The sequence below is a fragment of the Engystomops pustulosus genome, chromosome 5, assembly GCF_040894005.1.
Source record: "Engystomops pustulosus chromosome 5, aEngPut4.maternal, whole genome shotgun sequence".
NCBI classification, from domain to species: Eukaryota; Metazoa; Chordata; class Amphibia; order Anura; family Leptodactylidae; genus Engystomops; species Engystomops pustulosus.
The window spans coordinates 72,399,207-72,543,385 of NC_092415.1; the positions used below are offsets into that span (position 1 = coordinate 72,399,207).

The following is a 144,179-nucleotide window of genomic DNA, read 5'->3' on the forward strand; positions in this document are numbered from 1 at the left end:
ATATATGATAATGCTGTGTCCTCAATATGAAAACCCCAGTACAGTCCATCAACACACAACAGAAAATACAGCAAATGGTTTTGATTCATGGCAATTTCATGGCAATAACATTTAGTAAAAATCAGCTGTATGGAACTTTCTCAATATCGAATGTACACCCCCATCTCCATGCACTTTACGGTAGCAGCCCCAGTGATACTACTGTAGGAGAATCTACCTGCAAATGTTTTTCTCATAAGCTAATCACTGCACCATACTAGATGATGTTTTCATTTTAACTTTTTTAATTGCCAAAGACTTATCCAATATGTCCACACAGTGTGTCACCTGAGTGGCCAAGGATGTATCTAAGAAATCATGGCTACTAACAGCCATAACTTTGGATTGGTGGCACCTAGAATCAAAATTCTGATGTCAGCTAAAAAGGGATAATCTCTAGGGTCGTATGTCTAGGTGCCAGAATATTCACTTTTAGGGTACAATCACACGACATATGTTCGCTCAGGTGAACATACAGCTGAACGTTGGAGAGGAGGATGGGTGAGCACAGCTCACCCCTCCCCTCTCCGCAGAGAAGTGAATGGTGGGTGCTGTAGCACGGCAAAATATACTACATGTGCTATATTTTGTGCACTGTCATGATGCAGTGAGATCAATGGGGACCAATATGTGACGGCAAATGGTGTGGCCACATGTCGATCCCCATTAAGTTTGTATGAATAAGCTCTTAACCCTTAATGCTGAGGGCGTTTTTTGTTTTGCGTTTTCACTCCCCGCCCATGCCAAACCATCTTTTTGAAGCTGCCTTCTAGCGCCGATCGCAGGTGTTACCAGTATGTGTTTACTGCAATATGCAGCAAATACTTACCGGCTATGGATGATAGACTGGTATACCCTCTAAAACACAGTCACAGGATCTCCAAGGGGGGTGGGGCGAGAGAAACAGAGAGACAAAAGAGTGCTGGCCTTGTGCAGTATGATCGGATAATAGTGGATGGTTTAAAAAAGTAAAACATGTAAAAATGCACATGTAGAAATCTTTTTACCGGCAGCCAACAACCTCTAAAAATGAATCAGCTTTTTCCATTCCAGGGGACAGGATCGCGGAATGCAAATGGCAAGGACCCAATGTGGATATGAGCTATTCCGGCGCCCGGATGAATCTTCAGGCAGGACTAAGTAATTTCCAATTTAGTGGACTTTTATTGTAAAATAAATAAAATTGATAAAAGCAACGCGTTTCAGCTCAGTACATGAATCTTCAGGCATAACAATACATGGTAGGTATCGGACAAACAGTTAAGTAGAAAAAAAAAGGTTTTGCCTGAAAAACACAAGATATCTTACAGTGGTGACGTAATTCAACATCACAATAAAACAGAATAATACATTAATTTGAGTTGTCATGTGTCTACAACAAATGAGGCAAACACTATCCTTATGAAACAAATAGATTTCTTATTAGTAAAGTCTTATCGTCTTATCGTAGGACGCTGTTACTGACCCATTGCTAAGTAGCAGTAGCAATAACCGTGTGGCTTCCGCTAGTTGTTCCGGTCGCCTAGCAACACACCACGCTCATGGCGGGGGCATTGTGTGACGCTGCAACGCTGGTGGTAACTAAGCAACGGTACTATTACGGAAGCCTAAGAGGGACAAACGCAGACAATTACACAGATTGGAGTGCTAATCTCAATGGGACAGTAAGTGGTTGTATATTATGTTATTGTACGCTATTATATTTGATTGTTAGATAGCAGAAACAGCAGGGGGAAATGTTGCTGCAGGTATTTTCCAAGAGATCTTACTTTTTAAGAGGATAATATATGAGACTTCTGTTTACATAGATTCAATTACTGCATTCAAGCCATTTGGATGCAAAGTACCTAGTTTCAATATCTAGTAGGATTCTCTCCTATTTAGGGTCTTGGCTCTATTTTACAGTTCTCTAGCATCTGCTCAATTGGGGTTAGAGTTAAGTCTCCAAAAGAGCAGTTTTTTTTGGTTGCCAAATGCTTGGAGAGGCTTTGTTTTAAAAACTCTATTTTGGCCTTATGTCTATGGCCACTCATTCTTACACGAAGGGTCTGCTTTGTACAGACCACATATTTCAAACCACATGTGCAATTGATGACATAAATTACCAAAAAAGCACATGAGAGCTCCTTTTTAATGTGGAAGGTTTCTCCCTTATGAAGGAATTTAAAGGATGTTTTCCCAAAATTGAGCATCTCACAGCAGAGACATTTTTATGGCCACATTTCTTAATGCCCTTTTGTGGCCTTATAGAGTTTTTTTTTTGGGTTGTTGGATCTGAATTTGCTAGGGACCAACTTTACTCTTGTTGTAAAGTTGTGGCTTTACGGAAGGTGATTCCCATTCCATTTAGGATAATGCCCTTCAAATGGGGGTCTTTTAGTAGGATCCCCCAATGTTTGTTGAGAATTCTTCGAATTTCTTTATTACTCATCAAAAGTGGCAACGTTTTTATTCAGTCCTTCTTTCTTATTCCCCTCCCTTTTTAACAGGCAGTCTTCTTGTCGACGTTCAAGGTTTCTCTTATGGCCTTTCTCTATTAGCGATCTAGGAGATTTTTTTTTTTCAAGTGGTTTTATTAAACATCAGGTTTCAACAATAAACAGAGCAATGGCGTGACAGTGCAATGAAGCAGTGAGGTGCCTTTTGTGGCAATAAGTATCACAAGCCATATAATAAATTTACAATAATAGTAGGATAATACAGGAACAATGTGTAACATGCAATTACATTGTCAAATTTGAAACTTGAGTTAAACAGAAGAGGAAAGTAAAAGGAAGGGTGGAGAGAGGAGGAGGGAATAGGGAGATGAGGCAGCAGGGAGTATATCGAAGGGACCGATGGGAGGTTGATCTAGTCGCAGGTACTTCAGTCTTGGAGTGCTCGATATTCTGGGGAGGTTAGAAATGATTGCCAGTGTAACCATGTGCTGGAGAATCTCGCACGGTCTGTGGGGGACTGTGCGATGAGCTCCTCCATCCTGTGTGTGGAGACAATTTCCGCTAGCCATTCCGAGATGGTAGGGGGGGGGGGGGGGAGTCTAAGCGCCATTTCCTGGGAATAACTGTTTTGGCCACCTGTAGGAGATGACGAGTGAGGGATTTCTTGTACTTACGGGCCGGGATGTCAAACATAAATAGGAGGGTCGCCTCTGGGGTGTTCGGGATGATGGCACCGGTGATATTTTTAATGCAGGAGATGACTGTGGACCAGAAGGTTTGGAGTCGGGGACAGGACCACCATAAGTGGGTCATGGTGCCTCCTACTTCACCACAGACATCAGGGACCTTGGGGTACCATCTATGCAGCAGGTGTACCACCTGGAAAGGATTTTGTAACTAGTCTCCTGATGTTTAGTGGCAATCATGGACCTTTGGCAGAGTGAAAAGCATTTTTTCCACTGTGTGTGAGAGAAAGTCTTGCCCAACTCAGACTCCCAGGGCGTGCAGTATGAGGGAAGGGATGCTGACTTTGTGGATACTAGCAATTTGTAGATAAAGGAATTGGCATGGGGTGTGGGAGAGGAGGCTAGACAGGCCTGTTCGAAAGGGGAACAAGCACATGATAGGTCTTCGTGGTTCCTTATGGCATCATAGAAATGTTTAAGTTGATTGTATTGAAGATGGTGTGTAGATGTGGGGGATTGGTGCTGTACCAGGAGGTGTAAGGGTTGGATCGTAGAACCCGCTAGCACCTGAGAAAATCTAAGGGGGTTACCGTGGGAGCGAGTCAGAAAAGGGCCACTTGTAGTGCCTGGTGGAAATGCTTCCATAATTCGCAATGTGTGAATCGTAGTAAAGGAGAGAGCAGTGGGGTCTCTAGTGTTTGAGGTCCGGGTCCAAAGGCGGGTTGTGAAGTCCTTGGGGCTTGTCTGTGCTAGTCATACCCTGATTTTGGAGGTTTTACAGTAAAAAAAAAAATCTAGTAAGCGGGAGTAGGCTGCTGACAGATAGTAGAGATGGCAGTCGGGTAGGCCGATTCCTCCCAAGTCCTTGGGACAAATCAGAGTATCCCTCCGGAGTCTAGATCGACCCGGGGACCATCGGAAGGCTCCAAAACATATGTAAATCTTTTTCCAATATGAGGGCGGTATGTAGGAGATTTTTTGTCCCTAAATCGTTTATTCAGAATGAGTGGTTGTTCTTTATATTCATGTGTACTGGTATAATTTTTTCTAATACAGTGAAATTGACTAAAAGAAACATTTTTCTGCCATTTTGGGAAATGCGCACTCTGGTATTCCAAAAAACTGTTACTGTCTAATTGTTTAAAAGGAGTTTAAGTGAGAATTCGGTTATTAGTTTAATGAATGAGTAGTAGATGTAGGATTTCAAGGTTCATTGTGAAATTCAGACCCCAATTATTAGTAGCGAGATATCTTACAAAATCACAGGCTCCCTCTTTTTCACCTTGCCATATGAAGAACAAATCGTCAATGTATCTCTTATAATATTGGATAAATATTACATAAATTGGTTAGCATTACTGAGGGCGGCTTAAGTCCCCATGGCCGTACCTTGAGTTTGAAGGTAGAAGTCATCCTCAAACATGAATAAATTATGCTCCCGGATAAAATTTCAAACGTTTGATTAGAAAGGAAATTTGTTTATCGGGTAATGAGCTTCGCACAATGCCCCCAGCCCTGAGCATGGTGCACTGCTAGGCGCCCGAAACAACTAGCGAACTACTTCCGGCTCCCAATGTGGAAGCCACACAGTTGTTGCTACTGCAACTTAGCAACGGGTCCTACGATAACACTTTACAAATAAGTCTATTCGTTTCATAAGGATATGGTTCAGTAGGATTGCCCATCTTTAGTGAACATGAGGTCCCTTGTGACAGGTTCCCTTTAAAGGGGTTGTTTACATTTTTTGCAAGAAGGTGTACAATTATTTTTATATTAACTTGTTGTGGGTTTTTTTTTTTTTTTTAAATGTCTACGAAACTCATTGGGGGGCATTCATCATTACAATTTGACTTGGTTGTCCATGTTCAATTCCATTTTTGTTTTATCTGCATTCATCAAGTGAGTCTGTTGTTGCATTTGTTTTTGTTTTGGTTTGTCTCATAATATTGCTTTTTTTTTGGCCCTTTATGTCTTAATAAATTTGGTAGTTATTTTGCACCAAAACATGCGCCTAAACAAAATTTGCACCAAATAATTAAATTGGTGCATATTAAAGTGACTTTGCATTGTTCTATATTCACCTGGCACAATGGAAAGCTGCAAAACAGCATTTGTACCACAACTGCACCAAAACAACAGAACAGACAAAAAAAGATAAATGGTGAACGCCACCCCCATTGAGTAAGACGTATTAATAAGGTGGTCTTTAGACCAGTATAGACAGTTCTCTGTGCAAAAACACGGCATGGTATACTAAATACCATCACTAGGAAGTACTTTTTGTCAAACTGTTACCAACTGTTTAACTGCCAAAAGGGTGGGGGCTTATCATCCACAGGAAGATCCAGGAAGTTATTCTGGCTTCCATATTTGAGGAGAGGAAGGAAATTTTCAATACTATAGCATTATAGTTGTTTTTTGCCCTTCCTCTGGATCAACACGGCAAGATTATAAATTGGACAGGAATCTTTATTCAACATTATCTACGATCTTAGTATGCCCATGGCTTCATGGGAAAGGGGTACGACTGTAGTTATGTGCATGCCCTAAGTTGCACTTTAAAATGTATAACATTTTTTATTTATCCCATAACTCACATTTACTATAATTAAAATAAATTGTTATGGAATAGAAGTTCCTGTTGGTCATGCTTAGCTGAGCTGTTAATTTTGTTAGTTGAGTACTGCAAAAAATAAGACAGATGTATTTTGGAAATTAAGCACATATTTATTAGGTTTACCTGACAAAAAGCTTTTTCAACCATTAGACCACATACTGAGAATAAATGCCTTTACAGTGAGAAGGGAAATATTGTTATGTAATTACATTTATAGAATGCAAGAATGTACAGTAAAACAGTTCACATTTATATCTTGTAACTACATATTGAATGGTTGACACTAGAGATGAGCGAGCACTAAAATGCTCGGGTGCTCGTTATTAGAGATTAACTTTTCCCGATGCTCGTCTCGAATAACGAACCCCATTGAAGTCAATGGGAGACTCGAGCATTTTTCAAGGGGACCAAGGGTCTGCACAGGGAAGCTTGGCAAGAAGCGCTGAAATAATATCGGTAAATGATAAAAGTTTGCCAGTATATTTTGTGGATAACACAGCAGGGTGGCGACAAAGTTAACAAGTTTGATGTGGAAGCCATGAAAACAACTCAAAATTCTGCCTGACACAGCTCGTTTGCTAAGGGGACGATGTATGGAGGCAGCTACACTCACCGGCCACTTTATTAGGTACACAATGCTAGTAACGGGTTGGACCCCCTTTTTGCCTTCAGAACTGCCTCAATTCTTCGTGGCATAGATTCAACAAGGTGCTGGAAGCATTCCTCAGAGATTTTGGTCCATATTGACATAATGGCATCACACAGTTGCCGCAGATTTGTTGGCTGCACATCCATGATGCAAATCCCCCGTTCCACCACATCCCAAAGATGCTCTATTGGATTGAGATCTGGTGACTGTGGAGGCCATTTGAGTACAGTGACCTCATTGTCATGTTCAAGAAACCAGTCTGAGATGATTCCAGCTTTATGACATGGCGCATTATCCTGCTGAAAGTAGCCATCAGATGTTGGGTACATTGTGGTCATAAAGGGATGGACATGGTCAGCAACAATACTCAGGTAGGCTGTGGCATTGCAACGATGCTCAATTGGTACCAAAGGGCCCAAAGAGTGCCAAGAAAATATTCCTCACACCATGACACCACCACCACCAGCCTGAACCGTTGATACAAGGCAGGATGGATCCATGCTTTCATGTTGTTGACGCCAAATTCTGACCCTACCATCCGAATGTCGCAGCAGAAATCGAGACTCATCAGACCAGGCAACGTTTTGTTGTCCAATTTCGATGAGCTTGTGCAAATTGTAGCCTCAGTTTCCTGTTCTTAGCTGAAAGGAGTGGCACCTGGTGTGGTCTTCTGCTGCTGTAGCCCATCTGCCTCAAAGTTCGACGTACTGTGCGTTCAGAGATGCTCTTTTGCCTATCTTGGATGTAACGGGTGGCGATTTAAGTCACTGTTGCCTTTCTATCAGCTCGAACCAGTCTGCCCATTCTCCTCTGACCTCTGGCATCAACAAGGCATTTCCGCCCACAGAACTGCCGCTCACTGGATGTTTTTTCTTTTTCGGACCATTCTTTGTAAACCCTAGAGATGGTTGTACGTGAAAATCCCAGTAGATCAGCAGTTTCTGAAATACTCAGACCAGCCCTTCTGGCACCAACAACCATGCCACGTTCAAAGGCACTCAAATCACCTTTCTTCCACATACTGATGCTCGGTTTGAACTACAGGATATTGTCTTGACCATGTCTACATACCTAAATGCACTGAGTTGCCGTCATGTGATGGGCTGATTAGAAATTAAGTTTTAACGAGCAGTTGTACAGGTGTACCTAATAAAGTGGCCGGTGAGTCCATATACGACTTTGGGAGGCAGCTATAGAGATGTGTGGAGGTAGCAATGGAGACAACATGTGGAGGCAGCTATAAAGACGACGTGTGGAGGCTGCTATGGAGACAATTAAATTTGGATAGTGTCTGTATGTGGCAGTCCAAAAAAGTTTTCAAACCAGAGGAGCAAGTAGGTGGTCCTCCAGAAAAATGTAATAGATTGAGTGCCTCTATGTGGCACTCCCTAAAATTGTTTAAAGCAGAGGACCGGGTAGGTGGCCCTCCAGAAAAATTAAATACATAGAGTACTATAGCTAGAGCCAGTTGGCCCTGGCAAAAAATAGCCAGTTTCCTCTGCTTTAGTGTACAAAGAGGAGGAGAAGGAGGAAAATGAGGAGGAGTGCATACATTATTCAGGTTGAGCTTCTTTCACCTGGTGGAGAATGGAAATCCTGAGAAATCCAGGCTTTGTTCAGTCGACAGGCGTGTACGCTTATCGGTGATGATGCCACCAGCTGCACTGAAAACCCGCTCGGACAACACGCTAGCGGCAGGGCAGGCAAGAACCTCCAAGGCGTACAGCGCCAGTTCGTGCCACATGTCCAGCTTTGAAACCCAGTAGTTGTAGGGAGCTGTGTGATCATTTAGGATGATGGTATGGTCAGCTACGTACTCCCTCGCCATCTTTCTGTTCAGACCAGCCTTGTAAAGCGTACCCCTGCCAGTGTTGGACAAGCTGCCTGCTCGCCTACTCTCCCTCGCTACTTGTCCCGCAGAAGTACGCCCTCTGCCGCTAGCGCTGTCAGAAGGGAAATTCTGTTTCAGCTTGTGCACCAGGGCCAGCTGGTATTCATGCATTCTCACACTCCTTTCCTCTCCAGGGATGAGAGTGGAAAGATTTTGCTTGTACCGTGGGTCCAGGAGAGTGAATACCCAGTAAACGGTGCTGGAATAAATTCTTTGAACCCGAGGGTCACGGGATAGGCAGCCTAGCATGAAATCTGCCATATGCGCAATATGAGTCCCAACGCGCAAGAATTCCTCTTCTTCTGCCCATACACGCTGAACAGTGAAGGACTGAGCAATGCTGCCCTCTTCTGTCTCGCCAACATTCTCCTCCTCATCCTCCTCCGATATGCGCTGAGAAACAGACCTGAGGGTGCTTTGGCTATCAACAAGGGAATCTTCTTCCCCCGCCTCTTGTGACGAGCGCAAAGCTTCTGACTTCATGCTGACCAGAGAGTTTTTCAACAGGCCAAGCAGCGGGATGGTGCGGCTGATGATGGCGGCATCGCGGCTCCTCAAAGTTACTCAGCACCTGACAGATATCAGACATCCACGTCCACTCCTCATTGTAGACTTGAGGAAGCTGACTGACCTGACTACCAGTTCTGGTGGAAGTTGACATCTGGCAGTCTACAATCGCTCTGCGCTGCTGGTAAACTCTGGATAACATGGTTAATGTTGAATTCCACCACGTTGGCACGTCGCACAACAGTCGGTGAGCGGGCAGTTGGAGGCGGCGCTGCGCTGCCCTGAGAGTGGCAGCATCTGTGCTGGACTTCTTGAAATGCGCACAGATGCAGCGCACCTTCGTGAGCAAATCAGACAGATTGGGGTATGTCTTGAGGAAACGCTGAACTATGAGATTTAACACATGGGCCAGGCATGGCACATGTGTCTGTCTGCCGAGTTGCAGAGCCGCCACCAGGTTACGGCCATTGTCACACACAACCATGCCTGGCATCAGGTTCAGTGCTGCCAGCCACAGATCATTCTGTGCCGTGATGCCCTTTAATAGCTCTTGGTCGGTGTGCCTTTTATCGCCTAGGCTCAGCAGTTTGAGCACCGCCTGCTGGCGCTTAGCGACGGCACTGCTGCTGTGCCTAGAGCTACCAACTGATGGCGCCATGCCCACGGATGGTAATTCGGAGGAGGAGGTGGAGGGGTGGGAGGAGGAGGCATAGTAGGCCTTTGAGACCTGGACCGAGGTAGGCCCCGCAATCCTCGGCGTCCGCAGTATTCGAGCAGCCCCAGGGTCAGACTCGGTCCCAGCCTCCACCAAGTTAACCCAATGTGCCGTCAGCGATATATAGTGGCCCTGCCCGGCCGCACTCGTCCACGTGTCCGTGGTCATGTGGACCTGGTCAGGGTACGGATGATGTTGTCTGACACGTGCTGGTGAAAGACTGGGATGGCACATCGGGAAAAGTAGTGGCGGCTGGGGACTGAATACCGAGGGGCGGCCGCCGCCATGAGGTTGCGAAAGGCCTCGGTCTCTACCAGCCTATAGGGCAGCATCTCCAGGCTAAGCAGTTTGGAGATGTGGACGTTGAGGGCTTGGGCGTGTGGGTGGGTTGCACTATACTTTCTCTTGCGCTCCAGCATCTGCGGTATGGAGAGCTGAACGCTGCGCATGGAGACATTGGTGGATGCTGTGGAGGATCGTGGAGGCGAGGTGTGGTTTCGCACGGGAGGTGTTTGGGCCGGGGTCCTGGGCAGGGGGCTGACTAGCAGAGGCAGCAGGTGACACAGGGGAAGGAGCAGTGGTGTGCCCGGCTGGAGGTGAACAGCCTTGGTTCCATTGAGTGGGGTGTTTAGCATTCACATGCCTGCGCATACTGGTGGTGGTTAAGCTGGTAGTGGTGGAACCCCTGCTGATCCTGGTGCGGCACAGGTTGCACACCACAGTCCGTCGGTCGTCCGGTGTTTCTTCAAAGAACCTCCAGACTTCTGAAAATCTAGCCCTTGCCACGGGAGCTTCACTATGTGAAACATTTGGCACTGATGCACCAGCTCTGGCCCTGCCTCTCCGTCTGGCCCCACCACTGCCTCTTCCAACCTGTTCTCGTCGAGGACTCGCCTCCGTCTCAGAAGCACTGTGTTCACCCGGCCTATCAACCCAGCTTGGGTCTGTCACCTTATCATCTTCCGATCCCTCAGTCTGCTTCCCCCTCGAACTTCCTGCCCTGACAACAATTTCACCACTGTCTGACAACTGTGTCTCCTCATCATCCGACACCTCTTTACACACTTCTTCCACTACGTCAACAATGTCATCATCACCCACAGACTGTGACCGGTGGAAAACCTGGGCATCGGAAAAGAGCTCAGCAAGTGGTTTGTAACTCTGGGAAGGGTCCAGAAAACAGTTCCTCAGAGTATGCCGGTTCAAATGCCAAATTTTGCTGGGAGGGGGCAGACTGGGGGGAAGGAGGCTGAGGTGGAGGAGTGCTGATTTCGGTGACATGGGTGGACTGCGTGAAAGACTGACCGGTGGACAAATGGCTAGAAGCATTGTCCGCAATCCACGACATCACCTGTTCGCACTGTTCTGGCCTCAACAGTGCTCTACAGCAGGTCCCAGTAACTTGAGACATGAACCTAGGGAGTGTAGCTCTGCGGCGTTCCCCTGCTCCCTCATCAGCAGGTGGTGTCTCACCCCGCCCAGGAACACGGCCTCTGACCCCTAAATTTTTTTGTGTTTTTTTGTGGTTTTGTTTTTTTAAGAAAACAATGCTATCCTATTGCTATGGCTAGTTTCTAATCTACACTGACAGCACACAACAGGATTTTGTGCTGTGCCTGATGATTTTTAGATTTGAAAAAAAAAAAAAAAAAGAAAAATCAGACTGTGCCTAATTCAATCAAACCCCTAATAAATTGTCCCACTTAGGTGTTTGAGATGGATATGTGTGTCACTAAGGAGCTAAATATAACGTTCGCAAGTCTCCCTGCAAATTCCTCACAATATGGTACTAGCTGCACTACTAGTGCCAGCATGCCCAGCCACAAGAAAACAAAAAGAAAATATAAGTAAGCTAAAAATAACAGTAAGCTAATATAACACCCTAACGCTATCCCTGCAGCAGCAACTCTCTCCCTAACGGCATCCAGATAGAGAATGATCCGAGCAGCGCGGGCAGGGGCTAGTCTATTCCAGGGTCACCTGATCAGGCCAGCCAACCACTGCTATCGACGTGTAAGGGTACCACGTCATACAGGGTGGAGTGCAGAGTCTCCTGGCTTGTGATTGGCTCTGTTTCTGGCCGCCAAAAATAGCGGGAGATGCCTTTGTCTCGAGCTGGCGAAGTATTCGTCCGAGCAACGAGCAGTTAGGAGTATGCTAATGCTCGAACGAGCAACAAGCTCGGACGAGTGTGTTCGCTCATCTCTAGTTGACACCCGTGATCAGTGTCAGCATTTTGGGTTCAGAGGTTAGCGTTGTTTTTTTCCCAGGTGTGAGTAAACTCGCCTTGGTCCAAGGATGATGAGTTTTAAAAGGAGTTTTTGAAAAGGTAAAATCTGTTCCTGAAGAATTATGAGTGAACATACCCTTAGGGAGAACCTATATAAATTCAGAGTGGACTTGATAGGAAGGAAACTCCCTCTTAAGAGAAAGAAGATTCCTGATACAAAACATGCAGACTACAATGACGGTCAAAGGATCCACATATGGGCAGCAACCCCCCCTCTTTATAGGAAGAGTCCAAGTGCAATCCTTAGGAACAAGGTTGAGGGGGAAGGGGGGGGGGGGGTTGATGGAACCCAGAAGATGTGACCACTAACTGCAAAACTGCTCACAAAATATGTTCAGCTTTTTGGTTGACCTCAAATGGCAATGCTGTATAAAATGTAACTAACGTGTTTTCTGAAAAATAAGACAGTCTTATATTAATTTTTGCTCCTAAAAAGGCACTAGGTCTTTTTTTTCAAGGGATGCCGTAGTTTCGAAAAAAAAAAGGACAAAGCTCCAGCTCACCTCCAGCCCATTGTTGATCATACGCGGAGCCGGCAAAGGACCCACCTCGTTTGGGAAGGCAAAGCAACAGGTGGACAGGATTTACACTGTGGATGTATTGATATTTTCGAATGGACCATTGGATTATTTTGCCTGATGCCGTATTTTCCATGAACAAGAATTCACATTTATTGTAAAAAAAAAAAAAAATCAACATTAAATATACTGTAGACACCACATGTCCTCACATACATCAGCCAAACTCAGAATTCCATCAAGAAAATCTAGTGAGTCTTTTTCCAGATACAATAATTTCTGGTACATTTACTGATTTGCCAATTTTTTTTCATTTAAAAGACAGTCATGTAAATAATTTCTGTAACACACTTATAACTGTCCAAATACTGAATTCCATCAGAAATGTGTGCACAACAAGGAGCATTTATATAAAGAAAGTTATACCATCTCATGAAACATCTTAACTCTCCAAAGCTTGACTAATGTGACCTAGCTGTAACAGTGACTGCCGCTAGGTCTTATTTTCAGGGGAAACCTGAAAAATTTCTAAGCAAAAACCCTTGATTACACTAGGGTATATTTTGGGGGAAAACGGGATACTTAACAACTCAAGTAGATACAAGTGTACAGTAATAACATGACTAATAAGAAATCCATCCAGCATACACTAGGATTGATTCTCACAAGGCTTTATTCTTTAAAAGCATATCTTGGTAACAATATAAAAAAAAAAACTTGACAGTGCTGTAGACTTGACAGCCAAACGTGGAAACCTTTGGCTGTCAAGTCTACACCACTGTCAAGATTTCTTCGATATTGTTACCAAGATATGCTTTTAAAGAATAAAGCCTTGTGAGAATGTATCCCCGTGCGTGCTGGATGCATTTCTATTAGAGTTTGTGGACCTGAGGTTTTAAAGTGTGGCTCCTTTGCACCAGGAGAGATGGGGGGGGAGGCGATCTGGACTTTTTATTTGTAGTAATAACATGACATTCAGCCCTTTAAAAGCAACCACAAGGCTGATGTGGCCCCCCGGTGAACAGGAGTTTAACACACCTTATGTAAATCATTGAGAGAAGAATACTCACGAGGCATAGCTTTATGTATATAGAAAGGCCAATAAGTGGGACTCAAAAACAGTGCTCTTGCGGTTTTGTAGCTAAAGCTAGATGCTGAAGACTTTTTGCCCAAACAAGAATGGGGAAAAAAAAAAAAAAAGGTTTAAATGTAGTGCCTATTGGAGTGAAGAATGCAGAGGTAGGGATCTCAGACTCCATAAGATTTTAAAGGGCAAAGATTTGATAAAAGCAGCCTCCAAAATCATCTGCAGTTTGAATGTGGTTAGGGTTGCATCCAAATGACGAGGGAAGTTCATATAGTCTAGGTATATAATATGCTATAGTATAGTGGGCCATGATCTGTCCAGATTACAGCCTCCATAGGGGTCTATTATGCAGTGAACAAAGTGTTTCACCGCACCAATCTGCAAAAGATAGAAGCAGATCCTATTCCTGCCTAAATACTTGGTACAACAAGAAAGGCTTTAAGAAGACACACTTGAATCCAACTGGGTTCACTACCTTATTTACCTCCCCTTGGGAGGGAGGAAAACCTTGACTGAAAAGTGTATGAAACAGTTAATGTTCTTCTGGAGGTAGGTTGGATGCAAAGCTGCACTGTAGGGTAACAAGACTTGGTCTCCCTTACTCCACTTACTTAGCTCGGTGTCTGATCAATGAATATAGTTGTTAGCTTTTTTTGTTGTTGTGAGTGTCCACCTGGTTGTAGCAGAAAATAGGCGTTTACTAAACTAAACCCCCATAAGCAAAGCAGTGTTCAAAAAAACTGAGCAGCACAAATCTTTGAACTCAATTATAAGTTGAATCGTTAAATGTAAGAAATCTCCTCAGTTACAACAGGTCAAAACGCATCTAGCTTGAATGGAAAAAACAAAGCCTTGTTGGAAATAATTAAGCAGATATCTGAACCCAGTAACATTCTCTGTCACTTGTGTTGGCACTTAAATGTCGTTGTGACCACTGTCTACTCTTCCCATAATTACTTTATGCAAATTACAGTCTAATCAATAGATAATAGAAATCCAACACAGCACAGATAATTTGCTTGAATGAACCATCACTTCAGTGCATGTCTGCGTATGAATTGCAACATTTCACCATCCAGTTTTATTTTCCAACCCATTACACTGCACCTTCTAGGATCCCTTCACATACTCTGACATCTGTAAGGTACGGTACTTTTAGTAAATTGTAAGTCAATTTCAGTATGGACACCAACATGGCTTTAGTGACCAGCGTTCGTATAAAAGTTTCTTTGAATGTGTGAACCATCTTTCTGCCCATATCGATATACAATGTCTTCCAGGGGTTCATTGAGACAAGTAGAAGGAGACAGCAAGTTTGTAAAACCCTGTATACCAATCTAAGGCTACATTCAAATCTTGTATATGTACACGCAGTGCATACAGCAGGAAAGCTCCCGAGGTATGTACTGAGCGATATACTGGCAGATGAAGGTATCCTTTTTGTCTTAGTCAGTGACATTTAGTGCGTTTCCCCCAGTCCTTAGATGGACAGTGACATCACTGGGGACCTCCCCGCCTGGTGAGCGACATATAAATTAAGGGGAAAACGTTGGCGCACAGATGCAAAGTATTGCATCCCTCCCCTGGCCTCCACTGAGCAAATACAGCCTAATCATTGACAGCAGCAAATTACTGGCTTCTGCCCATGTACACTCTTCCTCCTGCTTTCAGAAGGGAGGAACAGGATCCGTTTACAATGGGATACAGCTTAGCCCTCAGGCACATCAGGAACCTGACCTGCAAAAACCTTAAAGGAAATCTACCATTTGTTTTTATGAATTGTGAACGAAATATACCTTAAGAATCCTGTAGCGACACGGATGAAGAAACAGATCTCGTTTAATACCTGAAACCGGTGGTTTTCCTCTAAAAAACAATTATAAAAATTCAGGACCTTGGGAAAGCTGGGTGCAGGCTGTCTTCTGTACATAAACACATAATGCAGAGCTTGCTGAATTGTCCAGACATGACTAATCAACCTGTGCTGGATGACTCATACACAGCTGTTGGGGGATGGTGCAGCGATCGATTACTTCTGGCTGTCAGGGAAAACACAGTGATTATGCATTCTTGGCTTATGCTGAGCAAGACAAGGCTGGAGCAATGCATAATTAGGGCAAGAGAAGCACCAGGGCAACCACAGGAGTGACAGAGCCTCATTATCATAAATTTATATATATTTTTTTTTCAGCAAAACCACTCAGCTCAAGAATTAAACAAGATACACTTTTGCATCAGTGTAGCTACAGCATTCTTAAGATATGTTTGGTTCCTAAAAGCAAATGGTAGATTTCCTTTAATAATGGTATTCAAAAATGTGACGTGGACCTAACCTAATACACTCAGGGTAAAAGGGTATTTTCTATGCATTCTATTTAAATAAAAAAATGATTTATGGAATTTCAAAATGATGCATTAAATTATATCAAAACAAGAGGCCACACAAGTCCAGTGTAAACAATCAAACCCTTTATTGTGTAAATTACATTAGAGCGCTGTAAAAAATAACCTGTTAAAAGAGTGAGAAACAGTAGATTGGTAGAGGTAGTAGGAAAACTTATGTAACAGTCCACAGATGGTTAACAGGAGTGTCAGGCCAAAGTAAAATTTTAAAAGCTGATCAAAAAACAGGTTGACTAAATAAATAACAAAAAAAAATCATTTTTAAATACTATAAGCCTAGCAGATTTCTACATTAACAAATCAACACAATACTGATGATAAAATAAGAGCACAAAAGCTACACCACTACATAGGGTGATATTAAAGAAAAAAAAATGGTTAGGATCTGTGGAGATTTATTTTTAATGCTTGCTCAATTATGTGAATCGGATTTCTGCACTGTACACAGCATGTAATAACCTCCAATCATTTCCCCCTACAGTTCGTCTCCATAAAGAAACACTGATGTTGTAAACTTTGCTGAATAATACCAACATAGCATCAGTGACAGTCATGCTTCCTGCCATTTGTCAGATGTTCTTCAAGACTGTGCCAAAATGAAAGAGGACCTCTATTTAATTGTAAGATCACTGAAAGCTAGACTGTTTAATACCATACTTGTCATGTTTTCAATGTTTTTGATAATAATAGACCATATATTATACCATTTAATCACTGTGCCTCTCCAAACATTCACATTAGACAAAGGGAAGGAGCAGTTCACTAATGGGAAAAAATGTAGATAGTTAAAATGGGACTGGATTATACACATATTTTCATATAAGTAATGACATGGAATGAATCCATAACAGAAAGAAATACTCCATACCGAAGCATTTGCAATCTCTTGCCTAGCCAGGCAATACTGAGGCCTTCAGATAGAATATTCTAAGGGGGAAAAAATTATGGTACACCCATAAAAATATTGGTATGATCCACAAAACTAGGTTAAAAGTATTTGTTGAAAAACACACTTACAAAAAAAAAAAAAAAAGCATTTTTTTTTAATTATTTTGAAACAAACTTTTTCTCTTACGCTCAGATACTACAAAAAGCTATTCTTTATAGTACAAAGTAAACTGTTGCTCTCACCAGTATTAAAAGGTTAGATTTATATCTGTACATGTAAAATTATTGCTTCATTTGAAAAATATATTTAGCATGCTAGGATTTTTATACCCATTTCTGCCTTTATAAAAGGTTACAATAAAAAAAGAAAAAAAAACTAGTAAAGCTTTTGCAATTTTTTTTTTCACAGAACAGTTTCTTTCAAGGCAGCAGTAACTTTTCTTGATAATGCATAAAATCATATGTGCAAAAACTGAGACTCTTAGAGGCATTGCTATATCACATAGTGTCACAGCAATGAGGAGAAAAAAAATATTTCGATCTATGGAATACATTTGTAGCCGCAGTCTTCACCTTACAGTCTGGGCTGAAGGGTTAAATCGGAGAACTTCGCTTCATTTGCTTCTATTTACCATCACCTCACCATAAAAATGTCGCTGCAGAAGAGGTATATAAAGCTTTTTATATCTTAATTTTCCCCCACGACCTGAATGCCACCAACAGAAACAAATTTATAAGTAACATTTTAACATGCTATAAAACAGGAAAATATATATATATATATTTAATCTTAAGACCTCTCTCAAGGTACCGGCTTGGAGAAGGGTGGTTTTTGCAGTGGGGGGGGGGGGGGGGGGTAGACTCATACATGCTTTTCCATGCACATTTTTTTTTTTTAAACTTCTATCTAATACAGTACTAAAATCTGCAGCGGATGTGTGGCAATAACAAAAGGGAAGGGAAAAAAATAAAAAACTTGCATAATCTTTTTACGCGCAGGTTTAAGAAAGTAGCCCTATTACAAAAAGGTCCTGAGAGTAAAATGAAGAAGCTTCCCCCCTGTATTAGTGTTCATGAAGCATAATAAGTGTTTTGTTGTTCATTTCTGTCACATGGAACATCCTTGAATGTAAGACCATGGCTGCCATAGAAAAGTCTTCGGACTAAGCATCTGCATATTGCTATGCAAAATCACTAAGCAGTCTTGGCTATGAGCAGATCAGTGGTAGATGATGTCAACGCATTTCTTGTGCATTGTCTGTTACTCCCCTGTCACACTCTCAAGCAGTCAATCCTCCGAAGTAGGTAACAGATCAGTGCTGGCTCTTACACATGGTCCAAAATGTGTCATGCTGTACCTTTCCTTCCATCCAGTGTCTGATGAAAATCTGCTGCATTAGCAAGTGTCTCAGGTCATCTCAAAATCTGCCACATTTAAAATCAACATCTGAAATTGTCAACTAAAAGGGTATTAAAATGATATGGATGCATTTTCTCCTACACCAAATGTTAAGTAGTTGGGATATACTCCTGCACTAAGGACAGGTCACTAAACAGCACATTTTCTTCACTTTAATACCACAGCCCCAGGAACTTGATGATTTGAAGGCAAATTTTCCAGCTGTTCCTCTTCGTAGCTGTTGGGATCGGCGTCGCAATGGGGTCGAAGAAGCTGCTTGTCTGGGTACTCGCTGTTGTCAAATGGTACCCGATGCACGCACTGCACGTGTGTCTTTAGGTTCCCTTTTTGAGAGGCACTGTATGGACAATATCTGCACTGGAATGGTCTCTCCCCTAGGAAAAGACAAAAAAAAAAATCACTTTTTTCCACTGCGTTACAGGTCACTTAGCTGCAACAGAAAATCCTGAAAGCAACCAAGTCAGGTTTGATTCCATTCTTCACATCACATTCTTAAAAAATGACCTGGAAAATAACAGTATATGATCCAAGGTCACAATGAGAATAGGAAAATGAAAGGAAACAGATGACAGAAGTACAAAAGCACAGGGGAGATGTAAAAGTGATAGTCAAAAGAAAAGGTCCAGTGTGTGTCCACACATAGAAGAGAAGTAAAGTATTACTCTCACACACAGATCTTTCAAGACTGCACAGGCTTTGAACCAATTTCCATAAAGAATCACAATGATGAACAAATAGAAGGTTCTAAGTACAGGAAACGCAAGTTATATGTGAACTCATGTGAGCCTGAAGCTTTCATAGAACTGTTCAACAATGACATTCTGAACATCACAGAACAGTGCCATGTCCCTTACATAACATGGCAAGTGTAATGTTTAATTAATACGTTAACCTTATGCAGAGTTAATTAGAAAGGGAAAATCATTCTGAATCAAGGGAAACGAGCCAGACAAATTCTATTTAGGGTGGAGAAATTCTCTCATCCAACTCTGTGAAACATGCTGAAGCTGGATGTGTACCTTAGATGTTTACGCATAACTACAAGGTTATGTTTAAGCTCCACAGACATCCATCTATGTGAATGGATTGGTAAATGTAGCCAACAGTAAAATAAAATGACACACACATTGACTTTACGCGGCTTTAAAGGGATTTAAAAGGGAAAAAGGATTTTCAGTAATAAACCTAATGACAAGTTACTATAGCATTATTCCAACTATTGCCAACACTGTTATTAGCTAAAATAAAAAAATAAAAGATAAAAATGCATAGTTCCTATTAACTTTGTAAGCCCATCTGGCAACCTTCCAGAAGAAACAAGCCACAAGGGGCAAGAGACCCAAGTCTCCAGCATCTTTTTTTTTTTTAGCTAAAAACTTTGTGGGCAATAGTTTGAATAGAGCTGTGGAAAGCCATCATTAGGGGTTTTTTTTTCGTAGCAACCGGCTCCCTGGAAAATAAGCTATGAAAAAAAATTTGTTCCCATAGATCTGATTAATGGCGCTGCTAAACTGCAGCAATAACAATGTTACCAATAACATTTACACTTTCGGAATATGGATTATTTTCAAACCTGAAAAGAAATAGTCATTTCTAGTACATCAAACACATAAATACTGTGATTTTTGTCAAATTTACATATGAAAAAAAATTGGACTAGATGTCAGCACAATAGGCTAAAATGGCAAGATAAAGGACTTTATTTACAACTTACAGTGAGATAGACACAACTGTTTAATAATAAAAAGTGTTTGGAAGAAATTGACTTATAATCTGGCTGAGCCCAGAAAGCTACATTTCACACCCAGTTTAATGCTGCAAATTGGTAAATGGCAAATTAAGGGACGCCGTCATGACAAGGGAAAAGGGCTTTTCAAATCTAAATGGCCGTCAGAATTCCAGCATCTCTCCTCGTCCCTTCCGGATTCCTGTGAGGTGAGAGCTCTTCCTCGGTTACGTGGACGGAGAAGTCTCGGTCTCTATTCACAGTGCACATGCGTAGCATAGCTCTGCTTAACTGCTAGGAAGGGAGGATGAACACAGACTCCACAAAATTATAACGGAGTTTGAGTACCTCCTCACTGCCTAGCAATTAGATAACGGAGACATGACCGAGGAAGAGAGCCCTCCTCACAATAAATGTTTGCTACGTTGCGTCAACATAAGCAGATGGAAGGAGGCAGCGAAAGGGGAAGGGTGGGAGGAGTGAGTGGGGCTGGTCTGGAGAGCAGCAGCAATGAAGGGAGGAGGAGAAATGCTGTAGAGCAGCCAGTATTTAACAGCCCTTAGATGCCCCTTTGGAACCTGTCATCACTAAAAAAATAAAAATAAATAAAAATAAAATTTAAAAAAAGCCGCCCTTCATGATGACAGATTCAAATGATAAAGATATATTTTGCTTCCTCAATTGTAACAGTCTTTACAAATAATTGTAAATACTTTCTGTGACAAAGTAATATTGTGATGGGTGCACAAGCATGGGAAGCTTAAATAATATTTTACACCAGACTATAATATAATTGGCATAGTAATATAGTATAATAAGATATTGACTCATGAGAGAACATAAATATTCTGGTTTAGCTTTGTAAGTGGAAATCTTTCCTTATATCCCAATGACACCGGTGTTGGTAAAGGTGGTTTACCTTGATAAACACTTATCCCCTGTCAAAAGTGACCTGACCATTATATCCAGTCATTAGATAGGAAACTAAGGTGGTTAATGGGAAAACCTCCAACATACGCAGTCCTGTAAAGTAAATTTTCTTATATTGCTGGCGGCTGTTTGGCCAAGGAGAGTGATGAGGAGAACATTTTGAGCATTTTACAAAACATGTAAGGTTTGTTTTTTCAATGTAGTTCAATGTATAGAAAAAAAAACCTGACATTAGGTGTTAATTTTAATATCAATGAACACACTTTAATAAATAAGTTCTAGCAATATACTGTACTTTTTATGAATCTAGAATAGAAGATTTTAATACATGTAGCCACTAGGTTGAGGTACAAACATCTTACTAGGTGACCACCCATAAATACACACAAATGTGACACCGTTTACTTTTACTAATGTTTACCATTAGTGATGCCAGGTTACCCCTAAATTTCAGAGAGCAATCACAAGTTCTGATAAGGGGAGTCAATGGGCAGTTTAAGAAATCTACCACCAGGATTGAGGTTTGTAAACCAAACACACCTGCATGCAGGTGTGTGCACCCTCTGGTAGGATCTGCACTTCTTTTAGCGCTTTATGCCATTATTTTTACAAAAAAGGTTTTTGCTAAAAAACTATGCTCATTTAAGAGCTATGAAGCCCAAAACACCATAGGCTCATTTGCTTAATATTTAAAGCCTTTTTTGGTAAAAACAAGGGCATAAGGAGCACATCCTGCCAGAGTGGGCACACACCTGCATGTAAGTGAGCTTTGTTTACAATCCTTGATCCTGGTGATAGATTTATTTTTATTATAGTTCCTGGAGATCAGAATCCACAGATTTGTGTGCCTTTGTAGCAGCAGGACAATAAGGACTTATATTTCAGAATAGCTGGACTTTGTGTACTTTTGGGCGTGAATATATAAACAGACCAAAAGTTTGGACACGCCGTTCTTATCCAAAGAGTTTTCTGTATTTTCAAGACTATAAAAATTTTAGATTCACACTGAAAGCATCAAAACTATGAACACATGGAATTTTATACTTGACAAAAAAGTGTGAAACTGAAAATGTGTCTTATATTCTAGGTTCTTCAAAGTAGCCACCTTTTGCTTTGATTACGGTTCTGCACACTCTTGGCATTCTCTTGATGAACTTCAAGAGGTAGTCACCTGAAATGGTCTTCCAACAGTCTTGGAGGAGTCCCTGAGTACTTGCTGGCCCTTTTGCTTTCACCCTTTTGGGTTCAGGTTATTTGGCGTAGCACGCCATCACTCTTCTTTTTGGTCAAATAGCCCTTACACAGCCTGGAGGTGTGTTTGGGGTCATCGTCCTGTTGAAAAATAAATGATGGTCCAACTAAACACAACCTGGATGGAATAGCATATCGCTGCAAGATGCTGTGATAATCATGCTGGTTCAGTATACATTAAAATAAATCCCCAAAAGTGTCAACAGTGAAGCACCCCCACACCATCACTCCTCCTCCTTCAGGCTTTACAATGGGAACCAGGCAGAGTGCATTTGTTCACCTTTTCTGCGTCACACAAAGACACGATGGTTGGAACCAAAGATCTCAAATTTGGACTCAGAGCAAAGCACAGATTTCCACTCTAATGCCCATTCCTTGTGTTCTTTAGCCCAAAAAAAGTCTATTCTGCTTGTTGCTTGTCCTAGCAGTGGTTTCCTAGCAGCTATTTTACCATGAAGGCTTCTTCAGACAGTCTACTCTTACCAGGTGTTGTAGAGATGTCTCTGCTGCTAGAACTCTGCGTGGCAGTGACCGAGTCTCTAATCTGAGCTGCTGTTACCCTGCGATTTCTGAGGCTGGAGACTCGGATGAACTTATCCTCAGCAGTAGAGGAGACTCTTGGTCTTCCTTTCCTGGGGCAGTCCTCATGTGAGGCAGTTTCTTTGTAGCGTTTGATGGTATTTGCAACTGCACTTGGGGACAAGTTTACCAAATTTTTCGGACTGATTGACCTTCATTTCTTATGCAATGATGGGCACTCGTTTTTCTTTACTTAGCTGCTTTTTTCTAGCCATAATACAATTCTAACAGTCTATTCAATAGGACTATCAGCTGTGTATCCACCTGACTTCTGCACAACACAACTGATGGTAACAACCCCATTTATAAGTCAAGAAATCCACTTATTTAACCTGACAGGGCTTCTGCGATGTGAAAACCTTTTCTGGTAACTACCTCTTGAAGTTCATCATAGAATGCCAAGAGTGCAAAGCAGTAATCAAAGCAAAAGGTGGCTACTTTGAAGAATATAGAATACAAGACACATTTCAGTTTCACACTTTAAGTTTATAACGCCACATGTGTTAAATCATAGTTTTGATGCCTTCAGTGTGAATCTACAATTTGTATAGTCATGAAAATACAGAAAACTCTTTGAATGAGAAGGGGGTGTCCAAACTTTTGGTCTGTCCTGTATGGAATTTTTAACAATCCTGCTGTTACTAACAAATACAAAAAATATAATCACACAAATCTACTCAAGTGCTGGTAGACTCCTTTTAATCACATATAGTAAACTACTGAAAAGAGATTGAACATAAGGTAACAGAAGAAGGCTTTCTATGCCCAAAAACATCTCTCAACAAGTTTTGTTTTAAAAAGTTAGAGAGAACATCTTTCCCACAACATTAGACCAGAAATAGATCAATAATATATGTTTAACTGTAGTGGTCTCAACATGTAGGCAACGAGAATAAAAATAAAATTAGACAAGGACAAGTCAGAATGATTTGACACACCAAACCACCCAGAGGTCCTTATGCTTTGTGTCCCGATTAGTCCTAAATGAGTGCATAAACCACACAACCCTGTGTGGTCAGATTACAGAACCATATGAGGGCTTGTTTTCTGTGGGACAAATTGTACAAACTTAGTAGAGCCGTTTACTATCCCGTGCACTGGGAAGATGGATATAAAACTTCACATGCAGTGGAATATGTAAAAAAAAAAAAAGGTGGAATTGGTAAAAAAAAAATGCAGTTGTACCAATTTCTAAAGGCTTTTTCGCTTTGTGGTCAAAATGACATTTACTCTTGTTTGGGTCAGTAAAATCACATGGATCATCGGCTGTAATTGCTGCCACCAGAGATCACGGCTCATAAGCTCTCTCAATACAATTTTAACAAGCCTTATACTTTCCCCTGCTCCAGGTGGCAACACAGTCATTCGTCCGGAGTCAGGACTGGTGGTTAATGCAGACACAAATAATCCAGCATGGGGGAAATCAAATCCAAAATTTGATTTATTCATTCCAAACTGTGGTGAAATATTTTGTAATTCATCCAGTACAAGAATCATCATCGGGCTCATTACCTGCATACAATCGTACAAGGGTCAAATACATGGGCCAAATGGCATGCATGCTATGCATCCAACCCTCCTATGCAGATCAGACCTTAAACTTCACAAACTTAACTCACTCTCTTACATTTTGGTGCTACACATGTTATCCATTGAATCATACCACAAGACAAACTCATCAACAGCGGCATAGCTAATGGGTTTAAACATACAGGGAACATGTTACTGTTATTGTTAACTGTTAATATTGTGGTTATTGCTACGGTTACCCCTCCTCTGATATGCACACTCTTCTCTTCTCCTACCCATTCCTATCCCTCCCCTCTTCCTTTCCCCCTATTACTTCCCCCCCCCTTCCACTTGAGATTTGTATTACTGCATTATTATTATTTGCACCGCTGAAATCCGGTACCCCGGGGAATCACTGGGATTATTAAAGGGTTTGTCCAAGAGTAATGAAAAAAAAAAACAAAACTAAATTTGGCCGGAGGGGGCCGCTAAAAAATAAATAAAGATCTACTCACCTTCCGGTGCCCTCTGGTTGTCCCGCACTGCTTTCGCTCCGGGCAGCATGTAAACAAACATGGCTGGCGGAGCAGCGCTGGACTCAGCGAATGCTGTTGGGTCCGGCCGGAAGCCGAGTCCAGCACTGCTCCGGCGGCCATGTTTGTTTACATGCCGCCCGGAGCAAAAGCAGTGCAGGACAACCAGAGGGCACCGGAAGGTAAATAGATCTTTATTTTTTTTAAGCAGCCTCCTCCGGCCACCTTTAGTTTTTTTTTTTTTTTCCATTACTCTCGGACAGCCCCTTTAACTCCCTATACTGTATAATTCTGTTTAGATGTTTTTTTTAGCATAATTATTTTTATTGAGTTTTTTTAATCATTGTCCTGTACTGGATGATTTATGAGATTTCAACAGGTTGGTAAACGTGTGATCCAAGTCCATTGGAGTAACCCTGTCAACAGAAGTAAGCTGGATATATTTTTCTACTCAGCTTTTTTTTTAACCTGTTTTTAGCTGTATTCTGAATCTATAATACTGTTGAGAGCTTGCAGTCTGTCATGGGAGACCAAGATGGATTCAGCAGAGAATTCAGAATGAATTTCAGTTCAGGAAGAGGGGAAAAAAAAAAGAGGCCAAGCGCCTGATAAGTGGAGAAAGAAGCATTTCTTACAATAATATATAGCATTTTTTAATATATATTTTCTTGTATTACTGATTTATCCGTAATCAGTGGAAAAAAACAAAACAAAACAAAAAAAATAAAAAAAAACAGTGAAAGAGTCAGTGGGGGGTATATCCCCACAATGTCTGGTTTCTTGTACTACTTTGAGACTTTTTGATCTTAAAGGATACAAATTTTATTTTTTTTTTCAAAAATTGGTACAAGAAACCAGCCATGGGGTTGTTAAATCTTTGTCATTTTAAGAACATTTTTCCTTCTGAAGAGAATTGCTTTATTGACATCCTGCATCAGAAAGGATTTGCCAGAAGCTAGAAACCATCTCCAAGTTGCTTTGCAGTGCACATACAACAGCATCCACATGCTTTACTTTATGTTAATTGATATGCTGGCTGGTTTTGGCTTTGAAAATATAGAGGTGTGGCTGCTTTCATGTAATTTAAAGGATTTCTTTTGATCAGGGCAAAATATAACAATATTTCACCAACCATGCAGCCATAATAAAGGTCTAGGTCTGCCCAAGGCTGGTGACAAACAGGTCCGTTCAACAGCAGCATTTCTACTGGGTGCCATTTCAGTGCCACTGGGCCAGCTGGCAACCTTTGCATTGCAAAATGTTCCTTTACACAAGGTGTGGATGGGATTTGTTTATATTCCATCTGCTATTGAAATCCTCATGCTAGATAATTAAATTGCTTGCATTATTACACGTGGCCCCTGCACCAATCAGCTTTTCATGGCAGCCATGATGTTAAAGGGAACCTGTCACCAGGAGACCCATTTTTAGCACTCCCCCAGTCCCCACAGAGCATAGTACATACACTGCCAAAGTGTTTTTGTATAAAAAAAATAGGTTTTACAGAAAAAAAGATGTTATATTGTACCTTTCATTAGCATCTGCTGTGTGACTAGGCAGTTGCCTAATGGGAGGGGCTGGAAAGGAGCAGTTCCCCCCCACCATTGGGAAACATGTGACCTTTTCAAATATATGAATAACTCCCCACACTCGGGATTGGCTGTAGAGGAGCAGGGGGCGTCGCTAAGCCCAGTGATGGGTGTTTTCATATATTTGAAAAGGTCACATGGAGAAGCTGTTCCCCAATGGTGGGGGGGAACTGCACCTTTCCAGCCCCTCCCAATTGGTAACTGCCTAGTCACACAGCACATGCTAATGAAAGGTACAATATAACATATCTTTTTTTTTTCTTTAAAACCAATTTTTAATACAAAAACACTTTGGCAATGTATGTACTATGCTCCGTGGGGACTGGGGGAGTGCTAAAAATGGGTCTCCTGGTGACAGGTTCCCTTTAAGAAAAACAGTGGAGGAAGCCAAAAGCAGATAGGTCAACTCACTAATTCCTTTGATGGGAGCTGAGCTGTAGTACTTCAGCAGCACCACCACAGTAGATGGAGCCATTTGACATTTACTCACTACCTATAAATTTACAGCCACCTTTAAAATTTGTTTTCATTCAGTCTTCCTTTCAGTTTATCAAATTTTTGTTACAAGACACGAAATGAGAATCTTCATTGCTGAGAAGAGAGAAGGCCAGGTCTATTTGATGTAATAGAGAATGCCACAACTTTTCTCTGAAACCTGCCTTGTGCCTTTGTTATTTTTCCAGGAAATCTATTGACAAAATGATCATAAGGTATTACCTTGCATCAAATAGGTATTTACACATTTTGAGGAGAAATAACAGCACAGTGCAGAGAGATGTTCCAGAAATAGTGAGGGATACTAGTCTAATTCTAGAGTGGGGATGATCTCTTATCATGTGATCAGGTCAGGCACAGTTATCACATGGCTGTCTAGTAACGATCAGAACAGACCTTCATTCCTTTGATGAAAGCAATGAAGGTTCACATTTAATACCCACAAGCAGAGGTATGGAAAACTGCAGAAAATGATCAAAATTCTAGTAGCACTTTACATTCCCATATTCTCTGTGCTCTTCTACGGCTTCAGGTACATTCAACAATATGTTCACATTTTTTCTATAGAAGCTGTTAGACTAGAAGTAAGAAGGAAGCGGAAAGGGAGCCTGTTTAGATAGACACTGGACGTTAGAAAACAGGAAAGGCACACCACCACACAGAGTCCACAGAAACTGCAAGGTCAGGATAAGGAGGTACTCTATAGACTTGTGTGTTGACACTGGAAAATAAATACTCTTCAGAAAAACACAGACTAGATTTTATTTTTACGTAAATATCATATTTTGTAAGTATTCTATTTACATGTATATAAATATATATAATAAATCTATGCATTGTGGGAGTAATTATGGAGGCAAAGTTTAACTAGAGGGTAAATATGCAATCGCTCATCTTCATACGGATGATGAAAGGTCAGTGCTTTACTGAGGAGTACTACTATACAACTTTTCTCCCCAGCAATCATAAGAAAAACCAAACACTCAATTAGTTGATAACATACTTGTTTTGGGGCATCTGCGGAGGTGGTGTGAACTTCAGTACCTCGGAGTCCATTAGACTCAAATACCACTGTGGGAACAAGGGGTCTTGTTAAACAGAGGAGCATTTAAGCTTTCGTTAGTGTGTGCACATCATAGAGACCATTACAATTTAACCACATTAAAAAGGGAACGGGGTAAAAAAAAAAAAAAAAAATAGAAAAGAGACGACACCAGTTACTTGCCTGTGGCCAGTACATACCAATTTACTGTAACACTTTCAGTGAGAGTGTGTGCTAATGGCAGCCTAAGGCCACTGCCCTTTTTAATTCAGATTTCGGTGCTGAAGAAAGCAATCACTGACAACATTAATTATCAGTGTGTGTGTAAAGGGACCCTCTACTTGCATTACTTACCATTTGGCCTCTGTCATTTCACATCAGACTGGCTTATGTATGCATCATTCACACTTTTCGCACATAAGCCCAATAGTCTGGAGCTGTCACAGATTGCTCATAGCACATTTCAAGCTCTACCTAACTTGCAATGTTAATAGACGCAAAGACCAATTGGTGGAGATTTAAATGGCTGTGCTCATTGTGTTTCATTTATCACTGTCCAGCCTAGAGAGGGCATTTTGCCATAGAACAAAAAATGGCACAAGGTGATGCTGGTGGTGATGATGATCATGTAAAACAGGGGTTAATGATATGCAGAGACGAATAGCTGGATATCGGTGAGCTTGTGGCAAAATGAATCACTTGCATATATATTCATACTCATTGCGCTCTTTAGTTAACCTTTCCCATCAAAAGGAAATTTTTCACATAAAATCACAGACATAAAATTACAGCCGATACATCTTAAATCGGAGTATTAACTGATTGCATCCGTAAAAGAAACCACTCCAGACCAAATTCAAGATGACCTGTATTATCAATAGCAAATAAAAAGTTTGATTTTGTTTGTTTGTTTTTGATAAGCAGGAGCCAAAACAAGAAAGTATAGAAACAATCAATGCAAGTAAGTCCATGGAGCCAAAGCAATACATTGGATTGCACAGGTTAGTATTCACAATATTAAAAGGATTACAGTTGTCGAAATGCAGAGAAAATGTACCTGTGTGAGACCTCATATGAGTCCTTAAGTGGCTTGGCTGGGTGAAACATTTCCCACACTCGATGCATACGTAGTCTCCTTGTCGTGCCTGTGTCCTAAGCATTCCTTTAGTTCATAGGAAGAGGAGGGAGGGAGGGAAATAAAGGGAAAAAAAGGGAGAGAAGTTAAGAAAACATTATGCTAGAAGAAAACATCATTAGTATGTCTAATGTGTCATTATGTGAGGCTACCTTCAGGCCCTAGATGACAACTGTCAGCCTTCATCTGGGCTGGAGATGACAGGCCAGGCACACACAGGACTGCGAGAATGCATAAATTACATTGAATTAAAAAACACTCCCCGTGATGTGCCCGCACCAGGACTGGCATGTCAGGTGTGCGCTTTTCAGAGCAGCTGGATCCACTTTCCAGCCATCACCCAGCTTTGTCAAGCAGTGTATCAAGCAAATCAAAGTGACTTCGGCGTGCCAGAGACTAGTCACATGGATAATAGAAAATGAGTAGAAACAGAGCTCGCCTGTCCCCCGTGGGCTGACATACCTTAGAGACAAATGCAGAGTGAGTGGAGCCATCACAGACTTATCAAACCTTTAGCCCTCACCTATCTGCCTGCTGGTGCGGTTTTGACCCAAGACCTGGGAGGCAAACACTAAAGACATCTGAGAATGAGAGTGTTTCTGGACATTTGGAGACAGTGGGCACATAACAGCCCTCTCTTCAGCCTTTAGTAAACATGTTTTCTGGGCCATTAGCATTTGTGGAAAACTACTCAGACCTTCCATTTTTTTAAAAGGTCAGTTTACAACATCTGACTTAAAGGGCTAGCTCTTGTCTTTGCTGCTGATCAAGAAAGACATGTCTGACTTTTAAATTTGTATGTTTGGTTTGGAATATCATTTGCTTCTTTCAAACATTTTGTCCTAGAAACAACGCATCCTCTGCTCCAGCGGCTTTCAATACACAGTAAAACTGATGAGCAACACAGAACCACAAATACATAAGTGTATTTCAAATATCTATTGCATTAAGTGATAACAAACACATTCTCCAATTTAATAAAAATTACCTGAAGGAAATGAAAATATGTACTATGTAAAATATAGCCTTAAACTATGTACAAAGGCAAAGGGAGACAAACTATAATTAGATAAACATAACGAAAGGTAAGTAGAGTATAGACATGGCAAAACCCAGTCTTCTTACATATGCACCATGTATCAAATGAAAGGAAATCTACCATCAATATCATACATGATAAACCAGGGGCACTCACTCAGATCTCCCCTCCACCTGCCCTTCCTGCTGCCGACAGAGGAGGGAGAGAGGTTTGGGGCAATACTTGTTATACTCATTTCAACGGCCTATGAATCTGTAAAAGTGAGGGGCTCTGCTAATGCCCCCCACTGCACTACAGGCTCATTAGCATTATTTCAAAAGTTGGTTTTAGAAAGTAGAAGGCCATGGATAAGTAGTTATCTGCCGTCACAGTGCCTGGATCCATGATGAAATGTCCCAGGTTTATCATGCTTGATTATGATGGTACATTTCCTTTAAGTGTTTCCATCGAAGAATGTTTGCCATATCACAAAAACTAAGTAAACTGGGACAGCACACTGTACAATTGATTCTGCACCAGCAATATTTTCCCACGTTTGCCACTATAATAAGGGAATTAAAAACACCAGACCACATCTTTGCATCTGCACCCAGATATTAAGGAAAAACAAGATTACAGAGTGAACAAAATAGGAAAAAAGCTGCCTTATATTATGTGGTTAATTATTAGAAACCAATGCAAATAAATAGATAAGAAACCACACGTAAAATTGAAACCCTAAGCATTTAACAAAGACCTGAATGAAGTAAACAGCTTAAGTAAATGTGTCAGCTCACAGCACCATCTGGTGTCAGTCGCTGCTTACTGCTGCTGCACACATTCAATTCCCCATTCAGCTGCAGACATCAGCAAAGAAGGGCTTAGGAAAGATAAAGCCTCCACTGAAGTCTCATTGTGGAAGTACAAACAAGTCTTCATTGTCAGTCAATACAACCAATGCGGCATTGAAATTAACCCCTTAATGACTGCCCTATCGGCTTTTTACGGCGGTCATTAAGGGTACTTCTGACGCGTACGCCTTTCTACGCCGGCGCGGCAGAAGATGATTTCGGGACACCGGGTCTCGCTGGTGCCGGTGTCGGGCTGTGGTCTTACAGCCCAGACGCGGCACTAACACCCGTGATCGGAAAAACTCCGATCCCGGGTGTTTAACCCCTTATACGCCGCGGTCAAGCATGACCGCGGCATGTAAGAGGTTCCCGCTTGGATCGGAAACCCCCGGGGTGCTTACCGGGGGATCCCATCCCTCCTGCCGCAGCACCGGGTTCCGACGGGTCCATATTGTTTTAACCCATGTGAAACACTTAAAGGGTTAATGGACTTAATAGAAGTTGTTTTAAGTACGTTGAGGGGTGAAGTTTCTATAGTGGGGTAATTTATGGGGTTTTACTATTATTTAGGCCTCTCAAAGTCACTTGAAAACCGAGTTGTCCCTCAAAATGTGAGTTTTGGCAATTTTCTTGAAAATGAGAAAAATCGCACCTAAAGTTCTGCGCCTCATAACATCCTAGAAAAATGAGAGGACACATAAAATATCATCCCAACATAAAGCAGACATTCCGTAAATGTTAATTATCAAGCTTTTTGGGTAGTTTTACTTCCTGTCTGGAAAGCAGAACATTTCAAACTTGGAAAATGAAGAATTTTTACAAACTTTTGCTAAATTTTCACTTTTTTTTCAGAACGAATCGCAAAACTTATCACAAATTTTAAAACTAACATGAAGAACAATGTATCACGAGAAAACATTCTCAAAATCACCGGGATATGTTAAAGCGTTCCGAAGTTATAACCAATTATCGTGAGACATGTCAGATATCGAAAAATCGAGTCTGGTCATTGAGCTGAAAGCTAGTGTCTGTGATAAGGGGTTAAAACCCACCGCTGGCCCATATCAACACCAGGTGGCACAAAAGCAGAGGAAGACTGAAAACTAACAAAAAGGGACCACAAGCAATAAATAAAATTCTATCCGACATCTAATTTACAAAATGAGCAAGGTTCAACGTCCCTTAATATGTATAATTCCCTATAGATGCCTGCCATAACTACTGTCATCGCTGCATTAACATTCTAATAACACCACAATAATAAGCCTCACTATTGAACATATTGGGATAACTATGTAAAAGACAACAACCCTACAGAGCTCTCAAGAGAGGTCCCCTTCCAGAGCCTATAAAGCAGGAACGGTCAGGTCCGTTCAGAGGGACGTGCGGGATGGACAGATATAAAGCAACTCTGCCATCCATGTAGATTTTCTGTGAAAGATAACCCTGTCATGTGTCACTGCAGACAACAGAAATGTGAAGACACTTGAAGTGAAATCTTGTGGCCTGTATATCTAGAAAAAGCTTAAACACTACGGGAAAAGATAGAGCATGCTCTATGTTCTGCGGGAGTGCCGCGCGGAACGGTGCCACACATATGTGGCACCGTACCCCACTATGCCGGCCCCAAATCCTCATAGACAGCCGTCTGAATGAGCCCTTAGGCTGCATACACACAACCGTATGGGGGACGCATGTACAGCTGCAAGCTTGTGGCCATACATATATCCCACGTAGATGGCAATGGCCACACAAAGCAATACGGTGCCAATCCATATACAGGGAAAAGATTGGACAAGTCTCATCTTTTCCAGAGTTATGGCCTGTACGCAATGCATTTCTATGGAGAGGAGAGGGCATACGCTTGTGTAAATTCAGCCTAAAGGGGGAGAATTATCAAGTTTGAGGTACAACTGGTTTCCATGGGCAACTAGAACAATCAGAGATCAGCTTTAATTTTATAAACAGCTGTGGGAATATAAAGGCGAGCTCTGTACTTCAGTTGACAAAGGATTGAGGAAGGGCCAAAACGCGCTCCCTTACTGCATTTACGTTTTTCAATTTTCTTGTAAAAATCTGTTTTATTATCCTGAAACAATTTCTTGAATAAGAAAACTAGGATGAAATCTAAATATGAGAAAACCATGTGAGGCCTATATTACAGGTACTTTACAAGACATTACTGCACCATAAAAACCATCAGAAACTTACCTGTGTTATCCAAGCTACTATTGGCTCCCCAACTTTGGTACAGTGTTGCTAGATCCTTTGGAATGTAGGTCTTGAAGATATTTAGAATGTCTACTCGCTTTTCAAGGCCCTCAGCCACAGCCTCCTGCTTAATTGGTTGAAAAGGCAACGAAGTGCCTGTTGAACTCGGTTGAGTTTGTAGAACCGGACTTGTCTTGGGTCCAGCGCTGCTGATGGACACGTTTCCAAGTTCATTAATAATCTTGGCCTGAGATTCCCTTTGAGGCACTGCAGGGCTCTCCTGCTTAATATGTGGCTCTACTTTCTGGAATGGAAATGGTGTCTGTGACAGTGTAATTTTGGTTTTTATCGCATCAGACACAGAAAGTTTGTTAGGAGATGCAAAACTGGATACTCCCTGGGACATCATGTATTTTTCAGCTTGTTTACTGCTAGAAGGCTGTAAGATTTGTCTTGATACGGATGTCTGAACAGATGGAGGATTTCTGCTGTAGCTTCCACTTTGAGGGATTTTAGGACTTAAGTCATATTTGACTTTCGTTGCTGGTTGTTGGACCCCTGTGTTGTATTGCTCCTGAGCAGGTGCTACCTTAGGCAGTCGCTGTGTGTCAAAGTTTAAGGTTTTGGGCCCATTGATGCCACGGGAGTTTGCACGCACTTGTATAGCGCCGGTCTTAGAATTATTCCCTAAATTTGAAGCGTTGCCTTTGGATGCTGAAGGCGGATTTGGCATCTGTGTACGTGTGAACCTAGCTATGGGCAATGGTTGACATTCTTTGCCGCCAAGCGCTGGGGGAGGTCCTGTGCGTCCATTCCGGACAAGAAATAGAACATTACTTTTCAGATTTTTGAAGCCATTTTGTTGAATCCACTGAGGAGCCATAGAGTTACAGCTGACTTTATGCCAAATTCTTTTGTGCATCCACAAAACCTCAGGGTAAAAGGTCTTATGACTACAGTAGGGACACTGATGAACAACCAGTTCAGCTTGCAAAGCATCAGTAGCACTTTTACTACAAGCCTCACTTCGGCTTGATTTTTCACTTAAATCCAATGGAATGAACTCTTGATTCTCTGCACTAACGTTTTCTAATGCAGAGTTTTCTTTTAGCGAATCAAGTACAGATCCATTTGATACAGTCATATCTGATGACAAGCGGTTTCTTATATTAACCATTTCCAGATTACTTTGTGTTGAAGAATGGGGTGTGCTTGTACTCTGACTAGATCTGTGAGGGTCTGTGTTGTATTTGTATGCTGGTACTTTTAAATCGGAGGAATATTCATTTTTTACAAAAGACAGGTTCAGCTGCTTATCAGAGACAAAAGAATTTGGATGCTCCATGTCTTCATATTTGCTGGTGTCTTCGGACTTCAATGTTTGATGGTTTGCACTGGATACTTCCATGTCCATGTCCTCTGCAGAAAATGTACAGTGGTATGGCTTCATTCCTGCAAATAATTAAAAAAATTTTTTTTTAGAGATCCCAAGAGGAAAAACACACAAAAACTTACACTGTTCCATTAAATTGCAATAGTCAAATGCTGTACTCTGCTTCTATTCAGCAGTCCTGTACACATGAATGGAGGGGCTGTATGTTTGGTAGTAGACTTTTGTCCCCTGTACTTGCTTGTGGAAAACCCCCTTTAAAGGAAACCTACCACTTGTAGTGGCAGGTTTCTGATGGAAATACCGGGCACCAGCTCAGGGTGAGCTGGTGCCGGAGCTTATTTTCGTTAGTGTTTTAAACCGCGGTATCGCGGTTTAAAACACTTTTTAAACGTTATAGCCGGCGCAGGCAGGTACGCGCTTGGCGCTTACCGTGCGCGCGGCTACATAGGAAGTGAATGAGAGCCGCGCGCATGGTAAGCGCCGAGCGCGTACCTCCCTGTGCCGGCTATAAAGTTTAAAAAGTGTTTTAAACCGCGATACCGCGGTTTAAAACACTAACGAAAATAAGCTCCGGCACCAGCTCACCCTGAGCTGGTGCCCGGTATTTCCATCAGAAACCTGCCACTACAAGTGGTAGGTTTCCTTTAAAGAGGGGGTGGTAGCCTATCACAGGAGAACTAAAATTATAATACGTGAACATGGTTTTATTAAATAAAGACAAAAAACGATAAACACCAAGTCTTGAAGAATTATTGTAAAAAGACAATGCAACTCATCTATCACACATCACAGGAATATTCGACAACAAACTCAGTGGTGGAGTCACCTATGAAAACCTCAAGGCCTTTAGAAAATTGAGAAGGAATTATTTGTGGGACCTTTTTACAAGTTCAGTTTTATCTGCAAATGGCAGCTACATAGAATGACTCTGCACAAGACCTGCACCACACTGTCATGTCAAGCTTCTCCATATCAATTTTACAGAGAATTGCTTTTCCTTAGGCACTGTGCCTGATATGTGCGGCATCAATACCACAGCAATAGACATGATCCCACGTGCCATGTGAAGAGGGAATATGGATCGAGCCCGACTTATCTCAGTCATTTAAGTTATATTTCTAACTAATAATTAATAACTATTCAACCTGGCCCAAGGTGCAAAGCATTGTCTTCTAATAACTTCCTTCTTTTCTATAAAAGGCCATGAACAAATCTGGCTTTCATCCACAAATGTTTTACCCGACAGAAAATCAGAATATGGCTATAAAAGGGGTTTGCCACTTATAAGAAGCTTTAGCAGGCTTAAAGAGGTATTCTAATTATACATTAAACATTTTTTTCCATTATACTCTCTGTACCAATTCCTTATGGTTTTCTAGATCTCTGCTTGCTGTCCTTCTATAGAAAGCTTCTGTGTTCCTTCCAGTGGACAGAAGTCTGACCATGGTCACACAGGTGCAGTGCTCATTAGTCACACAGATTGTAATCAGCTGTGTGATATAACGAGCCGTGCACCTGTGTGACCATGGTCCGATTTCTGTACTGTGAAAAAAAAAACAAATGAAGCTTTCTATAGAATTACAGCAAGCAGAGATCTATAAAAGTGAGAGGAATTAATGCTGAAAGTATATTGGAAATTGATAAAACTTCCCATTATTCAAACAATAACCTGTATTTGGCACATGTGTTTATACATTGGAAACGGAGAGTACTCAGACTCCTTTACATTTTTCACTGTTTCATTGCAGTCAAATGGTAAGATAAAAAAAAACAGGCTATTTTATTGCTCATTAACGTACACTGACAGGAAAAAAAACAGAAATGTTTAATAAATTAGAAAAAATATCTACAAGAGAAACTGAAATATCACAAGGTCATAAGTATTCAGCCCCTTTGCTCAATATTGAATGGAAGCAGCTTCTGAGCTAGTACAGCCATAAGTCTTTTTGGGAATGGATGCAACAAGTTTTTCACACCCTTGATTTGTGAATCCTCTGCCTCTTCCTTGTAGACCCCCACCAGTTCCCTCAGGTTGGATGGTGAAAATTGGTGGCAGACATTTTCAAGTCTTTCTAGGGATGTTCAATTGGGTCTAGGTCAGGGTTCCAGCCGGGCCAGTCAGGAATGGTCAGAGAGATGTCACTGCGTTATTATTTTATGTGTGTGCTTAGGTCATTATCTTGTTGGAAGGTGAACCGTCGGCCCAGTCTGAGGTCCAGAGCACTCTCTGAGGAGCTAGTCGTACTGTCCCTGCAGTTGAAAAACACCCCCATATCTGCTACCACAATGTTTTAATGTTGGGGTTGTATTTGGCAGGTGATGAGTAGGGCCTCCACACATACCACATTGAACTTTTTGGTGTTAATTCAATCTTTGTCTCATCAGACAGGGAATCGTATTTCTCATAGTCTGGAAATCTTTTACATGTTTTTTGCAAAACAAACGCAGGCTTTCATATGTCTTGCACATAAATGATATGTCTCTGCCATAAAGCCCAACTGGACTTAAGGCCACTGTGCTCTTAAGAACATTTAGTGCAGTTCCCTATATTCTTAGTAAATGTGCCCCAAAGTGTTCTGCCTGTGTATAATGCTCAGTGTGCAAGAAATTATGAATCTGTCACTTCCCTGCGATGGCCCGACAGAGTTCACCAACTTTTTTGTGGTGCACCTTTAACATGGGGCGTGCAACAAACTTTGCATGTTAAATCTGGCGCACGGACTGAGCCCCCTAATTTGTGTTTCATGGTGTCTAGTGCAGCTTCATCACAAAACGGTCACGTGCAACACATTTGTGGTGCAGACACTTCTTAAATACCTGTGCAAGAAGTTTCCACTAGAAAGAACGTGCAAAGCCCTTAGTAAATGTGCCCTATTGAGTGCTGCAGAAGTTCTTTTGTAACATTGGCCAGATCTGTGCCTTTCCACAATTCTGTCTGAGTTTCTTAGACCTCGTATATGCTCCAACATGCACTGTGAGCTTTGTGATCTTAGACAGGTGTTTGCCTTTCCTAATCAAGTCCAATCAATTTAATGAAACACAGCTGAACTCCAATGAAGGAGTAGAACCATCGCAAGGAAGATCGGAAGGAAATGGACAGAATGTGAGTTAAATATAAGTGTCAGAGCAAAGGGTCTACATACTTTTGACCATGTGATATTGAAGTTTTTCTTGTAGAATAAACTAGCAAAAATATCTACATTTCTGTTTTTTTCTGTCAAGACAGGGTGCAGAGTGTACTGTAATGAGCAAAGAAAGAATTTGATCTTGCCAATTGGTAGCAAAGAAAAAGTGAATCTGAATATTTTACGTACCCACTGTACATGTATAAAATATAGACCTCTCTAGTAGTTACATAAAGGTACCCCATTGCCCACCAGAACCACAGTGTACTAGAGAACAATCTTTTCATTCAACCATAACAAAAGTTTACTGCAAATACTATGGAAATATTTAGCAAACAGAATTTTGTAAAATGGCAAAAATTACTATACCAGTGTTGTGGCAAAAAAAAAAAAAAAAAAAAAGGCTGAGGTTTATAATTGCCTTATTTCATTATTAGTTCAATTACTGAAAGAAAGATTTATGCCGTCATCTATACCACAGTGTAAGATGCGACATCTGTAGACACATGCTGCCACTAAGTGGCCAGCTTAAGAAATAACATCTGTTAAAACAATCATAGACAGTAAATTTGTGCCTTCATTAATACATTTATAAAACTATTGCCTATTTATGTAAAACCCATCATACTGTTTACATAGCATTAAAGTGGCTTGAAAAGTGGTAATGTTCGAAATGTAAGTCAATGCATACAGCAGACAAGCCCAAAGCCTAGAACATGAAGTGTCTATACGCGAAATGCATCCATGTAACTGTATTTAATAGAAATTTTGCCTACACCAAAGAAATCCCTTGGGAAAATAAAATGTTATCATGCTGCCAGCTATCAAAGGTTGTCCACACAAGAGTCTATGTCTGCAGTCTATTGATACCTTAAGAATGTAGGGGGATATTTAAACATCATTAAAAGGATTTTCAATTACTTTAATACCGTTAACCTAATCTTATCATCTACATCTAGCAAATCAAACTATTTAAGAAGCAAGAAATGAGGAAAATAAATTGTTTTAAGATGCTCCTCTTCGGCTGTGTATTTGTTTCAGATCATCTGCTTACCTAAACAAACGAAGAAATGCTGACATTCCTCATGTTACAACCATAACCTGCTGTTACTACAGAACATTATGACACTAACTCTCCTACACAAGGGTGAAACATGGATTAAAAAAAAAATAAAAAAAGTGGAAGAGCAAGAGTGGAGTCACATTTATATAAAACGTATATGAAATTAAATATAAATATATTTATAAAACTGGCAATCTTTCTCATTTCCTGTCAGAATCAGAGACTTGTGGTGACAAGAAAGAGAACCTGTTGTCCTTCTCATATTAGGCACATCTGGCATTGTGTGGCGGCCCCACCCTTTCCATTTGTGCGTCTGAGCTATACAATTAAAGAACATGTATTTCTTGTCTGAAAAAGACATGTATGTCTTGTCAGAAAAATAAAGAAATTACAAGCTACATAAACCAGTAAGGTATATATTTAAAAAATAAAAATGAGTGTTAAAACCAAATTGAATCAGAACATGAAAACGTTATCCTATAATGCACTGAAGCAGGACCTCAAGTAAACCACTAGATGGCGTCTGCTTACACTTCATGAAGAGGGTTTCAGCTTTGTGTGTGGTCCATCCTTCTATCACCACTAAATATTGAAAGTATTAAAAAGTAGATGTTCAGTTTAAGTTAAAACACAAGTATTTGAGGAAAATATGTGGCCTCATAATAGGATGGCAGCTTATACACATAATTTAGCCGATTGGCGTTTGAAATAAAATAATAGTTTGCATTTCCCAACATGTGATTTTTCCCTCCAGCCATAACCTATTTAAATGACAATGTGGAGATATACAAGACAGACAATGAAATGCTGCTGTCTGCAAAACCCCCTCCTACCCCATAGAAATTCAAGTATTCAAAACATACAGCAAAATGATAAACCAGCTAACTACTCCACTGCGAGTGCCTGTTCAGTTTTAATACTAATTGCCAGTCTTTTGCAGACTGGAAGGACAGCATTTTATTGAGGGAGTGACTGATATGCTGTTCTGGCAATCCTGCTGCCATCAGCAGAAAACATATTCCTGTCACAGAGTGTTCAGGATTAGTAGTAATATTGGGCCGCCCACAAATCTAGGCAAGTGTTTGTTCACTGCAAATAATTTTGCATCCTTTGCATCATAAAAATAGTGCTCACTTTTCAGATAAGGAAATTAAAAAAATTAATAATAAATCGACAGAGCACCACGTGTCTCACCAATCCATCTGATAATATGGAAGTGTTCAATATTGTAGAGCACAGCGCTCAGTGACCTCCAGCACTACCATTAACGGTGCTGGGCCTCTTGCCCACAAACATTTTTTCCCTCGGCTTACAAACTACGGGTCTCTTGCCCTTCAATTTAACGTTTTGTGCCATATTTCTGCAAAAGTCATTCAAATGTCATTCATTCAAAGGAAATTGGGTCCCCATTCTTATGATTGGTAGGGGTTCTCAGCAGTCAGCCAAATGAAAAATGCCAAAAACAAGGCACTCTCTAAGCTTTGTAATGGAAAACGGCTGTAAACAAAGCGTATTACATGGTGAATACCTGTGAGAAAAATCGGTAGCATTGTAGGGTTGGAATTTTTAATAACCATTTTTAAACTGTGCGTCTAAGGCCTTTTTCAGTGATGTATGAATCCATATATGCATGACTGTTTCATCCATATGTGTATGTATATCATTGTATCTGTACCGTATCCATATAAAATGCAATGGGCTGGAAAATGATGGACAGAATGCAGCTCCCACTGGTTCTGGTCTCCCTGGATATTGCACATATATGCAGTAGTATACGGTGCAGAACCAGATGCAGCACGTATGCAACATACATTATCATTCCCATAGACTTCTATGGGGAGTACGGAACAGAAATAAATACTTAAAAAAAAAAAAAAGTCCTATTTTCTCAAGTCTCTCTCGCACTTTGTGGACAATACGGCCATTTAAATGGATGGGTGTATTGCTTATTGAAATGAATGTGGCCATATCCAGCCGACACAGGTGGCATACAGAAGCTTTTATAAGTTTGTTTGAAAAAGGCATTAGAATTAGTATAAGGCTACATTTAGGAAATACAGAAGGTCTTATGGGTCATTAATCAAAGCTCAGATTTTTTACTAAATGGCTTGTATAGAAAACACCATAATAAAAGTTACGGATCAATTCTTCAAAAAGTTCTAATGAAGCTGGAAAAAAAAAAATATTGGATGGACAGTAAGAATGTTCAATAGTGTTAGGGTTACTGGCAGCGACTTTACGTGGAGGTCACAGCCAGTTCAAGGTAAGCGGCAGATGCCCTGGACACAGCTGTTTCTTCTTTCATAAAGTTCTTTAAAACTTAACCTCCCCCTCCTTCCCTCAATTCCCATTATGTGCTGCTCCAGGACGACAAGCTGCTGCTCAAAAGAAAAAAAAAAAAAAAAAAAAAGCTCCCTACCCCCAAGATTCAGACCCCTTTTACATACAGAATAAAACAATTGCCATATTAAAACCAAGTGCCGTCATGTACAGTCATGGCCAAAAGTTTTGAGAATGATACAAATGTTCATTTTTACAAAGTCTACTGCATCAGGTTTTATAATGGCATTTTGCATATAATCCAGAATGTTATAAAGAGTGATCAGCTTAACAGCAATTAATTGCAAAGTCAATATTTGCCTAGAAAATGAACTTTTCCCCCAAAACACATTTCAACTTCATTGCAGGCCTGTATTAAAAGGAGCAGCTAACATCGCTTCAGTGATTGCTCCATTAACACAGGTGTGGGTGTTGATGAGGACAGGGCTGGAGATCAATCTGTCAAGTAGTCTTAAGTAAGAATCACATCACTGGACACTTTAAATAGAGGCTGGAGCTTGGCATCATTGTTTCTCTTCTGTTAACCATGGTTATCTCTAAAGAAACACGTGCAGTCATCACTGGCCTAACATGGAAGAGTATCGCAGCTACAAAGATTGCACCTCATTCAACAATCTATTGCATCATCAAGGAATTCAAGGAGAGAGGTTCCATTGTTGCCAAAAAGGCTCCAGGGCACTCAAGAAGGATCAGCAAGCGCCAGGACCGTCTCTTAAAAGTGTTTCAGCTTCGGGCTACCAGCAGTGCAGAGCTTGCCCAGGAATGGCAGCAGGCAGGTGTGAGTGCATCCGCACACACTATGAGGCGGAGACTCTTGGAGTCAAGGGGGGCAGCAAAGAAGCCACTTCTCTCCAGAAAAAAAACATCAGGGACAGACTGATATTCTGCAAAAGGTACAGGGAGTGGACTGCTGAGGACTGGGGTAAAGTCATTTTCTCTGATGAATCTCCCTTCCTATTATTTGGAACATATGGAAAACAGCTTGTTTTAAAACAACAAGGAGAGTGATACCACCAGTCTTGTCTCATGCGAACTGTAAAGCATCCTGCAACCATTCATGTGTGGGGTTGCTTCTCAGCCAAGGGAATCGGCTCTCTCACAGTTTTGACTAAAAACACATCCATGAATAAAAATGGTACCAGAATGTCCTCCAAGAGCAACTTCTCCCAACCATCTGTGCAGTTTGGTGATCAACAATGCCTTTTCCAGCATGATCGAGCACCTTGCCATAAAGCAAAGGTGATAAATAAATGGCTCAGGGAACAAAGCATAGAGATTTTGGGTCCATAGCCTGGAGACTTCACAGATCTAAATCCCATTCAGAACTTGTGGTCAATCATCAAGAGACAAATTGTGATAAAATGTAAGCATTGATTGTGCAAGAATGAACGGCTATCAGTCAGGACTTGGTCCAGAAGTTGATTGAGAGCTGCCAGGGAGAACTGCAGAGGTCCTGAAGAAGGGTCAACACTGTGGATATTGACTTCCTGCTTTTGTTACTCATAATATGATTGCACTTGTATTTCTGTATGCGATAAAAACATCTGACAAACACACATAAAAACCAGAGGGCAACAGATCATGTCATATTTGTGTCATTCTCAAAACTTATGGCCATGACTGTAGAGCCATTTATTCACATGAAAAATTCAGCCTTTTTCTTACTGTCAATTATACTCCTATGCAGAGGTTGCACCAACATTTTTCCAGAAGGGTAAAATACTCCTCTCACCATTTTTGAGGAGTATGAAAATTTTGGTAATACTCACCACACAGAACACTGCACACTACACTCACAGAACACACTGCACACACTCACCACTCACAGAACACTGCACACTCACACAGCACACACACTACACTCCCTGTGGGCAGGGAGAGTTGGAGCAGGACAGGGAGCATCAGCTTCGCGGCCCATGTCCCCCCCCCGGGCCGGTGCTCTCACTCCGGGTCTCTACGGCGCGCCCCCGACAATGATCACTGTGCCGCGTGTCCCGCTGAGATAGCGCTACAGACATTTCCCTCATTTGCGGCACGTGCTGCACCACTCAGCCTGCGCGCTACAGGGAATAATTGCCAAGCTTATGAGGTCATAGACGCGTGATGAGGCGTTTATGCCCGTTAGGTTTTATTTTCTTCCCCTCCCCCCCCCCAAAAAAAAAAAAAAAAAAAAAAAAAAAGGAACCAGGCATTTATTTGCAGCTCAAATTCCAAACTATGTCTTAACTGTCTGTATCTCTAGTTCTGTAGATCACAGAACTACAAGCCTAATGTGATCTGAAAGATGGCATTTGTATCATTGATAGAACACCAATCCTTTTGGTATTAGAGAACTGATTTGACACTCCCTATGCAGCCTCTAAACTGAGCAGAGAGATTTTTTATTGGTAAACATGAGAGATTTCACCTAAAAAGGGAAACCTAGAAAGGACATTTCATAACAGACGTGAGAATGCTAGCAGTTAAACCAGGTTAAAATGTTATCACTTATGCTTAGTTGTTTAGTAGGGTAACAATGTAATTTATAGCTTTACATTGTAAAAGTAAGCATCCACTCAACAAGTAGGACCGTCCAAGAGACTCCCAAGAGTAGAAAGACGAATTTAAGTGTATTCTAGGAGCTCCTGCAAGACTTTATTCTAGTGGATTAAACCTTGATTTCAGAGTCCCACAATTGCACCTGATTTACTGTATAGGCCATGAATAAGTGATTAGTAGTGGATGGCACTGATCCTCTGCTTGGCTCTGTCAGGCCAGTCCCTTTGATAGAAACTCAACCAGCAGTACTGTGGCTGTGTAGATGTGGGAGATGGATGTTGGCTTCCCTCGCCCAGTTATTGATGGCTCAACCATGGAAAAATTTATTTGGCAACAAATCTGTTGCAATCGCCAAGCATCCACACTGACAAGCATCACATATTATGTATTATTTTCAGGTCTTGCATCTAAAGTAGCCTAAAAGCTCAGGCCCATAGACCCTGTTAGATTCAATGATTTTACGGGTGATTATCAGGAAGAGTGCTTGTTCCCAAATATCATTCTGATGCCCTCCAATGACCTAATGGAGACACCAAGCTATTGTTTTGTGGTAGTTACTCTTGCATGTGCTCTTCATCTGCTGTTATAGACTGAGCAGAAATCTGCACATTTTAAGACCCAAACTATAAAAAAAATTAGAAATAAAAAAAAAATCTAAAATCAAAATAAGCATTTTACTACCGATACTGCACTCTCTGAATAGAGGCAAACAGCTGTGTCTGCTTTTAGGCTCAAAAGATCTTGTATTTGCAGGAATAACATTTACGTTCATATAGAAAACATCTGGCACAGTTCAACATTTGTAAGATGAGCTAGATTACTCTTACTCCGAAATCTTGACCCTTTTTGTTTAAAACCTTCACCAGTAAAATAAAAAGAAAATTTCTATAGCATTACTGAAAATAATACAACCCCATTCCAATCAGTCTAATTCACTGATTATTATCACAATTATTTTCTCACACATATATACATACATACATACATACATACATACATACACACACACTCACCGGCCACTTTATTTGGTACACCATGCTAGTAACGGGTTGGACCCCCTTTTGCATAGATTCAACAAGGTGCTGGAAGCATTCCTCAGAGATTTTGGTCCATATTGACATGATGGCATCACACAGTTGCCGCAGATTTGTCGGCTGCACATCCATGATGCGAATCTCCCGTTCCACCACATCCCAAAGATACTCTATTGGATTGAGATCTGGTGACTGTGGAGGCCATTTGAGTATAGTGACCTCATTGTCATGTCCAAGAAACCAGTCTGAAATGATTCCAGCTTTATGACATGGCGCACTATCCTGCTGAAAGTAGCCATCAGATGTTGGGTACATTGTGGCCATAAAGGGATGGACATGGTCAGTAACAATACTCAGGTAGGCTGTGGCGTTGCAACGATGCTCAATTGGTACCAAGGGGCCCAAAGAGTGGCAAGGAAATATTCCCCACACCATGACACCACCACCACCAGCCTGAACCGTTGATACAAGGCAGGATGGATCCATGCTTTCATGTTGTTGACGCCAAATTCTGACCCTACCATCCGAATGTCGCAGCAGAAATCGAGACTCAGACCAGGCAACGTTTTTCTTCTACTGTCCAATTTCGATGAGCTTGTGCAAATTGTAGCCTCAGTTTCCTGTTCTTAGCTGAAAGGAGTGGCACCCGGTGTGTTCTTCTGCTGCTGTAGCCCATCTGCCTCAAAGTTCGATGTACTGTGCGTTCAGAGATGCTCTTCTGCCTACCTTGGTTGTAACGGGTGGCGATTTGAGTCATAAGAATGTGATTTGCATCATAAATATAAGCATCTTCCTTATATGCACAAATCCTAACATTAAAAGAAATTTACAACCAAAATCAAGCATGATAAACCAGGAGAACACGCACAAGTGCTATGGTAATCTTTTTATCCATAGCCTCCTTCCTTCTAAAGCCTGAAGAGCTCTGGGTGTGTTACCAGAACCCCTCCTTGATGCAGCTTCAGAAGCTGTTACACTGTCTCTTCACCCCTGCTTCTTCAGCCCAATTTAATCTCACTGCAGCATAGGAAGTTTCAGAACACAGTGGGAGGGGGGAGTGCTCCTCCTTTGCAAACCTTAAAGGGAACCTACCACCACAAATCTACCTATAAAGGTAGATTGGGTGGTAGGTGGATCAATGGGACGCGAGGATAGCCCTTTTAAGGGCTAATCCTCACGTCCCTGCACTTTTTTGATAACTTTTATTAGATATTTATTCAAATTTACTTATGCGGCTACTGGGGCGTGGAGTAGCCACATATGAGATTACACGAGGCGGCTACTCCACGCCCCGGTAGCCACTTTACCCCTCCTACTCACCCATCTTCGGCGCGCAGCTCCGCGTAGCTGCGCGCCCTCGTCCAGCGATCCTGCCGTCTGCGCATGCGCATGCGGCAGGATCGCCGGACAAGGGCGCGCAGCTACGCGGAGCTGCGCGCCGAAGAAGGAGGGGTAAAGTGGCTACCGGGGCGTGGAGTAGCTGCCTCGTGTAATCTCATATGCAGCTACTCCACACCCCAATATCCGCATAAGTAAATTTGACTAAATATCTAATAAAAGTTATCAAAAAAGTGCAGGGACGTGAGGATTAGCCTTTAAAAGGGCTATCCTCACGTCCCATTGATCCACCTACCACCCAATCTACCTTTATAGGTAGATTTGTGGTGGTAGGTGCCCTTTAAAGGGGTTACATTAGTTTATACAGTTGAAAAAAAAGACACATGCAAATCAAGTTCAGCGTAGGAATGGAATTGATTAGATGAAGGTATTTAAGGGAAACTATTCTATGCAACATAACGGTCAATGTTAGTGGGCTGCACGGTGTCTCAGTGGTTAGCACTACAGCCTCGCAGCGCTAGGGTCCTAGGTTCAAGTCCCATTTAGGTCAACATCTCCAAAGAGTTTGCATATTCTCTACGTGTTTGTGTGGCTTTCCTCCGGTTTCCTCCCACACTCTAAAACATACTGGTAGGTTGATGAGATATTGAGCCCCATTGGGGAAAGGGACCGATTTGGCAAGCTCTGTGCAGCGATGCGTAATCTGTGTGCGCTAGGAATTAGTTCATTTAGGTTTAAAGGGGTTATCCGGGTTTAAAAATCTTTTTATGGCCGGGCTAGGGAGGCATAGTTAAACAAAATTAACATGGACTTACCTCCTCCAGCGCCGCCGATGTCCCGCGCCGCAGTCCCTTCGATCCGTGCCCCTGTAAACAAACAGGGGCACGGAAGCCGCGCACAGGGAGCTTCCGGTCCGCGTTGTGGACGGCTCCTCCCATCCGTCCCTATCTCTCAGCGTTGTAAGCACTGGGAGATGGTGCGCATGGGAGCATCCGGCCGGCCAGAAGCTCCCTGTGCGCCGGTGTAATGAAACCGGCGCACGGAGAAGACGGGCCGCGGCGCGGGACATCGGCAACACCGGAGGAGGTAACTACATGTTTATTATGTTTAAATAGCCCTCCCCAGCCCGGCCATAAAAAAATTTTTAAACCCGGATAACCCCTTTAAGAAGGCATCTAGACCCTTCTTGAAGCTTTGCTGTCCCTACTGTGACCAGCGCCTCAGGCAGGCTAGTCCACAGATTGACAGTTCTCATAGTAAAAAAGCCCTGACAACCTAGTTTTAACCAGATGAGGCCGAACCAATGCCATGTACAGTGGTAATATTAACCCCTTACCGACATATGACGTAATAGTACGTCACATGGCGGGTACGGGTGCATGGAGAGGGCTTACGGGCTGAGCCCTCTCTATAGCCAATAAGTCTTTGCTGCATATTGCAGCAAAGGCTTACCGGTACCACCCACGATCGGTGCCAGTACCGATCGTGGGTGTTTACCCGCTGATTGACGCCGGCAGCCTCATAAAGATGGCGGTGCCCAGGCGCCGCCATCTTTCCAAAGGATCGCCGCTCCCTGTGACGTCAGCTGTTGCCATGACAGCTTCAGCCGAGGCTGCTTCGAGTTAACCTATTCATTACAATGTGCCATCAGCACATTGTAATGAATGAGGAATAAAATCCCCATATACTGCCATACTGTAACCCTAGGTTGTCTGTACAATCCCATCATATACTGCCATACTAAAGTACCCTAGGGAGTCAGAAAAATAGTAAAAATTAAAAAATTAAAATAAAAAACCTTAAAAACTCAAATCACCCCTTTCCCTAGAACTGATACAAATAAACAGTAAAAATCATAAACACATTAGGTATCGACACATCCGAAAATGCCCGATCAAAATATAATAACGTTTTTTCACTGCATTAACTCCTTTACAGAAAATCTCGCCCAAAGTCGACAATGACACTTTTTTCCATTTTTAAAAATTATAAAAAGTGATCAAAATGTTGTGCAGTCCTAAAAATGATAACATTGTAAATGTCATAAAAAACTGAAAAAAAACAAAACAAAAAAAACACAGAGCTCCAGTAGACAGCAAAATCCCCCCCCAAAAAATTTTGTACAGGTGGTTTTAATTTTTGTAAATGTATGAAACCTATACAAATTTGGTATCAATTTAGGGCCGCACAGTGAAATCCGTAAAATCCAAGCACACAAGTATACGGCACAAATGCGTTTTGAATGTTTTTCCCGCTTCCCAGTACACGGCATGGAATATTAAATATCACCATTTTGAAGTGTAATTTGTTACCGCAGAAAATAAGCCATAACACAGCTCTGTACATGGAAAAAGTTTTTTAAAAAGTTAGATTTTTGAAGGGGGGGGGTGTGAAAAATAAAAAACGCAAACAAAAAAGGGCTGTGGCGGGAATGGGTTAAATCCATACCACTTGCTGTACCATAAAATTATCCTGCAGAAAGTTGATAAAATGTCTCCCCATCACAGAAGAAGAAGAGCCCTGACCCCAATTTATATTTGGAAAGTTGAAGTCTCCCATGATCACTACAGTCCTCTCCTGTGCAGCCAGTTTCATCTGTTTATATAGGCGACCCCCTATTTTCTCAGTGATATTTGGGGGGGGGGGGGTTTGAATCTATAAATGACACCAAATTATTTTTCTCAAAGCTCTTCTGGCTTAGAATCTCAACCCACAAAGTTTTAGCCTCCTCACACTCTTCATTGACCACTGTCTCATTCACAATCGCTTTTAAGTCTCTGACATACAGACATACACCACCTCCCCTCCTATTTGCCCTGTCTTTCCAAAAGAGCAAAACCTTGAATATTAACACCCCAATCATGTGCTGCATCAAGCCATGTCTCCGCTACACCAACTACATCTAACGGTTCCTCTAATACCAAAGCCTCGGGGCTCTCCCATTTTGCTTTCCATACTTCTGGCATTTCTGAACACTTTAATTTTTTGCTATTATTTATTTGATTTAAAGTAAATTTTACTGGCACATATATCCTCACTATTGTTTATTTTAACTTGTGGACCTCCCTATTCACTGCATTAATTCCCTATTCACCGTCCACTACCCACCACCATAATCTGACCTGTCTATCGCTCTAGATTCTTCCTTTTCCTTCTCCCAGAATCCTAGTTGTCTAAGAGAGGGTGGGGGCTGGGCACCTGATACTGATTAAAACCAATGCTGAATCAGGAGTGGAGAAAAGGGTTTTATTTTTTTTTATTTATTTTTTTTTTTACAGCCCCCCTCTCCCACTCCAAGGGCACCTATAAATTTGTATTAACACATGTTTAAAGGGAACCTGTTACCAGAGACCTCATTTTCATTTCGGACAGGTTACAGAAGCCCATTATGGCTGCATTTCAAATAGGTCTTTCTGCTTTCTCTAAGCATTTGCATTACAATATAATACAATTGTGAGTTATAACTTACCTTGCACCCTGACTAAAGCCTCTATGTAGTCCTAGGGGTTGGGCTTTGGTTTGGATGCATTTAAAAAAACAACACACACAACGCTCTCAGCCCACACTGTACAGCACCTTCCTCTTCCACTGATGTCAGCTCACCAGGCTGTGAGCTCTGTGAAGGAGCACAGAGGTGGGAACTACACAGAGGATTTTTTCAGGGTGCAAGGTAAGTTATAACACAATTAAAGGCATATTTGTAATGTAGCTGTTCTGAGCTTCTATAACCTGTCTTTAGTGAAAATTAGGTCCCTGTAACAGGTTCCCTTTAACAGCCTGTAAAACTGCAGCACATAGCTCATTAGCATAATTTTAAAAGCTTGCGAATAGACTTCCTTTAAAGCAATTCTTATTCTCGCCTTTCCCAATGTACATAATAAAAATGCAGTGTGAAAAGTATCTGCTCTAAACAGACAGTTTAAAGATTAGATCTCTCAATCTTTATGCCATCTACTATCAATCCCATGACTTCTCAGCAGTCACATTGCATCTAATCCAGAACCATTTTTGCTGGGTGAGGAGTCGTATAACTAACCTTTTCTATTCTCAGAGGCTGAGCTATATATTTCTGGATAATGACAGTAACATGATCTGTTCATTCATCAACAGTGGTTATGATAGATGGTTGTACCCAAATCACTTCCCCCATGGAGACTACTTTGCCCAAATGAAAAGGATTACAGGAAATTTCTAATAGACATAAACAATTACATAACGACATTGTATTGAGAATAGAGGTAGGGGACATCATAAAGAAAAGAAAATAGGAACTGGAGCTTTATTGGTGTTTGGATTTACACCATTGTTTTAGTTTCTGGAAATAAACCAAAAAGGTTAAGAATCTGTAAAAATAGGTTAAAAACCAAAAAGCTAATTCTCTGTTATTTTTTGGTGTTTTTTTTCACATGTATAATAATTAGTGTAAATATTTTTCATTTAAAAAAAATGGATGAAAATTATGTAGACCGTTAAATACACAACTGCATCCTTCCATTATACATAGACTAAAATTCAATTAACTCTACTAAACTGATATATTTTAAAAGGCTCTTTAGTTTTTTTCCTAACAGGAAACAGAAGTGATTGGTCTCTTAATTCTAAGATGTTGCCTGTAGTTAACAAATGATCAAGATTTAATAATGTTATGGCTATAAACAAGTGCAGTACCTGGTGATGATGTAGTTGCTTCCTCAAAGCTATCATCATCATCAGCTCCATCATCTCCAATTCCATATGCCAAAGAGTCATCTGGGGCAGAGGAGTCGGGGCTGCTGGGTCTACTAGCAGAGTCACCTTCGCTATTTGATCCATATCGGTCATGCTGGGACACAGAACCACTCTCACTTAGACTTGTACGCTCCTTTCGATGAACCCTAGAATGAAGCACCATTTGATGGTATGTCCTGAAAATCTTTCCACACTCAAAGCATTCAGTAGATTTGTTTTGAGAAGACCTGCGGCTCTGACGTGAAGGCGGTCTAAATTCTAAATCATTAGGGTTCTCCGTGACATTCTCTCCAGGCTGCACAATGCTTTTCTCTGTGCGGCTTCCACTTGAGCAGTTCCGCCTCTTTGGATTGCTAGTAGTGTTACTTTCAGGCTCCCGTTTACGCTTCTCCTGATTGACAAGGACATATTCACCTTTATCTCTATCATAAGAAACATCTGCATCAGCCAAAGTTTCATCCCATCCCAAGTACTTGACGTACTCTGATGGCTCGGCAACTCTGCCCTTGGTGGCCAGCTGCCAAGCTTGATAGCTATTTACTGGGTCAAGTTCAGGTACTCTCCTTCCTTGCTCTGCATCTGTAATTTTCTTTGCATCCCCTAAAGGTTTCAGCTTCAGATAGTCTAAGAAAGTCTGTTGTGAAGCAGGTGCCTCTGTACTCACAGCATGCAGTTTTTCGGCTTTTTGTGCCGTTTTATTTTCAAAGCGTTCTTCCATTTTGCAGTGGACCAAATTGTGTGCGCTAAGGCTTTCCAAATTTGTAAATAAATTTCCACATTTTATACAAACTTCATACAGACACAAGCCTGACACTATCGTTTCTTCTTGAACAACATCATTGATAGTAGCTACTGGTTCACTATCAGATTTGGGTTTGTTTTTGTTCCCAGTCTTGGGCCCATGCGATTTCATATGATTTTTTAGAAACCAAGGCTCCTTAAATCTCCTGCCGCATATATGGCAACCATGGTCAAAAGATCCCCGATGCTTTTTCATATGAGCTTTAAGAAACCATGCTTGACCAAATGCCTGTCCACATATTTCACAAGGAAACTCGCCAGAATTAAGTTCACCTTTACCATTTTCGGAGTATGCATCTCTATTCAATGGAATTGCTGTTGTGATATGGTCTTTTTCAATGTGGTTTAGCAATGTTTCCTCCCGTAAAGTCATGTAATTGCAAAACCTGCATTTATATGGCTTGTGCACTTGTACAAGATGTTGATCGAACTCCTTCCTTCTGTCATACTTATTTTTGCAAAACATACAGTTGTATTCACCTGGCGTATCGTCGTCTACAATATCCGAATCTTCCATTTGGAGAGAGCCATTAAGAATTTTGTTACAAGCAGATGTGCTTTTTGTTGGGCTTGCACATACTCCCATACCCTCGGACGCACCTAGCTCTCCAGCATGTACATCGCTTATTTCAGCATCAGGAACTTGGCCAAGTGTACCAGTCCTGTGGGTACGGAGGTGTATCTTCAAGTTTCCTTTCTGTGCAGCCCTATGATCACAGTAAGGACATTTATATGGCTTTTCCCCCGTGTGCTTTCGCATGTGCTGAGAGAGAGAGCTCTGAAAAGGGAAACTCTTCCCACATATAACACAACTGAAATTAGTTGGTTTGTCCTCGTCCGTATCATTTTTAGACTTAGCAGCCGATTCTCGTAGTTCCATATCAAATTGTTTCCTTCGTTCCATTACCAGCAAAACATTAGGTTGGAAATTCAATGTCTATCCAGGAGTGACTGGAAAGAGACTTCTGCATACAGTTCTATGCTATTTAATGAGCATAACTTCCACGATCAGCCTCACAAATCTGAACCACCAGAGGGATCCCTGAAAGATAAAGAATACACATGTTAATATTCTTAATTTAATAAAAATACAGAAGGAGTAGTTTGTGTCTTGCAACAAAAACAAAATATAATTTTGTTTTCAAACATACTTTTTAAAATTTCTTTGCAGTTTTCAAGATTTTTGATAACTTTTCATTGTACAAACAATACCAGTTACTTTCTGAGAGCATTTCTATTTAAAGATGCAATTCACCCTGAGCCTTTCTGGTATTGGAATTCTTAGCTTTTTCTCAGTGACTTTGCAAACTTTTACCAGTTTATATTGCATTGCAGACAGCATGTTATATGTTATATGTTGGGAGCATTTTGTGATGGTTGCCTCCAAATCAGAGCACTATATAGATGTACCAGGATATTTTCAATATCCCGTGGTAAACATGTATATGGAATAGCTTACATTAAAGCTCTATAAACAAAACAGACTGGTATCCATTCATACAGAAATCTGTGGTATAAGTATTTACTACACTTTTTAAATGATCTTCTGAACTCTCAGCAGCCAGGAAAATGATCTAATGTACATTAGGGCCCACAAGTCAAAGAGAAGGGCAAGGGGCCTGGGTTCCTGTACACTTATTTATTTAGCTAAAATTTAAAGGGAACCGTCAGATTGCAATTTTTAGATGGTGACAAGTTCCCACAGTTACAGTGGCGTATTTCTCTCTTACGTTTTCAAAATTGCTGTGCGTTATCAAAATAAATAATCTCGGCTCTCTGCCAGATTGAGCAGCAGAGTCCCAGGGCGGGGGCAGGTTTGGGTACATTTGAAAATAAAACATCTGCTCCTGGATGACTTAGCCACATAGTTTCCCTCCTTCAACCCCTCCCACATCCTCCCATTTTTCTTTGCCTCTAAGAAAATACATTTTTTTTTTTATAGAAGTAGTCTGGATTTGTACATATTTTAACGGAAATTTATAATTTATAATTTTTGCACTTTATGAGTTGCAAAGTTGCATGAAGATGGTTGTGTGTATTAATAAAAAAAAAAAAAAAAAAAATTGTATACAAAATAGGCAACGATTTCCGAAAAAATTTTTTGGGACAAATAGGACTTTCGTATGGCACTTGGTATTAGTGCTTTTTGAGCGGTCTTGTATGGCGCTGGAAGATGCAATTCTTTCTATGGTTTCAAATCCAGTTTAATTTATTTATAAAAATTCCATATAAAATGGTGGATAAAAGATATAAATAAAAGTAAAGTAACTAATAGAACGACAAGTTTCACGCTCGGACCGAGAGCTTCATCTGGTTCATGAATATGAGCTTTCAACTTTGTGCATTATATAATTTGCTAACACATCTGCATTCTTAACCCTTCAAGGACCTCACCCTTTTTTGTTTTTTCATTTTTATTTTTCACTCCCCACTTTACACGTAAAGAGCTGTGTGACGGCTTATTTTATGTGTAACAAATTGCACTTCATAGTGATGGTATTTTTTCTTCCACTGGGAAGCCGGAAAAAAAATCAAAATGCAGTAAAATTGGTGAAAAAAAAAAAAAAACGCATTTGCGACGTATTCTTGTGGGCTTGGAATTTACGTCTTTCACTGTGCGCCACAAATGAAATGTCTACCAAATTTGTATAGGTTTTATAATGTTTTCATACATTTACAAAAATTTAAATCTTGTGTAGATTTTTTTTTTTTATTTTGCCAGCTTCTGGTGCTAATAACTTTTTCATACTTCGGTGTACAGAGTTGTGGGTGGTATTTTTTAGGCAATTTCTGATGAAGTTTTCAATACCATTTTTTGGACTGTATGACCTTTTGATCACTTTTTGTTGATTTTTTTTTTATTTTTCAAAATGGCAAAAAAAAAAAAAGTGCCATTTTTGACTCTTTTCGACATTTTCCACTATTTACCGTTACAAGGTTAAATGCAGTGAAAAACCCTTATATTTTGATGGATACCTAATGTGTCTTCTGTCTTCCACAGGGCGCCGCCATGTTCTTCCCGGCCTGTAGGCGCATAGTATGTCGCGGCCGCTGCTGACGTCATAATTTACGGCGGCCGGGAGAAGAACATGGCGGCGCCCTGCGTAAGAAAGAAGAAGATAGAAGACAGAAGGGGAGCAGCGCTGCGCATCGGGGCCACCAGAGGGAGAGTATATACTTTTTTTTTTAGTGCTGGGGTGGCTATTGACTCGTGTATAAGCCGAGTTGAGGATTTTCAGCACAATTTTTTGTGCTGAAAAACTCGGCTTATACACGAGTATATACGATATATTTAAATCTGCTCACTTTGAATTATTTTTAACTCCATATTTGTGTGTTAAAACTTGCATCAAAGCAAAGGTTATGTAAAAATGTACATTTTGTTTTTACAAATTTGTATTTGTCACAAAGTTACACGATAATGGTACTGGCTTTCAACTGTTAATCAAGACAAATGCAATCTCCAGGTTGTCAGTTTTAAAAATATATAGGTTTTAGGGGTGCTTTACTTATTAATCCGTTTTATTGCTATATTTTACAGGTTGTGAAACTAAATTTTTTGTTAAAAAGCAGAGATTTGGTTATTTCAGTTTTCGTGATATTATGATTGATTCATGTAAACATGTGACTATGAGTAACTCGCCACATGTTCGTCTATTACATTTAGGAAACGTGAAGCTAAATATTTTCTATTTGGAGCACATTTTTTTGCCCAAGTCAAAAATTTTATGCATTTTCTTTTTAAATAGAATTTTACACTGAAATCAAAAATTGCATTAATATGCTTATGTCTAAGCTCTTTGATGGAATTTTGAAAATAAAGCAATTGTAAAATTTGCTCTTGCCAATAACGTGCCAAAATTTCCAGAAATACATAGCAGGGAAAGGGTTAACCAATATTGTACTTTGTCAACCTTTGTAAAATGGCCCATACAAACAGATAAAGCAAGCATAGAAGATATAGTGACTACAGTAGTAATATTGTGCCTTGCTAATCTTAAATAAATTTTCTCTTAATATCGATTAAATATTAAAAACAGATGAAACACTTATATTTTTTGGCACAAAGTAATAATATTAATTTAACTTTTTGGTTGAAACTTGGCGAAGACCAAAATGTACTTGTTTTCATATTCTTAGTACATATACACAGCCTAAAAAATTTTTTCCTAAGAAAACTATTCAAGATGGCTACATAAAATGTAGATTTCTTTAATCAAAACAACAGATACACAATTGATAGTCTATTATTCAGGGGTCTAAATTGCTGTATGAAATGAAGCATTCACTATTGGAAGAGTAAGTACCATTGATGACACAACCTCGGGGCCTCTGCTGCTCTCAGGCCAATCAATAATCCATTATGAGCCAAATACATCTCTACTTTATACCAAGAAACATGTAAAAGGCATCTATGTACACCACTGCAGAACAAACAAGCAAAACCATGGACATCATTGTAACTGGCACGGATAGTAAAGCATGGCTTTTCATTATATTTCTATTGGCCTCTGCACAGTTGTCCAGTTTAGGATTCTGTATTGTTCGAAAGAGCCGAACATAACTACAAACAAAAACATCTGCATTAACAACTATTCATTTCACTACAACTTAAAGAGCTCTGTACACATTGAATCCACCACTTCTCAAAGATTCAGATTAAGCATTTTATTTATTCACTAAAGAGGCAAAATAGTTAAAGAAAAAAAAAACAACCCATTACAAATGTTGTAACAAGAGCAAAACATAACTTGTTGGTTTGAAGAACATGCATTTTATTTCCCATATTCGGTAAAATTGGTTTGCAACTCTTTATTTCAGGGGTAGTCTCTATAAAAATATTATATAATAGGTTTGCATTGCAATATATTGTACATTTTAGCAAATGTGCATTAGGACCACTCACTGGCCATGTGGCAAAAAGTAATTGTATGTATGGTGACAGCAATGCTGGGTACATACTATAATGCCAAGAAGTCAAACATAATACATGTGCAAATTTTTCTGTCACCATCATAGGGTGTCCTTGATTGGTCAATGGCAAAATGAGGCTCAGCTCCACTGCGGCTCCATTCATAAAGAAACATACCCCTCATTTTTGTAATCCATGGAAGTCCCATCCTTATGTTGTTTTACTTTGTCATTTATATAACTGTTGCTTTCTGCGTCTAAAATCGATTGATCAGTCTGACCACAGTCTCACTGTTAAATCACATGAACCAAGCACCGTATATACTCGAGTATAAGCCGAGACCCCTAATTTTAACACCAAAAACTGGGTAAACCTATTGACTCGAGGGTGGGAAAAGCATTGGTCGCAGCCAACCAGCCCCCAGCAGCATGCAGCCAGCCAGCCAGCCGGCCCCCAGCAGCATGCAGCCAGCCAACCAGCCGGCCGCCAGCAGCATGCAGCCAGCCAGCCGGCCGCCAGCAGCATGCAGCCAACCAGCCGGCCGCCAGCAGCATGCAGCCAACCAGCCGGCCGCCAGCAGCATGCAGCCAACCAGCCGGCCGCCAGCAGCATGCAGCCAACCAGCCGGCCGCCAGCAGCATGCAGCCAACCAGCCGGCCGCCAGCAGCATGCAGCCAACCAGCCGGCCGCCAGCAGCATGCAGCCAACCAGCCGGCCGCCAGCAGCATGCAGCCAACCAGCCGGCCGCCAGCAGCATGCAGCCAGCCAGCCGGCCGCCAGCAGCATGCAGCCAACCAGCCGGCCGCCAGCAGCATGCAGCCGGCCGCCAGCAGCATGCAGCCAACCAGCCGGCCGCCAGCAGCATGCAGCCAACCAGCCGGCCGCCAGCAGCATGCAGCCAACCAGCCGGCCGCCAGCAGCATGCAGCCAACCAGCCGGCCGCCAGCAGCATGCAGCCAACCAGCCGGCCGCCAGCAGCATGCAGCCAACCAGCCGGCCGCCAGCAGCATGCAGCCGGCCGCCAGCAGCATGCAGCCAACCAGCCGGCCGCCAGCAGCATGCAGCCAACCGGCCGGCCGCCAGCAGCATGCAGCCAGCCCCGGAAAGAGGAGCCGCGGACGTGCCGACATCGGGGAGCTGCGCCAACATTTATTTTTTTTTAGTGGGTTATTTTTTTTTTTAAATTGGGTTTTGTTATAGACTCGTGTATATTTTTTGTGCAGAAAAACTCAGCTTATACACGAGTATATACGGTATATTATAGAAAGTGTTCACCAATCACTGCCAGCGTGCTACCCAATAGACTTGGCAAGGCTAGAGAATGCAGAAGAGCAAGTGCTCCTTTTGGAGAAGATCTGAGAATTTCCACAGAAGGAAAAAAAAAAAAAAAGGGGGGGGGGGATAGCAAAATAAATGCAGCGACGCAGCTATGGCATAACCAACACATAAATAATGCTTAATGGCAGGAAACAATTGAAGTGAAAGCCCAGTCAAGAGCAGCAGAGGTGCACATGGAGCACCTTAGCAACGGCTTAACACCATCCTGTTTTCAAGAGCTGCCCACTTTCCAGGTTTCCCCATGACCTAGATATTACCAGTGTCTACCTGCAAAGATTGCATAAAAAAAAAAAAAAATCACCCACTCGGAGAAGATGAGGAATCAGTGCAGTAACAGAGAACAATCTATAAGAAGCACCTTATGCAACTTCAGTTTAATCCTACCCAACCCTTTTGATGCAGGTTAGACAACCAATACCAGGTCTTTCTTTAGAAGTGAAATAAAAATAACATAAACTGTTTCTATATCTGTGAAACCATCTACCTATACACCTATCCACTCTCTATGGATTCCTTTCTTACAGTTTTTCTTTTGCTTATAGGATGGAAAGTATAGGGGCTTTCATACTGTATGTATATTTTGACAAAGCCAAATAAAATCATTTGCATCTATCATTCCAGGAATTAGGAGAAGAAGAACATTTTACCCTGCAGATGCGCCTTTTACATTGCAGAGCTGCATATAAATAGTGTTAATCATGGTTGGTTACTAATGCACTCTACATCACAGTATGAATCCCTTGTCTATCGGTAAATTTGCTAAGTAGTAGTGTAGTGAGCAGATCTGCAGTACATTGCTAGGAGACAGATAAGGCTTGTACAAGACCTGAGCAGAGGCACTGCCATCAACACATCTGTGAACAATGCAAAAGACAATGCAAGAGCTGGAAAACCATTGCCTTTAAAGCCCTTATTGTTTTTCAGCTTTTTCACTCTCCTTTAACCCCTTTTTCATTTTTGCGTTTCCATTTTTTAAACCCCACCTTCAAAGATCTATATTTTTTTTTTCCATGTAAATAGCTGTATGAGGGTTTGTTTTCACTGTGCACCCCAAATGACAAGTCTACTTCATTATTTGGATCAGTGCAATCATGGGGACACCAAATCTGTATAGGTTTTATAATGTTTTCATACATTTACAAAAATTAAAACCTCCTGTACAAAAACATTTTTTGGGATTTTTCCATCTTCTGGCGCTAATAACTTTTTCATACTTCAGTGTACGGAGCTGTGGGTGGTGTCATTTTTTGTGACTTTTGATGAGGTTTCCAATGCTACCATTTTGAGGACTTTAGGCCTATTGATCACTTCTTATTGAATTTTTATATTTTTTCTAAAGGGAAAAAAAGTGGTATTTTTGATTTTAGGCACCATTTTCAGTTACAGGGTTAAATGCCGGGTCTATATTTTGAGGAATCGGACATTTTCAGTCGTGGCACTACCCAACACGTTTATGATTTTTACAGTTTATTTATGTTTATATGAGCTCCAGGGAAAGTGGGCGATTAGAATTTTTATGTTTTTAGAATTATATTAGATATTTTTACTATATTTTAGACCTCCATAGGGTACTTTAACCCCAGGTTGTCTGATTGATCCTACCATATACTGCCACACTACTCTACGGCAGTATATGGGGATTTACCAAAAATCAACCATTACAATGTCAAAATAACAAATCGGTTAAAACCAGACAGCCTCAGATATTCGTTTTCATAGCAACCAATCGCCAGATCGCATTTATTATTATTTATAATTATTATTTACAGGGTTAACATCCACGATCAGTGCCAACACCAACTGTGGGTGTTAAAGGTAATATGCTTAGCCCATGGGCTCTCTCCATACACCCGCAGCCGGCATGTGAAGGAATAGTACCTCACATGTTGTTAAGGGGTTAAAAAGCCCTACCTTTTTGACGTTTTCTGTGTAATGATCATGCCTGCTAGGTCCACTAGCTGCAGAGGTTAACTATCTAATAACCCATCAACTATCTCCTCATTTCCTTATTGAATGCAGACATTAAGCAGCTTTCTGAGATCTTAGCTGGGAGGTAGGCCCTGCTACTCTGTGATCCTGACCACCTGGGGGTGGCAGTAGCACTATACCTACATGCACAAAGCAAGGTAGATAAGACATGGTTTGAAGTATCTGTTGTGCACAGGACATTTGATCTCATTTAAAGAAAAACTACATGTCTGGAAAATAGCTTGCATGCTCATCCATCCTCCGTGCCCGATCACAAATATACTCTCCAAAATCTAATGAAAAGACTTGCCAGAAGAGTTGTGGCCAAATGTGGGTCAAAAAATGTATAATAAATCACAAGGATTTGAAATTCAATTCATTAGTTCCATTATTGGGCAAAGCCTAGCAAATATTTTCTGTAAACAAATCCATACACACATCTACACCTTATTAGCGGTCAAGTATCAAATATACAGTCATGGGCAAAAGTTGAGAATGATACAAATGTTAATTTTTACAAAGTCTACTGCATCAGGTTTTATAATGGCAATTTGCATATACAGGCAGTCCCTGGGTTACATGCCATATAGGGTCCGTAGGTTTGTTCTAAAGTTGAACTTGTATGTAAGCCGGAACTGTATATTTTATACAGGCGGTCCCCTACTTAAGAACACCCAACTTACAGACCACCCCTAGTTACACACAGACCTCTGGATGTTGGTAATTTCCTGTACATTAGTCCTAGGCTACAATAAACAGCTGTAACAGTTATCCCAGGTGTCTGCAATGAAGTTTTATTGTTAATGCTGATTCTTATGACAATCCAACATCTTAAAATCCAATTGTCACAGAGCCCAAAAAAAATTTGGCTGAGGCTACAATAGTAAAATATACAGTTCCGACTTACATACAAATTCAACTGAAGAACAAACCTACAGAACCTATCTTGTACGTAACACGGGGACTGCCTGTAATGGTAGATCCAGACAAAATATGTTTTGTCCCAGTGACAATTGGGGTTTCAAAATTTTTTGCTGTAATTGGACCAAGGATTATCAATAAAACTTAATCAGACACCTTACAGCTGATCATTGCAGCCTGGGACTATAGTAAAGCATCCAGAGAGCTTCACCAGAGGTCACAGTGGTCAGAGGGGTCCGTCTAACTATGGGTCGTCTGTAAGTCGGGTATCCTTAAGTAGGGGACCGCCTGTACTCCAGAATGTTATAAAGAGTGATAAGCTTAATAGCAATTAATTGCAAAGTCAATATTTGCCTAGAAATTAACTTTCCCCCCAAAACACATTTCAACTTCATTGCAGGCCTGCCTTAACCCCTTAACGACTTGGCCTTTTTTAGTTTTTTCACTTCCATTTTTCACTCAACACCTTCAAAAATCTATAACTTTTTAATTTTTCCAGATAAAGAGCTGTGTTTGGGCTTATTTTCTGCGTAACAAATTGCACTTCATAGTGATGGTATTTAATATCCCATGCCATGTACTGGGAAGCGGGAAAAAAAATTCCAAATGGAGTGAAAATGGTGAAAAAAACACATTTGCAAAGTTTTCTTGTGGGCTTGGATATTATGGCTTTCGCTGTGCAGAGCTTGCTCAGGAATGGCAGCAGGCAGGTGTGAGTGCATCTGCACGCACTGTGAGGTGGAGACTCTTCGAGCAAGGAAGCCACTTCTCTACAGAAAAAACATCAGGGACAGACTGATATTCTGCAAAAGGTACAGAGAGTGGACTGCTGAGTAAAGTCATTTTCTTTGATGAATCCCCTTTCCGATTGTTTGGAACATCTGGAAAACAGCTTGTTCGGAGAAGACAGGGTGAGCGATACCACCAGTCTTCATGTGTGGGGTTGCTTCTCAGCCAAGGGAATCGGCTCTCACAGTCTTGCCTAAAAACACATCCATGAATAAAGAATGGTACCAGAATGTCCTACAAGAGCAACTTCTCCCAACTGTCCAAGAGCAGTTTGGTGATCAACAATGCCTTTACCAGCATGATGGATCTCCTTGCCATGAAGCAAAGGTGATAACTAAATGGCTCAGGGAACAAAAAAAAAGAGATTTTGGGTCCATGGCCTGGAAACTCCCCAGATCTTAATCCCATTGAGAACTTGTGGTTAATCATCAAGAGACGGGTAGATAAACAAAAAACAACAAAGTGTGACAAAATGCAACCATTGATTGTGCAAGAATGGACTGCTATCAGTCAGGATTTGGTCCAGAAGTTGATTGAGAGCTGCCAGGGAGAATTGCAGAGGTCCTGAAGAAGGGTCAACACTGCGAATATTGACTTGCTGCATTAACTCATTCTGTCAATAAAAGCTTTTGTTACTCATAATATGATCGCACTTGTATTTCTGTATGTGATAAAAACATCTGACAAACACACATAAAAACCAGGAGGGCAACAGATTATGTGAAAATATAATATTTGTGTCATTCTCAAAACTTATGGCCATGACTGTATGCTGCTAAAAAACCTAGAAACGTATTCTTTCAAGAAGCAGTTTACCCTGATGCAACCATCTTAAAATAGGTTTCAGGTTTACCTATAGAAAGTGGGCATTACAAAACAAAGTAATGTGCGACTCTCCCCATTCTAAGGGGACCGGAACAAGGGACAAAGACAAGCCCATTGGTAAATGCATTTCTTAGTAAGCTCCAGCTACTGAAGCCAAGCTGGCCAGTCATTCTTCAGCCGTGAATTTCAACCAATGTACCTTGCTCAGCTGCAGAACTGCAGACAGTTATTAATCACAAACGCTCCAAACAATGTAAGTAAAATAAAGCTGTGAGCCTGTAAATCCAAGACCAAAACATAAAAAAGCTATTACCAAGAATAAAAACACAATTTATTTAAAAGCATCCAAACTTTGCTTCTTAACCTGAACATGCTTACAGTATAGATGTGAACATAGCCTAATTATCTGTTGTTCCTGAGCATCAGGACAAAGACAAGTTACTATGGCATCATGTATACAAAGCACACTAGTTTCAAAATCTACATATTAATACAGATATTATAAAGAACAAACTAAAGAATTATTAAAACTGCAAAAGGACCTTTAGCTTTCTCTGCCAGCAGAAATCTGAAAGCTACACCATTACTATATGGTCTAACAAAGGTTCTTTAATTCAGCAGGCACTGTTCCTACTACACCAGTAAATCCTGTTACACAACGAATAAGCATGGATTACTGAATGACCTCGCGAACAATCGCAAGAGGCAGGAAAACTTTTAAAAACACCTTTCCACTCATGTGGCTTAATATGTTTAGGACCTTAACCCCCCAGCTTTATAAAGCCATGTTGGAATTTTAGTGGTCCCAAACAGCATGACAAGAGTCCTAAAATAAACATCAATTTTACCCATCTTCAGGCTATTTAACCAAATGTTGCTTCTTTGTTGAAACTAATAAAAGCAGTTTGTCTTACCCCCACAGGATAACCAAATGACTGGGAATGAAATTAAAAAAAACAAATGCCTAGAAAATATTATATATCTCTATCTAGTGGTATATATATATATTCCCCTACTTAAGAACACTCGACTTGCATACGACCCCTAGTTACAAACGGACCTCTGGATGTTGGTAATTTATTGTACTTTAGCCCTAGGCTACAATAAACAGCTATAACAGTTATCACAGGTGTCTGTAATGAAGCTTTAGTGTTAATCCTGGTTTATATGACAACACAACATTTTTAAAATCCAATTGTCACAGAGACCAAAAAAGTTCTGGCTGGGATTACAATGATAAAATATACAGTTCCGACTTACATACAAATTCAACTTAAGAACAAACTTACAGACCCTATCTTGTATGTAGCCCGGGGACTGCCTGTATATCTATATCTAGTGGAGAGTAGTTTTATAAAAAAGACTTAATATTCAAAGTAGAGTTTCAACCAGTATTAGGAACAGTAATGGGCAGATTATTTTGCAAATGAAAACATATGAAGAACTTGCCCACTCCACAATCACATGTAAATTAACTGTTGGAGGCCAGGATTTTCTTGAGGGGAAAAAAAAAAAAAAAAACCAAAAAAAACAACAACAACATGATAGTGAAGGTTCCTAAAGTTCACTGCCTACTTCTGGAAGTAGGCCAACATTCTACCTTCTAAGGACAGAGTTATTTTTTTTAACCATTTTTATTTCTCAATTTGGTCATTTCAAAGAGGACATATTAAAGCCTCCTATAACTATTTTAAGAAAAATGGCACAAAGCATGGGCTAACACCAGAAATCTCTTACCCTTGTTAAAAAGCTTATGGGATCTGTCCAGTATAATTATACAAAATAAAAACTATACATAAAATAAAAGAGATGGTCACATTACAAAAATAGCTTCTCCACATGTCAATTATACAGTTGCTGGAAGCATTTGTTATCGTGGTATGCTGGATGACATATAAACTGACCTTGGATTGAAGTACTGATTGTCCATCTCCAGACTATTCACAAACTGGACCTGCCGCCATACTGGGGACTGAAAGAAATCCTGTAGTGCAGCTGTAAAAAAAATGAAACAAAAAGAAAAAATATGTTTAAAGAACAGACTTAATAGATATACTAAATTATATTGCAACATTGCATTGAATTAACAACTATACAGTAATAAGGGGTTTTACCACACTTGCATCCAGGCCACAAAATTACTGGAGGTCTAACTAATGGAAACCCGGCAAACAAGAGAACAGAGTATGGGACATAGCGCAAGATGAAGTGTGAAGTTCCCCAATTGCTAATTTCTACCATTCATTCATTCTCCATGCCTGTCTATGAGGTTTACATCATGGCTCCTACAGACTTGCGCTGTGAGGTGAGCACAAGATCACACAGGAAACTTGAGAGAATCTATTAGTCCCAGGTGCATTTTCGCATCATACTATTCTACACTGTGCCCTCTACCTATAGACAAAACAAACTAAATAAAAACATTTTGACAGAGTATATCTCATTCAATCAGACAGACAATTCTGGATACACAAACATCATACATGGTTGACCTAAAATAAAACCAAGCATTTTACATTTCCATTACAGTACAGCCACACTATGGCGAGCATCTACATCAGCTCAGTTTACATTTTATGGCCATATATAAGTAGGTGGACATCTCATTGCATCATAAACAAATACCGAAAGACAAAAAGTTAAGCATATCACAAAGCAGTTGTTAATTTCTCTGTCTCTGTCTGCACATGTGTAGTCAACATGAATTTTAGTACTTCTTTTGCTTTGTACATATAGTAGTTAAAAATAACTAAATGACATCCAGAAGTTTTACAATTGATTGGTCTCCATGTAATTATTGCTTTTCAGCAGTAAATCCCCTGGAGAAGCAATGCAGCTGCCACTGATCAGGACACACTAAAGAGCTATGGAGCAAAAGGGCTTCAAGGGAATGAATTTCTGGGAGCTACACACAAATGGGAATATATCTAAATTCATGTTACTATATAAGAAAAAAAAAGTAGAAAAACACGCTTATGTTTAGATAAACCTCATAGCCCAATTTCTCATAATACCTGTGTAGGAAGCATTACAATTTCCCAATCAATTATTTATTTCTTCATATAAGCAAATGGAAATTTTCTAGTCAACTTTGAAGAGAATACAGAAGGCAAGTACTGAACACACGTATACAGGATTCACTTTATATTACACTGGGCAACTTTCCATTACCAATTATATGATTGCATAGATACTAAATCTATGGTGCTCTAAATCTACTTATTCTTGGTCTAGATGAACTCTTGTACTGCAGAATCCAAACATGTGAATCAAAACCTCTAAAACCAGAGACACCACTGCCCCATGGTCAACATGCGATGTCCCTGCCAAACTAAAAAGATTAAATTAAAATTCCCAAGTTTGCTGAAGTCTAAATGAAATGTATATAAAATATACTTCAAAATATGCAATTTCTACGTATAACATAACCCACTGACAACACTGCTAAATATTTAACCTTTGTAAAGAATAAACAAAGTGTAGATAAGGCAACAAAGACGCTGCTAAACAATAATAATGACATTAGGATTCACTATAAAAAGGTCCTTTGAGGCTTTAGATTTTAACTTTTGTTTCCTTTTCCTACAGGTTAAAGTTCAACCAAGCGGATTATTTTGGAGCTAACTAGAAATAGAGCATACTGAATGCTGGTACAAAAAAAAATAATTTCTAACACTTTAAAAACACAACGCTAAACAATGCTACAACAGAAAATATACAAAGATGAAAACCTATGGCCTTCACACACAGGCTGAGAGCCATCTCATTCTATTAACTCTACTTGGTATTTGTCATAATCTCAAAGAGATCAGCTCTGTCCTGCACCATGGACGACACATTCATAACAACTGGAAGTAAACACTAACAAACCGTAATTCCGTAAACATCAGGAACAATCCAACATCATCTGTTTTTTTTTTATGCAGTTTACTGTGCAATCTTGCCCTGGCAGGGGGTTACAGCATTGCAAAAGGTAGATTTCTGCCTGGAAAGTGGTTTTCCACTGTGGATTTTATATCTGCAATGTGTGTATAACATTTTCATAAATCCAATACACCACAATGCTATTTGTATTACACTGTCGAACCACATGGAATAATCGCACAGCAAATCTGCGGATAAATACACTGCACATGAGGCCATCCAATAGCAGAATTCATTTTTCTGTACAAACTACTACAATATATTTGCCTAGTTGGAATTATGACATGGACATAAACATATAATCTCTGGTAAAAACTACCCAGAGGGAATAAAACTTAAACATTTACCAAAAAATATTTTTTTAAGATTGCCTATTTAATGTATTAAAAATATAAAATATATATATATATTTATACACACACACGCCTCCGTAGACGGGCAAAAAAAAAAAAAAAAAAATTGCTGCACCCTTGAAGAGGTAACAAAAGAGCTGTCAATATCTGGCAACAATTACCATACATCTGAAGTGAGCTCTAAAATGCATCCATATGAAAAGCAAATATTGTTTTTATAGTTGCTGCCCTCTAAATACAAAACTGCATATGTAATGTAGAACTTAAAAAAAAACCTCAATGATAATAGTTAAGTCTCGCTCCTTCCACATGTATGTGATGCATGTGTAAAGCGGGTTACTTTTGCTATGCTATAGTATAGTTGTACTGAAGAGGGGGGGGGGGGGGGGGGGAGTGTGTTGAGCACAGATATAGATATATATGACACACGTACATGTTCAATCTACACACAGTGCAGAACAATAAACAAAGCCATAGAAAAGTAGGGAAAATAATTTCATTGTTCTGGCTTCTCCATATGGTATTGAGCACAGACCAGCAAATTAACAAAGACAGGATAGAAAAACATTATAACTAATCCGTACTGAAACGGATTACAGAACTGCCAGCAGGATCTCCAACCCAAAACTCATCACAAGAGTAATACAAGTTGAGAGAAAAACAACCAGCGCAGACAACACAGAAGGAGTATTTTTAGTCTGAAACCAGAATAGCTTCATTTCTGGCACTCTGTCTGCAGAGCAAGATAAATATATAGACCTGGAACGGTAAATTATCATTGACAAAGGGTGTCTCATATGGTTAATATAGACACCGCTTTCCTGAACAATACAGACTTCATTTGTACCAAGGTCAAAATACAACCCTAGATTTCTTATGACATATGTCATGTGTATTTATCACACAGTTACTAACAAGATTGCTCTAGAAGTACTAGAAGCAACAGGAAATCTAGAATATCACACTTTCAGGACCATCCACCTTAACTAAGCTAATTGTGGCTTGGCTTTTATTTTGGCATTATCACCTATGTAGGCTATTGGAGCCTGCAGCGTTGGGTAAATGAAGCACTTGAGCCAAGTCAGAAAATCCACCATTCGTTTCATAAGCTAAATAGCTATTAGCATAATATAATCCATGCAGGGCTGCTATATAAGTCGAGGTTTGCAGGCATCTAAGCTGTATGCTGGTACTTAGTGTCTGCAATTCAATTAGTAGGTTATTTAGAGGGAGGAAAAAAAATGAAAAAAAGTCACCCATAAACATACAACTACCTAGAGCAGTGGTGGCGAACCTATGGCACGGGTGCCAGAGGTGGCACTCGGAGCCATTTCTGTGGGCACTCAGACCATCGCCCCAGGACAGAGTTCACCAAATAGGACCAAATCCGCCAAAACTTCCTGCAGTCCCAGGAAACCTAAGAGTTGTTGCTCAGGGCTATTTTAAAGCGACATTGGCTGTTTGGAATTGAAGGAATAGTAAGAAGGGGCGGACAGAACTGCAATGTCTTTGGAGGTCCTCCTGCTGGACCCAACATTCTTCCTCTACTGAGAGACCCTGTAGAGAAGCTAAAATGATGTATGAATTTGCCCTCCTTCTTTCAACTGTATTGGTTGCCTCAGGGGGCCAATAGATTGAAAGATTTCAAATAACAGGTAGCAATAAGTTACTGCTTCAAATGCCATGTTGGCACTTCACGGAAAATTTGTGGATTTTGGTTGTAGTTTGGGCACTTTGTCTCCAAAAGGTTTGCCATCACTGACCTAGAGTAACCCAAATTTGGATTTCAATAGTTATCTTGCAATGTCAGGATTCTTGCCAACAAAACATTAGCTATAATAATTTGGTAATAGAAAAACTATACCAAAATAACCGCCTAAAATCCCCAAAACAGACTTCAATAAAATGTCATGCGACAGGTTGGGAAGTAAGAGTTCTTCATACGGAGACTGTCAACTAAAGGGGTATTCCCACCTCACTTGTTGAAGTTAATTCAATAGCCACCCTCCCACCCCCAAAAGAATTTCTTCGAATCATTGTTATTTTTTAAAAATAATAATATTTTTTTTTTTGGGGGGGGTGGGATTGAATTAACTATAGTAATCCATAGCCATGGATTCTGGGAAAATATTCATATAAGTTTTCCAGAATGGGATAAGGAACACCACACCTCTTCTAGCTACCTTGACATCAAGCATAACCAACAAAAAGCCTTATGACATGATGTGGGATTAAAACCAAACCCGTATATCTATTCCAGAAGGAACAGATTCCCAACTGTAGACAGCATTGTTGTACAGTTGCAGATGTAACAGCAACTTGGTATAGAGTGGGGTAGACATATGCTCTAATTACTAGAGTGTAATGCATTACACAAGGTTCATGGAGTCTTTGTTGCAGCCATCTCTGTACACCCACAGTGCAGTTGCTGTTAGTAAATGGATGAATTACATGTTTCAAGACAAAGTTCACACCTAGGGCTTTGTAGCAGCATCAAGCTCCATCATAAACAAAGAATGAAAAATTAAAAAAAAAAAAAATTTAAACTGTAGATAGATTACACTGCGTTGAGGTATTTTGTTCAAAAGGATCATTTGTTGTTCTCCAAAACACATACTTAGAAGATTTGGTATATCTGCCGAAAAAAAAGCAACCCCTCTTCTCAAGATTAACCACTACTGCCGTACTTCTTGCAGCTCTTTCCATACTAACCGTTAATGACTCAATGACTGGCCGCAGAGTTGCATGGCATATAACTTTTGTTTGGAGTAATCAGCTGCACTGGTCATGTGGGTATATAGACAAGACATTGGGGCAGCCACAAACAAAATTCTGTACAGAGCCTCTGCACTGAGTACAGTGGGATGTATTCATAAGAAGGGTTAGAATTCTGCATCAACTACACGCAATATTAATAAAGTCTCCTGAAGCGCTTGAAATACATGTATGTAAAAACTACACTTAGGCAAATTTCCTTCAATATGTTTGTATTAGGATTTCAAAGTGCAATTCTTTTTCACCAAAAACTTGTGTATTTTGTACTGGCTACATGTGTTCTGCCTTTAACAACAAAAATTATTAAAAAGGTCTTACAACAACTGCTGTGAAGTGTAAAAATAAAAATGGCATTAATTATTATAAAGAAAACCAGAAATGCAGGGCATATTTCTAAATAAATCAAACTGGGAATATTCTAAGCACCAGGAAGATACCTAAAGATTATTTACAATAACCTTATACAGTACTTTATATATACACCATGCACATAAGAATTATAGAAGTATCTTGTCCAGGGGTCCCCAAACTTTTTGCACAGGGGGTCAGTTCACTGTCCCTCAGACCGTTGGGAGGGCTGGACTATATATTAAATTTAAAAAAAAAAAACCACACATGAACAAATCCCTATGCGCTGCTGCATTTTAAAGAAAATCTACCATTTGATTTCATGCAATATGAACCAAACATACATGGAGAATGCTGTAACTATGCTGATGCAGAAACATATCTTGTTTAATCTCTGAGTTAAGTGGTTTTGCTGAAATAATTATAACATTCAGGACCTTGGGAAAGCTGGATCCACATTACACATGGAGCTTGCTGAACAGTCATGACAGGACTAATCAACCTGATGAGCTGGATCACTCATACACAGCAGCTGGGGGATGTTGCAGCAATTGATTATTCTGCTTGGCAGGAAGAACACGGTGATCACATCCTACTCTGCTGCAGTACATAACTAATGTGAAAGGAAAAGCATGGATCCCAGGCACAGAAGCCACAGAGCTTAAACATCATAATTTTATAATTGTATTTTTCAGCAAAACCACTCAGCACAGGGATTAACCAAGATATGATCCTACATCAGTGTAGCTGTAAGTTTGCTTCTTAAAGGGGTTATCCGGGTTTAAAAAAATTTTTATGGCCGGGCTGGGGAGGGCTATTTAAACACAATAAACATGTACTTACCTCCTCCGGTGCTGCCGATGTCCCGCGCCGCGGCCGGTCTTCTCCGTGCGCCGGTTTCAGTACAAGGGTGCACAGGGAGCTTCCGGCCGGAAGCTCCCATGCGCAACATCTCCCAGCGCTTACAACGCTGAGAGATAGGGACGGATGGGAGGAGCCGTCCACAACGCGGACCGGAAGCTCCCTGTGCGCGGCTTCCGTGACCCTGTTTGTTTACGGGGGAACGGATCGAAGTGACCGCGGCGCGGGACATCGGCGGCGCCGGAGGAGGTAAGTCCATGTTTATTATGTTTTACTATCCCTCCCCAGCCCGGCCATAAAAAGATTTTTAAACCCGGATAACCCCTTTAATGCATCAAATCAAATGGAAAGTTTCCCGATCCCAGCACATAGTTTGGTTAGGGACAAAAACCTATAGTCAAAAATAGGATTCTTTAACATATTCAAATGAGCCTCTGGAACTCCACTTCCGCCACCAGGCCAATTACGCTCTCCTCCGATATGCAAAATCGCACACCTTCTTGTCACTTCCGTTCCTCCTTCTGCTGCCAAAAGTCAGTGACATCACTCAGCACTTCTCGTGTAGGCACCTTCACATAATCATAAAAGAAGTGCCAAGTGATTCTCAGCAGGAGGAACAGAAGGAGGTGTGCATAATTACATATCGGAGGAGAACGGAAACGGCCTCGTGACACAAGTGGAGCGCTAGAGCCTCATTTGAATATATAATAAAATACTTTGACTAAACTATATGCACTGGGCCCTAACCTAACTATTTGCCGGAATCATCAGTACAGAGCCCAGAGGGAGGTGTGCTCAGGTCAATTCACCCCGAATCCGGTGGTAGAAGCTGCGTGGCTGAGCTATGTTTTAGACCTCTTAACATTTACAGTGCAAAGAAAGAGAAAACTGACACTCCCTCCTTTGTACAGGAATACAACTACGATATCAATTTTAGAAGTGATGAAATAGTTAATACTATAATACTGCCCCCTATGTACAAGAATATAACTACTATAATACTGCCCCCTATGTACAAGAATATAACCACTATAATACTGCCCCCAATATACAAGAATAGAACCACTATAATACTGCTCCCTATGTACAAGAATAGAACCACTATAATACTGCCCCTATGTACAAGAATAGAACTACTATAATACTGCCCCCTATGTACAGGAATATAACTACTATAATACTGCCCCCTATGTACAAGAATATAACTACTATAATACTGCCCCCTATGTACAAGAATATAACTACTATAATACTGTCCCCTATGTACAAGAATATAACTACTATAATACTGCCCCCTATGTACAGGAATATAACCACTATAATACTGCCCCCTATGTACAAGAATATAACTACTATAATACTGCCCCCTATGTACAAGAATATAACCACTATAATACTGCCCCCAATATACAAGAATAGAACCACTATAATACTGCTCCCTATGTACAAGAATAGAACCACTATAATACTGCTCCCTATGTACAAGAATAGAACCACTATAATACTTCCCCCTATGTACAAGAATATAACTACTATAACACTGCCCCATATGTACAAGAATATAACTATTATAATACTGCCCTTATGCACAAGAATGTAACTACTATAATACTGCCCCCTATGTACAAGAATATAACTACTATAATACTGCCCCCCATGTACAAGAATATAACTACTATAATACTGCCCCCAATGTACAACTAAAAAAATACTGCCCATATGTATATGACCCAAATCTCCCTGGAGGATTACAAGACAAGTCTGCTACTAAACTATCCCTCACAGAGCACCCGGGGGCTGTATAAATGGCCAAAGCCGAACATTGGGACCACTCATCTCTAGTAACAAGTGCCCCCTTTCCAGGGTCTTGTAAACCCCAGACAAGCCTGATCTTGTCCCTCCACAGCGGTGTCTCCTTAATTGGATCCAAACACTGGCAGCATATGTTTTTGTAGAGTGTCTTAGATCTTTAAAACTCTCTTGCACTTCATATTTACCATAGTATCAGTGATTTATCATAGTTTATCACAGATTGATTATTTCTTAGTTAACAATTTGTTGCAACTAGTTGATACACTAAAAGGGAACTGGAGTAGATTTATAACTAAATGTGCAACTATGAAAATTCATTAATTGTTCAAACACATCTGCATTCACTTGATAATTCTGGAGTAAGCCGTCTTAAGTGAAAAGTGGAAGGGCTTGAAAAAGGCGCAAGTCAACTGACGCAACTGCAATGATACTGTATGGGCCTCCACTGAATTTAGAACCTGGCTGATGATGGCATCCTAGTACACAAAACACTGTTCGTAAAGCAGTGATATAACAGGTTTGAATATACAAACTTGAACTTAACATAGTTAAGCAAAAAAGAAAGTTACAGCAGCACCAGCCTTACATGAAGTGTATGCATTAGTATTTACAAAAAAAAAAAAAAAAAACAACAAACAAGATGTTCTCAAACTCCCCTTTACTATGATGTCAATAGAGCAATCCACAGGAGTGGCACAGTACTGGCGTAATAGTTTTTTAAAAACACCATCTTATTACACACACACAATAAGTGACTTACAATATACTAGTAGCTTTTGGTTTTGAAATAACAAAACACCAGCATTGCACTTTATGTTTAAGTTGAGCCCTCCAGAGGGCAGGAAGACGCTTTGGGGCAGATTTACTTACCCGGTCCATTGGCGATTGGATTCGGGTCTTCCGGTGATTCACTAAGGCAGTTTTCGTTCGGCCACGCCCCCCCCCCCCCCCATTTCCGACGCGTGCGTCAAAAACCAGGGGCAATTCAGGGAAAAAAAAAAATAATTGACGGAAAAATCCGGGTAACCCGCCGTAGAAACGCGATTCAGGCCCTTAGTAAATGACCCCTTATTTGTGTAAAATATATGCTCACCACGAAACACAGCAATGTTTATATATTACTACATTATAATAGAGCCCTATTAACTAACGGACACCCTTCCTTTATGGTTACAAACATGGTTTAACTCAGATCCCCATAAATCATCATAAATAAACTTGCCTTTCATGCAGGTAAGGTGTTGAGGGAAAGTGGCCTCCTTGGGCTGAATCCAGCAGCTTCTCAGCATTCAGCAATAATATCACGTGACCAGGGTGACATCTAAGGTCCTTTAGCATCCCAACATTAGTAAACTGTACACCATGCATATATCTGATCACATGAAGTAACGGCAAGTCTGCATGGACTCCTACTCCTCTCCATACAGGCTGCTGTGATTTCATGTGATCAGATACATACATGGGGTACAGTTTGCTAATGTTAGGAGGCTAAAGGCTCTTGAGATGACAGCCCAAGGAGACCAAGCCCCATCAACAGCCTCTAGTTTTGGCCGTATGCAAGGCAAGGATTTATGGTGATCTGAGATTAACGGAAACTAGCTGTATTTGTGAAAATGTGGTGACAGGTACCTTTATGATATTGCAAAAGCCCACGCTTGACATGTTTAAAACCATGCTTATTCATTAAGCTTTAGTCTACTGTATACACTTTTAAACCAATTATCTGATCAGATAACTCCTTGCAGGGTACAGAATGAAAAAATATGGCCTTTGTTGTTCTTTGGATTAAGATTCATTTACATTTTTCAGATTTCCCTCCTTACTTTGGCATATGTGATTTAGTGCAGCAGATTTCACGACCTGTGCATCTGTTTAGTAACAAGGTCAACAAACCTTTTGAACCAACGTGGTTTATGTAAGCATACAACAAGACGTTTGGGAAATTTGACCCACTGCATGTAGCACTTTTAAATTCTTATATATGCATGAGGGTATACAAAACAAGGAACCATATTAAACTTATATGCAACAATATAGTATAGATAGTTAAAATGCAATTTGGAGGCATAAAATCAAACCTGTGACTATGAAAATGCAAATTATATATCATGTTAGAGCAGGAGCTGAACGGCTGGATGCATAGTTTGTTGGAAAAAAAATCTACAAGGTTTAATGCATCTTTTACCAAATACTATATATTAATCGACTCAGCTACACCTGCTCTATAACACCCTGCCCACAGATTAGATTCACACCTGTATTATCATTTTCCCTTGTATTCAGTTATTGTAACAAATCAAAAATTTAAAAAAGGGAACCTGTCAGCACCTTAGCTTCCTAAGCCCACCAAATTACCTTGTTATGCATTATGCATGTCCATCAGAGGTCCTACTGTCATATTTGTACGCATCAGCACTCTTGAAAAATTTCTCTTTTAGTCGAATATCAAAACGCAGTTAAGGAAGTGGGGCTGCTTGTCCAACCTTTCAGGCAGCCCCACCTCCAGACCGCTGTATGCTCTGCCCACTACAAGCATTGTGCATGCCAGCACTCCCTTCCAGTCATTCACCTACAGTGCTGATACACAAAGCAGCACCATGCATAACACATTGGCACATGCCTGATACACCTGTGGTCTTGCAGCGGCACCGGCCACTGTGGTGCCGACTTCAAAGGTGCACCACACATACACTGCTATGTGTATTGAAAAAGTGTGACTGGCACAGTGTTAGGTAATGCTTGACTGTGGCATGCAAGGGGTTAACAACTTTGATCAGAGTTATCTGTGTCCAAGGGGGTCCGCTGTAATATACTAATATAGCTGTTGAAGATTTTGTTGTGGATCATGTGTATGTACCCATAATTCACACAGATTATTCGCACAGGCAACTTTGCTTAAAAGTGGGTCCCCAAACTTTTTACATAGGGGGCCGTTCACTGTCCCTCTCAGACCGTTGGAGGGCCGGATAAATAGCGTTAGATGTGACCGCATCCGTAATACACTGGGCCCCCCTGAATTAATTATTTAATATACTGCACCCTCTTGTGAACTATTTTATATATTGGCCCAATGAATTAATTAATTGGGTCAATTAATGATTAAATATACTGGGGCCCCTCTCCATTAATTATTTCCTATGCTGCCCCCCCACCATTAGTTATTTTATATGTCCCCCCCCCAGCATTATTTCATATGTGGCCCCACCATTAATTTCCTATGCTCCCCGCCACCATTAGTTATTTTATATACCCCCCCCCACCACCATTAGTTATTTTATATGATGCTCCTATAATGAATTATTTCATAAATTAGGGTCCCTCGGCCAGCAAAATGTTTTTACTGCTGTTTAAAAAAAAAAATTAAATCATATACTCACCTCTGGCTCCCGCGTCTTCTTTCCTCTTGCAGCTGTCTGACAGGCAAAGGTGCGCGGTCGCGTGATGACGTCATCATGCGCCCGCGCATTCCAGGTTCATGGAACCTGGCCACATCGCTCCACCTGCAGTAACAGTGCTCGAGCGGCCGAAAACGGCCGCAGCGTGCACTATACAGTGACGGGCAGGAGCTTCCTGTCCAGACGGACGGAGGCCACGGCTCGACTGTCGGAGGTCAGATGCGTCAGGGGGCCGCATAGAAACGGTCTGCAGGCCGCATGTGGCCCATGGGCCGTAGTTTGGGGACCCCTGCTTAAAAGCTATAGCCAACTGCTATACATATACATTTGATATTTACTTGTCAGGACAGTTTCTCAATGTTAAGTCTTCTAATAATGAATTAAGTAACCAAGTTCTGTGTGCAGTAATGCAGTCTGATAGTTGGTCATGTTATTTATAACTTTTTTTTGGTGGAGCACTTCCGTAGTACCAGTGCAGAATCTGTGGTATTGCCAAATGAGATGGAAATCATATGGGAACAGAGGTTGTAGTAACACCTGTACAGGTCATTTTACACTTAATCTATTAATAGTATGAAACTTCTCCCATGAAAGCATAGTTAAATGTTTCTGAACTTAAACATTTAAAAAGCATTGCCCTTATCCGTAAATGTTAATTTCTATGGCTGCAATGTGAAAAAAAATTTTTTTGTAATATCGGTTTGTCAACTTATATGCAACTCATTGAATCAGGTGCCAATGCATGAGTCCAATGAAGCCCTGCAAATCCATGGGTTACTGCACTGCCCTGCCTCCCTGTTCCAGAACATGCTGCTTTATGGAACATTTGAAGAAACTAGAGTTTATGTAGACTAAGAGTCTTTCTAAAGTAGACTTTACCCAGAGCCAGTTTTAGACAAAGCGGGGCCCCAAATTAAATCTATTTGATGAACAGTCACATTCAGTAAGCTTTGTCCCTTTCTTTGTCCCCTACAACCCCTTTCAGGTACATCTGTTAGGACCTACATTGCAATAAAAGACTTCTACATGGCAACATAGTTTACATAAAATTATTGCAACAAACAGCAGTAGAAAACACTACAGCATCAGTTTTCTAATCTGCTGGATAAATGCAATGCTCGTGCGGAGCAGTCAGCTTGTGTCCATCAGCAGGGCTTTTGTTAAATTACGGCACCAAGAAACACCTCTTTGTTACAAGGCCTCACTTTATTTACTCTGCTCCTGTAACCCCACTGCAGTAGATCTGACACTTGCTTACATGGCTTTTCTGTGTGCAGCAATATTATATATATTATCATTGTACAAACACAACTAAAAGGCTCCAGCTGGACACCAGGATAAGCAATAGCATATAATGTAATCAACTAATGGCCACATTTAACATTTCAGAATAAGACACTGCAGAAATACTGGGTCTCCAGAAGAGGGGGGTAGTCGAACCTTTCTTCCTTCCCTTTTGTTTCTAACCTTATTAAACAGGAGGAGTTCTTTCAGCATGTGAAAATTATCTTTGAGATTTTAAAGTAATGTATCGTATTGGTAATACTGTCAGGAAGGGAGACATCAATGTGAACAATACATAATTATAGTACTTGCCTTAATATCATAAAATATTTATTTTAAAGCAGCGAAAGCTTGCATAGCATATAGTAGTAGATCCAGCTTGCACACAAAGCCATTTAACAAATGTCATGCATACACTAAAAAGTTACACTAAATAAGATTTTATTTTTAGAAGTTGAGGTTAAATCCATTTATTTGTCTTAATACCCATGTATTTTTTTTAACATCTGAAAAGCTAAACAAACAAAAAAAAAAAAACTACAAAAACATTATTCCACTTCTGTAAATAAAAGCCAGCGATTGGTCCAGACATAACATGTGCAGTGAACGTGAAGTAGTCATATCACGGCCTAAAAGTTAAGAACCCTTTTAGGCCCCTTTCACACAGCAGTTTATGGCGGCTAAATGCTAGCTACATGAACTGCAGCAAGCATACAGCCACCATAGAAGCGCATTGGCGCGGTACAGTGAGCACAACACGCGTCACAGCTCCACAGCAATGGGGGAAAAAAACGCTTTCTCCGTCTTTTGCCGTATGTACGGAGTGACTGCATGGATCCCTGTGAAGAAGAGAGGGGAGAGATGCGCTCACCTCATACCGTTCTCCTGCTGGCAGTAAGGTGCCACTGATCATTTGATAAATCAGCTTGACTTTGTACTGGAGCTGAACTTGTTATATGGCACAAAGTTTGTCAGATTTAGGATAGTTTCACATTGGCATGTGTTCTCAACTTCCGTTGAGCATCCACAACAAAAAAACTGAATGTTTAACAATGCTTTAAAAACATCACACCTGGTTTTTCAGCCTCATCAGTGACAAAACCGGATTTCATCAGTTTTTTTTTTGTTGTTGACCCATAGACTTCTATTGCCTTCGGTGATCCGAACCCATGGGGAAGGGGGGGGGGGGATGACAGTTTCATAATATTTTCCACAAAAACGGATCAGTGAAAATACAAGCCAATGTGAAAATAAATAAATAGAAAACAATGGCTTTGTGAGGCATCCGTGGAAATCACTGAACCACGGACATGAAGAACTATGCCAATATTAAAGAGCCCATAAGTTGGCCCTCAACAGGCAGGGCACAGTCAACAAGTGCAAGCAGTATGGGTAAGATGGAACCATTCAGTCTATATGCACACACTAATGATTACTACTACTATCTAGCTTCCCCAAAAATAAGACCTAGTGCAATTTTTTTTCAAGCTTTGACATATAAGGCCTCCACTGAAAATGAGACCTAGCGGGAGTCACTGCAACAGCCTCCCCTAGGAGATCATTTAGATATCACATGAGGTTCCCAAGAATTCACAAGATAAAATTAATGACAGCCATGTTGCAAATGTGTAACAAGCAACTACCCGGACAAGAAGGGGTCATTTAAGGAAAGTGCTATTGCTAAACATGAGAGAATGGGGCCAATGATTTCCGATAGAAATGGAGCCACGAGATATTCAGCATAAAATTCAATGCTTGGAGAGTTATAAGGATGTATGAGAAGTTTTTGAGATAGTGTTTAAAGAATAAAAAAGTTGCTTTTTGTTCATAAATACAGGGATCGTTATTGTACCATAGATTGTCTTACATGGAAGTCAAAAAACTATTCGGATGGTTATCCTGATGTATGCATGGCTACAAAATATTAATACATGTGAATTCTTGGGCATGTTCAAATAAGACATCCCCTTAAAAACAAGACCTAGTGCCTCCGGGAGCAAAAATTAATCCAAGACACTTTCTTATTTTAGGGGAAACACGGTATGTGTTCTCCTCTATAAAAGTTTTGGAAAGCTAAAAAATAAATAAAAAATGACCCTTGTTGTAACAAAACATTAATGTCTAGAAAACTGCAGCAACTGATGCTGTGACTTTAACTCAAGGAATGCTGAAGAAACTGATAGCAGGAAATGCAATAATTGAAGAAAGTACATGCCTGTATCCAAGGACAAAAGGGTAACTAAAACAGCAGGAGGAAAATGGTAAACGTATCTCCTATGCATCAAGCTTCTATGTCACAGCCAAGCATTAAATAGCATTGACCTAGTTAAAAAATAAAATAATCAAAGAACTAAACTCTAGGCTTGATGCATAAAACAAATGTTTAGGACGTGGAATGGTTTGAAGCAGAGAAATAGCATTCAGAGATTGACCTTCAACCCGACAACAGAAATAGACAGGATAACTATTCATTTCAGTAAAATTACTTCAGCGTACCATCCCGATTCTCAGAAGACGAAGTAGCATTAGGAAAATATAATATCGGATCAGATGAATATAGAATAGAGTGAATATAGGAGAATACTATAGAACACATCTGCTTCCAAATCGTTCCTTGGTGTTGGCCTGTGGAATGTGAACTCCTCCACATAAAGCCTGAGAGTCAAGGAGGGAGTACAAGCATTCGTGCATACAGAGAGCATGTGCTTGGCAGCAGCAGATCTCTACACATTACACGCAACTGTTATCTTACCATCAAAATTTTGAGGCTACTGTAAAATCATAATCTTGTGGATCACCTGGTGAAATCATCACAAGTAGATGATAAAAAAAAAAAAAAAAAAAAAAAGACAGATCAGGCATAAGCAGTTACAATATGCAGGCTTGTGCAAGCTATTCTAGACAGACTCCAATGTGTGAAAATATTTCTTCACATTCAAGATATCCACAATAACCTAGTAAAACTATGTGTAAGAATCAGAGTATTTCAATAGTCAAATGACTTCCATCAATGTTCTGCCTCTCATCCAAATTAAGGTTTGGAACTGGAAACAATGGAATGAACTCCATTCACATGCCAGAGCAAAGCGTCGTAAATACACTAGATGGAAAAACAGCTTGTGTAATGCAAAGCTAAGAATTCAGTGTCTAGAGGTTGTATTTTGAGGATGTAAGGTCAACATAAACCAAATACTGCAACAAATGTAGTTAATGGGGCATATTTGCCATTTTATTGCACACCTTTTCTTATTTGCAATTCAAAAAAGGTAAATAAAACATTTAACCCCTTAAGGATACATCCATTTTATAGCTTAAAGCTCATCAACCTCTATATGGTTATAACTTTTGTACACTAACTAAAGTGATTTTGAGAGATTTTTTTCGTCACATGTTGTGCGTCATGTTACAGGTTAATTTTGGTTTATACGTTTGGCGTTTATTTGTTGAGGGAAAAAAAAAAAAGGCAACATTTTAGACAAATTCACCATTTTCATAATTTTAAATATCTCGGAGAGGTAGTAACAAACTAACATTTTCCCATATGTCTGCTTTATGATTTCATTTTGAAAATGTCTTCATATTTTATTACAATGTCACAAATCAAACATCGGTTTTCCATATTTTATATCAAGGAAATTTCAGAATTGACATTTTTGGATCAGACCATGGGGCTGCCATTGCACAAACCCCCATCCACACCCGTAGAATGCTACGGTCCGTGGGAGTCGAGATCACTGACTGCGTTGTTACACAGCGACGTCAGCTGACACCTTGAGTTTCCCAAATACCGAACCGGCATTGGCTCTTTGAGGCACTGTTACTGCATGGATCTTACAGAGACAGCACTCCATGCAGTAATCGTGCATCAAGGAGCACTAAAGGGCTAAAATTCTTTGCACTTAAAATATATCAACCACATGGATTTAGTGGTTTTGACCCAAGTATACTTACACACTGGTGTGTGCCTTCTAAAACAGGACCCGTTCTTCTTTCAGCTGATAACTTCTTATTTTTCATGAAAGAGCTCTATAAAAATTTGCAAATGAACTTCAGAGGCTCCTGTACATGTCACAGAAGCCATTTCAGGTTCTGTCAGCTACTAATTATTTACACCTTCCTTCAGTGTTTATCCCCACCTACTCCATTCCACTGACAGAGTTGGCGAAAGCTGACCGAGTCAGAACGGGCTTCTGTGACGTATACAGGAGCCCTTGCATATTATTAAAAGTCCTTTTTCACACATGGCAGTAACACATGCGTTTTCAAACGCATCAGAATAGCTGAGAAGAGGAGATGTGCGTAATTACACATCTGTTAACATTGTATTTACAAAACGTGTTAATATACGTTTAAATAATGTTACCAGCTATGGAATCAGGCAAATCTCCTCTTCTCAGATGTTCTGATGTGCTTGAAAACGCATGCGTGAATGCACTCTTAAATGACACCTACCATATGGGATCTGTCTAATAAGGTAGATCCAATGGAATGTTGCTTTATAGAGCCCAAGCCCCATCTTTATTTTGTTTAAGCTTTTAATAAAACAGAACCTAGTAAAAATGTCATCTTTATTTATGCAAATTTTCTCCACAATGTGGCTACTCCACACACCAATAACATAATTTTTTACTAGGTTCTTTTTTAATAGTTCAAACTAAATAAGGAATGGGTCTTTAGAACTTTTAGACACTTCAGGCCCTTTCCAGGAAGCCATGTACCTTCTAAGGAAACAGTAGTAGTTGTAAAGTTATCAAGAGTCTTATCCTGATCGATTAATTGGGTGAAATGTTGAACCACCTTTCACAACCAATTAGTAAATATCTCCCAATTTCTTAAAGCAGTGATATTCATGTCCTACAGCTTTCTCTGGCAGAGGTTTGAACCAAAAGCTCAATGGTAGCACAGACAAAGTAAAAAACTAAATAACACTAAAAAACAATCCCAATCTACATAGAAAAACTTGCACTATGCACTATTCAACAGGATACAATTTCAAAACACTATGTAGTCTGGGCACGTTACAGCAATGAAAACTATGGACAATATCAATGTCACCATGGCTCCAAATACATCATGGCAGCTCACAGAGGTAAAATGCAGAACCCCTAAAACAAGGTCAGATGTACAATGTATTTTGGAATGTTATAAAAAATAGATTGTACAGACTCCTGAGCAGCCTGGTGGTGTGGTTTACACATTAAAAGTATCCTAGCAGGCCGTCTAAATGAAGTGCAGCAAAACCTCTTTTCAGAAGCAGCTGTTACCATTCAGACATCTGAAAAGCATAACTACCAGCAAGACAGCACAATTACTGTCCCACTCATCATGGTGAAATAATTAACCTTAATGGCCTAATAAATTATTTTGAGGGTTCAGCCACTTTTCAGATGACTTTAAAAAGTTTACCACATGAACTTACCAAATCTCAACTGAAAAATGACAATATTGGACTTGATCCTCATAGTTGGGCTCTTGAAAACACCAAATGAGCAGCTTAATTGATTAATTGATTTAATTCAGGTTTATATTTTAATGTCTTCATTTGTTAAACTTTACTGACAAACTAACTGCTCAGATTTTTTGGTTATATTCTAACGTCTATCACCTTCAGTATGTGGATGCAGTAAACAACTGTTTTCCCACGTATACATCTGTCACCTGCAGATTTCAATAGCACAGACTTCAGAACTTATGTTTAGGGAGTTCAAATACTAGACAACTTTGGATGTACAATAAAGCATCTTGTTACATTTGGTGTTGTTCCAATGGTAATGCTGTACGTTTCACAGTAAAGTTTAATCAATCTTAACAGAAACCATCTTGTGGTAATGACTAGAGTAAGACCCAATATCATTGATGGTCACACACTACTGTCAACATGCCAAACACAGCTGACACTTTCTACATACAGCTCCAAGGTACGGAAAGTAGCTGAAAAAACAAACCCTATTTAGGAATGGAGGCAGGGTATATAGTGCTCGGCAGCTGAAGAAGTTTTAGGAGTCTATTTAGCAAGCTCTTATGTTACTATATGAAAATTTTTTATAGAACAGCAGACAGATCCTGGAAGGTAGTGGTATGTCCCTTTTTACCAAACCACTGTTTCCTGTTCCTTATACAGTCTTACAACTAGTACAGGCAGTCCCCGGGTTACATACAAGATAGGGTCTGTAGGTTTGTTCTTAAGTTGAATTTGTATGTAAATGGGAACTGTATACTTTATCATTGTAATCCCAGACAGAACTTTTTTGGTCTCTGTGACAATTGGATTTTAAAAATGTTGGATTGTCATAAGAATCAATATTAACACTAAAGCTTCATTACAGACACATTTGATAACTGTTATAGCTGTTTATTGTAGCCTAGGACTAAAGTACAATAAATTACCCATATCCAGAGGTCCGTTTGTAACTAGGGGTCGTATGTAAGTCGAGTGTTCCCAAGTAGGGGACCGCCTGTGTATTGTTATGCAATATGGCGGCTTTATTGTTTCTTGCAGTGCTATAAAGTTGCCAGAAAACCTAACTTAGAATTGCAAGGAAGTAATTGTGGGAAAAGGTCCAGGCTCTAATCCCAACAATTGTTGTACAAGCTTTGTTCACACTTTGAGGTTTCTTCTAGGATTCAGGAACAGATTCTGCACCTAAACCTTGACAGAATCAGTTACCATTTGTCAAGCACATTCATAGATTAAAAGCTAAAAATCCAAAATAAATCATGTCATACAGGCAAACTTGTAAGCATTGACTTCTGCAATTTATATTAACAGACATTTTTGGATATAGAAATACATGTTTAGACACATTTTAAAAGCGGTTCATTGAACTTTGTACTATGCTGAAACACAGGCCAGGACCGAGAACTGCAACTACACAATAGTACAAAGCTTATAAAGAAAAACCTGTACAGAGGTTTACCAATAACCTACAAACCAAAAGTGAACATAAATCACACAGCAATGAAGAAGAACCTTGGCATGCATATTCATCTCAGACAAACATAATAACAGTCCCGCCCCGGCCTTCTTACATCATGATATAATTAAAGAGAAATTAACATGAGAGATATAAAGCCAACTGGAAAAATCCCAGCAGTCACGTAGCTACTGCCAAGTATCTGGGCTGTGATATACTTATTCTTAAGTGAATATCTCACTGGATCATTGAGAGGCGTAAATGGCTACTAAAGTCAAGGGCATACCCCCAACACCACCAGATAGGAAATGGACAGATTCCTGGCAACCCCCTCGAGAAGGCGAGTCTTAGGATAGCTTTCTGCCCACAACTCACTTAAACAATCCAAGCTTTCAAAGTAAAATGAGTGAACTCACTAGATTACCCAATTTGTGCTTTCCTGCCAAAACGTCAGAGCCTCAGAGCTGCAGCACAGCCCAAGCACCACCTGTGGAACTAAGAATAAACAGAGGGACTGGGGCCGAGCCGTGCCAATGTCCTGCTATTGTTTGCTGCTCCATTCCAGAAAATGGCAATTGTGCTCCCTACAAACACACAAGAGCTCCGCTGAGAACAAACACTATTTCACAACACATTAGTTTCACCTCTCTTCTTCCTACTCAGAACTTCAGCACAACATTGATAGAAAAGGAGTGAAACAGAAGAGATCCCTGTGCGGATATGTAAATCCAGGGATGAATATACATGCTCTGGGAGGCTGCATTCACATCATTGACATTCCTGCCAATAAAAGGTCGTCTTACAACAAAAGGAACATTAAAGTTGTGACGTCAAACAATCTGCCCCCTTCTGTACAGTTACAGCCTTGATGGAGAACATTTCACCCTGTTATCAAGTGGTTTTCCAAAGGTCGCCCTGACCCAAGAGTCTCAGGACACTCCAGAGTAACATTCTGCAACTTTATTTACACAAGTGTGACAGACAAGACAGACATTTACCATGAGAAGTTATGTGAATAGAAAGCGTTTAGTAAATAATCACCCCGGCCAGCAATCTCACCACCCAGGGCATTCAATATGGCCATTGCCAGTCCCCTTGGAGGATGTCTCCCTAGGGACACCACAGGTGCTCCTGAGGCCACTTCACTGCATTGCCACATCCCAGCCTATAGGAGATTTATGTATATCTAGTGTTATGCAAGAGCCCCAGCAGCCTGGCACAGTCAGCGCAGTGTAATGGATTCATAGAGGTTGTTGTGAACTTCCTGAGCAGCAGATAATGTGCTGATGAGTGGCAGCACATATTGCCTCGGCCATGAATCATTCATTAGCCCTGCTCACTACAGGCTGGAGGAATGATCAAGTTGCAGCACAAGGTGCACTATAGACAATGGCAGCTGTGTGTGAGGAAAGTTGCGCCAGTGCTGGCTCTTTGTTGCCTGAAGTTCCTTGGTGTCAGTAATGGGGGCTCCCCTGTCCCTCCCTCTGTCTCCCTCCTCGGGAAGACAATACATTGTGGTGCCCTATGGCTGCCACGCCTTAGCCTGCACCCCAAATAACTTCCTCGTCTCCATTTACCTTGTGTGCCGGTAATCCGGAAGCCTCCTCGTTATGCGGAACACAATAATTCTAGTAATAAATAGTCCGGCTCTGTCATCTGTCACAACATCCACCGAGAGTTGGTGGCGGCAGGCGGCGGCAATGGGGAGGACAGAATGGAAACTTGTGGAGGTAAAAGTGTCCGCAGCAGCGCTCCTCGGGGAGCAGCGGAGTCCGGGGCTTTGTTGGGGGCTACAGAAGTTGGGCTTTGCCTGTTTGCTCCTCTCCCAGTACACAGTGTGACGCGCTCACAGAGGGGGAGCCGCGGCGCTATACACGACGCCCAGCTCTGCGCGAACTCCTCCCCCGGACACTGCACGGCAACAGCTCCCAGGCCAGGTACAGGAGCCTCAGCCATTACAATAGCCAGAACTACTAGGGCTCAGTGCCGAGTCATAATAGCTGCTCCATGTCACCAGCTAACACTTTACCGCCAATTCTGAGGTAACCCGCTACCACCGGTACAAGTCACCTCGGAAAGAAATGACCCTAGGGACCAATCAGCGCGCGTCTTACTTTTTAGAACCTTAGCTAAAGAGATGAGAGCGGAAATCTTATTGGTCCCAGTGAAGGTTTGGGCTCCAGCTGTGCAGCTGAGAGACTTGATACAAGTGCAGTGCTGGGAGGAGCAGCACATATTGCTGCTGGCTGGTCTCCTCACTTCACAGCACAATAAGCCTCTCATGCAGGGGGAGGGCCACATAATCCTCACACAAGAAACTATCTACGACTCGAGTCATTTATTAGAGGACAAGATGGGGCTTTTTATAAGGGAAGGGGTCTAGTAGGTGACTGTCCTCATGTTTGGGGTGGGGCACACCACTACCCTGTAATTCCCATACTGCCCCCACCTTCCATTAGGCACAGGTCTTCACATTAGCCGCCATACACTTGAGGAACATCCTGGGGGTTTAAGCTGCTTTCATGAAAGCCAAACAATTTTTAAAGGATTATATATATTTTTTTTGTTGCTGTGGGTGAATTTTGGTGGGGGCTTAGCTTTGCATATAACGTGCTATGGGCTCCTGACAGACATTCCTTCACTCAATGTGCCTTTTGTGCTTGGCAGAAATGGTCATTATTCATGGCATTCAGGCTGTGTGCTCGCGCCTGCACGCCTCACTTTTATATTGTGTAATATTAACACTTATAATAGTTTCATGGCTAATTTCCACATATACCGTCCCCCTGTATAATGATGTACAAAACTGCACTAGTACGCAACATGGTGAGCCACCTTCAAGGGGTCCAGATACAGCTCCAACATGACAAACCCATATATACAAGAAAAGACATGCCCGTCCTACATAACAAAATCCTATTGTGGCAAACTATAAACATAATGCAAACTATTCCCAGTGGTGTAAAAATAAAAAGTATACCTCCATTGTCGCTAAAAAGGCAGAATTCAAATCCCTATTATTAACATATGAGAAACCCTAAAAGCTCCCATCTGTCATATTGCTGACAAGGGATGGGTGATATTCCAATCAAAGTGGGCAGATTTATCAATGCCTGCAGTGAATGTGACTTCAGTTAAAAAGTTGCAACTAGTTCCTAAGTTGCAAAAAGTACTGGAGTTCACTATAAATTTGCAATTTTATCCAAAGTGAAAAGTGGGTTGGCAAAATGAAAATGAAATAATTTTGAAGACAGAAAACTTTCGTAACTGCAGTGATACATCCCCCAGTGACTTTTCTAAGCCAATCACCCACAGTGACATGTACCACAACCTTAAGGACAACACATATAAACAATATAATTTACAAAAAAAAAAAAAAAAAGGCAGAAACTTGCATGTAGACTTTTCCCCAACTTTTTTTAACGCACCGTCTGGTGCCATAAAAATAAAACCTGACTTATTTAAAGTCTTGTGAATTATTCTGTATAACTACAATGAATCAATGTGACCCAACAATATTAATATGGCCTTGGCTACTAAAAATCATCTAGTGTAAAAAACCTAAAATGTATCCCACTTGTTGCCTAAATTAGTGTCAAACAACTTCACTACCAAGGTAGTAAGAAGCTATAATACGCATTAAGTCACACCCTCACACTGACACTAGTTCTTCTGCCACATGCCTAAACTGAAGCACATTCCTACCTTGCATGCAGCTGCGACACTGAGGGGTTAACTCACCACCCCCATCCCTTCAGCTGGTGCACTATACCCAGTATACCAGTTACCTCTGTACAACTAGAGAAGTGCACACCCCATCCTCCATAATTGGCATAATAGGAGGGTTAGAGCAATGTGCGGCTGCCCTCCCTCCTCACCTGGGTGATAATGGCTCGGAGGGGCAGTCCTTACAATTATGCACACACAGGTGGCCACCTCCTCCTCCTATGTAGTTTTCATTGAGTATGACAAGAGGGTGACAGAATAAGCTCCGTCCTAGTCCATATACATGAGGCATTGCCGGGGAGGCTGGGAGTGTAACAATAAGCCCCTGGAGGGGGTTACAGGCCACGGGATTGGTGTGCTACCTTGTCCCTCTGCTCTCAGGGAGGGCATAAGCAAATCCTTATCCAAGTCGTGTCTTCCCCAGAAATCTCCCTGTGACCTGCCATAACCATCCATTCCCGCCCATCACAGCCACCTAACTACTATACACAACATCATCACATCTTGTGTATATCCTTTTGTTTCTACACTGCTAGCAGGAAATAGTGAACTGCAGCACTGAGAAGTGGGGGATGGGACTGGGAAGGGAGTTATGTGCCTCTGCCCAAAAAGGGACTTTGACCTTATATTGATCTACAAAGATGCTGGAATTTAGGAGAGCTGAGACTCCAGTGCAGGTCTGGATCCACAAGTAATGGCCAAGTCTCCCATAAGATAATGGCATTTCATTGTGCGCCAGCAATCGTGTTTCCTTAAGAAAGGACTGACCTATTTTTGGCTGGAGATAAACGATCATGTTAACAGATGTTAATCTTGTAATCTGGTTTTCCTGTAAGCACTTCACATACCCGCTTTTCAGACATTTAGATATCTATTATTACCATATTATATACACACATAGATTTGATGAACTGATTATTATTATTATTAATGACCCCCTAGTAGAGCTTCCACATAGATTATTTAACCACCAATCCCACAGTTTCCATCATATAAACTTATTTATATATCATCTATATATATCTCACACACACACATATATTTATACATACATTACAGTGTTTGTGTCATAGCTTTCTTCTAGAAAAACTAATGGGCACAGCATAAATAAGTGACTAGCACACAATAGATGCAGCAATGACAGGCTTATCCTCATCATCATCCATAATCGATGGCTGCACTTTGTTAGTAACATACAGGAGCCTCTCTTAATACTTCATTGCTGGAAGTTAGCCGGGCTAGGAGCAAACAAGGGCTGATTGTCATTCTACACCAACCTCCATACATACTCAGCCCATTTCAATACCCCACCCAGTCAGCTTTTCACAAAGTTACCCATGCAAACTTTCCCAAACTTGTCCAAGCACATACATTCCAATTAGATCCGTATGTGGATCTGGCTTTGATGAAAAGTAAAGTGTATTAGCATATGGATCCATCGATGGTTTAGTGTGAGAAATCTTCATGTGTGGAATTAGAATAGTTGTGTACTGTGCACTCCACCCCCAACTTCCTCTAATACACAGCATATACTTCTCTAAGGTGTAATGTACTAATCTACAGCAGACAAAAGCAGCCTCATCATCATCGGGAAACAATCAATAGGATCAGCATTAATAATAGAATAAGTGGCCATGTCAGCAGGCTGCTATATGACTAAGCTATATGTGATCATGAAGGATATAGCCAGCTCCTCATTAAGCTGCCTCAGGACTCCATGTCCTCAATGCAGTAAAACGATCTGGAGAGGAGAAAAAAAAAACAGACTGGCAGGAAAAAAAAAGCCAAAGTTACATTATAAGTCATCCAAATGCTAAATCCAGCCACACCATGAACTTGTGTGTATAAGCAGCCTGTCATGTCCACCCCCGTCTCCCAGTCACTTACCTCTGCCTATGGCCGGTAGATAGAATATTTATTGAGGACACAGACAAACAGGAATCTGAAGGTGAAACCATGCACTGAATGCAATAAAGAAAGAAGTGCACATGATTGACTGAGACCGCACCACTGTCTCACGGGGGACACCGCTGCCAGCTCCTGCTCTCTCCCGCACAGATTCCTGCTTTTCTCCACCAAAAGTCACTAATTCATCTCCACGCTGCACATTGTGTTGTATCATAGAGCCCCGGCAACAATAGGACACAATCCGTCCGTCATTTAGGCAGTGTGTAGCTCAGCGTGTCCCCCGCAGGCAGGACAGTGGTATGTCCTAAATTAAATGCACACACACTATCTACTATTGTCTCATCAGCTCACACAAAGTTCTGCTTCAACGCGGGGAAAGTGTGCAGGCATCAGATGACTCCCACATAGGAGTGACAGCTATACCGCAGCACACTGCACTCCTGGCTGAGCCTCCCATAAAGATATACACTAGTATACCATGCCATCATATGCTAGCCAAACTACACTTGTTACACATAGCAGGGGCAACATGGCTTCAGTGCACAGTCATCATACTCCCTGTCACTTAGAGAAATGGCAGCTAAGCCTCGAGGATGGTGGGCTCCCATGTTTTATAAGAAGCAGGTTAGCTGGCCAGGATTATGGCCACTGTCACACACAGCTTTCTGGGAGCTCTAACTAGTGGCATTTATTACAAGCCAGACTTTAGTACAGATATGATTCATTTTGTGCTGATACTGTAGACCAGCATTATAATTGTCAGACGAAAGAAACAGGATATGGAAATAAGGGCACCTTCGAATACAAAAGTTCAAAAATAAAATGTTTCCTTCAACCTGCCATTGACTTGCCACAATACCACAAGCTATGTAGAGTGTGTATATAGAAATCTCTTATTGGAGTAAACATGAAATTATATATATATATATTACTCCAATAAGAATGGGATTCTCTAATAGTTCCAGAGGCAATGCCCTTTACAGGATATGTTTACCATTGAAGTCCATTTTACAGTTTATACACATAACCTGTGTGACAAGCATGTTTGAAACTATATTATGTGACTTTGTCTTTATGCCATTTCATTCCATATTATAGGCAAGAGTTATTCAAATAGTCAAATAAAATTACAAACAAATGTGGCTGCACCTTGTTTGTAATCACTTTGTTTTTGGAGTGTTGTACAAATGACACATGACATTTATTCTTTATTCACTGCAGTCATGGAGATACCAAATTTATATAGTTTTGCTATATTATCATACCTACATCCAAATATTTGAAAATATATTTTCTCTTTATTACCATGACACATATAACTTCATACTTATGAAAATAAAAAGATACCAAAATTTTTGCTAATATAGTCTGATGACATATGTTCCTCAGAGTTTTGTGCTTATTTGTGTCTTCAGCTAGAAATCTCCCAGCATTCTTTGTAGACTGACTATGTACTTAGTACTTAGTGATTGCATTCTGGGAATTGTAGTATTTACAGCCAGCACCATAAAGTCATGGGGATTTGCTTCACAGACAGGTAGAGACAGCACAGGTTTATAGCTCGGAGACAATAAAAAGTAAGTAATCAAATCTATTTGCAAACGTACAAAAAGCTGCACTCAGATTATAACTATATACAATCAGTAAATTGAAATTGAAAGGTGGTGATACCCTTTAACAATGACAGTTATAGTATTTCTCCTTACTGCAACATCTGGTCTGAAAGCACACGTGTGCGTCAAAATGGGAACAATTTATTGATGGTTCTCGAACAAAAATAGTTCTTTTCTAGCCAGCCTAAAAGTTATCAGGGGCAATTGTGATCGTTTGTGAAGATTTTGTTGTAAAGTCACCCACATAAGTTTATGGTTTTGGTTGTGGAAGGAAAGTGGAGTACCAATGGGAAACAAGCATAATGCAAGCAGTTTTTTTCATTACATTTTATACTCAGCATTTTGAAGGATTTTCGGTTTCTCTTTTGGTGAGGTTAGCATTTAAAATATATGAATCTATCTTTCTTGTAATAATAAGCAGGTTGTGAACCCAATGTGACATCTAGTTAGTTTGACATTGAGCAACTTCTACTAGCATGGTCTAAGAGACTGTTTTTAAGTTTTTAAAACCCCTGTACTGGGATTGGGAAAGGGAACACTAGGTCGCCACCTCTTGAAGTAGTCTCAGTATGGCAGCTGACCACTACAGATTTGGTGAAGAGCACCATGGGGTCTACCGTAAAAATGGTCATTGATAAAGTTGGTGCAACGAAGACAGATTGAAAGAAAGGTCAATCGTGGGTCATAACTTAAGGATAGCAGGTCAGAAACCAGAATGAGCAATGGATTGGCACCACAAGCCAAGGTTAGAAACTTTGTAGATCAATAAACAGAACAGAACAGCTTTGCAAGAAACTAGTGAGCTAGGATTCTTTACACCCATAGGGGAAGGTTCCTTTCAAGACCAAGGGAGTGCTAAAGTTTAGTGAGGACAACTGCAATATAGGCATCATCTGGGACATAGGGAGGGGCACACAGCATGAAGTGGAATGCTGGAGGCATTAATTCACTTGGGAGGAGGGGGACATCAGTGGTCCTGTGCCACCAGTGTTACACTTCTCATAGAACTACTTTTAAAAAATTGTGTGTAAGAGGCTTAATGGTTGTATCACTGAGATTACTAAAAAAATGCCTAAAGGATTTTGCTTAGAGCCAGTTAACATCACCATTTGTTTTTATTATTTCTTTCATTTTATTCACATCAAGGGAGTTTAAAGGTTTTTCGTTTATATCAAAGTCTACATATAATGGAAGAATGCAGATGCTTTAAAATGGATTCTGTGAGGACAGAATATAGTTGTCGAATCCAGCTCACCACTATCCACAGGTTAAATGGCGGCCTATTTTTGTATTGCCTGTAAGTTTTTCTATGGCTTTTGGAATAAAGCATTGAACTTTTTATGGTCAAGGTTTTTTTTCTCATTGCTTTACCAAAATTGATTCTGTTCGTCCTTCCATTATACCTTTTTTATTCTTAAAATATATATAGAAAAAAATAAAGAAAGAATACGTATCAGTTATAAGCTTTTCGGTTCATGAAATAGAAGGTGGTGGTAAAGTTCATTACAGAACTCAGAGCACTGTTATAAACTCACCCTAAAAATGTTTTCATTTGAGAATACAGGCAAAAAGAATTCATTATATTTAAGTTTAATTAAATCGATAAATCGATTAAATGATTGATAAAGCTAGGGTATATGGCTAGTGACATTATTTATATATTGCTTATGTTGTCTGTGCTTAAAATGATGAATATAACTCATAAAGACTAAGACTGTAATCCAACATTCCCCTTAAAATATGGGTCACATAATTAATCTTTTTTTTTTTTTTTTTTTTTAATTCTAAAGAATGACTAAAGAAAAGGCCAATTTAGAGTGGAAGGAATGGCAAAGTAAACAAAAGAGGAGTTCCCTTTATATAGTGTATGCAGAAGGCCTCAGAGCTGATTGTTTTTTATACTCATAGTGGAAAATGCAGCATAGATCTACATTCAGTCATTTATAAAGCCACATTCTTCAACTGGCTCAACAGCTACAACTGTTTCCACAAGTTGAAAAAAAAGCCAATCTCACAAGCAATTATCTTCAAACACACTACAAGGAATCTTGTACTCATTCTACAGTTTAGCAAAGCATGTAATGACTGAAGGCAAGCAGGAACGTGTCAGGTTCGCTAGGGAGATTGCTGGGACTTCTGGTTCTTCTGGTGGTACCAGCAGCGTTCTCCGAACCCCGGCGCGTATCCGCGCAAACTCCACCTCTCGTCCTGGGCAGCGGCTGCTAAGATCTCGCGCTGTCTAGGAGTGGCTGGGACTTTGAACCTCTGCTTGGTGCTTGGTTGTTTCTGCACCATGAGGGGTTAATTCCCAGATGCTGTCCAGCACCTATCAGGTTCTGGAGGTGGAGTTCTGGCTGCATAAATTGCAGCTTCACTAGTCACCAGTGCCAGTGTTTGAAAATCCCTTTCTCCACCTGGTTGCTGCTAGTTTGTATTGCTCTGTATCTGTATCTATATTGTTGCTAACTCGGCTAGTTTTGGACTTTGACTCTTGCTTACTGATTCTGCTTTTGACGTACCCTCTAGTTGTGACTCCGGCTTGTTTACGATTCTTTTATGTTTTATGTTTGTCAGTCTGTTTGTGTTCCCCTTCCCACACTTACCCAGAATATTTCGAGTCTTCAAGTAGTCGCCCCACGGTTTAGCGTGGGGGGGCTATAGGAAGGGACAGAGGTTGGGGCAAGCTCAGGGCACACTATTCCCTGTCTTTTGTGTACCAATCCTAACAGAAACACTGGCCACACATAGGTCTGCATCCTGTATCCGACCTGCTACATTCTCTCCTTCCATGGAGCCTTTGTCAGCTGTGGTCGCTCAGGTCCAGACCCTAACTCAGCTTGTTCAGGATCTAGCTTCCCGTCTCCAAATTCAGGAATCTATGCAGGTTCCACGGCAGACATCACCGCAGGATCCACTGCCACCCACGCCTGAACCTAAGGTTCCTCTCCCTGACGTGTTTTTTGGTGACCGTAAGAAATTTTTTTCATTTCGGGAGGGCTGTAAACTTTACTTTTCTTTACGCCCTCGTTCATCGGGCACAGAGATTCAAAGGGTGGGCGTGGTAATTTCCCTGTTGCGTGGGGATCCGCAAAATTGGGCTTTTTCTCTCCCACCTGACTCTCCATCCCGTTCTTCTCTTGACGCTTTTTTTTCTGCTTTAGGCCAGATTTATGACGAACCTGACCGGCGAGCACTTGCAGTTTCCCACCTTAGATCTCTGTGTCAGGGAAAACGGACAGCAGAAGATTATTGTGCCCAGTTCAGACAGTATGTGACTGACTCTCAATGGAATGACTGCGCCCTAAAAGACCAATTTATGTCCGGACTGTCAGACAGAGTACAGGACTTAGTCTTAGCTTATGCCGAGCCTCAGACATTAGATGATGCTATGACTCTGGTCATCCGAGTTGATCGTCGCCTAAGATCCAGGCGATCACCTCGGGTGTCCTCGGACTGTCAGCCAGCGGCCAGTCCGTCTCCAGGTAGTCCAGAATTGGAATCCATGGAGCTGGATAGCATCTCTCCTGCACAGCGGAAGCAACATCGAATAAGACGCCATCTTTGTTTCTACTGTGGAAGTCCTGATCATCAGATCAACACCTGTTCCAAGAGGCAGCAGCAGGAAAACTTCCGCTCCTAAGCAGTAGTCGGGGGGACTGCTTAGGAGCTCAGGTACTCCCTATTGTGTCTAGAATGTATTTACCTTGTACGGTTAAGTTTCAATCTGTTTCCTGCACTGGTCGCGCCTTTTTGGATTCAGGTGCTGCGACTAATTTAATCGATTATAATTTTGTCTCTCAGTTTTGCATGTCATTAATTCCATTGTCCACTCCTATCCAGATGTCGGGTGCGGATTTGACCCCTCTACAGGCAGGGTTGATCAAATTCCGAACCCCGCAGATAAAGCTTATGGTAGGAGCTATGCATGAAGAATGGTGTTCTTTTCTAGTTATGGAAAACCTGTCTGAAAATGTCATTCTTGGTCTACCCTGGCTCCGGATCCATAATCCGGTAATTAATTGGGAAACTCTGGAGCTGGTTCATTGGGGTCCTCTCTGTAAGGAGCACCTGACCAGAGTTTCACTATGTACAGTAGTGACGGAAGATCAGGGTCTTCCAGGTTTTCTCTCGGACTACTCAGATGTGTTTTCAAAACCCTTGTCCCAAGTCCTTCCTCCTCACAGGGAGTTTGATTGTAAAATTGACCTTCTTCCTGATGCTAGATTACCAAAGGGTCGTATATATAACTTGTCGGTACCAGAACGGGAGGCACTGAAGAGTTATATTGATGAGAGTTTGGCAATCGGACATATTCGTCCCTCTGAGTCGCCCACTGGGGCCGGGTTCTTTTTTGTTGAGAAAAAAGATGGTGGTTTACGGCCGTGTATTGACTATCGAGAATTAAATAAGATAACGGTAAAAAACTCAGGTCCCCTCCCCTTGATCCCGGATCTCTTAAATCAGGTTTCTGGGGCCCAAGTTTTCTCTAAATTAGATCTCAGAGGGGCTTATAACCTGATTCGGGTCCGAGAAGGGGATGAGTGGAAAACCGCATTTAATACACCTTTGGGGCACTTTGAATACCTGGTTATGCCCTTTGGTTTGAGTAATGCCCCAGCGGTTTTTCAAGGCTTTATGAACTCCATTTTTCATGATTACATCGGTGTGTTTATGGTGGTGTATCTAGACGATATTTTGATTTTTTCTCCTGATATGGTTTCTCACCAGCAACATCTCCGCCAAGTACTTACCAGGTTGCGCAAAAACCACCTCTTCGCTAAGCTGGAAAAGTGTGTTTTTTGCGTCCAGAAGGTTTCCTTCTTAGGTTATGTTGTGACTCCCTCTGATGTACAGATGGATCCGAGTAAGGTTCAGGCGCTCACGGACTGGGTTCGGCCTACCAATCTTAAGGCCCTACAACGATTTTTAGGTTTCGCTAACTATTATCGGAACTTTATAAAGAACTTTTCTGTGATCGCCAAACCCCTCACGGATCTAACCCGTAAGGGTGCTGATCCAAACAACTGGTCCCCTGCCGCTTGCTCAGCGTTTGAAACTTTAAAAGCGGCATTCTCGTCAGCCCCAGTTTTGGTTCAACCTGACCTCTCTCTACCGTTTGTTGTGGAGGTTGATGCCTCCGAGGTAGGAGTAGGTGCAGTGTTGTCTCAGGGGTCCTCCACTCTCACCAGACTTAGGCCCTGTGCATATTTCTCTAGAAAGTTTTCCTCTTGTGAGAGGAATTATGATATTGGTAATCGAGAGCTCCTTGCCATTAAGTGGGCATTTGAAGTCTGGCGACACTTTTTGGAGGGAGCTCTTCATCCGATAACTGTGCTCACAGATCATAAGAACTTAGTATATTTGGATACTGCTAAGCGTTTGAACTCACGTCAGGCTAGGTGGGCCTTGTTTTTCTCTCGCTTTAATTTTGTGGTCACCTACCGACCTGGGTCAAAAAATGTGAAGGCTGATGCCTTGTCCCGTAGCTTCGGGACTCCTGAGCTTCCAGCGACTACGGACAGTAATATTTTGTCTCCAGGTGTTGTGTTGGCAGCTGTCTCCTCCCACCTCTCCTCTCAAATTTTAGCAGGACAAAAATCTGCACCCAAAGACCTTCCGGAAGGCAAATTATTTGTTCCTCTTTCTTGTCGTTTGAGAGTGTTGGAGGAGACGCATTGCTCAGTATTGGCAGGTCATCCGGGAATGCGGAGTACCTTGGATCTCTTAAAGAGAAGTTACTGGTGGCCTCACATGACTAATGATGTGCACGCATTTGTCCAAGCCTGTCAGGTCTGTGCGCGAGGAAAGACTCCCAGGAGACGTCCTGAGGGGCCTCTTCTTCCGCTTCCAGTTCCCACCAGGCCATGGTCTAAAGTGTCAATGGATTTTGTCACTGATCTGCCAGCATCTCAAGGCTATACAGTGATTTGGGTGGTAGTGGACCGTTTCTCAAAGATGGGACACTTTGTTCCATTAAAAAAGTTACCTTCAGCTGAAGAATTGGCTGATTTGTTTATACAGAACATTGTACGCCTCCATGGTATACCAGATGATATTGTGTCTGATAGGGGCGTACAATTTGTTTCCAAATTTTGGCGAGCATTTTGTTCTAGACTGGAAGTTAATCTGTCGTTCTCCTCAGCGTATCATCCTGAGTCTAATGGTCAGTCCGAGAGAATGAATCAGGAGATGATTCAATATCTGCGACTCTTTGTCTCGGACAGTCAGGACCAGTGGGTGAAATTCCTTCCGTTGGCAGAATTTGCTATTAATAACCACTGTAGTTCGTCCACACAGGTATCTCCGTTTTTCTGCAATTATGGTTTTCATCCACGTTTCTCTTTTTCATCTGTGCCTGTCTCTAATATTCCTCGAGCGGAAGCCATTACATCCAAGTTGCGCTCGCTCTGGTCACAAGTTCGGGAGAATATTCAGAGGGCACAAAATTCTATGGTCCAACAAACTGAAAGAAGGCGCACTAAATCTGATACGTTTGTGGTGGGGGATAAAGTGTGGTTATCAACAAAAAACCTTAAATTGAAGGTCCCCTCTTTGAAGTTTGCGCCCAGGTTTGTGGGTCCGTTTGTTGTTACTCATATTGTTAACCCGGTTTCCTTCAAGATTACACTTCCAGCAGGGTGGCGGGTCCATAACACCTTCCATAAGAGTCTTCTGAAGCGCTATGTTGAGCCTGTTTTGCCTCTTTCTGACCCTCCTTCTCCATCTATTGTGGAGGGGAATCTGGAATTTGAGGTGGAAAAGGTGGTGAATTCCAGATGGGTAGGTAACTCCCTGCAGTACCTGGTCCATTGGAAAGGTTTTGGTCCTGAGGATAGGTCTTGGGTTCCGGCTAGAGATGTTCATGCTCCACGGTTACTCAGGTTATTTCATCAGACCTACCCTCAGAAGCCATCTTTAAGATCTAGGGGTCCGAAGGCCCCCCGTCAGGGGGGGGGTACTGTCAGGTTCGCTAGGGAGATTGCTGGGACTTCTGGTTCTTCTGGTGGTACCAGCAGCGTTCTCCGAACCCCGGCGCGTATCCGCGCAAACTCCACCTCTCGTCCTGGGCAGCGGCTGCTAAGATCTCGCGCTGTCTAGGAGTGGCTGGGACTTTGAACCTCTGCTTGGTGCTTGGTTGTTTCTGCACCATGAGGGGTTAATTCCCAGATGCTGTCCAGCACCTATCAGGTTCTGGAGGTGGAGTTCTGGCTGCATAAATTGCAGCTTCACTAGTCACCAGTGCCAGTGTTTGAAAATCCCTTTCTCCACCTGGTTGCTGCTAGTTTGTATTGCTCTGTATCTGTATCTATATTGTTGCTAACTCGGCTAGTTTTGGACTTTGACTCTTGCTTACTGATTCTGCTTTTGACGTACCCTCTAGTTGTGACTCCGGCTTGTTTACGATTCTTTTATGTTTTATGTTTGTCAGTCTGTTTGTGTTCCCCTTCCCACACTTACCCAGAATATTTCGAGTCTTCAAGTAGTCGCCCCACGGTTTAGCGTGGGGGGGCTATAGGAAGGGACAGAGGTTGGGGCAAGCTCAGGGCACACTATTCCCTGTCTTTTGTGTACCAATCCTAACAGAACGTTTCTAGGACTACGTTATAGTAAACAAGCTGCAGTACAACTGTCTATATTTCATTAAAGTGAATTTTCAGTTCTGAAACATTAAACATGCCATATAGATGTAAATAAAGGCAAGGCAATATAACAAAAATGATGTAGAACGCCATGCAGAAGCCAAAATGTCATGAAAGCGCAAAAAATTGTGTCAAATTATGCTTTATTTTACATAAATATATATTATTATTTCACTCTGATAATCTGCGTCCCATTGGAGAATATGGGTGGGTATCTATTACAATTTACAGAGTCATAAAAGAATGTTAATATTACAGCATTTTTTATGACAGCATTTTAGTTAGTAGCACTAGGGATTATATGTAGACAGTCACAACAGTTTAGAAAGGGAGATGTTGGTGATGTTTTTAAAAGTCCTTACTGTGATCTTTGGCTATCATTGACATATAAGACAATCTGCACACATAGCATGATCTCTATGGAATTTATCAGAAACCAGATGAAATAGACTGGTTTCTGACACGTTTTTGTTTTTCAGTGACACAGAAGGGGGTGAGATTCCACAACAGGATCCACAGCACTTAAATGTCATGAAAAATAGCAGCTGCAGAAAGTCGTATCCCTTATGATTACTTTTGAAATGCTTGTATGGAAAGTTCATGAGCCCCATACGCTACAGTGGTAGTGTATCACAGTGATGTGCTGTTTTCGGCACTAAAAAAATCCATGTGTTTTACACTATGGGGCAGATTTACTTATGTTTCCGCTGGAGTTCATCGAAAGTGCATTGTCCGACGATATTGCACTGTGCCTTTATTCACTAAGATCGTGCGGCCGATATCCTGCATGTGTCGGTTCCCTGCTCCGACAGAGTTCCCCATCTTTTTAGTGGTGCATCTAAGTGCACGGTCTTGCAACACAATCTGAAATCAGTCGGAATGTCGCATGGAAGCCAGTGTAACAACGACACAAAAGGATCGCATGCGCAGACACTTCTTAAATACTTGTGCAAGCCATGTTATCCCCGAAAAAGGGGCACAGTCTGACGGAAGTGAAAGCGAGACCCTTAGTAAATGAGCCCCTATGTGTGCATCTATCCTAAAAGTTCTCAGCTTAAAAAAATAATCATCAACACTCATAACTTGGCGACTGCTTAAAGTCATGCAGTTCAGGGGACAGGAGTATGGGATCCCCTGGGATGGGATCATTTAAATATCATTTTTTTCATGACATGCGAGACATTAACTTGATAGAATAATTAATTTCATTAAAAAGATTTTTTTAAATTATAGAGTTAGTAGACAAATAAAAATTTGAAAATGTCTTTTTCCTCATTTTTCCCCATTAATGTTTTTATTAACCCAAACACGCTCTGTGACGGATATATCCGCCGCAGAGCTATGAAGGGTGTATGAAGAGGGCTCACGGGCTGAGCCATCTTCATACAGAGATGGGCTTTGCTGCATATTGCAGCGAAGACCCATCGCTAACACCTGCGGTCGGTGCTTGCACCAATCGGGGGTGTTAACCTCTTCTTTGCCACCGACACTTAAAACAAGTTACCTCCGATCGTTGCTCCCCTGAACTTCATCGGGGGTGGCGATTGGTTGAATATGGAATTTTTGAATCATATGCAAAAACTCTACATACTACAATACAGTTGTATTGAAATACATGGTAGGAACTATCTGACCATATAGGGTTAAAGGGTTAATTGTTTTGTGCTTAATAAAATAAGGCTAAACCAAGGTAACCAGTGCAGAACAGGGGTTTCTGGGAAGAAGAAAGGAGGAGTTAGAAGTTAATGAATGTGTTCTGATGGAGGCAAGCAAGAAGGTCAGTGCTCAGAGGAGCCAAGCAGAGGAGTAGAATCAAATAACCGTGCAGCACTATTGTGGCGTGGAAGAAAAGGAAGGCTATGGAGAATACTCAGCTCCTGACCTAAAGCTACAGAACAGGGTTCTTGTGTCCCAACAGCCAGCAAAGTGTAATGAGGAATGCATTTGAGGAGAAAGATAGCAAACAACCTGACATTGAAGAGAGTCAGATTACCAAGGTGGCCGGTGTCCCTGAAGTTGAAGTTCGCTTGCATGTGTGAGAGTCAATTCTTTGAGCACTGCCATCACCACCAGGGCTATTATCTATTCCTCTATCCATCCCCTGGGAGCCAGCCCTAGTTGGGACCGGTTAAACATCACGGTGACCCACAACCTATCACCCAGGGGCTCAAGTCAGCAATCGACCAGTCGAACATCCCGACTGGTGTCACTGGTGACCCTAAAAGTCCTTTCCCCCCTTTTACCCTTTTAAACACTCCGTTTTTATATATTGATAGATTAGACCTTTTGGGACACAGCGATACCTAACATATTTATGATTTTTTAACATTTATATTTATAATAGTTCTAGGGAATGGGGGTGAACTTTTATTTACTTTTTTATATTTTTACCTTTTTTATTTATGTTTTACTGTATTTCTAGACTCTAGGGTACTATAACTCTAAGCAATCACTTATACACTACAGTATTGCAGTTTATTGTAGATTTACTGGATCTCTTGTACAGATCCTGTTATGGCAGCCACGGAACCCTGTGTTAGGGTCCTGGCTGCCATAGCAACTGGCCAATGCCCACTAATGACATCACAGAGGGAGCTGGCTGGATCCAAGATTGCAGCGGCCTTGCAACATGGTCATTTAAGTGCCACCATAATAATCTAAGAGCCCTGTTTGCAAGAGCCTACACTCTATGAGAATAAGGAGGTGACACAAGAGCTTGTATAATGATCCAGCCATTCTTAACAAGGGAACACAATAAAATAATATAAAAAATAAAATGCTGCTGCTTGAACCAGCCATCAGCCGCCATCTTATATCCAAAGTCAATAGGACTGCAGAGAAGCCTGGAGCTTGGTATTTATCTGGTGTTTGCCAGATAACAGACAGGAGGAGGACATAGGATGGATTAGTAAAGAAAGAGTTGAAATTTCATGCAGTTAGCAAGCGTGATAGGCTGCCTGAAGAGATGGGTTTTAAGAGCACATTTGAAACTTTGGAGGTTGGGTATAAGTCTGATAGTCCAGGGAAGGGCATTCCAGAAAATTGGCGCAGCTCAGGTCCTGGAGATGTACGTGAGAGGTTCAAATTAAGGTAGAGATTAATCTAACATCACTGGCAGATCGAAGAGCATGGATTGGACAAAAGACTGAGAAGAGAGATATAGAGGTGCAGCATTATACATAGCTTTGTGAATGAGGGTGATTATTATAAACTGTATATTTGAAGGCGAGGGACAACCAGTGCAGTGACTGGCACAGACTGGAGGCATCTATGTAGCGTTTGGTCTGAAAGACAATCCATTAGAGTGTTTACACATGAAACAAGTCTGGCCCCATCCACTGAGAGCCCCACCGACCAGCAATTTAGGCTCTATCCTGTGGATAGGTCCTAATTTGCTCTGTTGGAAAACCACTTTAAAAATAGATTGGAGAGGAGAAAATTTTGTGAGTTGAAGAGTAAGGAGTTACAGTAGTATACTTAAGAGTGAAAAGGAGCAACAATTAGCATTTTAGAGGTTTCAATAGTAAGAAATAGGTGGATTCTGGGGATGTATCTGAAATGCACGCAGTAAGAGTGAATAAGAGATTAAATATGCAGTGCAAAGGAGGAGTTGGGGTTGTGCAGGACTCTTAAGACAGTGGGCCAGCTGCCTCAGTGTTAAAGTGACCCCCACAGACCGTGATGTAGAGGTCAGGGTTGTGTTGGCTACTAGAAAGACAAGTTCAGTCTCAAGATTATGTTTCAAGTAGAGAGAGGACATGATGTTAGAGTCTGCAAAGAGACAATCACTAGTGTTCTGAAGTAAGGCAGGGGTGATGTTACGTGCAGAATTATTTAGCTGGGTGTCACTGGCATAAAGATTATACTAGGAACCAGATCTGCTGATCGTTTGTCCAATTTGAGCAGTATAGAAGAAAAAAGAGAAGAGGACCTAAGACTGAGCTCTGAGGAACCACAACAGCTGAGGAAGATGAGATCATAGAGATCCAGGAAAGGAGACAATGAAAGTGTGGTCAGAAAGATAGGAAGAAAACCAAGGGAGTGCAGTGTCCTTTAGGCCAATGGAGCGAAGCGTCCTGAGGAGGAGCTGGTGGTCCACAGTATCATACGCTGCCGAGAGGCACAGAATAATGAGGAGAGAGTAGTCATCTTTGGATTTAGCAGTGAGGAGATCATTGGAGAGTTTGGAAAGAGCAGTTTCAGTAGAGTGCATAGTACCAATAGATGATGCAAGGAGTCCCTCCTTCCCTGGGGAACAGTAGAGCCGGACTGTAATTACAGTGTTTTGCTTCATGAGGATTCACCTCCAAGCACAGTTGTTTGTCTCTTTACTTAGGGCCTCTAATTCTTTAATTAATGTTTTACAGTTTTCGTATATACTCAAGTATTAATCTGTGTGCGCTATATATAAATAATTATATTTATATATAAATAAAGAATTATCATTATAAGCCACCCTAAGTATAAGCTGAGACCGCTACTTTCACCACAAAAAACTGGGATAAATTTTTCACTCAAATACAAGCCTGGGGTGGGAAATCCAGCTGCTACAATGTAATAAAATTTCCAAGAAAACCCCACAGACGCGCTTATGCGCTCTTCCCACACGCATGCTATGATGTGGTGGTGCCGCTTCCCCCAGGTATTGGACACTCAACAACTCGGCCCTTTTGACCATAGAGGTCACACACACTGGCAATAACTGTCAGCTCATTAGACATGAATGGAACGGACATGTGCGGCCGTCCGCTCCATTCATCACTCCAGGGAGTGACAAGGGGTCTGACAGAGGTACCTTGGACCCTGTCGGACCCCTCGTTCTTGTGATCTCCTGTAAATAGGGCCTAATTTGTTCGGTGGGAAAACCCATTTAACACCTCAGGTAACTTATTTTTCAAGCAGTTTAACCACTTTGATAAATATGAAGCATAAAAATTCCAATGTAAAATGTTCATAGGAATAAAGTAAGATATCAATTTTCCATAAACATAAATGAGGTCTGTGAGCTAGCTGCTGTCACGGGTGCTCCCACGATCCCTGTCTCGGATCGCGGGCGCATACGTGCTCCCCCGTGTGCCCCCGCTGCAGCCCGGTCTCCTCACTCACCTCTCCCGGCTCCTGCTCTTCCCCGGACTGCCGTGCGCGCATGTCCCCGGCTCCTAGGGCGCGCGCACGGCTCCTGCCGGAAATTTAAAGGGCCAGCGCACCGCTGATTGGTGCACTGGCTGAACACCTCACCTTTAAGAATCCTGCCACTTCCTATGTCCCCTGCCGGATCTTTGTGCCTCATAGCCTCCGGTTCCCGGGTGTTGGCTAGTTCCATCTCCCGCGGAGGTCCAGAGGATCCACTGATCCTAACAGCTGCAAGGTGGCCACAATGCAAAATATAGTGCATGTGCTATTCCTGCCTTTACACCCAGCAGAAACAAGCCACAAACTCTGCCCTGTTTGCAGCCCCTGTTTGTACACTATGCATGAAGCCTTATAATTCAATAATTCCTTTTATTTTTTAACTCTTTGCTTAAGTCATTCCTTGTTTACACCAGTGGATAAAACCTTCCCATGGTAATGTGATGATTACACAATTGCAAGGATTCTTAGAAGACAGCTCTGATTCACTAGGGGTTTATGCACATGGTGACTGCAGGCTAATGTAGGTATGGAATCTGATGAAGCATGCCACAATATTATTTCTGCTGGATTTAAACACATCTCACACAGAAAAAGCCTGTTTATGGAGATTGTGACATAACATGACGTACAACAGGAGAGGCCTTTGAATGCAATCAAAAAGCAGAAATGCAACCTTGTGAGTGCTATACGTAACTGTAATCAGTATGTGCCCGTGTATCCCGTGACCAGGACATATATTTATACCAAGGAAGTATTAGACAGCATGCAGAGATCTTCCTCCAAGACTACCCATTTAAAACAAAACATATAAAGTTAAAATAGAATAACATTAATAGAAAATATTGTTATTCTCACATTAGACTGGCTTGATGGCGCAGATGTCACAGGAGCCTTAGTCCTAAGGTAGGCCTCATCTACACCTATCTGGTAAGGTGAAGCAAAAAGAGGGAGGAAACAACTCACGGTTCCTTTATTAACAGATAACAGGCTGTTAACAAACTCCTTCCTTCAGGTGGCTAGCAGGTATGTGAATGTAACAGAAAAAGTCCTAAACTGGTGGAAACCTCAGCCTGGACCAGCGGTCAGCATGGTTGGCAAGTATCCTTTGTAAGGGGGGTCCGCTCTGCTGTATCATTAGCATGATAGCAGCAATCAGTGTGTCTGTATCACAACCTCAAGGCAGAGACTCCAAAAAAAAGACCCAAAACTCCAGACAGAGCCTATATTTATCGGTTCGACAACCAACCTGCCAACCAATCACAGCCTGCTGAATGTGACATTAGTTTCAGATAAATAGTTTTTTTTTAATAGTTTTAAGATAAATTGTTAACTTGTTAGTAGTAGCGCAGCAATAGCCAACTAATAGCTGGTCTAAAGTCCACATTGCATCAGTTAACTCATCCATGCACTGGTCTTCTCACCGATAGTTTTAAGATACATCCCCCATTAACTTAAGCAATTAAAATAAAAGTTATTTGGCTGATTTGTTATTTGTTGTTAATTTATCAATTTAATTATATGAATACATAGCATGGCTATATGCTGAATATCTGAAATGTGAGGCCACCCCATCAGGCACTACTTGGCTCAGGGGATCCACCTATCTGTTCACCTGTGGGTCAGTCCCAAAGTGTCTGATGCAGGAGGATAAATCTTGCACAGTTTTAGAATCGTCTCATAACATTTTTCTACCACATGAAACGAGTCTAGCAAGTCATAACCTACTCTTATGTGTTGTGTGATTTCTTAAAAACTCTCTCTAATGTGAGGACTGCAGTGTCCCAATGTGACTACACATGTAATGATATTCTTGTGTGATGACACTACAAGACAAGACATGAATGCAAGGCTAATTAAATCTGTAGTTTGTCTGAGATTTGGCCAAATTCTCCCCAAAATTCCAGTGCTAAAATAGATATGCAGCAGCAAGTTGAAAATACATTGCCCAATTAATTGTAGCCTCTCCACTGAGGATTGCTGTCACACAGTACACAGCCATATGTAACCCTAGCCTATATTTGAAAATAAGCAATTATTTTTAATTTGATCCAAACACTATGTTGAATTTAACATGCTTTTGTATGTAAAAAGCCCCCAAAACATCATTTTTTAATTTTTCTACCCCTTCACGTCCAGGCACATCATATTTACTGAGATGCAGCTGAGATTAGGCCTAGTGGAGATTTCATTCCGGCATGGGATGTGCGTTCAATATACAAGTCTCCACCAAACAGCTCCTGTTTCATCTGACTTTATCCAGACCCTACACTTAACAATGGCCACAGTCATCTGACTTTGGTGTCTTCAACTAGTGTAAGAATCAGCTTGATTATGAAAGCACACATCTTGCACAATTCTTATGTCTGTTTATGTCAAGTGCATATATACTTTTCCCAGTAACGTATGCAAATTGAGCTTGTAATCTTACACAGATAGCGTGTGGGACATGTGCTTTAGTGCTTAGTGACCAGCATTTAACTAGTTTCCAGTGGTACTATTCTTGCCCATTGATAACCTGTAAATGGTATCTGTAAATCAGTCATTTATAGTAATATTTTAAATTCTTAGCTCAATTGTACATTGGGGGTCATTTATTAAGGGCCCGATTCGCGTTTTCCCGACGTGTTACCCGAATATTTCCGTTTTGCGCCGCTTGTACTTAAATTGCCCCGGGATTTTGGCGCACGCGATCGGATTGTGGCGCATCGGCGCTGGCATGCGCGCGACGGAAATCGGGGGGCGTGGCCGAACGAAAACCCGACGTATTCGGAAAAACCGCCGCATTTAAAAACCGAAAATGTGTCGCATAAGGACCGCTTACCTTCACCTGGTCCAGCTCGGTGCATTCCGGCGCGATGAGTTTACTTTCAGCGCAGCAGCGCCACCTGGTGGACGGCGGAAGAACTACCTTATTAAATCCCGGCCGGACCCGAATCCAGAGCGGAGAAGCCGCCGCTGGAACGCGAATGGACCGGGTAAGTAAATTTGCCCCATTATCTTTTCACAGTGTAGCAGATTTCATTTGGGGTAAAATCATGTCACGCTGTTTTATACATATCAATGCTGTTATGCCATTGTTCCTGCTTGGGTCACATTGATTGATCCACCCATTGCACTGTTTTAACAATGTCAAATGTGTGAGGCTTGTCAACAGCCGATACAAAATGTAAGATTACTCTATGTAAATATATTCCAGACTAATACTCTGAAAATGCAAATGTGAACATGCGATTAAAGTAGGGATTGGCTTGGGAGTTTATTCTTATTTTGTATACTTGAATGTCATTCAAGGCAGCAGTTATACAATGTATCTTTTCTGTAGTGATTTTAATATTTGGAGGGGTGTTACATTTTATGCTTTAGTGAAGAGCACATTGCCTTCTCTACTAAATAAGTTAAATGCATGCTCATCTTGAAAAAATGTTGCTGTCAACTTTGTGTATTAATTAATCTTGAAGTGTGTAGATGGATGTGTCAGTTTTTCTTGGAATTTCAGAAACACTAGCTTGTCTCCTCAGATGTTTGTTCATTACTGCATTAGGTTGCCTGGCCACTGAGCACTTGCCTCCCTATGGAGATCACAGCATGTGCCTATAGTAACAATACATTATAAATCACATGTATGAAAACAACAGATAAAAGTACCACAAAACATAAGTTCTGGTACTCTAAAATGTATAAACAAATCAATATTTACAATGCTTTACATGGTAATGTATCATTTCATACCTATCAAGGAACTAGATTAAAAGCAAATCACCTTTCATACAGATCTATTTTTTATAACACAGTCCCAGTATATATATCTGGATAGGTGTTAAAAACTCATTCTTATTAGTTCACCTAATTATATATTCACTCTGTAATGTCTTATTTTATTTGTACATGAACCCCATAATCTGTAAAGTGCTGCGGAATATGAGGGCACTATAGGAATAAAGGTTTATTATTATTCAACCTACCTGACCCTCAGGCTTTAGAATGAATGCCCATAGTTTCCACCACTAATCTTTTTAGGAGGTATCACATGACAGTATTTTGATCAGTATCCTTCACCAGCCAAAACCAAGAGTGGAACCTTGAGAGAAATATGGAAGTAGACTTACCGGTAATTCGGTTTCCACTAGTGACCATGACGGCCCCCACCTGGAGGATGTTCCTATATCCTGTAGGGACAGGAAGTGCAAGAGATTAAAAGCTCCTCCCTAGCACCCAACACCAGTGTCTACCAAAGTACCACCTGGAAGGATGCAAGTGCAAAAAAAATTACATAGAACCATCTCCAAGAAAGAAGAAAGGGAGGGAAATAATGGGGGGCCGTCATGGTCACTAGTGGAAACCGAATTACCGGTAAGTCTAATTCCATATTTCCACCACGTTCCATGACGGCCCCCACCTGGAGACTTACCAGATTACCCCATTATTTGGGAGGGACCACCGCCTGCAGGATTTTCCTGCCGAATGCCAGGTCCTCCTGGGAGGCAATATCCAAACGATAGTGCTTTGCAAAGGTCGAGGAACTTGACCACGTTGCTGCTCGGCATATCTGGTCCAGAGATGCACCCCTTTTTTCGGCCCATGATGTTGCCATGGCCCTAGTGGAATGGGCTTTAATATCCCCCGGAAGGGAAGTGTTTGCGGTCTTGTAGCAGAGAGAGATGGTGGATTTTATCCATCTGGCTAAGGTCGCTTTTGAGGCTTTCAACCCTCTATTCTTTCCCCCAAAGTTGACTAATAAACTGGAATCTTTACACCACTCTTTTGTTGCTTCTAAGTAAAAGAGAACACATCTCCTAACATCTAAAGTCTGCCACTTCTTTTCCTGTTCAGATTTAGGATTAGCACAAAAGGAGGGAAGAATAATTTCCTGTCTACGGTGGAAATCAGACACAACTTTAGGGAGGAAGAGGGGATCTAGTTTGAGAATTATCTTGTCATCTAAAATTCTTAGAAAGGGTTCTCTGCGTGAGAGGGCCTGGATTTCGCCCAGTCTGCGTGCTGTGGTAATTGATATCAGGAAGATCGTTTTAAATGTGAGGATTTTCATGTTTGCAGAATCCAGAGGCTCAAAGGGGGGCTCTGTGAGAATATTTAGGAACAGAGAGAGATCCCAAGAGGGGACTGGGTTGTGTATATGCGGTTTAATACGAGAACAGCCCTTAATGAATCTTTTGATCCATCTGTGATCTGCTAAGGGGAAGTCAAAATATATACTTAAGGCCGAAATTTGGACCTTAAGGGTGCTTGGTTTAAGACCTAGAGAAAACCCTGCCTGTAAGAAATCTAAAATTTGACTTAAGTTTGGATTTTCTGGAGAAGGAGGATAATCCCCGCACCATGTACAGAATTTTTTCCAGATCTTGGCATAAATTGCGTTAGTCACTGGTTTCCTGCTTGCTTGAATAGTGTCGATCACTTCGGTAGAAAGGCCTTTGGTCATTAGGTATGCCCTCTCAGGATCCAGGCCGTAAGCTTTAGATGTCGCACGTCTTGATGATACAGTGGACCCTGTAGAAGAAGATCCTGACGATAAGGTAGATGAACAGGATTATCTATAGCTAGTTCCTGAATAACCGGGAACCAACTTCTTTTTGGCCAGTATGGAGCAATAAGAATCAATAATACCCGTTCTGTTCTTAATTTCTGCAAGATTTTGGGAATTAGGGGTATGGGAGGGAAGGCATAGACTAACCCCGACCCCCATGTATGACTGAAGGCATCTAACCCCGTAGGACAGCCCCTATGGTCTAAAGAAAAGTATTTAGGGGATTTATTATTTAGATGGGTTGCGAAAAGATCTAAGGTTGGAGTCCCCCAGATATGACAGATTTCCCTGAAAGTTTGCGGGTTTAGTGACCATTCATGAGGATCTAATGTAACCCGGCTTAAGAAGTCTGCTTCTATATTTTCTGTACCTTTGAGATGGACAGCTGAGAGGGATAGAAAATGTGTTTCTGCCCACCTAAAAATTTGATGTGATAACTCTGACAAAGATTTAGATTTTGTGCCCCCTTGTCTGCGCAGATAAGCTACTGTAGTAGTGTTATCAGAAAGGATTTTTATGTGTTGATTTTTTATGTGCAAGTGGCCCTTTTTGAATGTTTCTAGGACTGCCTTTAACTCCCGGAAGTTTGAGGACCTAGAACAAGTCTGGCTGTCCCACTGACCTTGAAAATAGTGGCCTGCCAACACAGCCCCCCAACCTGACAGGCTTGCGTCTGTTCGTATTGTTAAGATTGGGTTTGGGTTCCACCAAACTCCTTTCTTTAAGTTTATGGGATTCTTCCACCAGGATAGTGAATGTTTAACTGAAAGGGGAATTTTTACCTTGTGGTCTAGATGTAGAGGGTTTTTGTCCCACACCCGGATTGTCCAAGCCTGCATAGTCCTTGTGTGGTTTTGAGCCCAAGACACGCACTGGATACAGGACGTCAGAAGGCCCAGAAGACTCAGAGCTGCTCGAATGCTGCACGACTCTTTCCTCTGGAAGAGACTTATATTTTCCTTTATTTTTTGGATCTTTTCTAACGGTAGGAAAGAACTCTGTTTCACAGAATCTAGTTTTACCTCTAGAAACTTTTTTACCGTCTCTGGTTTTAAATCTGATTTTTTCTTGTTTATGACCCAACCTAAGTCCTGGAGGAGACCTATGACTATCTGAAGGTGGGTCTTTAGTTCTAATTTGGTCTTGGCAACTAGAAGTAGGTCGTCTAGGTAAGGAACTATAATTATGCCCTTCAACCTTAGGTGGGCCACTACCTCTGTCATAATTTTTGTAAAAATACGGGGTGCCGAAGAGATCCCAAATGGTAGGGCTTTGAACTGAAAATGAAGTATTTTTCCCCCCGGGGAACGAACTGTGAATCTTAGATATTTCTGGTGATCCTGGCAAATAGGGACGTGATAGTACGCGTCTTTTAGATCGATCGTACATAAAAAATAATTTTTTCCTATCAAGGGGGTTGCCGACTTTATTGATTCCATCTTGAAGTGTTTGTACTTTATAAATCTGTTTAATTTTTTTAGATTTATAATTAGACGGTAAACCCATTGGGTTTTTTTTATCATAAATAGAGGGGAATAAAATCCTTCCCCTTTTTCTATCTCCTGGACTGGAACAATCACATCCATCTGAAGTAACTGTTGGATGTTGGTCCAGAGGTGGAGAGTTTGATTTTCTGGCAGATTTGGGTTCTGAAAATGTTGTGGGGGAATATGGAGAAACTCTACCCTGTAATCTGACTGGATGGTCTGGAGTATCCAAGGGTTTTGGCAGATTTTTTCCCATTCGGGCCTGAAATGGGAAAGTCTCCCCCCCACCTGTAAGTCATTGTTTCCTCTGCTTGTGGTCGGGGTTAGAGAAAAACCCTCGACCTGCGCCTCCTTTTGCGTAGCTCCATCTACCTGTCTTTCCTTTGCCCCTAAAGGGAGGTTTCTCTTCCCTGGAAGTACGAAAGGGAAAGGGAAAGGAAGGTTTTTTAGGGGGAATTCTCTTAACCGGAAACCCCTTTTTTCTGTCTGCAGCATTCTCTAGTATAGAGTCTAATTCGCTGCCAAACAAAAATTCATCTTGGAATGGGATACCGCAAAGCATAGATTTAGATTTTGTATCCCCACCCCACTGTTTTAACCAGAGAGATCTCCGGACAGAATTGGTCAAGGCCGCCTCTTTGGCCGAAAACCTTAAAGCTTCAGCAGAAGCATCCGCTAGAAATGCTGTAGCGGATTTGAGGAGGGGTAAAGACTCTATAATGGAATCTCTAGAGGTTTTATTTACCAGGTGTGATTCCAATTCTGACAACCAAAAATATAGAGTCCTGGCGACAGAAGTGGAGGCAATGTTGGTCTTAATATTTAAAGAAGACGTCTCCCAAGCCCTCTTAAGTAAGGCATCAGATTTACGGTCAAGGGGGTCTTTTAATTGGGCACTATCTTCAAATGGGAGATCCGTCTTTTTTACTACCTTAGCAACTTGTATGTCGACTTTAGGTATTTCATCCCATAATGTATTATCCTCAAATTGCAACCTATTTCGGAATTCTTTGGGGATAGAAATTCTTTTTTCTGGCTCCTTCCACTCCGATAATACTAAATCTTTTAGTGTGTCAATTACAGGAAAGAAACTTTTCTTTCTGTATTTAAGTCCCCCAAAGAGGTCACTCTGTACTGAGGTTGGTTCTGACACATCTTCTATTTCTAGTGTGTTTCTCAGGGCTTTTAATAAGTTGTCTAGATCTTCGGACGCAAACAAATACTTTGTGTGCCCCTGATCTTTAGAATGTCCCCCCTCTAAGCTTTCTTCCGGTCTATCATCTATAGAACAGGAAGGGAAATCTGAATCTTGATCAGAAGAGGATGACTGAACGTATCTAGGTTTTTTCCTAGGTGGTTCGGGTAAATGAGCAGCAATAGAGGAGGAAACTTCTTCCTTTATTGCGGATCTTATTTCGTCCATTAATGACGATCTTTCCTCTTTTAAAATTTTGGTCAGACAGTCTGAACACAGGCTTTTCCTATAATCCTCGGGTAATTTAGAATTACATAAGCCACATCTTTTAGAGGGTTTTTTAAGGGGTTTATATCTCTCTCTCTCTGTTCTTTCTCTTTAGGTTCTTTCTGCTCTTTTCCCTAAGAGAAGCATACATGATAACAGTTAGACAGGTATGAAATGTATGGTGAGAGAGAAGAGGTCAGCCCAGGGCTTGTACTTACGGGTACCAGGACCTGGAACAGGTTGGATGCGTCATCAGCCATATTTGCTGGAAGCACCAGAGCCACCGACTAGGTTTCTCCAGGGACGCTTAAATCTGTTTCCTGCCGCGTCTGGAGAGGCTCGTCCCTCCTCCCCCTTCCGGTGAAACCGGAAGCGATCGGGCTCCTGGACCTGCGCATGCGTCCACGGAGCCGGCTTTCAAGGTCCACCCCCCAATGATGCGACCCTGTCGCCTTGATGACGCGCTCACCGGAAGTCGCGTCATTATGATGACGCGACGCGGCCCGACTTCCGGTACGCGGCCACTCCGGAACCGCGCACCTAAGAAGCACGTGCGCGCGCGCACGCCGTCATCCCTGCCAGTGCCGGAACCCCTCCACCGCCGAGGACCGATGCCCCTCGAACGCCGGTCCTCCAGCAGAGAAAAGGGCCCCAGCCACAGGTATTTTCTGGCTGCATGTCCCCCCGCAACCACCCAGCATTGGTCTCCCGGGACCGTTGGTTGGGCTGGAAGAACGGGGGGTGGGGAGGAGGTATATTTTGGTGTTCCCCCCACTCGGTTGTGAGGCGGAACCCAGCAAAAATGTAAAAGTAAAAAACCAAAAAGTAAAAAATAAAAAGTAAAAGAGAATTTGAATCTCGTGTCTCCCTAGGGAGACTCTCTTGCATCCTATATCCCGTAGGGACAGGAAGACACTGGTGTTGGGTGCTAGGGAGGAGCTTTTAATCTCTTGCACTTCCTGTCCCTACAGGATATAGGAGCATCCTCCAGGTGGGGGCCGTCATGGAACGTGGTGGAAAAAGTATTTTTTATTTTGGCTTCTAAATATTTATACAATGGTTTAATCCATGCTTATAAAGAAATAAAATCATAAAATGTCCAGAAACTAAGTTATGTGTGATAATGAGAAATAACACTGGCATTGAACAAAGTTACTGACAGTTTTTTCAGTACTTTGTGCAAGAACCATAGTTGGTGACAGCTTCAAGAGGTGTCCTTTGAAGAAGGAACCAATCCCATCCATTGCTATGGTGTAATTTTGAGCCATTCTGCCACACAAACACTTTACAAATCCTGAATGATTTTGTGGTTTTCTTCTATGAACTATGAGCTTTATTTCCTTTCATAGATTTTTCATTGGATTCATGTCAGGTGATTGGCTGGGCAAATCTATCCGCTTTATTTTCTTTCTCTGAAACCAACAGAGGGTGTTCTTGGCTGTGTATTTGGGATCAAAGTTCCACCCTCATTTCATCTTCATCATCCTGGCAGATGACATATGTCTCTGTACATTTGTCCATTCACTTCCCCCAATAAACTTCATTTTTGGCATGGTGCTCTTTGGGTAATATTCAGTAACTTTTGGTCTCCAAACTTGGAGAGTATAATGTTATTCAAAGAATTTTCCTCTTATCTTTCACATGCTTGTGACCATCCATATTTTATGTCAGCTACCAAAGGGACTTAAGCTAGGCCAACTGTTTCTCTGTCGGCCTAGACTAAGTTCTGCATGGGTCTCCCGTGCAGATAAGAGTGTTTTCTCGGTTGTCTTATGACAGCCAGGCGCCTGCTCTAACAGTCTGGGTTGGAATGAGTTAATATCCGGACTTCTTAACCCCTCAGGAAAGGGGGTTCTCTTCCTAATCTTTCCAGCACAATTCATTGCGGTAAGTACAGGTGTCCTTTGGAGCACACAATTAAACTGTAAAAACTGAACCCACAAGAATATGGTGCAAATGCATTTTTTCAACAATTTTATTGCATTTGGAATTTTTTCACACATTCAAGTACACAAGAATGGAATATAAAGTTCCACAACATTTAAATTGTCAACACCTACTGGTTTTTCTGGTGGTTGTTTGCTGCATAATGCAGCAAATACCCAGTAACTTTGAATAGGGTTTAACCCTATTCAACCATCCTAAATAGCATTGTGAAGTATTCGTATATCACGTGTTGTTAAGGTGGTGGAAAAAAATTAAAAATTGCAAAACAACTAAATCATCCGCCTCTCCATAGAAGAGAGAACAAAGTAAATAAACAAACTTGTTAGGTATCACCACATCCTAAAAAGCCTGCTCCATAAACACAGAAATTTGAATAAAAAGTGATTAAAAAGTAGTACAGTCCCCAAAATGGTATGAATGAAAACATCAGCTCACCCACAGAAAAGTACACCTAACAAAGGTCCGTACACAAAAGCAAGATAAAAATATATGGCAAATTTAATACATTTTGTCCCTACAAAAGGTTTTAATTTTTTAAATCTATTAAAACCTTATAAAACCTATATAAATGTGATTGTACTGACATGGAATATTGAATGCTATCACTTGGAAGTACAATTTGTTACACAGATTTTTGTAGGTGGGGAGCAAAAACCAGGAAAGCGGTAATGGGGTCAAGGGAGCAACATGTTTAATTTGAATTCCTTTTTACTTAAAGAACAAATATATGAAATAATAAATTACTATTTGATTCCCTTAACATCATAAAGTACTTTGAGATGAGGTATAATATGCAGATTTAGACTGGTTCTTAACCAATGGCTGTAACACTATTCTGGTAGTTTGGCTAATTATTCTTCAAAATCTATCATAATCCAACATAATCTATCATAACCAGAGACACTTACTCATAGATCCAGGCACCATTACTGTGGTAATATTCTTAGATTTGTTACCATGACCTCCTTCCTTCTAAAATAAACTTTTACAATTATGCTAATGAGTCTGAGGGCCGCTTGCTGTATTTTTACAGGTTGTTACAATGAGCAGATCACATCTCGCCTTCTCCTTACTATTCCCATGCTCAGCCTGTGAATCTTCAGCACTGAGAGTCTCTGGAAATACCCTCAAAGCCCCTCAGGCTCGTTAGCATAAATTTAAAACTTTATTTTTGAAAGAGGCTATGGATAACAAATATAAGAAGATTAGCACAGTCAGTGACTGGCTCTATGAGTAAGTGTCCCTGGTTTGTCATTGCTTGATTTTGATGGTAGATTTCCTTTAAGGCTGGATCAGGGACAGCTGTAAAAGCTCATGTTGTCTTTCAGAAGGCCTAATGGTATGTACACAGTTTCCAGCAGCACAAGCTTGAATTCAGCTGTGAGACGGATGCAATATATAAGCTGGAAAACTATAGCAACTTGGCCTGGTCTTCTGCTACATACAGATGACATTTTGAAAGCCAAGAAGCACTTCAGTCTTTAAATAACTTTCTTGTTTTGTTGGTTCAATAATACTACACATAAAATAAAATATGCCATATGGTGGCAGGAAAGGTCAAGTCTATACTAAATGGAGTGGTGTGGAACTTTAATAAAGGTTATTGAAAAGACACACAGAGTATGGCTGGGAGAATAATAGTAGCAATCTTTATTAGCATTTTCTAAATCACCATATAAAAAAGGAAAGACATTTACATTAGATATAATTCTACATAATGTTTCAAGGAAGGCCATACACAGTGAAAAGTGAACAGTTTTATGCAATGATCTAGACATTTGTTAGTGCACAAAGGGAAATGTAATGAATATTGAATGTGTCAACCAGTCAACATCTGTGCTTACATAAAAAAAACAATTGTAAAAATTTCTAAATTTGAAATTTTATCCATAATCTATAATCTTGTCACATGTCCATGTTGACTATAGAGGCAAATAACCCAGGAGGTGGCAGAAAAGTAGCAGTTTTGGAATAGTAAGATATTACTAGCTTTGTAATTTTAGACCATTCTGAACTTTGCTACACTGTACAGGAACACTTCCCCTCTCCCTCTGTTGTGCTGTTGTCTTGAGATGAGGGGGGGAGGTGCCAAGCAAGCACAGGAGGGTGAACCAAAATGGGGGGGGGGATCTGGTAATGCCCCCCAGATCTCTTCCGGCGCATTAACATAATTTTAGAAAAAAGGTGCCCATGGATATCCAATATAAGAAGATTGCCACAGTCACGGTGCCTGGATATATAAGTGTCCCTGGTTTATACTCATCTGCTCTGTTCTTCATCTTGATCCCGGTGCTGTCCTCCACTAGTCTTGCCACGCCGGGATCACCTAGACCAGGCTGCTAATTATGCACACTCTTGCCACCTCTTGCCACCTTGAACTCTCGCATGATGTCACCTCCCTCTCCCAGCATGGTAGAGGGAGGTGTGGGGCTGTGCATAATTAGTCCCCCAGAGCGCCAAACATCTTGTCCCAGCGCTGCGTGCTGCTAATTATAAGTTTCTTTTGTAGGTGATTTCGGCGTGTCAAGACTAGTGGAGGACAGTGTTGGGATGAAGATGAAGAGGAGCGCAGGTGAGTATTCTTAGATTTTTTTTTTTTAAGTGGTTTATTTCCTTTCATTTTGATGGTTGATTTATGGGTAAACGATGATATTGTAAGGTTTTTCTAACTCTATTTACCAAAACAAGATTAGACACTGGATTGTTTTTAGAACTCTGTACTGTTTTTTACCTAAATAAAACATATGGAGAAAATGCTTTTCACATACAGTATTTTTCGGACCATAAGGCGCACCGGAGTATAAGGCGCACCATCAATAAATGTCTAGGTTCATATATAAGGTGCACCTGATTATAAGGATGAATGACCAGCAGGTGGCAGACCTGTGCACAGTTCAAGGCAGCTGTTGTCTGTAAGTAAGGTTCCTGTAATGATGGCTCGGGGATTCAGGGGCAACTAACCAGACAGTGAGCCCTAAGTCTGAGCCCCCCAATGCTGTCACCTGCCTACTTGCCTCCGGTATCCTATTGATACGGGACAACCACGAAGACGATCCCTTCCTAGGCTACAGTGCAGACAAAAAACACGACAAACAAACAATACACACAGGTAGCGAAGTCAGGTAAACCGGGTCACAACGGAGAGAGCAATATATAAGCAGAATCAGAAAGCGAAAGCCGAGGTAAGTAACGAAAGCCAAAGTCAGAATGCCAGAGAAGTCAATATCAAAACAAAACGCTGAAAGGACTGGGGAGCTGAAAAATACGAATATTACCAGCGCTGGGGAACCTGTGCTGGGAAGTAATATAGGTGACTGGGAAACCTCCCCTCAAGGTGACTGGAGGAGAGATCTGTCATTCACAGCAGGTTAACTGTTGCTAGACTGCAGGGAAGCGGGTGTGGTGCAACAATCAACCCTGCAGCAATCTCAGTCCCAGTTCACACACAGGAACACTGAACAACCTCAACGCCTTCTAAGCCGCATACCGCGGACAGAAGACGATACAGGCAAAGACGTAACAGTACCCCCCCTTTTACGAGGGGCCACTGGACCCTCATTATTCCCACCTGGTTTAGAAGGATTTCGGCAGTGGTATATGTTGAGGAGACGTGGAGCATGGAGATCTTTACCAGAAACCCAGGTACGATGTTCCGGGCCATAACCTTTCCAATGGACCAGATATTGGACAGAGTTTTGTACCCTGCGGGAATCCAAAATCTTTTCTACCTCAAACTCTAGTTCACCTTGGACCACCACAGGAGCTGGTGGTTTAGTCACGGGTAACACGGGAGGGATATATTTTTTCAGAAGAGATTTGTGAAAAACATTATGAATGCGAAGAGAGCTAGGTAATTGTAACCTAAAAGAGACGGGATTAATAATTTCGTTAATCGTGTATGGCCCAATAAATCGAGGAGCAAATTTCCCAGATGGCACTCTGAGACGCAAATTTCTTGTAGATAGCCACACTCGTTCCCCCACATTATATTCAAGACCGGGAGATCGTTTTTTATTAGCCTGACGCCGTTGGGTATCTTGGGCTTTCACCAGGTTCGACAGAACCCGTGCCCAGACTGAGCTCAGCCTTTGGAACGTTGCTTCGGCGGAAGGGTTAACAGACTCAATGTCTTGGCAGGACGAAAACTTTGGGTTGAACCCGTAATTACAAAAGAACGGCGACATTTTAGATGAGGTACTAACCCTGTTGTTTAAGGCAAATTCGGCGAGCGGGAGAAAGGATCTCCATTTCTCCTGGTTATCGGAAATAAAGCATCTTAAAAACTGTTCAAGCGATTGGTTAAAGGGGTATTCTCATCTGGGCACTTACATTCAGTTTCATTAATCTGCCATATATAAACATTTCTTCAATTGGATGTTATTAAAAAAAAAATGTTCCTGTGTGAAGATAATTTCTCATAAATATAACCATGTTGTCCCTTAGAAACGAGACAGAATAACTACATTTATGAGAAATTATCTTCACACAGGAACATTTTTTTTAATAACATCCAATTGAAGAAATTTTTACATATGGCAAATGAATTTAATTAAATGTAAATGCCCAGATGGGAATACCCCTTTAAGTCTCTCTGTCTGCCCATTAGTCTCAGGATGGAAAGCGGAAGAAAACGAAAGAGATTCCCAATTGACCACAAAATTCTCTCCAGAATTTAGAGACAAACTGTACCCCCCGATCAGAGACAATATTTTCTGGTATACCATGAAGACGCAAAATATTGTTTATGAACAATGAGGCCAATAATTTAGCACTGGGTAATTTCCTGAGGGGTACTAAATGACACATTTTCGAGAATCGGTCACAAACCACCCAAATGACAGTTCTCCCTTGAGAAACAGGTAAGTCAGTTATAAAGTCCATGGAGATATGAGTCCATGGTTTTTTAGGCAGAGGGAGAGGTTGGAGAAGTCCCTCTGGTACTCTTCTGGGCACCTTAGACCTGGCACATATATCACATGCTGCTACGAACTCCTGAACGTCACGTGACCACGAGGGCCACCAGTACAACCTTTCTAAGAGATACTTAGTGCCGGCAATACCAGGATGTCCGGCGAGCACAGAGCAATGGATCTCCTCCAAGACCCGGAGACGAAGATTATGTGGCACAAACAATTTACCCATAGGAAGATTACTAGGCGCAAGATCTTGAGAGTTCGAGATAGCGGTGGCGAGGTCAGGGTCAATGGCAGATAACACAATACCAGGTGATAGGATCTTATCTGGGACAACCTCTGGGGTATTGTCGTTACCAAAGCTACGTGAAAGAGCATCTGCTTTGATATTCTTAATGCCTGGACGGTAAGTAACAACAAAATTAAAACGAGTAAAGAAGAGTGCCCAGCGAGCTTGTCTGGGGGACAGTCGTTTAGCATTATCTAAGTATAACAGGTTCTTATGGTCAGTAATCACAGTTATGCGATGTTTAGCTCCTTCTAGGAAGTGTCTCCATTCCTCGAATGCCCATTTTATGGCCAAAAGCTCTCTGTTACCCACATCATAATTATGTTCGGCAGAGGAGAACTTCCTGGAGAAGAAAGCTACAGGTTTTAGGTTAGTGAGAGACTTTGATCCCTGAGATAACACTGCTCCCACCCCTACTTCGGATGCATCAACTTCAACTACAAAAGGGTGATTCAAATCAGGTTGAGTCAAAACTGGCGCGGTTACAAAACATCTTTTAAGCTGTGCAAATGCTTGCTCCGCCTCTGGAGTCCAATTGGTCAGATCAGCACCCTTTTTAGTGAGATCCGTCAACGGCTTAGCCACAACAGAAAAATTCTTAATAAATTTGCGGTAATAGTTGGCAAACCCTAAAAACCGCTGAAGGGCTTTAAGAGTGTTGGGATGTTCCCATTTCTCGATAGCCGTGACCTTAAGTGGATCCATACAAAAAGATTTAGGGGTGATAATATAACCCAAAAAAGTAATCTTTTGGACCCCGAACAGACATTTAGACAACTTGGCACATAAGGAATTCTTACGTAATCTAGAGAGAACATCCCTGATCTGTCGGATATGGGTTGACCAGTCAGGGGAAAAATCAGAATATCATCCAGATAGACTACCACATATTGACCCAGGATATCACGAAAAATATCATTCACAAATTCTTGAAATACTGCTGGTGCATTACACAACCCGAAGGGCATCACACAATATTCAAAGTGTCCTTCGGGGGTATTAAAAGCAGTTTTCCACTCGTCCCCCCTTTTGATGCGAATCAGGTTGTAGGCACCACGGAGGTCAATTTTGGAGAACCAGCGGGCACCCACCACCTGGTTAAGCAAATCAGGGATAAGAGGAAGTGGGTATTGGTTTTTGACAGTGATGTTATTCAGTTCACGGTAATCAATACAGGGTCTTAATCCACCATCTTTTTTCCCAACAAAGAAAAAACCAGCCCCCATAGGGGAATTCGAGGGTCGTATATGACCCTTTTGAAGGCTCTCTTGTATATACTCTCGCATAGCCTCTCGTTCTGGGGAAGACAAATTAAAAATCCTTCCCTTGGGATATTTAGACCCGGGAATGAGATCGATCCCACAGTCATAAGGCCTATGTGGAGGCAGGGACTCGGCAGTCTTTTTATCAAAAACATCAGAGAAATCAGAGATAAATTCAGGCAGAGTTTCCTCCTCTGACTGACATTCAGAGAGGAACAGCGTATTACAATGGGAGGAACACAGCGGATCCCATTTAACCAGTTCACCAGTGGTCCAATTAAATACAGGATTGTGTACAGATAACCATGGAAACCCCAAAATGACATCCGCGGACAAGTTTTTTAAAACAAAAAACACTACCCGTTCGGTGTGAATAGCACCAACCTGCATGGTTATCTGTGGAGTTCTGAAACAAACTCTACCCCCCCTTAAAGGGGTAGAATCTGCCCCCACAACCAGGACAGGAGGATTCTGGTTAACCAACTCCAGCCCTAGGGCTGAAACAAAAGCAAAGTCAATAAAATTAGCAACGGATCCAGAATCAACCATAGCTTGTCCAGATATAGACTTATCTTTAGCAAACAGAGACACTGGCAACAAAATTTTAGATACCGAGTCGGAAGATACCTGTGCGCCTGAGTGACACTCTCGATTACCACTCAGGCGCTGAATTTTTCCGCCTGTGGCCTGGGTCTGGTAGGGCAGCCTCTCAAGAAGTGTCCAGATTCACCGCAGTAAAAGCAAAGACGATTCTTCTGGCGATGCTCTTTCCGGGTTTTGGCTCTCGCCGTGCCCAAATGCATAGGTTCTTGTTCAGAAATAGGAGAGACAGAGTTTTTAGGAGAAAGTAAAGGTGACCCGGAGGAGTGACTCGCATGGTTTGCTCCAGTGAGTTTGGATCAGGATGACCAATCCAGGCATCCTTTACAGGTTCTGACAGGCCTTTTCTGAAAAGGGCTTTCAGGGACGGTTCACACCAGTTCAAGGTTACGCAGTGTTTGCGGAATTCCATGCAGTATTCCTCCACAGAGCGGGTACTCTGCGAAAGAGACAGCAAACTGGATTCCGCAAGCCCAACATGATCGGGTTCTGAGTATATGGCCCCCAAGGATCGAAAAAAGCGTTCCAAAGAGGACCACTCCTCTGCGGCTGGAGGTAGTTTCAGGGCCCATGCCTGGGGATCCCCCTGGAGTAAGGAAATAACCACCCCTACCATTTGAGTCTGGGAGTATAACGGGTTAACCCGAAAATAAAGCAAACAGGATTCCCTGAAAGTCTCAAATTTCTCTCTATCACCTGAGAATCGATCCGGGAGTAACATTTTTACCTTGTTAATACTGGGGAGTGGAGGTTGTGGAGCAGCAGGAGACGTGGCAGGGGTCTCTGCTCTAAACTGAGTTAGAACATGGACCTGGTTAGCCAGATCAGCCACAATGCCTGCTAGGCCTTCCATGCGATGCACAAGATCCGGGATGGAGCTCATCCTGGCGGGTCCGGAAGACGTAGCAAACTAAGGATTTTAAAGGGCTGGTAATAATGTAATGATGGCTCGGGGATTCAGGGGCAACTAACCAGACAGTGAGCCCTAAGTCTGAGCCCCCCAATGCTGTCACCTGCCTACTTGCCTCCGGTATCCTATTGATACGGGACAACCACGAAGACGATCCCTTCCTAGGCTACAGTGCAGACAAAAAACACGACAAACAAACAATACACACAGGTAGCGAAGTCAGGTAAACCGGGTCACAACGGAGAGAGCAATATATAAGCAGAATCAGAAAGCGAAAGCCGAGGTAAGTAACGAAAGCCAAAGTCAGAATGCCAGAGAAGTCAATATCAAAACAAAACGCTGAAAGGACTGGGGAGCTGAAAAATATGAATATTACCAGCGCTGGGGAACCTGTGCTGGGAAGTAATATAGGTGACTGGGAAACCTCCCCTCAAGGTGACTGGAGGAGAGATCTGTCATTCCCAGCAGGTTAACTGTTGCTAGACTGCAGGGAAGCGGGTGTGGTGCAACAATCAACCCTGCAGCAATCTCAGTCCCAGTTCACACACAGGAACACTGAACAACCTCAACGCCTTCTAAGCCGCATACCGCGGACAGAAGACGATACAGGCAAAGACGTAACAGTTCCTATATAAGGTGCACTGGACTATAAGGCGCACCTTTGATTTCTGAGAAAATCAAAGGATTTTTTGTGCGCCCTATAGGCCAAAAATACGGTAATGGAAGAACATAATGGAACAAGATCTGTTTAATCAGGATTTTTGTAATCATCCAAATCTCTTGAACAGTAGAAAACTTAAAATAACAGATGTAGGTCTCCAATTTACTATGTTACTAGTCACCTCCTCCTCCTCTTCAGCACACAGCGGTATGCCCGCCGTGCGCGTGTGAATAGACCCTAAGGCCGCGGTCACACGATCCGCTAAGCGTCCGTTCATAACGCGACGCTAGCGCACAGGGGGCGGTCCTCGGCCCGAACGGACATGCGTTAACAGGGAAACGCATGCGATCGGCTTATCAATCGCATGCGTTTCCCTGTTAACGCATGTGCGGTCGGGCCAAGGACCGCCCCCTGTGCGCTAGCGTCGCGTTATGAACGGACGCCTAGCGGATCGTGTGACCGCGGCCTAAGGGAAACTGCAGATTTTCTCACAATTCCCTGCAACCTCTGATGGTTGGGGCCAAAGTGTGGTGGGCAGATGAGTGTCAGTGAGCAGGGCCAACGTAGACAAAGGAAGAAAACATTTGTGGAAGGAGGCAGATTTAAGCTGGGATGACTGCTGCACTTTTCATCAAAGGAGCAGTCGGGGGGGGGGGGGGGGTGAGTTAGGTTTATTTTGCCTGTTCTTGATGACAGGTTCCCTTTAACCACAGGTCTTGAACTAACCAGTGCATGGTGAGATGAATAATGCTCGTCTTCCATGACTGAATTTCAAATCCGGAATCCAGTAGGAACTGGTATATAGATTTGATAAATCTGTTGGGCAACAGGAGTGACAGCTCTCTATCTTTTCAGAATAGTGGCGCATATGCACCTTTCAAATTTGAGTTAAACCTGTGTCTTAAATGGTATTTTAAAAACTTAAAAATAGGGAAAACATCACTTTAACATAAATGCAGACAGTGCAAGTATATCAATGGATACTATACTGCATCAACGTCTCCATGCATGTAACATCTGTATAAAGCATATACTACTCCATTCTGTAATGAAAGCACTAATTTAGGTGCCATACAGTGTTCAACGCTCCCTTTCCTCTGTGCTGTAGTGTTCTAGTGCTGCACGCAACAGCAAATATAGCGGCATTCCGAGGCACCATGTGACGTTGTTCCCTCCACCAACATGCAACGTCTCCATCAGTTCCTCTTCCTTAACTCTGCAATCATGGTTCCTCTCTCTTCACTGTGTCACCAGCGCCAATACACTTAAAAGATTTCAAATCACTTTGAGAGGCCTAAATGTAGTCAAACCCCATAAATTACACCATTTTAAAAACTAAACCCCTCAACATATGTAAAACAACTTTAATGAAGTTTGCTCAGGTAGATGCCTGGTAGTAGTGCAGGAAGCAGAGACTCATGCAGGGTTAAAGTCCAAATAAAGTGTTTTATTCACACTTCAAAAACAACATAAATTCAGCCTTGGTTTTGGCACATATAAAGCAATACAAAAATAAACCCTGCCCGGCTAGGCACTGCCTAATACAATTTCAGATCCTAGCTATATGGGTACCAGGCTGCCTGGCTCTTGGCCAGCAGTAGTACAGGAGGCACTCAGTTACCTTTGCTGTGTGAACTCAGTCTTGGCCTTCAGCTCTCCAGGTAGTGCCCCCTCTACTGCTTCTAACCTGCAGATTAAATCAGGCTCTAACGAGGCCTGGGAGCCGCACCTGTGGGCTATGCAAAAGCCCAGGAACGAAGCCCGGGTGGAGTAGGAGTCCCACTACCAGCCTACCCCTACTCAATAATAAGCAGGCCCAGTACAGACATTACCAATGTGTCCATGTTAGCTAGGCCAACATAGACCAAACAGACTATTCCTGCTTACTATATGTCTGCATTAACCCTGCAGACAAACCCAGGGCTTTTACCACATGCATTTTATCTGCCTGTAAGACAGATAGCAGTTTTCCCACACAACACCTCTTACTTTCTCACAAAGGGTTAAAGCAAAATTCAGTGAAATTTTCAAATTGTAATTGTTTTTTGTTAAATGAATGGATTTTTCAAAAACTCTACACATTCTCAGTGGATAAAATACCAAAATGCTACACAAAGTTTGATACCTAATCTTGCCTGAGTATAACAATACCCCATATGTGGTGGTAAACTGCTGTATGGGCACACCCCATGGCAATGGCCTTTTTTGGCAATTTGGACACGTAAGGGCTTATTTAGTGCGAGATTAGATGCACTTTTCGAATACTTCATTTTAGTGGTTCTTTAGCTTATTTATGTTATGAAATATGTTATCTTTATTCTTTAGTTCACTATGATTACAGTGATACCTCATTTATATAGTTTTTGATACCCCGTATATTTTCAGAATTTTACTGACAAAAAACTGAAATAGAGAAAATCTCATATATTTGTATATGTGATATTGGTGATTAGGGGACTTTTACTTTATTTAATTTATTATTTTTATTATAAAACAAGATTTATTAAGTGTTTTAAACTGTTTTTTCTTGCAGGTTAGGATGTATTCATCTAACACAGTGCAATACAGACGTATTGCACTGTGTTATGTAACATACTGTAGTGCATGCTCCATTTGGAAAAGCTCCTGGATGACATCTTGCAGACCTCGGGGATGCCATCAGACGATTGTGCGGGGAGGGGGGGGGAGCCAATTATATTATGTTTTATACAGCTGACAACCGCAGCTTATGCCACTGCCTCCTTTCAGGATCCAGAGCCAAAAGCTGGACATAAAAGTATTCCTCGTTTCGGCAAGTCACTGCTTACTGTGACTTACTACTATGTCAATTGTTGGAAAGGGGTTATAAAGAAGTAGGAAATTCAAACTGGTAAAATCAAGACATGTTGGGCAAATAAGTTCATCCATTATGTCATCATTATGATCATTATTGGTAATTGCATGTCACTTGTACAAGAATGTGAGCATTATGTAGTAATGTTTCCTTTAGTAGTAATCACAATTTTATAGTTCATATGTCCATCTTTAGGTCTGTATTCTATGTATTAGTATCTGATGTGTTTCTTAATTTTTACATGTAAATGCAACTTAATGTGCCATTTGGGGCATTATTATATTTAAAAAAGACAAAAACTGATTTTTATGAGAAGTATGGCGTGAATGCAGAGAACATAATTTTTATCCATATGTAAATGAGCGTTTCAGTGCCCCATCGTTGTGGCCATTCAGTGTGGTGCATCTTTGAAGACTTAGGTAAATCAGCTCAGTGGATAATGATGGATTGGATAGGAATGTGTCAAGATGGATCTGGCAACCCTGGGCAGTGTCAAGACAGGAATATTGAGGGATTAGCGAGTAATTTTTCTTTTACATTTTTTAGCCATTCTTCATCAATGGTATCTACTGTACGTCTTTATGTAGTGTTAATAATGGTAGTGGTCATAGTTTGCAGGTATTACTCACACATTATGTTATTATGTTGTAATAGTAGTGGTCATGGTGTGGCTGAATAGGGTGGTAATATTTATTATTGTATGGATGTAAAATTTGATCTAGGTACAGTAATGTTATGGGTAATATATAAGTATTTATTTAGAAGTTTTTATTTAGAAACAATACATGTTTAGTATCTGTACGTCAATATATACTGGCAGTGGTATGGCGGTATATGGAAATCAAAATAGAGTAATGTGTGTTGTGTACTTCAAAATGGTACATCTTGTTTCACAAAAAACAAGATTTTTTTTTTGGAGTGGTGGGGTGAGAGCCCCATGATTTCTACGTACCAATCTTAGTTAAATTTTTAAATGTTTACTTAATGGAAAACCCTCAAGGTATACCATTGGTATTGAATATGGTAATTACCTGTGTAATTTTCTGCATAACAAATTGTACTTCCAAGGGATGGTATTTAATATTCCATGCTGTGTACAAACCTATGTAAGGTGTAATCCCCACCAAGATGACAGCGCCCGTAAATTCCTCCGGCAGCCTTCTGGTGGCATTTAAATGGTTAACACGCACAATCGTGTTACTGCAAACACCTGGTCTGTATGAAGACAGCCTTATTTATGCATCCTTAATGCTTGGAGTATTAAGGAGTTAATACTTTCAATAGACACAGCCGAATCCCCCCCCTGCGAAATTAAAAAAAAAAAAAAAGTTTTTCAAAATTACACTCCGCCGCGTCCCTCTACATCCCCTCCACGCCCACATAGCGTGGAGGTGGAGTAGTCGCTGTAAGATTTAGCGATTCTTTCACTGCTTCTATGCCGTAAAACTGGTGTAGAGGCAGTGAGGCAGTGATACAACTCCCTCATAGTATCCAGATTCTGTAATGTACACCAAAATATTCGTTTTGAATCAGAGGCATACAGAGAGTCCTAAATAATTCTATGGTTAGTGTATGCTCTGTGTAGTGCTGTGTAATCTGTGTGTGCTATATAAATAAAGGAATTATTATTATTATTATTATTTATACCATGTAACCATGTTGATAACATTTTTAGCACAAGGACAAATTTATTTCTATGGTCTCATATACAAGGCTATGTTTACCTTGTCAACTATGTCAACTGACTGTCTGAGCTGCAAAACTCTCTAGCAGGGGATTAGTACACTTGCATATGTATTATTTTGACTTACTACCATATGTGATTTAACAACAAATGTATGAGGTGTCTGTCTTAACATTGTATAGACACAATCATTATTATTTGCTGTGGCTTTAAGACAGCACCACATGGTCTAGCAGATGTCTTAGCACTAATCTCTGTATGTAGTATTTCATTATAATTAACTAATTGAAGTAGCTGCTACATTAACTACAGGCTATCTGTACACAGCATTTTGATTCCATTGTTTGAAGATTTTGCATTAAAAATGACCATACAATAAATGGGATTTCTCTTAATTCATATCCTAAAATTTAATTTTGAAAAATCTGTTTCTTCAAAGAATTAGTAGAATTGGTAGAGTTTATTTATCTATGTCCAACGCAGCTCATCATCCTTTTCAAACAAAGTGCCTTGAAAATACTGGTTTTAGAAGACCAATCCATGAAATGGAAAGACCAATCCATGAAACTTTAGGACTGTAGTTTATGGGAACATAGACGAAAACATAATGGTAATCTATAATACTGTGAATACAGGATGTCCCTGGGATACATACATGATAAGTACTAACCTAAAGAGAACCTTAGTTGAATTTGTATGTAAGTCGGAACAGGTGTATTTTATAATTATAACTCAAGACAATTGGACTTTTGTGCCGTCATGGAAACAAGGACTATCAATAAAGCTTCATTACAGACACCTTACAGCTAATCATTGCAGTCGGGAACTAAAGTAAAGAATCCAGACAGCTTCACCAGAGGTCACATGGGGCAGTGAGGTCGGTCTGTAACCACAGGGCCGTCTGTGTGTCTTTATGTCAGGGACCGCCTGCAATTGCCTCGCTGCAGGACTTTTGCCTCATAGTGAAAACATGATAGCAGTACAGGATTAAAGCTCCACTCACTACATCGTAGATGACTATGGTATTGTGTTCAGTGCAGAACATATGGCCAAAATACATTTGTATTCCACGTACAGATCATGGCCATTTGATAACAAAACCAGTACAATGTACAGCATTATATGCACAATATTCTGTTAACCAGTGAAGATACATACGTTTGATTTGGAATTCACTCATTTTTATCATTAATACATTCATTTAGCTGCAAAATTAACCCACATTAACTGAATGTAGAAAATGCATCTAGGAATATATTGGACAGTTTTTCCCAAGTAAGCGGACACTCCAAATGTGGATGAAACCCACTGTCAGGGCACATGGCAAAGCGCAGAAGGGAAGGAGCACCATTGAGCTTTTGTAGGGTAGGAATAGGTTTCAGGTCCCATGACGTGTTTGTAGATCCCCTTAGGCCACATTGCATTTTGAAACACAATCCAAAGGCTCCACCTGCGATCCCACGTTGAGGTAAGATTGCTTTTCCTTCACTTTCAGTTAACGTGTTGGAAACACAATTTTACCATAATATGTGAACACGAGTGAAGCATTTGGATTGCGTTTCTAAATGCTAACAAAATGCCACGTGTGAACGTGGCCTCAGGTACCAAAAACCCCTTTATCCTAGAGAATTTTTTATCATGTGGTACAGGGGGAATTTAACCCCTTGCCGCTGATGAGCTTTTTCCATTTTACTTTCTGTTTATCGCTCCCTACTTTCAAAAATCAATAACAAGGGCTTATTTTCTGCATAACAAATTGTACTTTCTAGTGACGGTATCTTATATTCCATGCCGTGTACCAGAAGTGCAAATACAATTCAAAATGCCGTAAAATTGACAAGAAACTGCATTTGCACCATTTTCTTGTGGGCTCTGTTTTTACATCTTTCAATATGCACTCCAAATAGCATCTTTAATATATTCTTTGTTTTGGTACGTTCACAGGGATACCAAATTTATATAGGTTTTATTAGGAGTTAATAGATTTTACCAAAAGTTAAAACTTTTTGTACCAAAGAAATTATTACTTTTAACATATTTTGACACTAAGGTGTAATTTTTCCGGGATGAGCTGTCGTTTTTATTTCTACTATTTTTGGGACTGTGCAATCTTTAGATTAGTTTTTATTATATTTTTTATGTGTTGCGAAGGCTGTATAAAATATAATTGAGGAGTTTAGGCTGTAGATACTATAACTGGGGAGGCAAGACTGTATATAGTATAACAAAGGAGGCTAGGCTGTATATATAATAACTGGGGAGGGGAGGTTGTATATAGTATCAGTGAGGAGGCTAGGCTGTATATACTATAACTGGGAAGGTGAGGTTGTATATAGTACCACTGAGGAGGCTAGTCTGTATATACTATAACTGGGGAGGCGAGGCTGTGTACCACTGAGGAGGCTAGGTTGTATATACTATAACTGTGGACGTTGTATACACTATAATTGCGGAGGCGATGCTGTGTAACACTGAGGAGGCTAGGCTGTATGTACTATAACTGGGGAGGTTGTATATACTTTAACTGGGGGGAGGCTGTATATACTATAACTGGGGAGGGTGTATATTATATAACGGGAAGCGGAGGCTGTAAATACGATGACTGGGGATGCTTTTATATTATAATACATTAGGATAGACAAGCACTGGATGTTTTATATGTGGGGGACAGTTTTGTCAGTTGTGGTATGAGGGGTATATATTATTTAGGAGCATAGTGTATAGGGCTTTTAGGGTTTTATGAATATTATAGCACCTGTACTTCTTGAATTCACTTCCTACGTATGGTCCTAGAATCAAGCTTCTTGGGGGAATGGAGGATGCATCCTTTCTGCCTGCTTTCAGAACATTTGGAGGACCTACAAAGGATTCAAAATTACTCATTTACATGTGTTTTGAGAGCAGGAACAGATGTACACGGGTGAATGGGTGAAGACTGCTCAGTTACTGGGGCTAGGTTTAGTTGGCAGAGGCTGCATTCACACATTGGTTGGATTATGTTTTTAAATGCAATTGAACCAAAACAGGGAGTGGCCTTGACTGAACACAGGCAATCAGTTAGGAGCACCATGTGTTTTGGATTGTTTTTGTGGTGCCCGTTTGCAATTGCAAGCATTTCAGTGTAAGCGCAGATGCGATTGGAAGAAACTCCTCCACACTGTGTTGGAATTGTGTTCTTAAACACAATTCAAGACCAGTGCGTGGACACAACCCCTGGCTACCTTCTGATGATGCGTTTGTAATATAAATGGATTGGGCTAGACTCAGCACAAAAAGCATATACATTCATAAGGGCTGAGCCTTCTTCATACACCCTTGGTGTTTGCTGCAGTTGATATTGTAGGATATCTTAGGATCCAGTAGACCCTCTAGGGCAGTGATTTTCAACCAGTGTGCCGTGGCACACTAGTGTGCCGCGACACATGGTTGGGTGTGCCACGGGGAAAGTTCCCCAAACTATGGTGCCCCCTGTGTTTTGTTTCCCAGTGATGCGCAGTCACGGCCTCTTACAATGTAGGAGACGTGTACAATTACACATGCGCAAGCTTTGAACCTCGCGCAACAAAATGACGTCACTGAGGCCGGCGCATCATCCTGAGAGCGGAGAGACTCTCACATTTGCCCACCACCAAGGTAATGCCCACCAATAATGCTGACTATATGAGCTTTTGCCTGAGTATATGAACTGCTGACAGAATACTCAGCATATGAGCTGGTACTTTTAGTACTCCAGCAGTATACTGCATATAACGATGAGAAATGTAAAATGAGAAATACTATAGTCATGAGGCTGGAGTACTACAAGTACCAGCTCATATGCTGAGTATACGAGCTGGCACTTGTACTCTGGCCTCATGGCCATAGTACTTCTCATTGTACCCCTTTATTTTGCAGTATATGAGCCACATAATAATCAGCACCATATACTAAAAACAGGGAGAAACTGAGAACTGTTGAGGAAGAGCTTTGTGTGTGTCTTTCCACCATTCCTGCCGGGATATCCCTTTTGTGTTTATCGAAACAGGCCCAGGGTTCACACTGAGTGAGTAAAATAAATTTAGAATCTATATTATTATCAATATGTATAATATGACTGTTTTAGTGTCATTTTGTGCTATTTTAGTTGGTGGTGTGCCCCAGGATTTTCTAAGTATAAAAAGTGTGCCGCGGCTCAAAAAAGGTTGAAAATCACTGCTCTAGGGGACCTAAATAAACGGTAAAAGCAAAAGAAGGAAAAAATAATTTTTTTTAATAAAAACCTAAAAGTTTCAATTGCCCCCCTTCCCTTAGAACGGATCTAAAAATAAATAAATAAAATCATAAACAAATCTCTGTAAATCGAAATATGAAAAATTTATTGGCCTCAGAATAGGGCAAAATGGAAAAAAAAAAGAGCAGTACACAAGATTTACAATTTTTTTTACAATCTACTAAAACTTAATAAAACCTATATATATTTAGTATCTCTGTTATTGTACTGACCCAAAGAATAGAGCGGAGGTATCATTTAGAGTGCACAATGAAAGCGGTAAAAACAAGGCCAAAAAAAAAAATGCACATGTGTTTTTTCGTCAGTTTCACCTTATTTAGAATTTCTTAGCAGTTTCCTAGTACATGGGATGGAATATTAAAAATAATCACTAGGAAGTATAATTTGTTACATAGAAAACAGCCCTCATACTGCAGTGTTCACAGGAAAAATGGAAACTTAAAATTGAAAAAGGGCTGTGTCCTTAAGGGGTTAATAGTGATGACTAACAATGTCACACACCACACACATGCTACTTCTTGATGATGCTAAACATCTACATGTAATAATGTATTTTGCCCAATGCGGTTCATGTAAAGGCAGCCTGATGCAGGAGGTTATGGGCAAAGGTGTTAGCACGACATCACCAATAAGGGCATAAGCACTGAAAGAACCTAGGACAACATCAACACTAAATATGGCCTGGACATGGGAGATATCAAAATTATACTAGTTTAGTGTCTAGTTAGTTTTAGTGTATCACTTTATAACAGTCAGAAAATAATAATAAAATAAGAATCCTTTACCCCACCTTAAAAAAAAATAACACAGCTAGCCCAATTATACAAAAGTCCTTAAAGGAAACCTACCATTTAGAATGGTAGGGGTAGGCTGTAAGTACCGAGCACCAGCTCAGGGTGAGCTGGTGCCGGTACTTACTTTCGTTAGTGTTATAAACCGCGGTATCGCGCAGCGCCGAAGCCTCTCCTGCTCTAAAGTTTAAAAAGTGTTAAAACCGCGATACCGCGGTTTATAACACTAACGAAAGTAAGTACCGGCACCAGCTCATCCTGAGCTGGTGCTTGGTACTTACAGCCTACCCCTACCATTCTAAATGGTAGGTTTCCTTTAAAAGAACATGTGCGAACAAATAAGTTTGCTTCTACAATAAAAGGAGCTAATTACCTTGGTCCTGATAACGTTAATAAACAGCACCAGGCTACTTACATGAAATGGAGGCATTTCTGTATAGCTAGCTGATTTATACAGATGGTAAAATGGATAAAGATGGGGAGGGAAAATACAACAAGGAAGCATTTCCTTTAATAAAGGATATTTCAGAGTTTACTATTATCATCTTCACTATTGCATAAAATGTTCAGCGATTCTGACAAATGCTAAGAAAATTATTTATATTCAAGGGCCTTACAATTCAATATACTCACCTGAAGGGTTCTGTACCCATGTGGAATGCAGTGGTGCTGAATTGGCCTAAAGAATATAACCCTCAGGATGGCTCTAGCACTTCTAATGAAGAGCACAAATATGCGGAGCTACAAAAAGTTTGCGGCTCATGCTTGTCAGACAAAGCACCTGAGCTAGTCTTACCCATGTCTCCTTCCTCTCCTGAACCTTCTCGTGACCTTTTAAATTATTACTGTTGATCTTATGGAAGTAACTGAAAAAGACTCCCTGAACCCACTTTACAGGACATTATGTCACTAAACAATATAGCAATACCCATGTGCCCAACTCATGCAGGTTGGTGATATTATGGTATCCTTGGACCACAGTATGCCTGATATAAAGAAAGTATTTGAATGTACCATATTTGTGGAAGGGGAGATGATGGGGTTGAACGAGCACATGATTCTTCTATGAACTGGGCGAAACTAATTTGCACAAAATTGCTGAACTGCAGGCTAAATCTAATAACTTAAAAAACAGGTTTTGGCAAAACAACACCCACCCAGAGGGGGTTCTGTGTGGCTACTTTAAAAAAAAAATTAGATGCACCAATTTATCAAATTTTTTGCTATTTGGAGGGTACATAGAGTTCCGACCAAGCTCTTCCACAAGGGGCTCCCCTTTGCCCTGTTCGAATTGAACTTTTGCATTATAAAGACAATTTTATTTTTTTCAGATCATCAAAATCTGACTACAGACAGACAGAGAATGGCAATATTCCCAGACCTCTTTGATGAGAGACTTGATGTCATAGATGTAAATAATGGTCTAGTTTGTATTGTATTGTTAAGATTGTATTGTCTAACCTGAAGAAGATTTTTAAGCAATGTTTTAGTGTTATCTACTGAGAATTTATGAAAATTATTTTTTATGTGTCATTGTTTCTCCGCACTTGTCAGATGTGGTGTTTAATTTTTTACCCTACTCTCAAGGTGCTTGTATTGGACAATGTGCAACATTGGCAGGAGATGCAAACAACACTCATTTAACATGATAAACAGCATATTAAAAGTAAGGGCATGTTTATAAGAAAATTGTGTTTTGTGGAGGAGATGAGGACAGGTCCCTTACTGGCTACCATTGAGAGATCCTAGAGAGGAACTCAATTTATGATGAAATCATGGATAGTCAGGCACATTGATTTTTGATCATAAGTCAGTTTTATTTAACATGATTCCTTATACAGGCAGTCCCCGACTTAAGAACACCCGACTTACAGATGACCCCTAGTTACATACAGGCCTCTGGATGTTAGTAATTTACTGTACTTTAGCCTTAGGCTGCAATAAACTGCTGTAACAGTTATCAAATGTGTCTTCAATTAAGCTTTATTTTTAATCCTGGTGGTTATGAAAATCCAACATTTTTAAAATCCAGTTGTCACAAAGACCAAAAAAATTTGGCTGGGGTTACAATAATAAAATATACAGTTTCGACTTACATACAAATTCAACTTAATAATAAACCTACAGAACCTATCCTGTACGTAACCTTGGTACTGCCGGTATACCTATACTTGTACAGCTATGTCATAAGACTTGTTGTGTTACCTCAGAGGGATTACTTTGCTAACACTTTCAGTAGAACAAAGAGATATGCTTAATGGTGAGATCACTCTTAAAGACTTGGTGATGGCTGTCCAGCAAATGGCCAGTAAGAAGACCACTTGGGCAGACTATTTGCGGGATAGCGAACTGATGTTGAGGAGGTAAAACTGCCCTTTCCATGTCAGAGGTGTTAACTCTAGTGAGACAGACTCTTACTGCCCTATTTGTTGTTGAAACACTTACAGGCAAACTAAACTATTTGTTTATATGTAGGTAAAGTTGGAAAATTCTTAAAAAAATGTTTAAAAAAGATTTGAAGAAATTTCATGCATGTGAACTGCAAATTTTAAATCTGCAACATGCCATTTTTTTTTACATGCCAGTATTTAGGCTTGAGCAAAGCATGGTTGAATTCAATGGGACTGAGCTGCAAGACCTTATAAAATCTGTTAACAGCCCCTTAACATAAATGGGGCATTTTAGGTCTACATTAAAGGGAACATAGCAGAATTTTACTGTCAACTAAACACCTTCCGGATCATTTTCCTTTTATTACCCAGTGTATCATTTAAAAAATCAACTTTGAAGTAAGATGTAATTTGGTTGTATAAAGCCACGGAGGCAGAGAGCTCAGCCATTTCATGTGTCAATGGGACACATTTACTTACCCGTCCGCGGAGTTCCATGAAAGTGCATTCTGCCGCGATTCACTAAGATCGTGCGCCCGATATCCTGCATCTGTCGCTTTCCTGCTCAGGTCCGGCAGAGTTCAGCATATTCTTCCTGGTGCTTGTCTTGGGACACAATTGGAATCTTAAATCCCGCACTCAGTCCAAATCAGTCAAATCGTCCGACAGCACGCCCCCCAATTTCTGGCGCATGAAAGGCAGCGCAGTTGCGTCACAATCTGATCGCGTGTCACACAATCCCCAGTTAAAATACCTGTCGCAGCAGCACATATCCCCAAAACTTCATAAATCCGATGAAAGTGCGGCCGCGGAACCTTAGTAAATAAGCCCCATTATGTTACTTTTCAATAACACAACACAATTATATGCAATATATAAATTTAGTCATATTTTCATTTACAATCATCTAATTTGTCTATTCTTATTTTCCACTAAGTCTTACCTAGGTCATGGTAGATGTTTTGTCTTTTTTGATTATCCTATTGTCATCTTACTTGCATTATACCAATACAAACTGTATGCTAACAGTTTACAATGATTGAAAATTATTGCAAGCCATAGCAACCAACCAGTAAATTGGCCTCCTTGTTATCATATTATATGCAGACAGAAGTTAATTATTACATTATTTACTGATAATTGTACCTAAATGCAATGTTAAATGAGCTTGCAGACCACACAGAACAACCAGCCTGTATTGTTTAAAATAGGAACATGTCCAGGGAAATAAACTAGGAGCAGTTCAGATGCAGTGTTCATACTGAAGACATGAAGACACTACTTAGCTCTCACTAAGGCCCCTTTCACACTTGCGTTTTTCTGCGTGTGCTTTTGACGTGCAGAACTTGCATTGCACTCTGACCCATTGTGATCAATGGTCTTTTTCAGACTTGCATTTTTTGTCACGCACACACACGCATGTTTTTTAATGCACGTTTAAATCTCAGCATGCTCTACTCACGCACGTGAAAAACGCACCTTACAAGTCTATGGAGATGCATCAAAAACGCATTGCACTCTGAGATACATGCAAGTCCAGTGCAAGTGCAATGCATTTTTCAAGCATCAATTGCCATAGAAAAGATAGAGCTCAGTCCTGAGTCCTTTCACGCGCATTGAAATTGCATTGAAAATGCGCGTGAAAAACTGAGACACTGATCTCACCCTGATCAAACTCTGACGTGAACTGCAACGCAAGTGTGGAAAGGGCCTTAATGTATTGCAGCTTGTTTCTTTTTCTGTCATCATTTTTACTGCAGAACTGTATAGAAGATAATTAAATCTATTCCAAAAATAAAGAGGTATCTTTCCCCCTATATCCTTCCTTTCCTTTTTGGCAAATATAACAATAATACAAACCACAGGTATATTAGCTAAATGGCCCGCCACTGCTAAGCTGGTAATATGCACAATTAAACCCTTAACCCCTATGTACTATAACATCCTGGTGCTGCGGGGAGTTATGGAGAGAGCTCACGAGGAGAGCTCTCTCCATACACATCGGGTGTCAGCTGTATAATACAGATGACACCCATCTGTTACTGCCTTACTACCTTACTTACCATCCATTAGCCCACAGATGGCCGATGGCCGCCCGCCCTTCCTGTGATGTCATCAGAGGGCAGAAATTGGTTGAGACTCACTGAGACTTGTAGGCTTGCCATGTATAATGATCTCTAATAGCCAGCAGAAAACAAGCTATTAGAGATCAGCAGTAAAACTGCAGTATTATTGCAGTATATAGTATTAGCACTCACACCCAGGGTCAAATTATCCTGGAGGGTCTGCAATAATGGTAAAAAAAGTGTAAAAAAAAAAAAAAGTAAAAGTTGAAATCATCCCCCTTTCCCTAGAACACATTTAAAAATAAATAAACAGTAAAAATCATAAACATGATAGTTATCGCCGAGTACAAAAATGCCCATAATATAAAAATATAAAAAAGATTATTCCTGACCATGAACTCATCAACGGAATATAGCACCCAAATGTCCGGATCGCCACTTTTTCCCTATTTTTCCATCCATGATTATTTGAATAAAAAAATTATTAAAAAACAGTCATATAGGTTCCAAATTGATATAAATTAATATGCCAGAACATACTGCAAAAAATAACACCTTACACAGGTCCATGACCAAAGTGTGAGAAAGTTATTGGCCTCAGATTTTGGCAAAATGGCAAATATTTTTTATGTACAAAAGATTTACATTTTTTTTACATCTATTAAAAGGTAATAAAACCTATATAAATTTGATATCCGTGTGGTCGTAGTGACCCAAAGAATAAAGAGAAGCTGTCATTTGGAGTGCAGAATAAAACCTGTAAAAACAGAGCACACAAGAAAACGCCACAAATGTGTTTTTTTGTCAATTTCACTGCACTTGGAATTTTTTTCCAACTTTCCAGGACATTGCATGGAATATTGAATGGTGCCACTAAAAAGTACAATTTGTCCCACAGATAACAAGCCCTATGTTATTGCTTTTGAAATCAGGGGAGTAAAAATCAGAAATGTAAAAACGAAAAAGGACTGAGTCCTGTAACGGTTAATAAGCAATACAAAAACATGATTATTTTATTATGTTCAGAAAAATTTTTAATCACATAAAATAGTTTGCATCAGTTCCATTTCACTCCAGCTCTAGGGCCATGTAGCAATTACACAGGAAAGTCTGGATTTGCTACTAGATATCATATCAATGTAAATGCAAAGAATAAATGAAAAAATATTGATAATCTCAATACAGTGAATATGACAAAATACACCAAAGTTAAGAAGTAGAACCCCAACATGTGTCTTCTACAAGCTCTTTATAGGTGAGTATACCAAAAGTTCACCAGAGCTACAATTTATATTATGGAGAACCAGTCATAGGACACCTACCTATTGGTGAATTAATAACTATTTAAAGCATAGCAATCATTTGAGATAATTTGTAATATTGTATATGATGGCTGAGGTGAACATTTTTCTAATATACTTCTAACAAATTCTGCTTAGGTTGTAAAAAATTCAAGCTATTCCCTCCCATAGAGATGCAAAGAGTTTGAATGTTCTCTCCATGTTTGCGTGGGCTTTACTCCTGGTCTTCCGGTTTCCTCCTACACTCCAAAACATACAGGTTGGTTAATTAGATTGTGAGCCCGATTGGGTACAGGAACTGATTTGGCAAACTCTGTGTAGCACTGAGTAATCTGTGTGCGCTATATAAATAAAGGAATTATTATTAGATGCGTATTCCAGCCTGTATCGTATGTGTCAATAGAGGCTGCATTAGCTCATCTCTAATCTCACTCTGCCACTGAGGATTAACCCCTTGACTTTCAGCTTGATGTGTGAGTAAAGTCCTCATAGGGATACTACATAGCCAAGAGAGAGCAGGAAGGAGTAACGCTCACAGCTTTGTGAGGAAGAGAGGAGAGAGAGACTTGTCTTCAATCCTGTAGACAGATTTGCCATAGCAATGTAGAAATAACTAAGGAGAACTTAGGATCAACTTTACAAAATAAGTAGAAGTTCCTCCACTCCTCCACGTACACACAATATCAAAAAAATATCTAAAATGACCGTTACACTTTAAGGAAAGATATCTATTATCCCAATTTATAACAGATGTCCTGAGTCTCTTCTTCCTCTAGACAGCACCACCTTGGACGGGGGAGGTTGAATGGAGCAGTGGTCCAGCATGCATTCTTCTATACACTTAAAGGAATAACAGACTTAATAGAAGTTGTTTAACATACGTTGAGGTGTGTAGTTTGTATAGCAGGCTAATTTTACGGGGTTTTACTATTATTTATGCCTTTCAAAGTTATTTGAAAGCTGAATTCTCCCTGAAAATGTGAATTTTGGTGATTTTCATCGCACCTGTCCCCGCTCACTTGGTTCTGGCTAATCCTTCTTCTCCTAGGATCTTCCAGGGTTTCCAGACCTAGCTTCCTAAAGCTGCTCCTAAGGAAGAGAAAGCCCATCAGCATTCCCAGATGCTCTCCTGTCTCCAGCATTCCCAGACCCTCTCCTGTCTGCAGCATTCCCAGATGCTTTCCTGTCTCCAGCATTCCTAGATGCTCCTGTGGCTCCCGTGTCCCCAGCGTTCCCATACTTCTGCAAGTCACCACCTCTCTTCCAAAGACCTCTCCGTTCCTGTCTGTCCGGGTCGTGTGCCAGCTCCTGCTTGCCTGCTGTGAGTTCCAGCTCATCCTTCCAGGCCGTACTCCTGCTGCCATCCCAGGCTCTGACTGTGTCCTGCATCCCCTGTTTCCCTCCACCCAAGCTTCAAACCTAATTCTTTAAAATTATTCCTCCCAGTAATTTAACCACCCTTTTCACCACATGCCGAAGACAGGTAGACAGCAAACCATTTGGTTGAGGTTGACATTCGGTTGACAAATTATTCTATCCATCTTCCTGGTTATAGAGTCCCCCACAACCACTAACTGCTTTGGCTTACCTGCACTACCAACCCCACTACTACTAGCTGGTCTGCTCCCCCGGCTGTTAGGTAGAGCAGGATTCGTTAGGGCCGCCATTTCTGACACTGACATCCTTTCATCATAGCACAATTTTGCTTGGGTGTTCAGAGTCACATTTGGCCTTTCTTGGACCCCCTTTCAACCCCTCTATCTACAGTAACCCAGCTACCTACCCTCCTGCCTTTCTTCTCAGCCCTCCACTTCTATCCAGCTTGCTTGCTCAGTAAACAGAATACTGCTCTTGAGATTTTCGATTGCTCGCTGATGTGCAATATCTTCCTCCAGATCTTTAACACGAGCTTCCAGATGAAGAATATGGGCACATCTGTTGCAGCGGAATTCACCCTGGAACTCCCACTCCAGCAATGTATACATATGGCAGTGTGCACTGGAGCATACCACCAATCTTACTAGAAAAATAGTTACAAAACTGTGAAGAGTGTATAAATCAAGAGATATACAGGTGGTCCCCTACTTACGGACAGCTGACTTACAGACGACCCCTAGTTACAGATGGACCCCTCTGTCCACTGTGACCTCTGTTGAAGCTCTCTGAATACTTTGCTTTAGTCCCAGGCTGCAATGTCCAGCCGTAAAGTGTCTGTAATGAAGTTTTATCGATAATCCTTTTCCCATTACAGAAAAAAAGTGATGAAACTCCAATTGTTACTGGGCCAAAAATTTTTTTTCTGGATCTACAATTATAAAATTTACAGTTTTGACTTACATACAAATTCAAGTTAAGAACAAACCTATGGAACCTATCTTGTACGTAACCCGGGGACTGAATGTAAAATGAAGATTACTTACAGTTCTGTGAACTCCTCTCTTTTTTTTTAAATCCGCATGTTTAACCCCTTCCTGCACCCTAATGTAATTCTATGTCATAAGATGCGTGTAGTTCCCGAACCTTGACGAAGAATTACGTCATGGAGACCACCCAGGCTCAGAGGCTGAGCCCGTGTGATCGGGATGCCGCAGTAACAGCCAGGATCACGATTATTGCGATCCTGTCTGTTTAACGCTAATGATGCTGCAGTCATAGGTGCCGATCATTGCCAAGGCAACCCTTTGGTCTGATAAGGACCCCAGGGGCTGCCTTCAGTAGCAGCCTGTTAGGATCCTGCACTCTCTACCATCTATAGGCAGAATGCATAGGCTGACTATGTAATATGCTGCAATACATTAGTATTGCAGTATATTACAATGAACAATTGATCATTTGATCACATATTCATGTCCCACCCTGCGACAAAATAAAACAGTTTTAAAAAAAAGTGCAATGCAAAAATAAAAGTCCCCTGATGCCCCATCCCATACAATAATCAAATAAAAGATAAAAACATTGAAAATCACGGCAAAAAACACAACATATTGGGTATCACAACCTGTACATTAAAATTAAATTGTCACTGAACCTGTACGGTAAACGCCGTAAAAAAAAAATTGAAAAACAAGAAATCTGACCTGATAAAAAGCACATTTACCGACATGATACAAAGAAAAAGTACAGCTTGTCCCGCAAAAATAAGCTCTAAAACAGCTCTGTAAACAAAAATATATATAAACGTTATGCCCATTGTTACATAGAGATGAAAAAACAAGCAAATTTCTCACAAAATGAGTTCTATATTCTGCTAACCACAGTGGTATCACTGTAATCGTGTTGACCCATAGAATAAAGATAACACATTATTTTTATGGTACGGTGAACATCTTGGAAAAAGAATGCTGAACACCATAAACCACCACTAAGAAAGAGTTAATAAATTCTGCTTATTAACTATTGAACCCCATGGAAATGTACCTAAAATGTGGATCTCATCCACACAAAAAAATAATCCCCCATATGTCCAAATTACAAAAAAATAAACATTTTATAGCCTGTAAAATGTGACAATGCAGATCTGCCTTGAATGGTGCCTCCTTCCGTTCTATGCCCAGCCCTGTGCCCATACGGCAATTTACCAACATATGGGGCATCCTCATACTTGGGAAATAATGGGTATCAAACTTTGTGGAGTTTTTCGTCATTTAATACTTTGTGATGGTTTAATTTTTGGCCAAAATTAATGTATTGTCTAAAAAAAATTACAGCTTGTAAATTACACCTCCATTTTGTTTCAACCCCTCTGTGAAGCATCTAAAGGTTAATGCACTTCTTAAAGTTGATTTTTCACACATTGAGGGGTGTAGTTTCTAAAACGGCATGATTTATGGGGTTTTACTGCTATTTAGGCCTCTCAGAGTCACTTAAACCTGAGCAGGTGCCTCAAAATAAGTGTTTTGGCGATTTTCTTAAAAATGAGAAAAATTGCACCCAAAATTCTGAACCACCTAGAAACAACCTAGAAAAAAGAGAGAATTCAAAAAAGCCAATGGCGATATAAAGCAGACATTTGGCAAATGTTATTTATAAAGTTACTTGGGTGCTATAACTATCTGCCTGAAATGCAGAAAATTTTGAACTTTGAAACACAAAAGATATCATCAACATTTTTCTATTAGTTTGAATTACAATATGTGACAAGAAAACGTATCCCCTGGATATGTTAAAGTGTTCCAAAGTTCTAACCTCCTATAATGACACATGGCAGATTTTAAAAATCAGGCCTGGTCCTAAAGGCCCCAAAATGGCTTAGACCAGAAAGGGTTAAACTCCACTTACGGTATGTCCACAAGCCACTTAGAAGCAAACTGAGTTGCTATCCTGTAATTTATCACCTGTGCAAACTAATCCCTCCACCCAATTAGCAGACCAAGCAAAAAATTGTGATACTAGGAAATGTGCCTTGCTACTATTTATCTGCACAATCCACAATCACCCAAACCACAGATGCACTCTTAGCACACACAAAATCTGCTTGTTTAAACTCTTCTCAACACTTATTTCCACAAGCCACTTAAAAGCACACGCTAAAATGAGCAAGGTCCAAAGAAACTTTTTCTGGAACACCACCTATGTCTAATCTGTGGATCCTTGACCATTGGGAGCTTTCGAAAATCATTCAAGTGGGGGTGATCCTCTCATCAGTTCCCTAACCCATTCCTTTCCTTGATGGAAAAATTTAACTAAGGCCAATGTACTGCAGTGCAATAAAGAGGTGGGTTAATCAACATCTAACAATAACATATCTATATTTCTCAATGATCCAAAATGATTTTTTTTTTATCATTCAATGAAACAAATCCATTTCTAATTCAGGGGATGCTTTACTACACTCCCATACTTGTATATCCTATAAAATCACATATTTCAAATTCTTTTCAAATGAAAGTCTTTTATGTATGTGGAAATGTTACTGACTTCCCTTTCATATGAAAGAAATGGCATTTTGGTTTTAATCTCCTAGTACAATGAACCTCCCATTCACACAAAAGAAATAGGCATCTATATAAGTCTCATCGAAAGACCAAATGTTAATTTATTAGACGCATGTGAATTTCACAGCAGGTAGAAAATTTATAAACCTGTTTCTAATTTGCGTGAGCTTGAAAGAATTTCAGAAGCAGATGGTAACAAAAATAGCTAATACAGCAATCCACAGATGTGGCTTATGACTGCTCTGTTAGTAGAGGGAAGAAAGGGTGCTATAGATTTACACAATATGCTTAGAAAGGACAAACCCATGAAAAGTTTTTAGTGTACGAACATATAAAGCATGTCACTAGAATAATAGTGAATAAAGCGTAGGACTACGCTGGTGTAATGCATGCTGGGAAGTGTATGTATTTATAACTGGCAAGGGATAATTACCCAGCTCCTAGTTGCAGCTTTTCTCGCAGAGTTTACTTCACTACTGCTCTTATATAAACATTACATCGTAAGTTTCCAAGCTAAACACTTGTAATCAGTATTTACTTAGGCAGGTTCCATAGTAAAATGTACTCTCTAAGCTGAACACATTGCATTAGTAGAAGACGTTTTAATACATTTTCATAAAAGGACTTTTCTGCGAGAAAGAAAATTCTCCATTGTCGGCATATTTTAGACACACATGACTGTTTCCCCCAGGCATGCAAAAAAAATGAACATCAAAAGAAGAACATTTTATTGTGGGAAGTTTTCAGATCGAACTGCAAGCATCACAGAGACCCTTCCTTAACAAAACCAACAGAGCAGCACTGATGTGCAAAACAGAAAGCTGAGAAATGGCAATGCTTGTGAAAGAAGCAGCTGCTCCAGGGCTCTGTATTCTTTTCTGGAGGAATGAGTTAGCGTTACCTGGAATGGCTGTTATGCTTGTTTTTGTAAATGTCTCCACACCTTTATCTCGTAACATAATAGGCTAGTTCTATGAATTGCAAGGAAAGTAGGTAGGGACATTGTAGTCAAGCACAT

General features: G+C 40.9%; 1 protein-coding gene across 3 annotated transcripts; it reads right to left on the reverse strand.

Annotated features, from left to right (window-relative positions):
* Positions 1–15,884: 15,884 nt before the first annotated feature.
* ZNF516 (zinc finger protein 516) lies at positions 15,885–89,710 on the reverse strand. Of its 3 annotated transcripts, XM_072152356.1 has the most exons (7): positions 89,410–89,709; positions 64,035–64,125; positions 50,517–52,419; positions 33,018–34,469; positions 28,860–28,964; positions 27,764–27,831; positions 18,331–18,522 (listed from the first exon to the last, which is right to left on the reverse strand). In XM_072152356.1, the coding sequence occupies exons 3-7, from the start codon at positions 52,279–52,281 to the stop codon at positions 18,463–18,465; spliced, it is 3,450 nt and encodes a 1,149-aa protein (XP_072008457.1). In that variant the 5' UTR covers positions 52,282–52,419; positions 64,035–64,125; positions 89,410–89,709; the 3' UTR covers positions 18,331–18,462. The 3 variants fall into 3 exon arrangements, with proteins under 3 accessions (XP_072008455.1, XP_072008456.1, XP_072008457.1); XM_072152354.1 differs by lacking the exon at positions 27,764–27,831 and having other exon boundaries at positions 15,885–18,522; positions 89,410–89,710; XM_072152355.1 differs by lacking the exons at positions 27,764–27,831; positions 89,410–89,709 and adding an exon at positions 85,374–85,855 and having other exon boundaries at positions 15,885–18,522.
* Positions 89,711–144,179: the final 54,469 nt, after the last annotated feature.

Coding starts and splice junctions, on each gene's coding strand:
- ZNF516 (XM_072152354.1), bottom strand. CDS start 52,281: ATGGAACGAAGGAAACAATTTGATATGGAACTACGAGAATCGGCTGCT. Junction 34,470..50,516: donor AGCAACTACATCATCACCAG/GTACTGCACTTG, acceptor AATTATTTGCAG/GAATGAAGCCATACCACTGT. Junction 18,523..28,859: donor TCATATGAGGTCTCACACAG/GTACATTTTCTC, acceptor GTCTTTTCCTAG/GGGAGAGACCATTCCAGTGC.